Genomic DNA, 144,179 nt, shown 5'->3' with positions numbered 1-144,179 from the left:
TTTATTAGCTGTTGACCTTGTGTTATTAGCTGTTGACCTTGTGTTATTAGCTGTTGACTTCGTGTTATTATCTGTTGACCTCGCGTTATTAGCTGTTGACCGCGCGTTATTTGCTGTTGACCTCGTGTTATTAGCTGTTGACCTCACATTATTAGCTGTTGACCTCGCGTTATTAGCTGTTGACCTCGCGTTATTAGCTGTTGACCTCGCATTGTTAGCTGTTGACCTTGTGTTATTAGCAGTTGAAATCGCGTTTTTAGCTGTTGACCTTGTGTTATTAGCTGTTTGCCTCGCATTATTTGATGTTGTCCTCGTGTTATTAGCTGTTGACCTCACATTATTAGCTGTTGTCCTCGTGTTAATAACTGTTGACCTCGCATTATTAGCTGTTGACCTTTTGTTATTAGCTGTTGACCTTGTGTTATTAGCTGTTGACCTCGCGTTATTAGCTGTTGACCTCGTGTTATTAGCTGTTGACCTCGCGTTATTAGCTGTTGACCTTGCGTTATTAACTGTTGACCTCGCGCTATAAGCTGTTGACCTCGCATTATTAGCTGTTGTCCTCGTGTTATTAGCTGTTTACCTCGTGATATTATCTGTTGACCTCGCGTTATTAGCTGTTGACCTTGTGTTATTATCTGCTGTCCTTGCGTTATTAGCTGTTGACCGTGTGTTATTAGCTGTTGACCTCTCGTTATTAGCTGTTGACCTTGTGTTATTAGCTGTTGACCTCGCATTATTAGCTGTTGTCCTCGTGTTATTAGCTGTTTACCTCGTGATATTATCTGTTGACCTCGCGTTATTAGCTGTTGACCTTGTGTTATTATCTGCTGTCCTTGCGTTATTAGCTGTTGACCTCGCGTTATTAGCTGTTGTCCTTGCGTTATTAGCTGTTGACCTCGCGTTATTAGCTGTTGACCTTGTGTAATTAGCTGTTTACCTCGTGTTATTAGCTGTTGACCTCGCATTATTAGCTGTTGACCTCGTGTTGTTAGCTGTTGACCTCGTATTATTAGCTGTTGACCTCCCGTTATTAGCTGTTGACCTCACATTATTTGCTGTTGACCTCGCTTTGTTAGCTGTTGACCTCCCGTTATTATCTGTTGTTCTCGTGTTATTACCTGTTGACCTTGCGTTATTATCTGTTGACCTCGCGTTATTAGCTGTTGACCTCGCGGTATTAGCTGTTGACCTCGCATTATTGGCTGCTAACCTTGCATTATTAGCTGTTGACCTTGTGTTATTAGCTGTTGACCTCGCGTTATTAGCTGTTAACCTCGCGTTATTAGCTGTTGTTCTCGCGTTATTAGCTGTTAACCTCGCGTTATTAGCTGTTGTTCTCGCGTTATTAGCTGTTGACCTCGCTTTATTAGCTGTTGACATTGCGTTTATAGCTGTTGACCTCGCTTTATTATCTGTTGACCACGTGTTATTTGCTGTTGACTTTGTGTTATTAGCTGTTAACCTCGCATTATTAGCTGTTGACCTTGCGTTATTTGATATTGACCTAGCATTATTAGCTGTTGACCTCGTGTTATTAGCTGTAGACCTCGCATTATTAGCTGTTGACCTCGTGTTATTAGCTGTTGACCTCGTGTTATTAGCTGTTGACCTCGCTTTATTAGCTGTTGACCTCGCTTTATTAGCTGTTAACCTCGCATTATTAGCTGTTGACCTTGCGTTATTAGCTATTGACCTAGCATTATTAGCTGTTGACCTCGAGTTATTAGCTGTTGACCTCGCATTATTAGCTGTTGACCTCGTGTTATTAGCTGTTGACCTCGTGTTATTAGCTGTTGACCTTGCGCTATTAGCTGTTGACCTAGCGTTATTAGCTGGTGACCTTGCGCTATTAGCTGTTGACCTAGCGATATTAGCTGTTGACCTTGTGTTATTAGCTGTTGACCTCGCGTTATTAGCTGTTGACCTCGTGTTATTAGCTGTTGACCACGCGTTATTAGCTGTTGATCTTGTGTTAATAGCTGTTGACCTCGCATTATTAGCTGTTGACCTCGCTTTATTAGCTGTTGACCTCGCGTTAATAGCTGTTGACCTCGCTTTATTAGCTGTTGACCTTGTGTTTTTAGCTGTTGACCTCGCTTTATTAGCTATTGACCTCGTGTTATTATCTGTTGCTTCGCTTTATTAGCTGTTGAGCTTGTGTTATTAGCTGTTGACCATGTGTTATTAGCTGCTGACCTCGTGTTATTATCTGTTGACCTCGCGTTATTAGCTGTTGACCTCGCGTTATTTGCTGTTGACCTAGTGTTATTAGCTGTTGACCTCACATTATTAGCTGTTGACCTCGCGTTATTAGCTGTTGACCTCGCGTTATTAGCTGTTGACCTCGCATTGTTAGCTGTTGACCTTGTGTTATTAGCTGTTGACCTAGCGTTATTAGCTGTTTACCTCGTGTTATTAGCTGTTGACCTCGCGTTATTAGCTGTTGACCTCACATTATTAGCTGTTGACCTCGCTTTATTAGCTGTTGACCTCGCGTTATTAGCTTTTGACCTCGCATTATTAATTGTTGTCCTCGTGTTATTAGCTGTTGACTTTGCGTTATTTGCTGATCACCTCGTGTTATTAGCTGTTGACCTTGTGTTATTAGCTGTTGAAATCGCGTTTTTAGCTGTTGACCTTGTGTTATTAGCTGTTGACCTCGCAATATTTGCTGTTGTTCTCGTGTTATTAGCTGTTAACCTCGCACTATTAGCTGTTGTCCTCGTGTTATTTGCTGTTGCCGTCGCATTATTAGCTGTTGACCTTGTGTTATTAGCTGTTGACCTTGTGTTATTTGCTGTTGACCTCGCGTTATTAGCTGTTGACCTCGTGTTATTAGCTGTTGACCTTGTGTTATTAGCTGTTGACCTCGCGTTATTAGCTGTTGACCTTGCGTTATTAGCTGTTGACCTCGCGTTATTAGCTGTTGACCTCGCATTATTAGCTGTTGACCTCACATTATTTGCTGTTGACCTCGCTTTGTTAGCTGTTGACCTCCTGTTATTAGCTGTGGTTCTCGTGTTATTACCTGTTGACCTTGCGTTATTATCTGTTGACCTCGCGTTATTAGCTGTTGACCTCGCGGTATTAGCTGTTGACCTCGCATTATTGGCTGTTAACCTTGCATTATTAGCTGTTGACCTTGTGTTATTAGCTGTTGACCTCGCGTTATTAGCTGTTAACCTCGCGTTATTAGCTGTTGACCTTGCATTATTAGCTGTTGTTCATGCGTTATTAGCTGTTGTCCTCGCGTTATTAGGTGTTGACGTCGCATTATTAGCTGTTGACCTCGTGTTATTATCTGTTGACCACGTGTTATTAGCTGTTGACTTTGTGTTATTACCTGTTAACCTCGCATTATTAGCTGTTGACCTTGCGTTATTAGCTATTGACTTAGCATTATTAGCTGTTGACCTCGTGTTATTAGCTGTTGACCTCGCATTATTAGCTGTTGACCTCGTGTTATTAGCTGTTGACCTCGTGTTATTAGCTGTTGACCTTGCGCTATTAGCTGGTGACCTAGCGTTATTAGCTGGTGACCTTGCGCTATTAGCTGTTGACCTAGCGATATTAGCTGTTGACCTTGTGTTATTAGCTGTTGACCTCGCGTTATTAGCTGTTGACCTCGTGTTATTAGCTGTTGACCTCTTGTTATTAGCTGTTATCCTCGAGTTATTAGCTGGTGACCTCGTGTTATTAGCTGTTGACCTTGTGTTATTAGCTGTTGACCTCAAGTTATTAACTGTTGACCTAGCGGTATTAGCTGTTGACCTCGCATTATTATCTCATGACTTCGCATTATTAGCTGTTGTCCTCCCGTTATTAGCTGTTGACGTAGCATTATTAGCTGTTGACCTCTTGTTATTAGCTGTTGACCTCGCATTATTAGCTGTTGACCTCGTGTTATTAGCTGTTGACCTCGTGTTATTAGCTGTTGACCTTGCGCTATTAGCTGTTGACCTAGCGTTATTAGCTGGTGACCTTGCGCTATTAGCTGTTGACCTAGCGATATTAGCTGTTGACCTTGTGTTATTAGCTGTTGACCTCGCGTTATTAGCTGTTGACCTCGTGTTATTAGCTGTTGACCTCTTGTTATTAGCTGTTGTCCTCGAGTTATTAGCTGGTGACCTCGTGTTATTAGCTGTTGACCTCGTGTTATTAGCTGATGACCTCAAGTTATTAACTGTTGACCTAGCGGTATTAGCTGTTGACCTCGCATTATTATCTCATGACTTCGCATTATTAGCTGTTGTCCTCCCGTTATTAGCTGTTGACCTCGCGTTATTATTTGTTGACCTCGCATTATTAGCTGTTGACCACGCGTTATTAGCTGTTGATCTTGTGTTATTAGCTGTTGACCTCGCATTATTAGCTGTTGACCTCGCGTTATTAGCTGTTGACCTCGCTTTATTAGCTGTTGACCTTGTGTTTTTAGCTGTTGACCTCGCTTTATTAGCTATTGACCTCGTGTTATTATATGTTGCTTCGCTTTATTAGCTGTTGACTTTGTGTTATTAGCTGTTGACCTTGTGTTATTAGCTGTTGACCTTGTGTTATTATCTGTTGACCTCGCGTTATTAGCTGCTGACCTCGCGTTATTTGCTGTTGACCTAGTGTTATTAGCTGTTGACCTCACATTATTAGCTGTTGACCTCGCATTATAAACTGTTGACCTTGTGTTATTAGCTGTTGAAATCGCGTTTTTAGCTGTTGACCTTGTGTTATTAGCTGTTGAAATCGCGTTTTTAGCTGTTGACCTTGTGTTATTAGCTGTTGACCTCGCATTATTTGCTGTTGTCCTCGTGTTATTAGCTGTTGACCTCGCACTATTAGCTGTTGTCCTCGTGTTATTAGCTGTTGCCTTCGCATTATTAGCTGTTGACCTTATGTTATTAGCTGTTGACCTTGTGTTATTTGCTGTTGACCTCGCGTTATTAGCTGTTGACCTCGTGTTATTAACTGTTGACCTTGTGTTATTAGCTGTTGACCTCGCGTTATTAGCTGTTGACCTTGCGTTATTAGCTGTTGACCTCGCGTTATTAGCTGTTGACCTCGTGTTATTAGCTGTTGACCGTGTGTTATTAGCTGTTGACCTCGCACTATTAGCTGTTGTCCTCGTGTTATTTGCTGTGGCCCTCGCATTATTAGTTGTTGACCTTGTGTTATTAGCTGTTGACCTTGTGTTATTTGCTGTTGACCTCGCGTTATTAGCTGTTGACCTCGTGTTATTAGCTGTTGACCTTGTGTTATTAGCTGTTGACCTCGCGTTATTAGCTGTTGACCTTGCGTTATTAGCTGTTGACCTTGCGTTATTAGCTGTTGACCTCGCGTTATTAGCTGTTGTCCTCGCGTTATTAGCTGTTGACCTCGTGTTATTAGCTGCTGACCGTTTATTATTAGCTGTTGACCTCGCGGTATTAGCTGTTGACCTTGTGTTATTAGCTGTTGACCTCGCATAATTAGCTGTTGTCATCGTGATATTATCTGTTGACCTCGCTTTGTTAGCTGTTGACCTCGTGTTATTATCTGTTGACCTTGTGTTGTTAGCTGCTGACCTCGCGTTATTAGCTGTTGACCTCGCATTATTAGCTGTTGACCTCGCATAATAAACTGTTGACCTTGTGTTATTAGCTGTTGAAATCGCGTTATTATCTGTTGACCTCGCGGTATTAGCTTTTGACCTTGTGTTATTAGCTGTTGACCTCGCGTTATTAGCTTTGACCTTGTGTTATAAGCTGTTGACCTCGCGTTATTAGCTGTTGACCTCGCAATATTAGCTGTTGACCTCGAATTATTAGCTGTTGACTTCGTGTTATTATCGGTTGACCTCGCGTTATTAGCTGTTGACCTTGCGTTATTATCTGTTGTCTTTGGGTTATTAGCTGTTGACCTCGCGTTATTAGCTGTTGTCCTTGCGTTATTTTCTGTTGACCTCGCGTTATTAGTTGTTGACCTTGCGTTATTAGCTGTTGACCTTGTGTTATTATATGTTGTCCTTGCGTTATTAGCTGTTGACCTTGTGTTATTAGCTGTTGTCATTGCGTTATTAGCTGTTGACCTCGTGTTATTAGCTGTTGACCTTGTGTTACTAGCTGTTGACCTTGCATTATTAGCTTTTGACCTCATGTATTATCTGTTAACCTTGCGTTATTAGCAGTTGACCTTGCATTATTATCTGTTGACCTTGTGTTATTAGCTATTGACCTTGTGTTATTAGCTGTTGTCCTTGCATTATTAGCTGTTGACCTCGCGTTATTAGCTGTTGTTCTTGCGTTATTAGCTGTTGATCTTGTGTTTATATCTGTTGTCCTTGCGTTATTAGCTGTTGACCTCGCGTTATTAGCTGTTGTCCTTGCGTTATTAGCTGTTGACCTTGTGTTATTATCTGTTGACCTTGTGTTATTATCTGTTGTCCTTGCGTTATTAGCTGTTGACCTCGCTTTATTAGCTGTTGACCTTGTGTTATTAGCTGTTGACCTCGTGTTATTAGCTGTTGACCTTTCCCTAATAGTTGTTGACCTCGTGTTAAAAGCTGTTGACCTCGTGTTATTAGCTGTTGACCTTGTGTTATTAGCTGTTGACCTCGCTTTATTAGCTATTAACCTCGCGTTATTAGCTGTTGACCTCGCGTTATTAGCTGTTGACCTCGCGTTATTAGCTGTTGACCTCGTGTTATTAGCTGTTGACCTTGTGTTATTATCTGTTGACCTTGTGTTATTAGCTGCTGACCTCGCGTTATTATCTGTTGACCGTGTGTTATTATCTGTTGACTTTGTGTTATTATCTGTTGTCCTTGCGTTATTAGCTGTTGACCTCGCGTTATTAGCTTTTGACCTCGTGTTATTAGCTGTTGACCTCGTGTTATTATCTGTTGACCTTGTGTTATTAGCTGCTGACCTCGCGTTATTAGCTGTTGACCTCGCATTATTAGCTGTTGACCTCGCATTATAAACTGTTGACCTAGTGTTATTAGCTGTTGAAATCGCGTTTTTAGCTGTTGACCTTGCGTTATTAGCTGTTGACCTCGCGTTATTAGCTGTTGACCTCGTGTTATTAGCTGTTGACCGTGTGTTATTAGCTGTTGACCTCGCGGTATTAGCTGTTGACCTTGTGTTATTAGCTGTTGACCTAGCATAATTATCTTTTGTCCTCGTGTTATTACCTGTTGACATCGTGATATTATCTGTTGACCTCGCTTTGTTAGCTGTTGACCTTGCGTTATTAGCTGCTGACCTCGTGTTATTATCTGTTGTCCGTGCGTTATTAGCTGTTGACCTCGCGTTATTAGCTGTTGACCTCGTGTTATTAGCTGTTGACCTCGTGTTATTATCTGTTGAACTTGTGTTATTAGCTGCTGACCTCGCGTTATTAGCTGTTGACCTCGCATTATTAGCTGTTGACGTCGCATTATTAGCTGTTGACCTTGTGTTATTAGCTGTTGACCTCGCATTATTAGCTATTAACCTCGCGTTATTAGCTGTTGACCTCGCGTTATTAGCTGTTGACCTTGTGTTATTAGCTGTTGACCTCGCGTTATTAGCTGTTGACCTTGCGTTAATAACTGTTGACCTCGCGCTATTAGCTGTTGACCTAGTGTTATTAGCTGTTGACCGTGTGTTATTAGCTGTTGACCTTGTGTTATTAGCTGTTGACTTCGCATTATTAGCTGTTTTCCTCGTGTTATTAGCTGTTGACCTCGTGATATTATCTGTTGACCTCGCGTTATTAGCTGTTGACCTTGTGTTATTATCTGTTGTCCCTGCGTTATTAGCTGTTGACCTCGCGTTATTAGCTGTTGTCCTTGCGTTATTAGCTGTTGACCTCGCGTTATTAGCTGTTGACCTTGTGTAATTAGCTGTTGACCTTGTGTTATTAGCTGTTGACTTCGCATTATTAGCTGTTTTCCTCGTGTTATTAGCTGTTGACCTCGTGATATTATCTGTTGACCTCGCGTTATTAGCTGTTGACCTTGTGTTATTATCTGTTGTCCCTGCGTTATTAGCTGTTGACCTCGCGTTATTAGCTGTTGTCCTTGCGTTATTAGCTGTTGACCTCGCATTATTAGCTGTTGACCTCGTGTTATTAGATGTTGACCTCGTATTATTAGCTGTTGACCTCCCATTATTAGCTGTTGACCTCACATTATTTGCTGTTGACCTCGCTTTGTTAGCTGTTGACCTCCCGTTATTAGCTGTTGTTCTCGTGTTATTACCCATTGACCTTGCGTTATTATCTGTTGACCTCGCGTTATTAGCTGTTGACCTCGCGGTATTAGCTGTTGACCTCGCATTATTGGCTGTTAACCTTGCATTATCAGCTGTTGACCTTGTGTTATTAGCTGTTGACCTCGCGTTATTAGCTGTTAACCTCGCGTTATTAGCTGTTGACCTTGCATTATTAGCTGTTGTTCTCGCGATATTAGCTGTTGTCCACGCGTTATTAGCTGTTGATGTCGCATTATTAGCTGTTGACCTCGCTTTATCAGCTGTTGACCTCGCGTTATTAGCTGTTGACCTCGCTTTATTAGCTGTTGACATTGCGTTTTTAGCTGTTGACCTTGCGCTATTAGCTGTTGACCTAGCGTTATTAGCTGGTGACCTCGTGTTATTAGCTGTTGAACTCGTGTTATTAGCTGTTGACCTCGTGTTATTAGCTGTTGTCCTCGCGTTATTAGCTGTTGACCTAGTGTTATTAGCTGTTGACCTTGTGTTATTAGCTGTTGACCTCAAGTTATTAGCTGTTGACCTAGCGGTATTAGCTGTTGACCTCGCATTTTTATCTGTTGACCTCGCATTATTAGATGTTGTCCTCGTGTTATTAGCTGTTGACCTCGCGTTATTAGCTGTTGACCTCGCATTATTAGCTCTTGACCTCGTGTTATTATCTGTTGACAACGTGTTATTAGCTGTTGACTTTGTGTTATTAGCTGTTAACCTCGCATTATTAGCTGTTGACCTTGCGTTATTAGCTAATGACCTTGCATTATTAGCTGTTGACCTCGTGTTTTTAGCTGTTGACCTCGCATAATTAGCTGTTGACCTCGTGTTATTTGCTGTTGACCTCGTGTTATTAGCTGTTGACCTTGCGCTATTAGCTGTTGACCTAGCGTTATTAGCTGTTGACCTTGTGTTATTAGCTGTTGACCTCGCGTTATTAGCTGTTGACCTCGTGTTATTAGCTGTTGACCTCTTGTTATTAGCTGTTGTCCTCGCGTTATTAGCTGTTGACCTCGTGTTATTAGCTGTTGACCTTGTGTTATTAGCTGTTGACCTCAAGTTATTAACTGTTGACCTAGCGGTATTAGCTGTTGACCTCGCATTATTATCTCATGACTTCGCATTATTAGCTGTTGTCCTCCCTTTATTCGCTGTTGACCTCGCGTTATTTGCTGTTGACCTTGCGTTTTTAGCTGTTGACCTCGCTTTATTAGCTATTGACTTCGTGTTATTATCTGTTGCTTCGCTTTATTAGCTGTTGACCTTGTGGTATTAGCTGTTGACCTCGTGTTATTATCTGTTGACCTCGCGTTATTAGCTGTAGACCTCGCGTTATTTGCTGTTGACCTAGTGTTATTAGCTGTTGACCTCACATTATTAGCTGTTGACCTCGCGTTATTAGCTGTTGACCTCGCGTTATTAGCTGTTGACCTCGCATTGTTAGCTGTTGACCTTGTGTTATTAGCTGTTGACCTCGTGTTATTAGCTGTTGACCTCGCGTTATTAGCTGTTGACCTCACATTATTAGCTGTTGACCTCGCTTTATTAGCTGTTGACCTCGCGTTATTAGCTGTTGACCTCGCATTATTAGTTGTTGTCCTCGTGTTATTAGCTCTTGACTTTGCGTTATTAGCTGTTCACCTCGTGTTATTTGCTGTTGACCTTGTGTTATTAGCTGTTTACCTCGCGTTATTAGCTGTTGACCTTGCGTTATTAGCTGTTGTCCTCGTGTTATTATCTGTTGACCTCGCACTATCAGCTGTTGTCCTCGTGTTATTAGCTGTTGCCCTCGCATTATTAGTTGTTGACCTTGTGTTATTAGCTGTTGACCTCGCATTATTCGCTGTTGTCCTCGTGTTATTATCTGTTGACCTCGCACTATCAGCTGTTGTCCTCGTGTTATTAGCTGTTGCCCTCGCATTATTAGTTGTTGACCTTGTGTTATTAGCTGCTGACCTCGCGTTATTATCTGTTGACCGTGTGTTATTATCTGTTGACTTTGTGTTATTATCTGTTGTCCTTGCGTTATTAGCTGTTGACCTCGCGTTATTAGCTTTTGACCTCGTGTTATTAGCTGTTGACCTCGTGTTATTATCTGTTGACCTTGTGTTATTAGCTGCTGACCTCGCGTTATTAGCTGTTGACCTCGCATTATTAGCTGTTGACCTCGCATTATAAACTGTTGACCTTGTGTTATTAGCTGTTGAAATCGCGTTTTTAGCTGTTGACCTTGCGTTATTAGCTGTTGACCTCGCGTTATTAGCTGTTGACCTCGTGTTATTAGCTGTTGACCGTGTGTTATTAGCTGTTGACCTCGCGGTATTAGCTGTTGACCTTGTGTTATTAGCTGTTGACCTAGCATAATTATCTTTTGTCCTCGTGTTATTACCTGTTGACATCGTGATATTATCTGTTGACCTCGCTTTGTTAGCTGTTGACCTTGCGTTATTAGCTGCTGACCTCGTGTTATTATCTGTTGTCCGTGCGTTATTAGCTGTTGACCTCGCGTTATTAGCTGTTGACCTCGTGTTATTAGCTGTTGACCTCGTGTTATTATCTGTTGAACTTGTGTTATTAGCTGCTGACCTCGCGTTATTAGCTGTTGACCTCGCATTATTAGCTGTTGACGTCGCATTATTAGCTGTTGACCTTGTGTTATTAGCTGTTGACCTCGCATTATTAGCTATTAACCTCGCGTTATTAGCTGTTGACCTCGCGTTATTAGCTGTTGACCTTGTGTTATTAGCTGTTGACCTCGCGTTATTAGCTGTTGACCTTGCGTTAATAACTGTTGACCTCGCGCTATTAGCTGTTGACCTAGTGTTATTAGCTGTTGACCGTGTGTTATTAGCTGTTGACCTTGTGTTATTAGCTGTTGACTTCGCATTATTAGCTGTTTTCCTCGTGTTATTAGCTGTTGACCTCGTGATATTATCTGTTGACCTCGCGTTATTAGCTGTTGACCTTGTGTTATTATCTGTTGTCCCTGCGTTATTAGCTGTTGACCTCGCGTTATTAGCTGTTGTCCTTGCGTTATTAGCTGTTGACCTCGCGTTATTAGCTGTTGACCTTGTGTAATTAGCTGTTGACCTTGTGTTATTAGCTGTTGACTTCGCATTATTAGCTGTTTTCCTCGTGTTATTAGCTGTTGACCTCGTGATATTATCTGTTGACCTCGCGTTATTAGCTGTTGACCTTGTGTTATTATCTGTTGTCCCTGCGTTATTAGCTGTTGACCTCGCGTTATTAGCTGTTGTCCTTGCGTTATTAGCTGTTGACCTCGCATTATTAGCTGTTGACCTCGTGTTATTAGATGTTGACCTCGTATTATTAGCTGTTGACCTCCCATTATTAGCTGTTGACCTCACATTATTTGCTGTTGACCTCGCTTTGTTAGCTGTTGACCTCCCGTTATTAGCTGTTGTTCTCGTGTTATTACCCATTGACCTTGCGTTATTATCTGTTGACCTCGCGTTATTAGCTGTTGACCTCGCGGTATTAGCTGTTGACCTCGCATTATTGGCTGTTAACCTTGCATTATTAGCTGTTGACCTTGTGTTATTAGCTGTTGACCTCGCGTTATTAGCTGTTAACCTCGCGTTATTAGCTGTTGACTTTGCATTATTAGCTGTTGTTCTCGCGATATTAGCTGTTGTCCACGCGTTATTAGCTGTTGATGTCGCATTATTAGCTGTTGACCTCGCTTTATCAGCTGTTGACCTCGCGTTATTAGCTGTTGACCTCGCTTTATTAGCTGTTGACATTGCGTTTTTAGCTGTTGACCTTGCGCTATTAGCTGTTGACCTAGCGTTATTAGCTGGTGACCTCGTGTTATTAGCTGTTGAACTCGTGTTATTAGCTGTTGACCTCGTGTTATTAGCTGTTGTCCTCGCGTTATTAGCTGTTGACCTAGTGTTATTAGCTGTTGACCTTGTGTTATTAGCTGTTGACCTCAAGTTATTAGCTGTTGACCTAGCGGTATTAGCTGTTGACCTCGCATTTTTATCTGTTGACCTCGCATTATTAGATGTTGTCCTCGTGTTATTAGCTGTTGACCTCGCGTTATTAGCTGTTGACCTCGCATTATTAGCTCTTGACCTCGTGTTATTATCTGTTGACAACGTGTTATTAGCTGTTGACTTTGTGTTATTAGCTGTTAACCTCGCATTATTAGCTGTTGACCTTGCGTTATTAGCTAATGACCTTGCATTATTAGCTGTTGACCTCGTGTTTTTAGCTGTTGACCTCGCATAATTAGCTGTTGACCTCGTGTTATTTGCTGTTGACCTCGTGTTATTAGCTGTTGACCTTGCGCTATTAGCTGTTGACCTAGCGTTATTAGCTGTTGACCTTGTGTTATTAGCTGTTGACCTCGCGTTATTAGCTGTTGACCTCGTGTTATTAGCTGTTGACCTCTTGTTATTAGCTGTTGTCCTCGCGTTATTAGCTGTTGACCTCGTGTTATTAGCTGTTGACCTTGTGTTATTAGCTGTTGACCTCAAGTTATTAACTGTTGACCTAGCGGTATTAGCTGTTGACCTCGCATTATTATCTCATGACTTCGCATTATTAGCTGTTGTCCTCCTTTTATTCGCTGTTGACCTCGCGTTATTAGCTGTTGACCTTGCGTTTTTAGCTGTTGACCTCGCTTTATTAGCTATTGACTTCGTGTTATTATCTGTTGCTTCGCTTTATTAGCTGTTGACCTTGTGGTATTAGCTGTTGACCTCGTGTTATTATCTGTTGACCTCGCGTTATTAGCTGTAGACCTCGCGTTATTTGCTGTTGACCTAGTGTTATTAGCTGTTGACCTCACATTATTAGCTGTTGACCTCGCGTTATTAGCTGTTGACCTCGCGTTATTAGCTGTTGACCTCGCATTGTTAGCTGTTGACCTTGTGTTATTAGCTGTTGACCTCGTGTTATTAGCTGTTGACCTCGCGTTATTAGCTGTTGACCTCACATTATTAGCTGTTGACCTCGCTTTATTAGCTGTTGACCTCGCGTTATTAGCTGTTGACCTCGCATTATTAGTTGTTGTCCTCGTGTTATTAGCTCTTGACTTTGCGTTATTAGCTGTTCACCTCGTGTTATTTGCTGTTGACCTTGTGTTATTAGCTGTTTACCTCGCGTTATTAGCTGTTGACCTTGCGTTATTAGCTGTTGTCCTCGTGTTATTATCTGTTGACCTCGCACTATCAGCTGTTGTCCTCGTGTTATTAGCTGTTGCCCTCGCATTATTAGTTGTTGACCTTGTGTTATTAGCTGTTGACCTCGCATTATTTGCTGTTGTCCTCGTGTTATTATCTGTTGACCTCGCACTATCAGCTGTTGTCCTCGTGTTATTAGCTGTTGCCCTCGCATTATTAGTTGTTGACCTTGTGTTATTAGCTGCTGACCTCGCGTTATTATCTGTTGACCGTGTGTTATTATCTGTTGACTTTGTGTTATTATCTGTTGTCCTTGCGTTATTAGCTGTTGACCTCGCGTTATTAGCTTTTGACCTCGTGTTATTAGCTGTTGACCTCGTGTTATTATCTGTTGACCTTGTGTTATTAGCTGCTGACCTCGCGTTATTAGCTGTTGACCTCGCATTAGTAGCTGTTGACCTCGCATTATAAACTGTTGACCATGTGTTATTAGCTGTTGAAATCGCGTTTTTAGCTGTTGACCTTGCGTTATTAGCTGTTGACCTCGCGTTATTAGCTGTTGACCTCGTGTTATTAGCTGTTGACCGTGTGTTATTAGCTGTTGACCTCGCGGTATGAGCTGTTGACCTTGTGTTATTAGCTGTTGACCTAGCATAATTATCTTTTGTCCTCGTGTTATTACCTGTTGACATCGTGATATTATCTGTTGACCTCGCTTTGTTAGCTGTTGACCTGGCGTTATTAGCTGCTGACCTCGTGTTATTATCTGTTGTCCGTGCGTTATTAGCTGTTGACCTCGCGTTATTAGCTGTTGACCTCGTGTTATTAGCTGTTGACCTCGTGTTATTATCTGTTGAACTTGTGTTATTAGCTGCTGACCTCGCGTTATTAGCTGTTGACCTCGCATTATTAGCTGTTGACGTCGCATTATTAGCTGTTGACCTTGTGTTATTAGCTGTTGACCTCGCATTATTAGCTATTAACCTCGCGTTATTAGCTGTTGACCTCGCGTTATTAGCTGTTGACCTTGTGTTATTAGCTGTTGACCTCGCGTTATTAGCTGTTGACCTTGCGTTAATAACTGTTGACCTCGCGCTATTAGCTGTTGACCTAGTGTTATTAGCTGTTGACCGTGTGTTATTAGCTGTTGACCTTGTGTTATTAGCTGTTGACTTCGCATTATTAGCTGTTTTCCTCGTGTTATTAGCTGTTGACCTCGTGATATTATCTGTTGACCTCGCGTTATTAGCTGTTGACCTTGTGTTATTATCTGTTGTCCCTGCGTTATTAGCTGTTGACCTCGCGTTATTAGCTGTTGTCCTTGCGTTATTAGCTGTTGACCTCGCGTTATTAGCTGTTGACCTTGTGTAATTAGCTGTTGACCTTGTGTTATTAGCTGTTGACTTCGCATTATTAGCTGTTTTCCTCGTGTTATTAGCTGTTGACCTCGTGATATTATCTGTTGACCTCGCGTTATTAGCTGTTGACCTTGTGTTATTATCTGTTGTCCCTGCGTTATTAGCTGTTGACCTCGCGTTATTAGCTGTTGTCCTTGCGTTATTAGCTGTTGACCTCGCATTATTAGCTGTTGACCTCGTGTTATTAGATGTTGACCTCGTATTATTAGCTGTTGACCTCCCATTATTAGCTGTTGACCTCACATTATTTGCTGTTGACCTCGCTTTGTTAGCTGTTGACCTCCCGTTATTAGCTGTTGTTCTCGTGTTATTACCCATTGACCTTGCGTTATTATCTATTGACCTCGCGTTATTAGCTGTTGACCTCGCGGTATTAGCTGTTGACCTCGCATTATTGGCTGTTAACCTTGCATTATTAGCTGTTGACCTTGTGTTATTAGCTGTTGACCTCGCGTTATTAGCTGTTAACCTCGCGTTATTAGCTGTTGACCTTGCATTATTAGCTGTTGTTCTCGCGATATTAGCTGTTGTCCACGCGTTATTAGCTGTTGATGTCGCATTATTAGCTGTTGACCTCGCTTTATCAGCTGTTGACCTCGCGTTATTAGCTGTTGACCTCGCTTTATTAGCTGTTGACATTGCGTTTTTAGCTGTTGACCTTGCGCTATTAGCTGTTGACCTAGCGTTATTAGCTGGTGACCTCGTGTTATAAGCTGTTGAACTCGTGTTATTAGCTGTTGACCTCGTGTTATTAGCTGTTGTCCTCGCGTTATTAGCTGTTGACCTAGTGTTATTAGCTGTTGACCTTGTGTTATTAGCTGTTGACCTCAAGTTATTAGCTGTTGACCTAGCGGTATTAGCTGTTGACCTCGCATTTTTATCTGTTGACCTCGCATTATTAGATGTTGTCCTCGTGTTATTAGCTGTTGACCTCGCGTTATTAGCTGTTGACCTCGCATTATTAGCTCTTGACCTCGTGTTATTATCTGTTGACAACGTGTTATTAGCTGTTGACTTTGTTATTAGCTGTTAACCTCGCATTATTAGCTGTTGACCTTGCGTTATTAGCTAATGACCTTGCATTATTAGCTGTTGACCTCGTGTTTTTAGCTGTTGACCTCGCATAATTAGCTGTTGACCTCGTGTTATTTGCTGTTGACCTCGTGTTATTAGCTGTTGACCTTGCGCTATTAGCTGTTGACCTAGCGTTATTAGCTGTTGACCTTGTGTTATTAGCTGTTGACCTCGCGTTATTAGCTGTTGACCTCGTGTTATTAGCTGTTGACCTCTTGTTATTAGCTGTTGTCCTCGCGTTATTAGCTGTTGACCTCGTGTTATTAGCTGTTGACCTTGTGTTATTAGCTGTTGACCTCAAGTTATTAACTGTTGACCTAGCGGTATTAGCTGTTGACCTCGCATTATTATCTCATGACTTCGCATTATTAGCTGTTGTCCTCCCTTTATTCGCTGTTGACCTCGCGTTATTAGCTGTTGACCTTGCGTTTTTAGCTGTTGACCTCGCTTTATTAGCTATTGACTTCGTGTTATTATCTGTTGCTTCGCTTTATTAGCTGTTGACCTTGTGGTATTAGCTGTTGACCTCGTGTTATTATCTGTTGACCTCGCGTTATTAGCTGTTGACCTCGCGTTATTTGCTGTTGACCTAGTGTTATTAGCTGTTGACCTCACATTATTAGCTGTTGACCTCGCGTTATTAGCTGTTGACCTCGCGTTATTAGCTGTTGACCTCGCATTGTTAGCTGTTGACCTTGTGTTATTAGCTGTTGACCTCGTGTTATTAGCTGTTGACCTCGCGTTATTAGCTGTTGACCTCACATTATTAGCTGTTGACCTCGCTTTATTAGCTGTTGACCTCGCGTTATTAGCTGTTGACCTCGCATTATTAGTTGTTGTCCTCGTGTTATTAGCTCTTGACTTTGCGTTATTAGCTGTTCACCTCGTGTTATTTGCTGTTGACCTTGTGTTATTAGCTGTTTACCTCGCGTTATTAGCTGTTGACCTTGCGTTATTAGCTGTTGTCCTCGTGTTATTATCTGTTGACCTCGCACTATCAGCTGTTGTCCTCGTGTTATTAGCTGTTGCCCTCGCATTATTAGTTGTTGACCTTGTGTTATTAGCTGTTGACCTCGCATTATTTGCTGTTGTCCTCGTGTTATTATCTGTTGACCTCGCACTATCAGCTGTTGTCCTCGTGTTATTAGCTGTTGCCCTCGCATTATTAGCTGTTGACCTTGTGTTATTAGCTGTTGACCTTGTGTTATTTGCTGTTGACCTCGCGTTATTAGCTGTTGACCTCGTGTTATTAGCTGTTGACCTTGTGTTATTAGCTGTTGACCTCGCGTTATTAGCTGTTGACCTTGCGTTATTAGCTGTTGACCTGGCGTTATTAGCTGTTGACCTCGTGTTATTAGCTGTTGACCGTGTGTTATTAGCTGTTGACCTCGCGGTCTTAGCTGTTGACCTTGTGTTATTAGCTGTTGACCTCGCATTATTAGCTGTTGTCCTCGTGTTATTAGCTGATGACCTCGTGATATTATCTGTTGACCTCGCTTTGTTAGCTGTTGACCTTGTGTTATAATCTGTTGTCCTTGCGTTATTAGCTGTTGACCTCGCGTTATTAGCTGTTGACCTTGCGTTATTAGCTGCTGACCTTGTGTTATTATCTGTTGTCCTTGCGTTATTAGCTGTTGACCTCGCGTTATTAGCTGTTGACCTCGTGTTATTAGCTGTTGACCTCGTGTTATTATCTGTTGACCTTGTGTTATTAGCTGCTGTGTCGTGACGCTGAACCCCGGTTCATTCCGAACACAGCGAATACACAACACATAACACCTTGCCTCAGCAACCGTTACTACCACCGTGTACTCCTACACACACCAGACCCTTGAGGCGTACCACTAGGTTTGTACTGGAACACAATGAGTGAACATATGGAAGGTATTTAAAGGCCGTCGGGTTTTGTCATTTAATTACAAAGAATAGACTCTGACAAATAATAATATATTAACATACTCTATTAGGTCAATACACTTCCAATACCCATAGACCACTTGACCTCCGCGATCACCACACACACTCGTAACTTCCGCCTAAGTCCCTAATACGGAATGATTACTACAACGCTCCACACCCGGTTAGTCTTACATTCAATACTCACATACTGCAGACTTAACTTGGTCACTAAGATCACAACAGGCTCTCGCATAGCTGTCTGCTACACTTCGCTGCTGCCACAAACGAAGACCTCGGAGGACTTGCTAGTTCCACTTCCACAACCAGACTGCCTCCAGTCAGCCATCTACCTCAACCATTTCACCCCACCTCTCAAGGAAGGTATAATCCGATTAACCTTATCCCTAGAGAGGTAATCTTGTTCCTAGAAGCCTGACGAAGAATAATTCCTCTTTCCAGGAATTAATCATTTGGCTAAACAGCTTCGGTCTTAATCCATTGACCTTTCTTAGATATGTGATCCATAGTCTGTCTACTTACATGTACTTCCAATCATCATTCGTTAAGTGTTGTAGTAATGATCCTCTAGCTAATAATTCCTACTAACTTGTGGATTACAACACCACTCCCCTCCTTAAACACGCATATGTCCCCATATGCATCATTGCAATGGTTCCATTAGTGTAAGGACCTGGAGGATGCACCCACCATATGTGTACAACTAAAAAATCATCCAATAAGTTCATCATACACACAATGAAATAAATTAAAAATTTTCCCCGACATAACTCACAACACTTCTCCAACATATACATTATATTCACATCATAGCACAGGTAAAATAGTCTGTAATAATTTTTCCCATCTCCAACAATGCACATATACCTAAACTGCTGACATATAATTACATACAAACATAACCATAAAATTACATGGACCAGAATGCTGGCACTTAAACAGAAATGACACTAGTCATTAATATATATATAACACATATATATCTAAGGTTCTTCATCCTTAGTAATTATAATTTAACATCTTGCCCTGTACTGTTGACATAAGGGCTTACAATGATCACACAATGTTTCACTGGCCTCCTCCACAATTTGCAGCATCACTTCTCTTGTCTTCGTGTCCCATGGTTGCTAGGTCATAGATCCTCCATGACCCAGACAAAACCCAGGCTGTCCAGCCTGGTGAATGTTGTTAATGTCCCATCGTTGCTCTGAGGTAACGTGATCCTGGCCTCCAGAGCAACGGAGATTCCTACCCCAGGGTCATGTCCCCTTGGGTCTGTGCTGACGTCTCGTTCCAGGGCACCAATCCCAGAACGCTGTAGATACCTCACAGCTCTCTGGTCTAGGCCCATCCGCCCAGAGTGTGTCCACCTGTATTCACACCTTCCCGACCGCTGTACCTGCAAAATATTCCCTCGGAGCCCCCTGGCTCAATCCCATTATCACATAACCCCCTCGGCTCCTTACTCTCTCCCCGTATATAGCCTGAGCGCAGCTGCAAAACCATTGCAGCTGGCCCTTATCCCTGCTTTGATGTCAGGGGGCGAATTTCGCCTATAACGTCACGTTGGCTTCACTTCCTCCCCCTTTTTTTTCTCTAGAATTACTGAGTGTAGCCTCATAGCTTCCCTTCTACTCTACCTGAAGCTCTGTGACATGATCCCGGGGGACCTTCTCAAGCCTAACACTCAGTAATGGTGCCGATGAGGTAATATACAGTATATACATACACATACATTATCACAATAAATACCTCATTAAAATAATTTCACACTTATGTCACTAAAACATCATACTGCCACTGGCTCGCCTCTAGCGAGATTCCTGTAACAACTTAATAAGAAATTAGTATATCTACTTCGCTCGTCCACTGCAACCACCAACACCTGAAATTTTGAAATTCTACATTATAATCTTATCCATAAGACTTACCCACTCCGACACACCATCACCTCTGGTGAACCCAACCACTGATGACCTCATTATAACACCACACTCCATACCAGGCGTCCAAACGCCACAACACTACACCACCCACTACACATGCTACTCTACACAACACTCTACACACTACCCCACACTCTACAAAAACTACCATGCCCATGCACCACTACACACCACACTCTACACACTACCCCACACTCTACACACTACCATGCCCATGCACCACTCAACACCACACTCTACACACTACCCCACACTCTACACACTACCCCACACTCTACAAAACTACCATGGCCATGCACTACTCTACAGTACATACTATGCTCCTTCTGTGTTCATGACCCCACGAGAGCGGGTCGGATAGCGATGTGTCACCGTCGCCTGTGGACTTTGTCCTCGGTCCTGCGAAGGCTGCTCTGTGTTATCTACCCTTGATTGCCAACTCCTCGTACCCCTACCTATGTTCTCAGCCGCTGGTGTGCTCTCCCCTGGCACACTCCCCGTAGGGTATGGCTCCTCACTTGCCTGACCGGTCAGTGTATAGACGCGGTCTGGGTGACAGGAGAACACGTGCCCTGTGTTTAGCACCTTAACCTTCACTTCTGCATTCTTTTTGCTAATTACCCGACATGGCCCCACAAACTTGGGTGCCAACTTACCTTCTGCCTGAGCGTGCATCTGCTTCACGAATACCCTATCACCTTCATTGATCACCTTTGCTTGGACCTTGTTCCGCGCATTGTAATATGCCTCTGCTACCTCTGTCGACTTTCTTAAATGTAGTTTCACCAAGTCAAATGCCTTGGTTGCTCGCCTACAGACAACACTTTTGAAGTCTAACGCATAGCATGGCGGTTGCTTGCTTGTGAACGTCGTGAACGGAAGTCGGGGATCGAACCCATGCAACAAAAAATGCGGGGTTTCTCCCACCGACCTATTGAACGCCGTGTTGAGCGCCGACTCCACCATCGACAAACTCTGATCCCATGCAAGCACATCATCAGCAGCCAAATGCCGCAGAATACTGATTACTTCAGCATTGTGTCTTTCAACCAAACCATTCGCCGATGGTCGATATGCCAGCACTGGAGTATGTTTGAATTGATACACACTCGCGATGCTTTGAAATACTTGATTGATAAACTCTGACCCTTGGTCTGACACAACTTGTTGAGGAGCCCCAAACCTGGTTAACACACTTTCCACCATGGCCTGGGTCACATCCTCTGCCGACTTAGAACGGAGTGCACTCACCACAGTGAACCGTGTGAGTGCATCCACTGCTACAAATATGTACCTCGCCCCTGAATGAGCTTGTGGTAGCGGCCCAATGAGATCTATGTGTACTCTCTCGAAGGGAGTACTCACCTCCGGCCACCTACGCAAAGGTTCCGCCCCCAACCTATGTGCCTTGTGCCTCAGACAACTGTCACAAGAGGCTACATAGACCTTGATATCTTTACCCATGGATGGCCAATAGAACCTTTGACGTGCCCTCTGCAACGTCTTGGACTCCCCTCCATGGCCTGCTGCTGGGATGTTATGACACAGATACATTGCAGTCCTCTGGAACTCCGGTGTCAAGACTGCCTGGTATACTGGTTCAGACCGTATACCCGAAACCCTACCAAGATGATACAACACCTCATCTTCAACCACAAACTCATCCACTGGGGCTGGAAGTGACTTCCTCAACTCCGCACGCTGACCCCTCAAAAACTTCCTTACCTCCCCCCACAGGGGGTGACCTTCCTGACTCCGTATCAACTCCCTCACATTCCACGACACATCTTCCTCCCCCCTTTCACTCACCACTGCTACATTGTGACACCTTGACAACGCGTCAGCGACCACATTGCTTTTCCCTGGTACATGTTCAAAGTTTGTAATGTTAAACTCTGAGAGCGAGGTAACCCACCGTGCCAGCCGCTGACAAGGCTCCTTGGACTCGAACACATACTTAAGGGGTTTGTGATCGCTTCTGAGCCAAATTTCATGTCCAAGCAAGATGTACCGGTTTCGTTGTAATATGAATGTGATCGCTAGCGCTTCCCTCTCAATCGTACTATAGTTCCTCTCTGCAGGACATAGTACTCGTGAACAAAATGCAATGGGACGCTCCCGTCCTCGCTCATCCACCTGAGCTACCACACCACCTATCGCTGCGCCAGAAGCATCCGCATACACCAGAAACGGTTTGCTAAAATCTGGGTGCGCCAAGATACTGCGAGAGCTGACAGCAGCCCTCAGTACCTGGAACGCCTGCTGTTGTTCCTTCCCCCACACGAACTCTGCAAGTCCACTGATCTGATGTAATGGTCTCGCAATTTTTGAAAAATCTTTAATAAATCGCCGATAATAGCTAACCAACCCCAGGAAAGATTTGCACTCTTTCTTGTTCTGTGGAACTGGGAACTCTTGAATATCCCTGGTTTTATCTGGCAATGGACTGATACCCATCCGGCCCACTGTATGACCCAGGAATGTTACCGATTCTCCAAAAAAACTGCATTTTTCGAAATTCACTTTGAGGTTGTGTGACCTCAGCCTTAGCAAGAGTTTCCTCAAATTATGCATGTGCTCCTCTAATGACTTTCCCAGCACGATTACGTCATCGAGGTACAGCAACGCTGTGGGACCTATCAACCCCGATAATACACTCATCATTAGCCTACTGAACACAGCAGGTGCTGACTTCAACCCGAAAGGAAGTCGTTTATATTGCCAGAGCTCGTTGCATGCACTAAACGCTGTGATTTCCCTCGACTCTTCCTCCAGCGGTATCTGGTGATACCCACTGAGTAGGTCTAATGTGGTAAAATATTGTGTACCCTTCAAGTGTGTCAATGTGTCCTGTATGTTAGGTAATGGGTATGCTTCGTCCTTCGCCAGCTTGTTTATTCTGCGGAAATCTACGCATAACCTCACTCCCCCATTCTTTTTCCTGACTACTACGAGAGGGCTGTGCCACGGTGAACTGGATGGTTCAATGATATCATGCTCCCTTAGCTGGCTTATCTCCTCTTTCACCTCCCTCTGGTGTGCCACTGGTATGCTATATGCTCTCGTATATACTGGATGTGCACCCTCTACGTCAATTCTATGTGCTCCTTGAGTAATGCACCCTGGGGGTTCCCCTCTCAACGCAAAAACATCCGGGAACTCCCTGACTAAGCCCCTTAAGGCTTCCTTAACCTCCCTTTCCATGGACATCCTATCCACTATTCCCATTAATTTATCCATTCTATCCTCGTCGCCCTCACTCTGACTTACTGACATGGCTGCAATAATCTCCTCCACAGGGTGTCCCCACGCTACCTGTGCATGCTTACTCAAGGTGACTGGCCAGCGAGAGGGATTAAAAACCCTCAACCGAATTACCCCTTCATTTATGTCTTCAATAGTCTCCATTATCACCAACCCTGCTGGATTATCCAATGGCTCAATTTGCACAACGTCTACTCCCTTGGCTTTACATGCCATTTTAATCACTAAGGATGCTTCTCCCGGAATGGTGACATCCTTGGGTACCGTGACTGCCCACTGTATATTCTGGTCCCCAGCCGAGTTACCACAGTTACCCCTCACTACTGCTACTCCTTCTCTACTCCTCACCTTGTTAACGTCTACCGCTTGACCCCCACATACCAATTTATTCCCCATTGCGATGAACGCTATGGTACATGAGTATTTTGCGAGGAAATCAATTCCCAGGATAATGTTGGTATGTTTCAGCCCTATATCCTGTATTACTACAAAACTATCTTTAAACCATCTATCTTCTAGCTGGAAATCCACAGTTGTCTCACCCAACACCCGCAACGCATTATCCCCCACCGCCGTTAATCTCCTGTTGTTCGGTATCAGCCTGACGTCTGATCCTAACACGTTACGACTCATGATGGACACGGAAGCACCGGTGTCCACCAAGGCTGTATAGATAGTGCCCTTTAACCGTAAATGCACCTTTATGGGATGACCCGACCCGACGGTACACAACCACTGTCCGCCACCCCCTACTGTACACACTGGGTAATTAGGCGGAACAAAAAGCTTACACTGCCAGGCCAAGTGACTACCGTCACCACACAGCTTACACACTTTTGTCTGCTTAGGTCGTTCTGGCTCGTGTTTACCTGCAGTGTACCCCGTTCCCCGGGGATACCCTCTATCGGTACCCTGGTTCTGGTGGTACATTCCTGTTGCTCCCTGAGCAGGCGTGTATCGTGGTGGAGCAGGAGTGAACCTGCCTCCACGTGCCCCTTGACTATAGCCTCCTCGCTGCCCACGAGTACCCTGATGGGGTCCCCACGACACCCCACTCGTATTGTGTCCCTGGAACACCCTTGGCTCCCAGCCCTTATTATTGTTACGTCGGGGAGCACCTCGCCCCTTGCCCTTGGAATGTGTGACCCCCGCCGCGGGTCCATCCTCCACTGGCTGAGCTACTGGGGCCCAGAGCTGAGCCTGTCTCTCTTGCGTGTCTGCTAGATTTGCCTGTTCCTTAGGGGACACTTCCTTGAAAATGTCATCCTCTGTCAGTTTATGTGTCGGGCTATTCTCCGCCCAAAACACTGCATGTTTCACCGCTTCCTTAAAAGACTTAGCTTCCCTGCAGTGTAACGCACTTTCCCGCGGTAATGCACCGAAAAAAACACTCCGTTGCATAGAATCTCTTACTATCCCCGTGAACTGCGTTTCCGTCCGCTCAATCACATCACCCAAGAGTCTTATTCTATGGCCAAACGCCCTTAATTGTTCCCCTGGTTCTCGTTTAAGTGCAGCTAACTGAGCCTTTAGTTCTACTGCATCGTGCTGCACATCGTAATGATCTATCAGTTCCTGCTTAAACTCGCTATAACTATTTATTTCTCTAATTTCCGCCGAGTTGAGCAGGGTCTTTGCTTCCCCTTTCACCTTGGAATATGCCAATGCAATCTTTGCCTGATCCGACCATGACCCCACACTAGTCGCCTTCTCTAGAGCAAAGAAAAATGTTCTAATATCCGTCAGTAACTGACCTTTCGAATCCCGTTTGGCGCCCCAAAACGTGGGTATGTCTCCATATACCTTAGGTCCTGCATTAGTCGTCTCATGCGTGCTCAACACATTTTTCAACCACTGTGCAACCTGCCCAATTGTCTCTGACGCTGCCGCCTGCGCCGTAAGCAACGCCGCCGTGTTATCACCACTCTCACCCTGACCGACATTACTCGTGGCCTGGCCACTGGCGCCCCTATTACTACCCCTACCCGTCATGGCTACTCGCCCCTTATGTGCTCGTTTATGAACCAGTTTGACGCTTTGCCGTACAGTAACCTTACTTGGCCTTATTCCCTTAATCTCACTAGAATCACTTATAATTTTAAGCCACCATTAACAACGTCACTTATCAGTTCCCCACACTACTGTTTCCACCCCTTAGGGGACCTTTCCCTGCCGCACAACGTGGCCACTCCACTTGGCCACACACCTTGGCCCTACACCCCACTATGGCCACTCCCTGGCCCACGCACCTTCCCTTCCTCACTCCAATATCCACCGTCCTGAACACAACCCGACGTCTACCAATTCCCGAACATTCCCTCACCAACTAAACCGGTAACACACTTCCTTCATCTCTCAAAGTGTTCCAAACCTGTTTGCGCTGCCACCAAATATGTCGTGACACTGAACCCCGGTTCATTCCGAACACAGCGAATACACAACACATAACACCTTGCCTCAGCAACCGTTACTACCACCGTGTACTCCTACACACACCAGACCCTTGAGGCGTACCACTAGGTTTGTACTGGAACACAATGAGTGAACATATGGAAGGTATTTAAAGGCCGTCGGGTTTTGTCATTTAATTACAAAGAATAGACTCTGACAAATAATAATATATTAACATACTCTATTAGGTCAATACACTTCCAATACCCATAGACCACTTGACCTCCGCGATCACCACACACACTCGTAACTTCCGCCTAAGTCCCTAATACGGAATGATTACTACAACGCTCCACACCCGGTTAGTCTTACATTCAATACTCACATACTGCAGACTTAACTTGGTCACTAAGATCACAACAGGCTCTCGCATAGCTGTCTGCTACACTTCGCTGCTGCCACAAACGAAGACCTCGGAGGACTTGCTAGTTCCACTTCCACAACCAGACTGCCTCCAGTCAGCCATCTACCTCAACCATTTCACCCCACCTCTCAAGGAAGGTATAATCCGATTAACCTTATCCCTAGAGAGGTAATCTTGTTCCTAGAAGCCTGACGAAGAATAATTCCTCTTTCCAGGAATTAATCATTTGGCTAAACAGCTTCGGTCTTAATCCATTGACCTTTCTTAGATATGTGATCCATAGTCTGTCTACTTACATGTACTTCCAATCATCATTCGTTAAGTGTTGTAGTAATGATCCTCTAGCTAATAATTCCTACTAACTTGTGGATTACAACAGCTGACCTCGCGTTATTAGCTGTTGACCGTGTGTTATTATCTTTTGACATTGTGTTATTATCTGTTGTCCTTGCGTTATTAGCTGTTGACCTCGCTTTATTAGCTTTTGACCTCGTGTTATTAGCTGTTGACCTCGTGGTATTATCTGTTGACCTTGTGTTATTAGCTGCTGACCTCTCGTTATTAGCTGTTGACCTCGCATTATTAGCTGATGACCTTGCATTATTAGCTGTTGACCTTGTGTTATTAGCTGTTGTCCTCGCATTATCAGCTATTAACCTCGCGTTATTACCTGTTGACCTCGCGTTATTAGCTGTTGACCTCGCGTTATTAGCTGTTGACCTCGCACTATTACCTGCTGACCTCGCGGTATTAGCTTTTGACCTTGTGTTATTAGCTGTTGACCTCGCGTTATTAGCTTTGACCTTGTGTTATTAGCTGTTGACCTCGCGGTATTAGCTGTTGACCTCGCAACATTAGCTGTTGACCTCGCATTATTAGCTGTTGTCCTCGTGTTATTAGCTATTGACCTCGTGTTATTATCGGTTGACCTCGCGTTATTAGCTTTGACCTTGTGTTATTAGCTGTTGACCTCGCGGTATTAGCTGTTGACCTCGCAATATTAGCTGTTGACCTCGCATTATTAGCTGTTGTCCTCGTGTTATTAGCTATTGACCTCGTGTTATTATCGGTTGACCTTGCGTTATTAGCTGTTGACCTTGTGTTATTATATGTTGTCCTTGCGTTATTAGCTGTTGACCTTGTGTTATTAGCTGTTGTCATTGCGTTATTAGCTGTTGACCTCCTGTTATTAGCTGTTGACCTTGTGTTCCTAGCTGTTGACCTTGCATTAATGGCTTTTGACCTCGTGTATTATCTGTTAACCTTGCGTTATTAGCAGTTGACCTCGCGTTATTAGCTGTTGACCTTGCATTATTATCTGTTGACCTTGTGTTATTAGCTATTGACCTTGTGTTATTAGCTGTTATCCTTGCGTTATTAGCTGTTGACCTCGCGTTATTAGCTGTTGTCCTTGCGTTATTAGCTTTTCACCTTGCGTTATTAGCTGTTGATCTTGTGTCTATATCTGTTGTCCTTGCTTTATTAGCTGTTGACGTCGCGTTATTAGCTGTTGTCCTTGCATTATTAGCTGTTGACCTTGTGTTATTATCTGTTGACCTTGTGTTATTATCTGTTGTCCTTGCGTTATTAGCTGTTGACCTCGCATTATTATCTCATGACTTCGCATTATTAGCTGTTGTCCTCCCTTTATTCACTGTTGACCTCGCGTTATTAGCTGTTGACCTCGCATTATTAGCTGTTGACCACGCGTTACTAGCTGTTGATCATGTGTTATTAGCTGTTGACCTCGCATTATTAGCTGTTGACCTCGCTTCATTAGCTGTTGACCTCGTGTTATTTGCTGTTGACCTCGCTTTATTATCTGTTGACCTTGCGTTTTTAGCTGTTGACCTCGCTTTATTAGCTATTGACTTCGTGTTATTATCTGTTGCTTTGCTTTATTAGCTGTTGACCTTGTGTTACTAGCTGTTGACCTTGTGTTATTAGCTGATGACCTCGTGTTATTATCTGCTGACCTCGCGTTATTAGCTGTTGACCTCGCGTTATTTGCTGTTGACCTAGTGTATTAGCTGTTGACCTCACATTATTGGCTGTTGACCTCGCGTTATTAGCTGTTGACCTCGCGTTATTAGCTGTTGACCTCGCATTGTTAGCTGTTGATCTCGCTTTATTAGCTGTTGACCTCGCATTATTAGTTGTTGTCCTCGTGTTATTAGCTGTTGACTTTGCGTTATTAGCTGTTCACCTCGTGTTATTAGCTGTTGACCTTGTGTTATTAGCTGTTGAAATCGCGTTTTTAGCTGTTGTCCTTGTGTTATTATCTGTTGACCTCGCATTATTTGCTGTTCTCCTCGTGTTATTATCTGTTGACCTCGCACTATCAGATGTTGTCCTCGTGTTATTAGCTGTTGCCCTCGCATTATTAGCTGTTGACCTTGTGTTATTAGCTGTTGACCTTGTGTTATTTGCTGTTGACCTCGCGTTATTAGCTGTTGACCTCGTGTTATTAGCTGTTGACCTTGTGTTATTAGCTGTTGACCTCGCGTTATTAGCTGTTGACCTTGCGTTATTAGCTGTTGACCTGGCGTTATTAGCTGTTGACATCGTGTTATTAGCTGTTGACCGTGTGTTATTAGCTGTTGACCTCGCGCTATTAGCTGTTGACCTTGTGTTATAAGCTGTTGACCTCGCATTATTAGCTGTTGTCCTCGTGTTATTAGCTGTTGACCTCGTGATATTATCTGTTGACCTCGCTTTGTTAGCTGTTGACCTTGTGTTATAATCTGTTGTCCTTGCGTTATTAGCTGATGACCTCGCGTTATTAGCTGTTGACCTTGCGTTATTAGCTGCTGACCTTGTGTTATTATCTGTTGTCCTTGCGTTATTAGCTGTTGACCTCGCGTTATTAGCTGTTGACCTCGTGTTATTAGCTGTTGACCTCGTGTTATTATCTGTTGACCTTGTGTTATTAGCTGCTGACCTCGCGTTATTAGCTGTTGACCGTGTTATTATCTTTTGACCTTGTGTTATTATCTTTTGTCCTTGCGTTATTAGCTGTTGACCGTGTGTTATTATCTGTTGACCTTGTGTTATTAGCTATTGACCTTGTGTTATTAGCTGTTATCCTTGCGTTATTAGCTGTTGACCTCGCGTTATTAGCTGTTGTCCTTGCGTTATTAGCGGTTCACCTTGCGTTATTAGCTGTTGATCTTGTGTTTATATCTGTTGTCCTTGCGTTATTAGCTGTTGACCTCGCTTTATTAGCTGTTGTCCTTGCGTTATTTGCTGGTGACCTCGCTTTATTAGCTGTTGACCTTGTGTTATTAGCTGTTGACCTCGCGTTAATAGCAGGTTACCTCGTGTTATTAGCTGTTGACCTTTCCTTAATAGCTGCTGACCTCGCGTTAAAAGCTGTTGACCTCGTGTTATTAGCTGTTGACCTTGTGTTATTAGCTGTTGACCTCGCTTTATTAGCTATTAACCTCGCGTTATTAGCTGTTGACCTCGCGTTATTAGCTGTTGACCTCGCGTTATTAGCTGTTGACCTCGCGTTATTAGCCTGGTACCTCGCGGTATTAGCTGTTGACCTCGCTTTATTAGCTGTTGACTTTTTGTTAATAGCTGTTGACCTTGTGTTATTAGCTGTTAACCTTGTGTTATTAGCTGTTGACCTCGCGTCATTAGCTGTTGACCTCGCGTTATTAGCTGTTGACCTCGCGTTATTAGCTGTGTACCTCGCGGTATTAGCTGTTGACCTCGTGTTATTAGCTGTTGACCGTGTGTTATTAGCTGTTGTTCTCGCGTTATTACCTGTTGACCTTGCGTTATTATCTGTTGACCTCGCGTTATTAGCTGTTGACCTCGCGGTATTAGCTGTTGACCTCGCATTATTGGCTGTTAACCTTGCATTATTAGCTGTTGACCTTGTATTATTAGCTGTTGACCTCGCGTTATTATCTGTTAACCTCGCGTTATTAGCTGTTGACCTTGCATTATTAGCTGTTGTTCTCGCGTTATTAGCTGTTGTCCTCGCGTTATTAGCTGTTGACGTCGCATTATTAGCTGTTGACCTCGCTTTATTAGCTGTTGACCTCGCGTTATTAGCTGTTGACCTCGCTTTATTAGCTGTTGACATTGCGTTTTTAGCTGTTGACCTTGCGCTATTAGCTGTTGACCTAGCGTTATTAGCTGGTGACCTCGTGTTATTAGCTGTTGACCTCGTGTTATTAGCTGTTGACCTCGTGTTCTTAGCTGTTGTCCTCGCGTTATTAGCTGTTGACCTAGTGTTATTAGCTGTTGACCTTGTGTTATTAGCTGTTGACCTCAAGTTATTAGCTGTTGACCTAGCGGTATTAGCTGCTGACCACGCATTTTTATCTGTTGACCTCGCATTATTAGCTGTTGTTCTCGTGTTATTAGCTGTTGACCTCGCATCATTAGCTGTTGACCTCGTGATATTATCTGTTGACAACGTGTTATTAGCTGTTGACTTTGTGTTATTAGCTGTTAACCTCGCATTATTAGCTGTTGACCTTGCGTTCTTAGCTAATGACCTTGCATTATTAGCTGTTGACCTCGTGTTATTAGCTGTTGACCTCGCATTATTACCTGTTGACCTCGTGTTATTTGCTGTTGACCTCGTGTTATTAGCTGTTGACCTTGCGCTATTAGCTGTTGACCTGGAGTTATTAGCTGTTGACCTCGCGTTATTAGCTGTTGACCTCGCATTGTTAGCTGTTGATCTCGCTTTATTAGCTGTTGACCTCGCATTATTAGTTGTTGTCCTCGTGTTATTAGCTGTTGACTTTGCGTTATTAGCTGTTCACCTCGTGTTATTAGCTGTTGACCTTGTGTTATTAGCTGTTGAAATCGCGTTTTTAGCTGTTGTCCTTGTGTTATTATCTGTTGACCTCGCATTATTTGCTGTTCTCCTCGTGTTATTATCTGTTGACCTCGCACTATCAGATGTTGTCCTCGTGTTATTAGCTGTTGCCCTCGCATTATTAGCTGTTGACCTTGTGTTATTAGCTGTTGACCTTGTGTTATTTGCTGTTGACCTCGCGTTATTAGCTGTTGACCTCGTGTTATTAGCTGTTGACCTTGTGTTATTAGCTGTTGACCTCGCGTTATTAGCTGTTGACCTTGCGTTATTAGCTGTTGACCTGGCGTTATTAGCTGTTGACATCGTGTTATTAGCTGTTGACCGTGTGTTATTAGCTGTTGACCTCGCGCTATTAGCTGTTGACCTGGCGTTATTAGCTGTTGACATCGTGTTATTAGCTGTTGACCGTGTGTTATTAGCTGTTGACCTCGCGCTATTAGCTGTTGACCTTGTGTTATAACCTGTTGACCTCGCATTATTAGCTGTTGTCCTCGTGTTATTAGCTGTTGACCTCGTGATATTATCTGTTGACCTCGCTTTGTTAGCTGTTGACCTTGTGTTATAATCTGTTGTCCTTGCGTTATTAGCTGATGACCTCGCGTTATTAGCTGTTGACCTTGCGTTATTAGCTGCTGACCTTGTGTATTATCTGTTGTCCTTGCGTTATTAGCTGTTGACCTCGCGTTATTAGCTGTTGACCTCGTGTTATTAGCTGTTGACCTCGTGTTATTATCTGTTGACCTTGTGTTATTAGCTGCTGACCTCGCGTTATTAGCTGTTGACCGTGTTATTATCTTTTGACCTTGTGTTATTATCTGTTGTCCTTGCGTTATTAGCTGTTGACCGTGTGTTATTATCTGTTGACCTTGTGTTATTAGCTATTGACCTTGTGTTATTAGCTGTTATCCTTGCGTTATTAGCTGTTGACCTCGCGTTATTAGCTGTTGTCCTTGCGTTATTAGCGGTTCACCTTGCGTTATTAGCTGTTGATCTTGTGTTTATATCTGTTGTCCTTGCGTTATTAGCTGTTGACCTCGCTTTATTAGCTGTTGTCCTTGCGTTATTTGCTGGTGACCTCGCTTTATTAGCTGTTGACCTTGTGTTATTAGCTGTTGACCTCGCGTTAATAGCAGGTTACCTCGTGTTATTAGCTGTTGACCTTTCCTTAATAGCTGCTGACCTCGCGTTAAAAGCTGTTGACCTCGTGTTATTAGCTGTTGACCTTGTGTTATTAGCTGTTGACCTCGCTTTATTAGCTATTAACCTCGCGTTATTAGCTGTTGACCTCGCGTTATTAGCTGTTGACCTCGCGTTATTAGCTGTTGACCTCGCGTTATTAGACTGGTACCTCGCGGTATTAGCTGTTGACCTCGCTTTATTAGCTGTTGACTTTTTGTTAATAGCTGTTGACCTTGTGTTATTAGCTGTTGACCTTGTGTTATTAGCTGTTGACCTCGCGTCATTAGCTGTTGACCTCGCGTTATTAGCTGTTGACCTCGCGTTATTAGCTGTGTACCTCGCGGTATTAGCTGTTGACCTCGTGTTATTAGCTGTTGACCGTGTGTTATTAGCTGTTGTTCTCGCGTTATTACCTGTTGACCTTGCGTTATTATCTGTTGACCTCGCGTTATTAGCTGTTGACCTCGCGGTATTAGCTGTTGACCTCGCATTATTGGCTGTTAACCTTGCATTATTAGCTGTTGACCTTGTATTATTAGCTGTTGACCTCGCGTTATTATCTGTTAACCTCGCGTTATTAGCTGTTGACCTTGCATTATTAGCTGTTGTTCTCGCGTTATTAGCTGTTGTCCTCGCGTTATTAGCTGTTGACGTCGCATTATTAGCTGTTGACCTCGCTTTATTAGCTGTTGACCTCGCGTTATTAGCTGTTGACCTCGCTTTATTAGCTGTTGACATTGCGTTTTTAGCTGTTGACCTTGCGCTATTAGCTGTTGACCTAGCGTTATTAGCTGGTGATCTCGTGTTATTAGCTGTTGACCTCGTGTTATTAGCTGTTGACCTCGTGTTCTTAGCTGTTGTCCTCGCGTTATTAGCTGTTGACCTAGTGTTATTAGCTGTTGACCTTGTGTTATTAGCTGTTGACCTCAAGTTATTAGCTGTTGACCTAGCGGTATTAGCTGCTGACCACGCATTTTTATCTGTTGACCTCGCATTATTAGCTGTTGTTCTCGTGTTATTAGCTGTTGACCTCGCATCATTAGCTGTTGACCTCGTGATATTATCTGTTGACAACGTGTTATTAGCTGTTGACTTTGTGTTATTAGCTGTTAACCTCGCATTATTAGCTGTTGACCTTGCGTTCTTAGCTAATGACCTTGCATTATTAGCTGTTGACCTCGTGTTATTAGCTGTTGACCTCGCATTATTACCTGTTGACCTCGTGTTATTTGCTGTTGACCTCGTGTTATTAGCTGTTGACCTTGCGCTATTAGCTGTTGACCTAGCGTTATTAGCTGTTGACCTTGTGTTATTAGCTGTTGACCTCGCGTTATTAGCTGTTGACCTCGTGTTATTAGCTGTTGACCTTGTTATTAGCTGTTGTCCTCGCGTTATTAGCTGTTGACCTCGTGTTATTAGCTGTTCACCTTGTGTTATTAGCTGTTGACCTCAAGTTATTAACTGTTGACCTAGCGGTATTAGCTGTTGACCTCGCATTATTATCTCATGACTTCGCATTATTAGCTGTTGTCCTCCCTTTATTCGCTGTTGACCTCGCGTTATTAGCTGTTGACCTCGCATTATTAGCAGTTGACCACTCGTTATTAGCTGTTGATCATGTGTTATTAGCTGTTGACCTTGCATTGTTAGCTGTTGACCTCGCTTTATTAGCTGTTGACCTCGCGTTATTTGCTGTTGACCTCGCTTTATTAGCTGTTGACCTTGCGTTTCTAGCTGTTGACCTCGCTTTATTAGCTATTGACTTCGTGTTATTATCTGTTGCTTTGCTTTATTAGCTGTTGACCTTGTGTTATTAGCTGTTGACCTTGTGTTATTAGCTGTTGACCTCGTGTTATTATTTGTTGACCTCGCGTTATTAGCTGTTGACCTCGCGTTATTTGCTGTTGACCTAGTGTTATTAGCTGTTGACCTCACATTATTAGCTGTTGACCTTGCGTTATTAGCTGTTGACCTCGCGTTATTAGCTGTTGACCTCGCATTGTTAGCTGTTGACCTTGTGTTATTAGCTGTTTACCTAGCGTTATTAGCTGTTGACCTCGTTTTATTAGCGGTTGACCTCGCGTTATTAGCTGTTGACCTCACATTATTAGCTGTTGATCTCGTTTTATTAGCTGTTGACCTCGCGTTATTAGCTGTTGACCTCGCATTATTAGTTGTTGTCCTCGTGTTATTAGCTGTTGACTTTGCGTTATTAGCTGTTGACCTCGTGTTATTAGCTGTTGACCTTGTGATATTAGCTCTTGAAATCGCGTTTTTAGCTGTTGTCCTTGTGTTAATAGCTGTTGACCTCGCATTATTTGCTGTTCTCCTCGTGTTATTATCTGTTGACCTCGCACTATCAGATGTTGTCCTCGTGTTATTAGCTGTTGCCCTCGCATTATTAGCTGTTGACCTTGTGTTATTAGCTGTTGACCTTGTGTTATTTGCTGTTGACCTCGCGTTATTAGCTGTTGACCTCGCATTTTTATCTGTTGACCTCGCATTATTAGCTGTTGTTCTCGTGTTATTAGCTGTTGACCTCGCGTTATTAGCTGTTGACCTCGCATTATTAGCTGTTGACCTCGCTTTATTAGCTGTTGACCTCGCGGTATTTGCTGTTGACCTCGCTTTATTAGCTGTTGACCTTGTGTTTCTAGCTGTTGACCTCGCTTTATTAGCTATTGACTTCGTGTTATTATCTGTTGCTTTGCTTTATTAGCTGTTGACCTTGTGTTATTAGCTGTTGACCTTGTGTTATTAGCTGTTGACCTCGTGTTATTATTTGTTGACCTCGCGTTATTAGCTGTTGACCTCGCGTTATTTGCTGTTGACCTAGTGTTATTAGCTGTTGACCTCACATTATTAGCTGTTGACCTCGCGTTATTAGCTGTTGACCTCGCGTTATTAGCTGTTGACCTCGCATTGTTAGCTGTTGACCTTGTGTTATTAGCTGTTTACCTAGCGTTATTAGCTGTTTACCTCGTGTTATTAGCGGTTGACCTCGCGTTATTAGCTGTTGACCTCACATTATTAGCTGTTGATCTCGCTTTATTAGCTGTTGACCTCGCGTTATTAGCTGTTGACCTCGCATTATTAGTTGTTGTCCTCGTGTTATTAGCTGTTGACTTTACGTTATTAGCTGTTGACCTCGTGTTATTAGCTGTTGACTTTGTGTTATTAGCTGTTGAAATCGCGTTTTTAGCTGTTGTCCTTGTGTTATTAGCTGTTGACCTCGCATTATTTGCTGTTCTCCTCGTGTTATTATCTGTTGACCTCGCACTATCAGATGTTGTCCTCGTGTTTTTAGCTGTTGCCCTCGCATTATTAGCTGTTGACCTTGTGTTATTAGCTGTTGACCTTGTGTTATTTGCTGTTGACCTCGCGTTATTAGCTGTTGACCTCGTATTATTAGCTGTTGACCTTGTGTTATTAGCTTTTGACCTCGCGTTATTAGCTGTTGACCTTGCGCTATTAGCTGTTGACCTAGCGTTATTAGCTGTTGACCTTGTGTTATTAGCTGTTGACCTCGTGTTATTAGCTGTTGACCTTGTTATTAGCTGTTGTCCTCGCGTTATTAGCTGTTGACCTCGTGTTATTAGCTGTTGACCTCGTGTTATTAGCTGTTGACCTCAAGTTATTAACTGTTGACCTAGCGGTATTAGCTGTTGACCTCGCATTATTATCTCATGACTTCGCATTATTAGCTGTTGTCCTCCCTTTATTCGCTGTTGACCTCGCGTTATTAGCTGTTGACCTCGCATTATTAGCTGTTGACCACTCGTTATTAGCTGTTGATCATGTGTTATTAGCTGTTGACCTTGCATTGTTAGCTGTTGACCTCGCTTTATTAGCTGTTGACCTCGCGTTATTTGCTGTTGACCTCGCTTTATTAGCTATTGACTTCGTGTTATTATCTGTTGCTTTGCTTTATTAGCTGTTGACCTTGTGTTATTAGCTGTTGACCTTGTGTTATTAGCTGTTGACCTCGTGTTATTATTTGTTGACCTCGCGTTATTAGCTGTTGACCTCGCGTTATTTGCTGTTGACCTAGTGTTATTAGCTGTTGACCTCACATTATTAGCTGTTGACCTCGCGTTATTAGCTGTTGACCTCGCGTTATTAGCTGTTGACCTCGCATTGTTAGCTGTTGACCTTGTGTTATTAGCTGTTTACCTAGCGTTATTTGCTGTTGACCTCGTTTTATTAGCGGTTGACCTCGCGTTATTAGCTGTTGACCTCACATTATTAGCTGTTGATCTCGTTTTATTAGCTGTTGACCTCGCGTTATTAGCTGTTGACCTCGCATTATTAGTTGTTGTCCTTGTGTTATTAGCTGTTGACTTTGCGTTATTAGCTGTTGACCTCGTGTTATTAGCTGTTGACCTTGTGTTATTAGCTGTTGAAATCGCGTTTTTAGCTGTTGTCCTTGTGTTATTAGCTGTTGACCTCGCATTATTTGCTGTTCTCCTCGTGTTATTATCTGTTGACCTCGCACTATCAGATGTTGTCCTGGTGTTATTAGCTGTTGCCCTCGCATTATTAGCTGTTGACCTTGTGTTATTAGCTGTTGACCTTGTGTTATTTGCTGTTGACCTCGCGTTATTAGCTGTTGACCTCGCATTTTTATCTGCTGACCTCGCATTATTAGCTGTTGTTCTCGTGTTATTAGCTGTTGACCTCGCGTTATTAGCTGTTGACCTCGCATTATTAGCTGTTGACCTCGCTTTATTAGCTGTTGACCTCGCGTTATTTGCTGTTGACCTCGCTTTATTAGCTGTTGACCTTGCGTTTCTAGCTGTTGACCTCGCTTTATTAGCTATTGACTTCGTGTTATTATCTGTTGCTTTGCTTTATTAGCTGTTGACCTTGTGTTATTAGCTGTTGACCTTGTGTTATTAGCTGTTGACCTCGTGTTATTATTTGTTGACCTCGCGTTATTAGCTGTTGACCTCGCGTTATTTGCTGTTGACCTAGTGTTATTAGCTGTTGACCTCACATTATTAGCTGTTGACCTCGCGTTATTAGCTGTTGACCTCGCGTTATTAGCTGTTGACCTCGCATTGTTAGCTATTGACCTTGTGTTATTAGCTGTTTACCTAGCGTTATTAGCTGTTTACCTCGTGTTATTAGCGGTTGACCTCGCGTTATTAGCTATTGACCTCACATTATTAGCTGTTGATCTCGCTTTATTAGCTGTTGACCTCGCGTTATTAGCTGTTGACCTCGCATTATTAGTTGTTGTCCTCGTGTTATTAGCTGTTGACTTTACGTTATTAGCTGTTGACCTCGTGTTATTAGCTGTTGACTTTTTGTTATTAGCTGTTGAAATCGCGTTTTTAGCTGTTGTCCTTGTGTTATTAGCTGTTGACCTCGCATTATTTGCTGTTCTCCTCGTGTTATTATCTGTTGACCTCGCACTATCAGATGTTGTCCTGGTGTTATTAGCTGTTGCCCTCGCATTATTAGCTGTTGACCTTGTGTTATTAGCTGTTGACCTTGTGTTATTTGCTGTTGACCTCGCATTATTAGCTGTTGACCTCGTATTATTAGCTGTTGACCTTGTGTTATTAGCTTTTGACCTCGCGTTATTAGCTGTTGACCTTGCGTTATTAGCTGTTGACCTAGCGTTATTAGCTGTTGTCCTCGTGTTATTAGCTGTTGACCGTGTGTTATTAGCTGTTGACCTCGCATTATTAGCTGTTGACCTTGTGTTATTAGCTGTTGACCTCGCATTATTAGCTGTTGTCCTTGTGTTATTAGCTGTTGACCTCGTGATATTATCTGTTGACCTCGCTTTGTTAGCTGTTGACCTTGTGTTATAATCTGTTGTCCTTGCGTTATTAGCTGTTGACCTCGCGTTATTAGCTGTTGACCTTGCGTTATTAGCTGCTGACCTTGTGTTATTGTCTGTTGTCCTTGCGTTATTAGCTGTTGACCTCGCGTTATTAGCTGTTGACCTCGTGTTATTAGCTGTTGACCTCGTGTTATTATCTGTTGACCTTGTGTTATTAGCTGCTGACCTCGCGTTATTAGCTGTTGACCGTGTGTTATTATCTTTTGACCTTGTGTTATTATCTGTTGTCCTTGCGTTATTAGCTGTTGACCTCGCGTTATTAGCTTTTGACCTCGTGTTATTAGCTGTTGACCTCGTGTTATTATCTGTTGACAATGTGTTATTAGCTGCTGACCTCTCGTTATTAGCTGTTGACCTCGCATTATTAGCTGTTGACCACGCATTATTAGCTGTTGACCTTGTGTTATTAGCTGTTGACCTCGCATTATTAGCTATTAACCTCGCGTTATTACCTGTTGACCTCGCGTTATTAGCTGTTGACCTCGCGTTATTAGCTGTTGACCTCGCGTTATTACTTGTTGACCTCGCGGTATTAGCTTTTGACCTTGTGTTATTAGCTGTTGACCTCGCGTTATTAGCTTTGACCTTGTGTTATTAGCTGTTGACCTCGCGTTATTAGCTGTTGACCTCGTAATATTAGCTGTTCACCTCGCATTATTAGCTGTTGTCCTCGTGTTATTAGCTATTGACCTCGTGTTATTATCGGTTGACCTCGCGTTATTAGCTGTTGTCCTTGCGTTATTAGCTGTTGACTTCGCGTTATTAGCTGTTGTCCTTGCGTTATTTTCTGTTGACCTCGCGTTATTAGTTGTTGACCTTGCGTTATTAGCTGTTGACCTTGTGTTATTATATGTTGTCCTTGCGTTATTAGCTCTTGACCTTGTGTTATTAGCTGTTGTCATTGCGTTATTAGCTGTTGACCTCGTGTTATTAGCTGTTGACCTTGTGTTACTAGCTGTTGACCTTGCAATATTGGCTTTTGACCTCGTGTATTATCTGTTAACCTTGCGTTATTAGCAGTTGACCTCGCGTTATTAGCTGTTGACCTTGCATTATTTTCTGTTGACCTTGTGTTATTAGCTATTGACCTTGTGTTATTAGCTGTTATCCTTGCTTTTCTAGCTGTTGACCTCGCTTTATTAGCTATTGACTTCGTGTTATTATTTGTTGCTTTGCTTTATTAGCTGTTGACCTTGTGTTATTAGCTGTTGACCTCGTGTTATTATTTGTTGACCTCGCGTTATTAGCTGTTGACCTTGCATTATTATCTGTTGACCTTGTGTTATTAGCTATTGACCTTCTGTTATTAGCTGTTATCCTTGCGTTTCTAGCTGTTGACCTCGCTTTATTAGCTATTGACTTCGTGTTATTATCTGTTGCTTTGCTTTATTAGCTGTTGACCTTGTGTTATTAGCTGTTGACCTTGTGTTATTAGCTGTTGACCTCGTGTTATTATTTGTTAACCTCGCGTTATTAGCTGTTGACCTCGCGTTATTTGCTGTTGACCTAGTGTTATTAGCTGTTGACCTCACATTATTAGCTGTTGACCTCGCGTTATTAGCTGTTGACCTCGCATTGTTAGCTGTTGACCTTGTGTTATTAGCTGTTTACCTAGCGTTATTAGCTGTTTACCTCGTGTTATTAGCGGTTGACCTCGCGTTATTAGCTGTTGACCTCACATTATTAGCTGTTGATCTCGCTTTATTAGCTGTTGACCTCGCGTTATTAGCTGTTGACCTCGCATTATTAGTTGTTGTCCTCGTGTTATTAGCTGTTGACTTTGCGTTATTAGCTGTTGACCTCGTGTTATTAGCTGTTGACTTTGTGTTATTAGCTGTTGAAATCGCGTTTTTAGCTGTTGTCCTTGTGTTATTAGCTGTTGACCTCGCATTATTTGCTGTTCTCCTCGTGTTATTATCTGTTGACCTCGCACTATCAGATGTTGTCCTCGTGTTATTAGCTGTTGCCCTCGAATTATTAGCTGTTGACCTTGTGTTATTAGCTGTTGACCTTGTGTTATTTGCTGTTGACCTCGCGTTATTAGCTGTTGACCTCGTATTATTAGCTGTTGACCTTGTGTTATTAGCTTTTGACCTCGCTTTATTAGCTGTTGACCTTGCGTTATTAGCTGTTGACCTAGCGTTATTAGCTGTTGACCTCGTGTTATTAGCTGTTGACCGTGTGTTATTAGCTGTTGACCTCGCATTATTAGCTGTTGTCCTTGTGTTATTAGCTGTTGACCTCGTGATATAATCTGTTGACCTCGCTTTGTTAGCAGTTGACCTTGTGTTATAATCTGTTGTCCTTGCGTTATTAGCTGTTGACCTCGCGTTATTAGCTGTTGACCTTGCGTTATTAGCTGCTGACCTTGTGTTATTATCTGTTGTCCTTGCGTTATTAGCTGTTGACCTCGCGTTATTAGCTGTTGACCTCGTGTTATTAGCTGTTGACCTCGTGTTATTATCTGTTGACCTTGTGTTATTAGCTGCTGACCTCGCGTTATTAGCTGTTGACCGTGTGTTATTATCTTTTGACCTTGTGTTATTATCTGTTGTTCTTGCGTTATTAGCTGTTGACCTCGCGTTATTAGCTTTTGACCTCGTGTTATTAGCTGTTGACCTCGTGTTATTATCTGTTGACATTGTGTTATTAGCTGCTGACCTCTCGTTATTAGCTGTTGACCTCGCATTATTAGCTGTTGACCTCGCATTATTAGCTGTTGACCTTGTGTTATTAGCTGTTGACCTCGCATTATTAGCTATTAACCTCGCGTTATTACCTGTTGACCTCGCGTTATTAGCTGTTGACCTCGCGTTATTAGCTGTTGACCTCGCGTTATTACTTGTTGACCTCGCGGTATTAGCTTTTGACCTTGTGTTATTAGCTGTTGACCTCGCGTTATTAGCTTTGACCTTGTGTTATTAGCTGTTGACCTCGCGTTATTAGCTGTTGACCTCGCAATATTAGCTGTTCACCTCGCATTATTAGCTGTTGTCCTCGTGTTATTAGCTATTGACCTCGTGTTATTATCGGTTGACCTCGCGTTATTAGCTGTTGTCCTTGCGTTATTAGCTGTTGACCTCGCGTTATTAGCTGTTGTCCTTGCGTTATTTTCTGTTGACCTCGCGTTATTAGTTGTTGACTTTGCGTTACTAGCTGTTGACCTTGTGTTATTATAAGTTGTCCTTGCGTTATTAGCTCTTGACCTTGTGTTATTAGCTGTTGTCATTGCGTTATTAGCTGTTGACCTCGTGTTATTATCTGTTAACCTTGCGTTATTAGCAGTTGACCTCGCGTTATTAGCTGTTGACCTTGCATTATTATCTGTTGACCTTGTGTTATTAGCTATTGACCTTGTGTTATTAGCTGTTATCCTTGCGTTATTAGCTGTTGACCTCGCGTTATTGGCTGTTGTCCTTGCGTTATTAGCTGTTGACCTTGCGTTATTAGCTGTTGATCTTGTGTTTATATCTGTTGTCCTTGCGTTATTAGCTGTTGACCTCGCGTTATTAGCTGTTGTCCTTGCGTTATTAGCTGTTGACCTTGTGTTATTATCTGTTGACCTTGTGTTATTATCTGTTGTCCTTGCGTTATTAGCTGTTGACCTCGCTTTATTAGCTGTTGTCCTTGTGCTATTAGCTGGTGACCTCGCTTTATTAGCTGTTGACCTTGTGTTATTAGCTGTTGACTTCGCGTTAATAGCAGGTTACCTCGTGTTATTAGCTGTTGACCTTTCCTTAATAGCTGCTGACCTCGCGTTAAAAGCTGTTGACCTCGTGTTGTTAGCTGTTGACCTTGTGTTATTAGCTGTTGACCTCGCTTTATTAGCTATTAACCTCGCGTTATTAGCTGTTGACCTCGCGTTAGTAGCTGTTGACCTCGCGTTATTTGCTGTTGACCTCGCGTTATTAGCTGTTGACCTCGCGGTATTAACTGTTGACCTTGTTTTATTAGCTGTTGACTTTTTGTTATTAGCTGTTGACCTTGTGTTATTAGCTGTTGACCTGGTGTTATTAGCTGTTGACCTCGCGGTTTTAGCTGTTGACCTCGCGTTATTAGCTGTTGACCTCGCGTTATTACCTGTTGACCTCGTAGTATTAGCTGTTGACCTCGCTTTATTTGCTGTTGACTTTTTGTTATTAGCTGTTGACCTTGTGTTATTAGCTGTTGACCTTGCGTTAATAACTGTTGATCTCGCGCTATTAGCTGTTGACCTCGTGTTATTAGCTGTTGACCGTGTGTTATTAGCTGTTGACCTCGCGTTATTAGCTGTTGACCTTGTGTTATTAGCTGTTGACCTCGCATTATTAGCTGTTTTCCTCGTGTTATTAGCTGTTGACCTCACATTATTTGCTGTTGACCTCGCTTTGTTTGCTGTTGACCTCCCGTTATTAGCTGTTGTTCTCGTGTTATTACCTGTTGACCTTGCGTTATTATCTGTTGACCTCGCGTTATTAGCTGTTGACCTCGCGGTATTAGCTGTTGACCTCGCATTATTAGCTGTTGACCTCGCGTTATTATCTGTTAACCTCGCGTTATTAGCTGTTGACCTTGCATTATTAGCTGTTGTTCTCGCGTTATTAGCTGTTGTCCTCGCGTTATTAGCTGTTGACGTCGCATAATTAGCTGTTGACTTCGCTTTATTAGCTGTTGACCTCGCGTTATTAGCTGTTGACCTTGTGTTATTAGCTGTTGACCTCGCTTTATTAGCTATTAACCTCGCGTTATTAGCTGTTGACCTCGCGTTAGTAGCTGTTGACCTCGCGTTATTTGCTGTTGACCTCGCGTTATTAGCTGTTGACCTCGCGGTATTAACTGTTGACCTTGTTTTATTAGCTGTTGACTTTTTGTTATTAGCTGTTGACCTTGTGTTATTAGCTGTTGACCTTGCGTTAATAACTGTTGATCTCGCGCTATTAGCTGTTGACCTTGTGTTATTAGCTGTTGACCTTGCGTTAATAACTGTTGATCTCGCGCTATTAGCTGTTGACCTCGTGTTATTAGCTGTTGACCGTGTGTTATTAGCTGTTGACCTCGCGTTATTAGCTGTTGACCTTGTGTTATTAGCTGTTGACCTCGCATTATTAGCTGTTTTCCTCGTGTTATTAGCTGTTGACCTCACATTATTTGCTGTTGACCTCGCTTTGTTAGCTGTTGACCTCCCGTTATTAGCTGTTGTTGTCGTGTTATTACCTGTTGACCTTGCGTTATTATCTGTTGACCTCGCGTTATTAGCTGTTGACCTCGCGGTATTAGCTGTTGACCTCGCATTATTGGCTGTTGACCTCGCGTTATTATCTGTTAACCTCGCGTTATTAGCTGTTGACCTTGCATTATTAGCTGTTGACGTCGCTTTATTAGCTGTTGACATTTTGTTTTTAGCTGTTGACCTTGCGCTATTAGCTGTTGACCTCGTGTTATTAGCTGTTGACCTCGTGTTATTAGCTGTTGTCCTCGCGTTATTAGCTGTTGGCCTAGTGTTATTAGCTGTTGACCTTGTGTTATTATCTGTTGTCCTTGCGTTATTAGCTGTTGTCCTCGCGTTATTAGCTGTTGACGTCGCATTATTAGCTGTTGACCTCGCTTTATTAGCTGTTGACCTCGCGTTATTAGCTGTTGACGTCGCTTTATTAGCTGTTGACATTTTGTTTTTAGCTGTTGACCTTGCGCTATTAGCTGTTGACCTCGTGTTATTAGCTGTTGACCTCGTGTTATTAGCTGTTGTCCTCGCGTTATTAGCTGTTGGCCTAGTGTTATTAGCTGTTGACCTAGTGTTATTAGCTGTTGACCTCAAGATATTAGCTGTTGACCTAGCGGTATTAGCTGTTGACCTCGCCTTTTTATCTGTTGACCTCGCATTTTTAGCTGTTGTCCTCGTGTTATTAGCTGTTGACCTCGCGTTATTAGCTGTTGACCTCGCATTATTAGCTGTTGACCTCGTGTTATTATCTGTTGACAACGTGTTATTAGCTGTTGACTTTGTGTTATTAGCTGTAAACCTCGCATTATTAGCTGTTGACCTTGCGTTATTAGCTAATGACCTTGCATTATTAGCTGTTGACCTCGTGTTATTAGCTGTTGACCTCGCATTATTAGCTTTTGACCTCGTGTTATTAGCTGTTGACCTCGTGTTATTAGCTGTTGACCTTGCGCTATTAGCTGTTGACCTAGCGTTATTAGCTGTTGACCTTGTGTTATTAGCTGTTGACCTTGCGTTATTAGCAGTTGACCTCGTGTTATTAGCTGTTGACCTCTTGTTATTAGCTGTTGTCCTCGCGTTATTAGCTGTTGACCTCGTGTTATTAGCTGTTGACCTTGCGCTATTAGCAGTGTACCTAGCGTTATTAGCTGTTGACCTTGTGTTATTAGCTGTTGAAATCGCGTTTTTAGCTGTTGTCCTTGTGTTATTAGCTGTTGACCTCGCATTATTTGCTGTTCTCCTCCTGTTATTATCTGTTGACCTCGCACTATCAGATGTTGTCCTCGTGGTATTAGCTGTTGCCCTCGCATTATTAGCTGTTGACCTTGTGTTATTAGCTGTTGACCTTGTGTTATTTACTGTTGACCTCGCGTTATTAGCTGTTGACCTCGTGTTGTTAGCTGTTGACCTTGTGTTATTAGCTGTTGTTCTCGCGTTATTAGCTGTTGACCTTGCGTTATTAGCTGTTGACCTGGCGTTATTAGCTGTTGATCTCGTGTTATTAGCTGTTGACCGTGTGTTATTAGCTGTTGACCTCGCGTTATTAGCTGTTGACCTTGTGTTATTAGCTGTTGACCTCGCATTATTAGCTGTTGTCCTCGTGTTATTAGCTGTTGACCTCGTGATATTATCTGTTGACCTCGCTTTGTTAGCTGTTGACCTTGTGTTATAATCTGTTGTCTTTGCGTTATTAGCTGTTGACCTCGCGTTATTAGCTGTTGACCTTGCGTTATTAGCTGCTGACCTTGTGTTATTATCTGTTGTCCTTGCGTTATTAGCTGTTGACCTCGCGTTATTAGCTGTTGACCTCGTGTTATTAGCTGTTGACCTCGTGTTATTATCTGTTGACCTTGTGTTATTAGCTGCTGACCTCGCGTTATTAGCTGTTGACCGTGTGTTATTATCTTTTGACCTTGTGTTATTATCTGTTGTCCTTGCGTTATTAGCTGTTGACCTCGCGTTATTAGCTTTTGACCTCGTGTTATTAGCTGTTGACCTCGTGTTATTATCTGTTGACATTGTGTTATTAGCTGCTGACCTCTCGTTATTAGCTGTTGACCTCGCATTATTAGCTGTTGACCTCGCATTATTAGCTGTTGACCTTGTGTTATTAGCTGTTGACCTCGCATTATTAGCTATTAACCTCGCGTTATTACCTGTTGACCTCGCGTTATTAGCTGTTGACCTCGCGTTATTAGCTGTTGACCTCGCGTTATTACTTGTTGACCTCGCGGTATTAGCTTTTGACCTTGTGTTATTAGCTGTTGAACTCGCGTTATTAGCTTTGACCTTGTGTTATTAGCTGTTGACCTCGCGTTATTAGCTGTTGACCTCGCAATATTAGCTGTTGACCTCGCATTATTAGCTGTTGTCCTCGTGTTTTTCGCTATTGACCTCGTGTTATTATCGGTTGACCTCGCGTTATTTGCTGTTGACCTTGCGTTATTATCTGTTGTCCTTGCGTTATTAGCTGTTGACCTCGCGTTATTAGCTGTAGTCCTTGCGTTATTTTCTGTTGACCTCGCGTTATTAGTTGTTGACCTTGCGTTATTAGCTGTTGACCTTGTGTTATTATATGTTGTCCTTGCGTTATTAGCTCTTGACCTTGTGTTATTAGCTGTTGTCATTGCGTTATTAGCTGTTGACCTCGTGTTATTAGCTGTTGACCTTGTGTTACTAGCTGTTGACCTTGCAATATTGGCTTTTGACCTCGTGTATTATCTGTTAACCTTGCGTTATTAGCAGTTGACCTCGCGTTATTAGCTGTTGACCTTGCATTATTATCTGTTGACCTTGTGTTATTAGCTATTGACCTTGTGTTATTAGCTGTAATCCTTGCGTTATTAGCTGTTGACCTCGCGTTATTGGCTGTTGTCCCTGCGTTATTAGCTGTTGACCTTGCGTTATTAGCTGTTGATCTTGTGTTTATATATGTTGTCCTTGCGTTATTAGCTGTTGACCTCGCGTTATTAGCTGTTGCCCTTGCGTTATTAGCTGTTGACCTTGTGTTATTATCTGTTGACCTTGTGTTATTATCTGTTGTCCTTGCGTTATTACCTGTTGACCTCGCTTTATTAGCTGTTGTCCTTGCGTTATTAGCTGGTGACCTCGCTTTATTACCTGTTGACCTTGTGTTATTAGCTGTTGACTTCGCGTTAATAGCAGGTTACCTCGTGTTATTAGCTGTTGACCTTTCCTTAATAGCTGCTGACCTCGCTTTAAAAGCTGTTGACCTCATGTTATTAGCTGTTGACCTTGTGTTATTAGCTGTTGACCTCGCTTTATTTGTTATTAACCTCGCGTTATTAGCTGTTGACCTCGCGTTATTAGCTGTTGACCTCGCGTTATTTGCTGTAGACCTCGCGTTATTAGCTGTTGACCTCGCGGTATTAGCTGTTGACCTCGTTTTATTAGCTGTTGACTTTTTGTTATTATCTGTTGACCTTGTGTTATTAGCTGTTGACCTGGTGTTATTAGCTGTTGACCTCGCGTTATTAGCTGTTGACCTCGCGTTATTAGCTGTTGACCTCGCGTTATTAGCTGTTGACCTCGCGTTATTGGCTGTTGTCCTTGCGTTATTAGCTGTTGACCTTGCGTTATTAGCTGTTGATCTTGTGTTTATATCTGTTGTCCTTGCGTTATTAGCTGTTGACCTCGCGTTATTAGCTGTTGTCCTTGCGTTATTAGCTGTTGACCTTGTGTTATTATCTGTTGACCTTGTGTTATTATCTGTTGTCCTTGCGTTATTACCTGTTGACCTCGCTTTATTAGCTGTTGTCCTTGCGTTATTAGCTGGTGACCTCGCTTTATTAGCTGTTGACCTTGTGTTATTAGCTGTTGACTTCGCGTTAATAGCAGGTTACCTCGTGTTATTAGCTGTTGACCTCTTGTTATTAGCTGTTGTCCTCGCGTTATTAGCTGTTGACCTCGTGTTATTAGCTGTTGACCTTGCGCTATTAGCAGTGTACCTAGCGTTATTAGCTGTTGACCTTGTGTTATTAGCTGTTGAAATCGCGTTTTTAGCTGTTGTCCTTGTGTTATTAGCTGTTGACCTCGCATTATTTGCTGTTCTCCTCCTGTTATTATCTGTTGACCTCGCACTATCAGATGTTGTCCTCGTGGTATTAGCTGTTGCCCTCGCATTATTAGCTGTTGACCTTGTGTTATTAGCTGTTGACCTTGTGTTATTTACTGTTGACCTCGCGTTATTAGCTGTTGACCTCGTGTTGTTAGCTGTTGACCTTGTGTTATTAGCTGTTGTTCTCGCGTTATTAGCTGTTGACCTTGCGTTATTAGCTGTTGACCTGGCGTTATTAGCTGTTGATCTCGTGTTATTAGCTGTTGACCGTGTGTTATTAGCTGTTGACCTCGCGTTATTAGCTGTTGACCTTGTGTTATTAGCTGTTGACCTCGCATTATTAGCTGTTGACTTTTTGTTATTATCTGTTGACCTTGTGTTATTAGCTGTTGACCTGGTGTTATTAGCTGTTGACCTCGCGTTATTAGCTGTTGACCTCGCGTTATTAGCTGTTGACCTCGCGTTATTAGCTGTTGACCTCGCGTTATTGGCTGTTGTCCTTGCGTTATTAGCTGTTGACCTTGCGTTATTAGCTGTTGACCTTGTGTTTATATCTGTTGTCCTTGCGTTATTAGCTGTTGACCTCGCGTTATTAGCTGTTGTCCTTGCGTTATTAGCTGTTGACCTTGTGTTATTATCTGTTGACCTTGTGTTATTATCTGTTGTCCTTGCGTTATTACCTGTTGACCTCGCTTTATTAGCTGTTGTCCTTGCGTTATTAGCTGGTGACCTCGCTTTATTAGCTGTTGACCTTGTGTTATTAGCTGTTGACTTCGCGTTAATAGCAGGTTACCTCGTGTTATTAGCTGTTGACCTCTTGTTATTAGCTGTTGTCCTCGCGTTATTAGCTGTTGACCTCGTGTTATTAGCTGTTGACCTTGCGCTATTAGCAGTGTACCTAGCGTTATTAGCTGTTGACCTTGTGTTATTAGCTGTTGAAATCGCGTTTTTAGCTGTTGTCCTTGTGTTATTAGCTGTTGACCTCGCATTATTTGCTGTTCTCCTCCTGTTATTATCTGTTGACCTCGCACTATCAGATGTTGTCCTCGTGGTATTAGCTGTTGCCCTCGCATTATTAGCTGTTGACCTTGTGTTATTAGCTGTTGACCTTGTGTTATTTACTGTTGACCTCGCGTTATTAGCTGTTGACCTCGTGTTGTTAGCTGTTGACCTTGTGTTATTAGCTGTTGTTCTCGCGTTATTAGCTGTTGACCTTGCGTTATTAGCTGTTGACCTGGCGTTATTAGCTGTTGATCTCGTGTTATTAGCTGTTGACCGTGTGTTATTAGCTGTTGACCTCGCGTTATTAGCTGTTGACCTTGTGTTATTAGCTGTTGACCTCGCATTATTAGCTGTTGTCCTCGTGTTATTAGCTGTTGACCTCGTGATATTATCTGTTGACCTCGCTTTGTTAGCTGTTGACCTTGTGTTATAATCTGTTGTCTTTGCGTTATTAGCTGTTGACCTCGCGTTATTAGCTGTTGACCTTGCGTTATTAGCTGCTGACCTTGTGTTATTATCTGTTGTCCTTGCGTTATTAGCTGTTGACCTCGCGTTATTAGCTGTTGACCTCGTGTTATTAGCTGTTGACCTCGTGTTATTATCTGTTGACCTTGTGTTATTAGCTGCTGACCTCGCGTTATTAGCTGTTGACCGTGTGTTATTATCTTTTGACCTTGTGTTATTATCTGTTGTCCTTGCGTTATTAGCTGTTGACCTCGCGTTATTAGCTTTTGACCTCGTGTTATTAGCTGTTGACCTCGTGTTATTATCTGTTGACATTGTGTTATTAGCTGCTGACCTCTCGTTATTAGCTGTTGACCTCGCATTATTAGCTGTTGACCTCGCATTATTAGCTGTTGACCTTGTGTTATTAGCTGTTGACCTCGCATTATTAGCTATTAACCTCGCGTTATTACCTGTTGACCTCGCGTTATTAGCTGTTGACCTCGCGTTATTAGCTGTTGACCTCGCGTTATTACTTGTTGACCTCGCGGTATTAGCTTTTGACCTTGTGTTATTAGCTGTTGACCTCGCGTTATTAGCTGTTGACCTCGCAATATTAGCTGTTCACCTCGCATTATTAGCTGTTGTCCTCGTGTTATTAGCTATTGACCTCGTGTTATTATCGGTTGACCTCGCGTTATTAGCTGTTGTCCTTGCGTTATTAGCTGTTGACCTCGCGTTATTAGCTGTTGTCCTTGCGTTATTTTCTGTTGACCTCGCGTTATTAGTTGTTGACTTTGCGTTACTAGCTGTTGACCTTGTGTTATTATAAGTTGTCCTTGCGTTATTAGCTCTTGACCTTGTGTTATTAGCTGTTGTCATTGCGTTATTAGCTGTTGACCTCGTGTTATTAGCTGTTGACCTTGTGTTACTAGCTGTTGACCTTGCAATATTGGCTTTTGACCCCGTGTATTATCTGTTAACCTTGCGTTATTAGCAGTTGACCTCGCGTTATTAGCTGTTGACCTTGCATTATTATCTGTTGACCTTGTGTTATTAGCTATTGACCTTGTGTTATTAGCTGTTATCCTTGCGTTATTAGCTGTTGACCTCGCGTTATTGGCTGTTGTCCTTGCGTTATTAGCTGTTGACCTTGCGTTATTAGCTGTTGATCTTGTGTTTATATCTGTTGTCCTTGCGTTATTAGCTGTTGACCTCGCGTTATTAGCTGTTGTCCTTGCGTTATTAGCTGTTGACCTAGTGTTATTATCTGTTGACCTTGTGTTATTATCTGTTGTCCTTGCGTTATTAGCTGTTGACCTCGCTTTATTAGCTGTTGTCCTTGTGCTATTAGCTGGTGACCTCGCTTTATTAGCTGTTGACCTTGTGTTATTAGCTGTTGACTTCGCGTTAATAGCAGGTTACCTCGTGTTATTAGCTGTTGACCTTTCCTTAATAGCTGCTGACCTCGCGTTAAAAGCTGTTGACCTCGTGTTGTTAGCTGTTGACCTTGTGTTATTTGCTGTTGACCTCGCTTTATTAGCTATTAACCTCGCGTTATTAGCTGTTGACCTCGCGTTAGTAGCTGTTGACCTCGCGTTATTTGCTGTTGACCTCGCGTTATTAGCTGTTGACCTCGCGGTATTAACTGTTGACCTTGTTTTATTAGCTGTTGACTTTTTGTTATTAGCTGTTGACCTTGTGTTATTAGCTGTTGACCTGGTGTTATTAGCTGTTGACCTCGAGGTTTTAGCTGTTGACCTCGCGTTATTAGCTGTTGACCTCGCGTTATTAGCTGTTGACCTCGTAGTATTAGCTGTTGACCTCGCTTTATTTGCTGTTGACTTTTTGTTATTAGCTGTTGACCTTGTGTTATTAGCTGTTGACCTTGCGTTAATAACTGTTGATCTCGCGCTATTAGCTGTTGACCTCGTGTTATTAGCTGTTGACCGTGTGTTATTAGCTGTTGACCTCGCGTTATTAGCTGTTGACCTTGTGTTATTAGCTGTTGACCTCGCATTATTAGCTGTTTTCCTCGTGTTATTAGCTGTTGACCTCACATTATTTGCTGTTGACCTCGCTTTGTTTGCTGTTGACCTCCCGTTATTAGCTGTTGTTCTCGTGTTATTACCTGTTGACCTTGCGTTATTATCTGTTGACCTCGCGTTATTAGCTGTTGACCTCGCGGTATTAGCTGTTGACCTCGCATTATTAGCTGTTGACCTCGCGTTATTATCTGTTAACCTCGCGTTATTAGCTGTTGACCTTGCATTATTAGCTGTTGTTCTCGCGTTATTAGCTGTTGTCCTCGCGTTATTAGCTGTTTACGTCGCATAATTAGCTGTTGACCTCGCTTTATTAGCTGTTGACCTCGCGTTATTAGCTGTTGACCTTGTGTTATTAGCTGTTGACCTCGCTTTATTAGCTATTAACCTCGCGTTATTAGCTGTTGACCTCGCGTTAGTAGCTGTTGACCTCGCGTTATTTGCTGTTGACCTCGCGTTATTAGCTGTTGACCTCGCGGTATTAACTGTTGACCTTGTTTTATTAGCTGTTGACTTTTTGTTATTAGCTGTTGACCTTGTGTTATTAGCTGTTGACCTTGCGTTAATAACTGTTGATCTCGCGCTATTAGCTGTTGACCTTGTGTTATTAGCTGTTGACCTTGCGTTAATAACTGTTGATCTCGCGCTATTAGCTGTTGACCTCGTGTTATTAGCTGTTGACAGTGTGTTATTAGCTGTTGACCTCGCGTTATTAGCTGTTGACCTTGTGTTATTAGCTGTTGACCTCGCATTATTAGCTGTTTTCCTCGTGTTATTAGCTGTTGACCTCACATTATTTGCTGTTGACCTCGCTTTGTTAGCTGTTGACCTCCCGTTATTAGCTGTTGTTGTCGTGTTATTACCTGTTGACCTTGCGTTATTATCTGTTGACCTCGCGTTATTAGCTGTTGACCTCGCGGTATTAGCAGTTGACCTCGCATTATTGGCTGTTGACCTCGCGTTATTATCTGTTAACCTCGCGTTATTAGCTGTTGACCTTGCATTATTAGCTGTTGTTCTCGCGTTATTAGCTGTTGTCCTCGCGTTATTAGCTGTTGACGTCGCATTATTAGCTGTTGACCTCGCTTTATTAGCTGTTGACCTCGCGTTATTAGCTGTTGACGTCGCTTTATTAGCTGTTGACATTTTGTTTTTAGCTGTTGACCTTGCGCTATTAGCTGTTGACCTCGTGTTATTAGCTGTTGACCTCGTGTTATTAGCTGTTGTCCTCGCGTTATTAGCTGTTGGCCTAGTGTTATTAGCTGTTGACCTTGTGTTATTAGCTGTTGACCTCAAGATATTAGCTGTTGACCTAGCGGTATTAGCTGTTGACCTCGCCTTTTTATCTGTTGACCTCGCATTTTTAGCTGTTGTCCTCGTGTTATTAGCTGTTGACCTCGCGTTATTAGCTGTTGACCTCGCATTATTAGTTGTTGACCTCGTGTTATTATCTGTTGACAACGTGTTATTAGCTGTTGACTTTGTGTTATTAGCTGTAAACCTCGCATTATTAGCTGTTGACCTTGCGTTATTAGCTAATGACCTTGCATTATTAGCTGTTGACCTCGTGTTATTAGCTGTTGACCTCGCATTATTAGCTGTTGACCTCGTGTTATTAGCTGTTGACCTCGTGTTATTAGCTGTTGACCTTGCGCTATTAGCTGTTGACCTAGCATTATTAGCTGTTGACCTTGTGTTATTAGCTGTTGACCTTGCGTTATTAGCAGTTGACCTCGTGTTATTAGCTGTTGACCTCTTGTTATTAGCTGTTGTCCTCGCGTTATTACCTGTTGACCTCGTGTTATTAGCTGTTGACCTTGCGCTATTAGCAGTGTACCTAGCGTTATTAGCTGTTGACCTTGTGTTATTAGCTGTTGAAATCGCGTTTTTAGCTGTTGTCCTTGTGTTATTAGCTGTTGACCTCGCATTATTTGCTGTTCTCCTCCTGTTATTATCTGTTGACCTCGCACTATCAGATGTTGTCCTCGTGGTATTAGCTGTTGCCCTCGCATTATTAGCTGTTGACCTTGTGTTATTAGCTGTTGACCTTGTGTTATTTACTGTTGACCTCGCGTTATTAGCTGTTGACCTCGTGTTGTTAGCTGTTGACCTTGTGTTATTAGCTGTTGTTCTCGCGTTATTAGCTGTTGACCTTGCGTTATTAGCTGTTGACCTGGCGTTATTAGCTGTTGATCTCGTGTTATTAGCTGTTGACCGTGTGTTATTAGCTGTTGACCTCGCGTTATTAGCTGTTGACCTTGTGTTATTAGCTGTTGACCTCGCATTATTAGCTGTTGTCCTCGTGTTATTAGCTGTTGACCTCGTGATATTATCTGTTGACCTCGCTTTGTTAGCTGTTGACCTTGTGTTATAATCTGTTGTCTTTGCGTTATTAGCTGTTGACCTCGCGTTATTAGCTGTTGACCTTGCGTTATTAGCTGCTGACCTTGTGTTATTATCTGTTGCCCTTGCGTTATTAGCTGTTGACCTCGCGTTATTAGCTGTTGACCTCGTGTTATTAGCTGTTGACCTCGTGTTATTATCTGTTGACCTTGTGTTATTAGCTGCTGACCTCGCGTTATTAGCTGTTGACCGTGTGTTATTATCTTTTGACCTTGTGTTATTATCTGTTGTCCTTGCGTTATTAGCTGTTGACCTCGCGTTATTAGCTTTTGACCTCGTGTTATTAGCTGTTGACCTCGTGTTATTATCTGTTGACATTGTGTTATTAGCTGCTGACCTCTCGTTATTAGCTGTTGACCTCGCATTATTAGCTGTTGACCTCGCATTATTAGCTGTTGACCTTGTGTTATTATCTGTTGACCTCGCATTATTAGCTATTAACCTCGCGTTATTACCTGTTGACCTCGCGTTATTAGCTGTTGACCTCGCGTTATTAGCTGTTGACCTCGCGTTATTACTTGTTGACCTCGCGGTATTAGCTTTTGACCTTGTGTTATTAGCTGTTGACCTCGCGTTATTAGCTTTGACCTTGTGTTATTAGCTGTTGACCTCGCGTTATTAGCTGTTGACCTCGCAATATTAGCTGTTGACCTCGCATTATTAGCTGTTGTCCTCGTGTTTTTCGCTATTGACCTCGTGTTATTATCGGTTGACCTCGCGTTATTTGCTGTTGACCTTGCGTTATTATCTGTTGTCCTTGCGTTATTAGCTGTTGACCTCGCGTTATTAGCTGTAGTCCTTGCGTTATTTTCTGTTGACCTCGCGTTATTAGTTGTTGACCTTGCGTTATTAGCTGTTGACCTTGTGTTATTATATGTTGTCCTTGCGTTATTAGCTCTTGACCTTGTGTTATTAGCTGTTGTCATTGCGTTATTAGCTGTTGACCTCGTGTTATTAGCTGTTGACCTTGTGTTACTAGCTGTTGACCTTGCAATATTGGCTTTTGACCTCGTGTATTATCTGTTAACCTTGCGTTATTAGCAGTTGACCTCGCGTTATTAGCTGTTGACCTTGCATTATTATCTGTTGACCTTGTGTTATTAGCTATTGACCTTGTGTTATTAGCTGTTATCCTTGCGTTATTAGCTGTTGACCTCGCGTTATTGGCTGTTGTCCCTGCGTTATTAGCTGTTGACCTTGCGTTATTAGCTGTTGATCTTGTGTTTATATATGTTGTCCTTGCGTTATTAGCTGTTGACCTCGCGTTATTAGCTGTTGTCCTTGCGTTATTAGCTGTTGACCTTGTGTTATTATCTGTTGACCTTGTGTTATTATCTGTTGTCCTTGCGTTATTACCTGTTAACCTCGCTTTATTAGCTGTTGTCCTTGCGTTATTAGCTGGTGACCTCGCTTTATTACCTGTTGACCTTGTGTTATTAGCTGTTGACTTCGCGTTAATAGCAGGTTACCTCGTGTTATTAGCTGTTGACCTTTCCTTAATAGCTGCTGACCTCGCTTTAAAAGCTGTTGACCTCATGTTATTAGCTGTTGACCTTGTGTTATTAGCTGTTGACCTCGCTTTATTAGCTATTAACCTCGCGTTATTAGCTGTTGACCTCGCGTTATTAGCTGTTGACCTCGCGTTATTTGCTGTAGACCTCGCGTTATTAGCTGTTGACCTCGCGGTATTAGCTGTTGACCTCGTTTTATTAGCTGTTGACTTTTTGTTATTATCTGTTGACCTTGTGTTATTAGCTGTTGCCCTGGTGTTATTAGCTGTTGACCTCGCGTTATTAGCTGTTGACCTCGCGTTATTAGCTGTTGACCTCGCGTTATTAGCTGTTGACCTCGCGTTATTGGCTGTTGTCCTTGCGTTATTAGCTGTTGACCTTGCGTTATTAGCTGTTGATCTTGTGTTTATATCTGTTGTCCTTGCGTTATTAGCTGTTGACCTCGCGTTATTAGCTGTTGTCCTTGCGTTATTAGCTGTTGACCTTGTGTTATTATCTGTTGACCTTGTGTTATTATCTGTTGTCCTTGCGTTATTACCTGTTGACCTCGCTTTATTAGCTGTTGTCCTTGCGTTATTAGCTGGTGACCTCGCTTTATTAGCTGTTGACCTTGTGTTATTAGCTGTTGACTTCGCGTTAATAGCAGGTTACCTCGTGTTATTAGCTGTTGACCTCTTGTTATTAGCTGTTGTCCTCGCGTTATTAGCTGTTGACCTCGTGTTATTAGCTGTTGACCTTGCGCTATTAGCAGTGTACCTAGCGTTATTAGCTGTTGACCTTGTGTTATTAGCTGTTGAAATCGCGTTTTTAGCTGTTGTCCTTGTGTTATTAGCTGTTGACCTCGCATTATTTGCTGTTCTCCTCCTGTTATTATCTGTTGACCTCGCACTATCAGATGTTGTCCTCGTGGTATTAGCTGTTGCCCTCGCATTATTAGCTGTTGACCTTGTGTTATTAGCTGTTGACCTTGTGTTATTTACTGTTGACCTCGCGTTATTAGCTGTTGACCTCGTGTTGTTAGCTGTTGACCTTGTGTTATTAGCTGTTGTTCTCGCGTTATTAGCTGTTGACCTTGCGTTATTAGCTGTTGACCTGGCGTTATTAGCTGTTGATCTCGTGTTATTAGCTGTTGACCGTGTGTTATTAGCTGTTGACCTCGCGTTATTAGCTGTTGACCTTGTGTTATTAGCTGTTGACCTCGCATTATTAGCTGTTGTCCTCGTGTTATTAGCTGTTGACCTCGTGATATTATCTGTTGACCTCGCTTTGTTAGCTGTTGACCTTGTGTTATAATCTGTTGTCTTTGCGTTATTAGCTGTTGACCTCGCGTTATTAGCTGTTGACCTTGCGTTATTAGCTGCTGACCTTGTGTTATTATCTGTTGTCCTTGCGTTATTAGCTGTTGACCTCGCGTTATTAGCTGTTGACCTCGTGTTATTAGCTGTTGACCTCGTGTTATTATCTGTTGACCTTGTGTTATTAGCTGCTGACCTCGCGTTATTAGCTGTTGACCGTGTGTTATTATCTTTTGACCTTGTGTTATTATCTGTTGTCCTTGCGTTATTAGCTGTTGACCTCGCGTTATTAGCTTTTGACCTCGTGTTATTAGCTGTTGACCTCGTGTTATTAACTGTTGACATTGTGTTATTAGCTGCTGAACTCTCGTTATTAGCTGTTGACCTCGCATTATTAGCTGTTGACCTCGCATTATTAGCTGTTGACCTTGTGTTATTACCTGTTGACCTCGCATTATTAGCTATTAACCTCGCGTTATTACCTGTTGACCTCGCGTTATTAGCTGTTGACCTCGCGTTATTAGCTGTTGACCTCGCGTTATTACTTGTTGACCTCGCGGTATTAGCTTTTGACCTTGTGTTATTAGCTGTTGACCTCGCGTTATTAGCTTTGACCTTGTGTTATTAGCTGTTGACCTCGCGTTATTAGCTGTTGACCTCGCAATATTAGCTGTTGACCTCGCATTATTAGCTGTTGTCCTCGTGTTTTTCGCTATTGACCTCGTGTTATTATCGGTTGACCTCGCGTTATTTGCTGTTGACCTTGCGTTATTATCTGTTGTCCTTGCGTTATTAGCTGTTGACCTCGCGTTATTAGCTGTAGTCCTTGCGTTATTTTCTGTTGACCTCGCGTTATTAGTTGTTGACCTTGCGTTATTAGCTGTTGACCTTGTGTTATTATATGTTGTCCTTGCGTTATTAGCTCTTGACCTTGTGTTATTAGCTGTTGTCATTGCGTTATTAGCTGTTGACCTCGTGTTATTAGCTGTTGACCTTGTGTTACTAGCTGTTGACCTTGCAATATTGGCTTTTGACCTCGTGTATTATCTGTTAACCTTGCGTTATTAGCAGTTGACCTCGCGTTATTAGCTGTTGACCTTGCATTATTATCTGTTGACCTTGTGTTATTAGCTATTGACCTTGTGTTATTAGCTGTTATCCTTGCGTTATTAGCTGTTGACCTCGCGTTATTGGCTGTTGTCCCTGCGTTATTAGCTGTTGACCTTGCGTTATTAGCTGTTGATCTTGTGTTTATATATGTTGTCCTTGCGTTATTAGCTGTTGACCTCGCGTTATTAGCTGTTGTCCTTGCGTTATTAGCTGTTGACCTTGTGTTATTATCTGTTGACCTTGTGTTATTATCTGTTGTCCTTGCGTTATTACCTGTTGACCTCGCTTTATTAGCTGTTGTCCTTGCGTTATTAGCTGGTGACCTCGCTTTATTTCCTGTTGACCTTGTGTTATTAGCTGTTGACTTCGCGTTAATAGCAGGTTACCTCGTGTTATTAGCTGTTGACCTTTCCTTAATAGCTGCTGACCTCGCTTTAAAAGCTGTTGACCTCATGTTATTAGCTGTTGACCTTGTGTTATTAGCTGTTGACCTCGCTTTATTAGCTATTAACCTCGCGTTATTAGCTGTTGACCTCGCGTTATTAGCTGTTGACCTCGCGTTTTTTGCTGTAGACCTTGCGTTATTAGCTGTTGACCTCGCGGTATTAGCTGTTGACCTCGTTTTATTAGCTGTTGACTTTTTGTTATTATCTGTTGACCTTGTGTTATTAGCTGTTGACCTGGTGTTATTAGCTGTTGACCTCGCGTTATTAGCTGTTGACCTCGCGTTATTAGCTGTTGACCTCGCGTTATTAGCTGTTGACCTCGCGTTATTGGCTGTTGTCCTTGCGTTATTAGCTGTTGACCTTGCGTTATTAGCTGTTGATCTTGTGTTTATATCTGTTGTCCTTGCGTTATTAGCTGTTGACCTCGCGTTATTAGCTGTTGTCCTTGCGTTATTAGCTGTTGACCTTGTGTTATTATCTGTTGACCTTGTGTTATTATCTGTTGTCCTTGCGTTATTACCTGTTGACCTCGCTTTATTAGCTGTTGTCCTTGCGTTATTAGCTGGTGACCTCGCTTAATTAGCTGTTGACCTTGTGTTATTAGCTGTTGACTTCGCGTTAATAGCAGGTTACCTCGTGTTATTAGCTGTTGACCTTTCCTTAATAGCTGCTGACCTCGCTTTGAAAGCTGTTGACCTCATGTTATTAGCTGTTGACCTTGTGTTATTAGCTGTTGACCTCGCTTTATTAGCTATTAACCTCGCGTTATTAGCTGTTGACCTCGCGTTATTAGCTGTTGACCTCGCGTTATTTGCTGTTGACCTCGCGTTATTAGCTGTTGACCTCGCGGTATTAGCTGTTGACCTCGTTTTATTAGCTGTTGACTTTTTGTTATTAGCTGTTGACCTTGTGTTATTAGCTGTTGACCTGGTGTTATTAGCTGTTGACCTCGCGTTATTAGCTGTTGACCTCGCGTTATTAGCTGTTGACCTCGCGTTATTAGCTGTTGACCTCGCGGTATTAGCTGTTGACCTCGCTTTATTTGCTGTTGACTTTTTGTTATTAGCTGTAGACCTTTTGTTATTAGCTGTTGACCTTGCGTTAATAACTGTTGATCTCGCGCTATTAGCTGTTGACCTCGTGTTATTAGCTGTTGACCGTGTGTTATTAGCTGTTGACCTCGCGTTTTTAGCTGTTGACCTTGTGTTATTAGCTGTTGACCTCGCATTATTAGCTGTTTTCCTCGTGTTATTAGCTGTTGACCTCACATTATTTGCTGTTGACCTCGCTTTGTTAGCTGTTGACCTCCCGTTATTAGCTGTTGTTCTCGTGTTATTACCTGTTGACCTTGCGTTATTATCTGTTGACCTCGCGTTATTAGCTGTTGACCTCGAGGTATTAGCTGTTGACCTCGCATTATTGGTTGTTAACCTTGCATTATTAGCTGTTGACCTTGAATTATTAGCTGTTGACCTCGCGTTATTATCTGTTAACCTCGCGTTATTAGCTGTTGACCTTGCATTATTAGCTGTTGTTCTCGCGTTATTAGCTGCTGTCCTCTCGTTATTAGCTGTTGACGTCGCATTATTAGCTGTTGACCTCGCTTTATTAGCTGTTGACCTCGCGTTATTAGCTGTTGACCTCGCTTTATTAGCTGTTGACATTTTGTTTTTAGCTGTTGACCTTGCGCTATTAGCTGTTGACCTAGCGTTATTAGCTGGTGACCTCGTGTTATTAGCTGTTGACCTAGTGTTATTAGCTGTTGACCTCCTGTTATTAGCTGTTGTCCTCGCGTTATTAGCTGTTGACCTAGTGTTATTAGCTGTTGACCTTGTGTTATTAGCTGTTGACCTCAAGATATTAGCTGTTGACCTAGCGGTATTAGCTGTTGACCTCGCATTTTTATCTGTTGACCTCGCATTTTTAGCTGATGTCCTCGTGTTATTAGCTGTTGACATCGCGTTATAAGCTGTTGACCTCGCATTATTAGCTGTTGACCTCGTGTTATTATCTGTTGACAACGTGTTATTAGCTGTTGACTTTGTGTTATTAGCTGTTAACCTCGCATTATTAGCTGTTGACCTTGCGTTATTAGCTAATGACCTTGCATTATTAGCTGTTGACCTCGTGTTATTAGCTGTTGACCTCGCATTATTAGCTGTTGACCTCGTGTTATTAGCTGTTGACCTCGTGTTATTAGCTGTTGACCTTGCGCTATTAGCTGTTGACCTAGCGTTATTAGCTGTTGACCTTGTGTTATTAGCTGTTGACCTTGCGTTATTAGCTGTTGACCTCGTGTTATTAGCTGTTGACCTCTTGTTATTAGCTGTTGTCCTCGCGTTATTAGCTGTTGACCTCGTGTTATTAGCTGTTGACCTTGTGTTATTAGCTGTTGACCTCAAGTTATTAACTGTTGACCTAGCGGTATTAGCTGTTGACCTCGCATTATTATCTCATGACTTCGCATTATTAGCTGTTGTCCTCCCTTTATTAGCTGTTGACCTCGCGTTATTAGCTGTTGACCTCGCATTATTAGCTGTTGATCACACGTTATTAGCTGTTGATCTTGTGTTATTAGCTGTTGACCTCGCATTATTAGCTGTTGACCTCGCTTTATTAGCTGTTGACCTCGCGTTATTAGCTGTTGACCTCGCTTTATTAGCTGCTGACCTTGCGTTTTTAGCTGTTGACCTCGCTTTATTAGCTATTGACATCGTGTTATTATTTGTTGCTTCGCTTTATTAGCTGTTGATCTTGTGTTATTAGCTGATGACCTTGTGTTATTAGCTGTTGACCTCGTGTTATTAGCTGTTGACCTCGTGTTATTAGCTGTTGTCCTCGCGTTATTAGCTGTTGACCTAGTTTTATTAGCTGTTGACCTTGTGTTATTAGCTGTTGACCTCAAGTTATTAGCTGTTGACCTAGCGGTATTAGCTGTTGACCACGCATTTTTATCTGTTGACCTCGCATTATTAGCTGTTGTCCTCGCGTTATTAGCTGTTGACCTCGTGTTATTAGCTGTTGACCTCGCGTTATTAGCTGTTGACCTCGCGGTATTAGCTGTTGACCTCGCATTATTGGCTGTTAACCTTGCATTATTAGCTGTTGACCTTGTATTATTAGCTGTTGACCTCGCGTTATTATCTGTTAACCTCGCGTTATTAGCTGTTGACCTTGCATTATTAGCTGTTGTTCTCGCGTTATTAGCTGTTGTCCTCGCGTTATTAGCTGTTGACGTCGCATTATTAGCTGTTGACCCCGCTTTATTAGCTGTTGACCTCGCGTTATTAGCTGTTGACCTCGCTTTATTAGCTGTTGACATTGCGTTTTTAGCTGTTGATCTTGCGCTATTAGCTGTTGACCTAGCGTTATTAGCTGGTGACCTCGTGTTATTAGCTGTTGACATCGTGTTATTAGCTGTTGACCTCGTGGTATTAGCTGTTGTCCACGCGTTATTAGCTGTTGACCTTGTGTTATTAGCTGTTGACCTCAAGTTATTAGCTGTTGACCTAGCGGTATTAGCTGTTGACCTCGCATTTTTATCTGTTGACCTCGCATTTTTAGCTGTTGTCCTCGTGTTATTAGCTGTTGACCTCGCGTTATTAGCTGTTGACCTCGCATTATTAGCTGTTGACCTCGTGTTATTATCTGTTGACAACGTGTTATTAGCTGTTGAATTTGCGTTATTAGCTAATGACCTTGCATTATTAGCTGTTGACCTCGTGTTATTAGCTGTTGACCTCGCATTATTAGCTGTTGACCTCGTGTTATTAGCTGTTGACCTCGCATTATTAGCTGTTGACCTCGTGTTATTAGCTGTTGACCTCGTGTTATTAGCTGTTGACCTTGCGCTATTAGCTGTTGACCTAGCGTTATTAGGAGTTGTCCTTGCGTTATTAGCTGTTGACCTCTTGTTATTAGCTGTTGTGCTCGCGTTATTAGCTGTTGACCTCGTGTTATTTTCTGTTGACCTTGTGTTATTAGCTGTTGACCTCAAGTTAATAACTGTTGACCTAGCGGTATTAGCTGTTGACCTCGCATTATTATCTCATGACTTCGCATTATTAGCTGTTGTCCTCCCTTTATTAGCTGTTGACCTCGCGTTATTAGCTGTTGACCTCGCAATATTAGCTGTTGACCTCGTGTTATTACCTGTTGACCTTGCGCTATTAGCTGTTGACCTAGCGTTATTAGCTGTTGACCTTGTGTTATTAGCTGTTGACCTCGCGTTATTTGCTGTTGACCTCGTGTTATTAGCTGTTGACCTCTTGTTATTAGCTGTTGTCCTCGCGTTATTAGCTGTTGACCTCGTGTTATTAGCTGTTGACCTTGTGTTATAAGCTGTTGACCTCAAGTTATTAACTGTTGACCTAGCGGTATTAGCTGTCGACCTCGCATTATTATCTCATGACTTCGCATTATTAGCTGTTGTCCTCCCTTTATTAGCTGTTGACCTCGCGTTATTAGCTGTTGACCTCGCAATATTAGCTGTTGACCTCGCTTTATTAGCTGTTGACCTCGCGTTATTAGCTGTTGACCTCGCTTTATTAGCTGCTGACCTTGCGTTTTTAGCTGTTGACCTCGCTTTATTAGCTATTGACTTCGTGTTATTATCTGTTGCTTCGCTTTATTAGCTGTTGACATTGTGTTATTAGCTGATGACCTTGTGTTATTAGCTGTTGACCTCGTGTTATTTGCTGTTGACCTCGTGTTATTAGCTGTTGTCCTCGCGTTATTAGCTGTTGACCTAGTTTTATTAGCTGTTGACCTTGTGTTATTAGCTGTTGACCTCAAGTTATTAGCTGTTGACCTAGCGGTATTAGCTGTTGACCTCGCATTTTTATCTGTTGACCTCGCATTATTACCTGTTGTCCTCGTGTTATTAGCTGTTGACCTCGCGTTATTAGCTGTTGACCTCGCATTATTAGCTGTTGACCTCGTGTTATTATCTGTTGACAACGTGTTATTAGCTGTTGACTTTGTGTTATTAGCGGTTAACCTCGCATTATTAGCTGTTGACCTTGCTTTATTAGCTGTTGACCTCGTGTTATTAGCTGTTGACCTCGCATTATTAGCTGTTGACCTCGTGTTATTAGCTGTTGACCTCGTGTTATTAGCTGTTGACCTTGCGCTATTAGCTGTTGACCTAGCGTTATTAGCTGTTGACCTTGTGTTATTAGCTGTTGACCTCAAGTTATTAACTGTTGACCTAGCGGTATTAGCTGTTGACCTCGCATTATTATCTCATGACTTCGCATTATTAGCTGTTGTCCTGCCTTTATTAGTTGGTGACCTCGCGTTATTAGCTGTTGACCTCGCATTATTAGCTGTTGACCACGCGTTATTAGCTGTTGATCTTGTGTTATTAGCTGTTGACCTCGCATTATTAGCTGTTGACCTCGCTTTATTAGCTGTTGACCTCGCGTTATTAGCTGTTGACCTCGCTTTATTAGCTGCTGACCTTGCGTTTTTAGCAGTTGACTTCGCTTTATTAGCTATTGACTTCGTGTAATTATCTGTTGCTTCGCTTAATTAGCTGTTGACCTTGTGTTATTAGCTGATGACCTTGTGTTATTAGCTGTTGACCTCGTGTTATTATCTGTTGACCTCGCGTTATTAGCTGTTGACCTCGCGTTATTTGCTGTTGACCTAGTGTTATTAGCTGTTGACCTCACATTATTAGCTGTTGACCTGGCTTTATTAGCTGTTGACCTTGCGTTATTAGCTGTTGACCTCGCATTATTAGTTGTTGTCCTCGTGTTATTAGCTGTTGACTTTGCGTTATTAGCTGTTCACCTCGTGTTATTAGCTGTTGACCTTGTGTTATTAGCTGTTGACCTCGCATTATTTGCTGTTGTCCTCGTGTTATTAGCTGTTGACCTCGCCCTATCAGCTGTTGTCCTCGTGTTATTAGCTGTTGCCCTCGCATTATTAGCTGTTGACCTTGTGTTATTAGCTGTTGACCTCGCTTTATTAGCTGTTGTCCTTGCGTTATTAGCTGGTGACCTCGATTTATTAGCTGTTGACCTTGTGTTATTAGCTGTTGACCTCGCGTTAATAGCAGGTTACCTCGTGTTATTAGCTGTTGACCTTTCCTTAATAGCTGCTGACCTCGCGTTAAAAGCTGTTGACCTCGTGTTATTAGCTGTTGACCTTGTGTTATTAGCTGTTGACCTCGCTTTATTAGCTATTAACCTCACGTTATTAGCTGTTGACCTCGCGGTATTAGCTGTTGACCTCGCTTTATTAGCTGTTGACTTTTTGTTATTAGCTGTTGACCTTGTGTTATTAGCTGCTGACCTTGCGTTTTTAGCTGTTGACCTCGCTTTATTAGCTATTGACATCGTGTTATTATTTGTTGCTTCGCTTTATTAGCTGTTGATCTTGTGTTATTAGCTGATGACCTTGTGTTATTAGCTGTTGACCTCGTGTTATTAGCTGTTGACCTCGTGTTATTAGCTGTTGTCCTCGCGTTATTAGCTGTTGACCTAGTTTTATTAGCTGTTGACCTTGTGTTATTAGCTGTTGACCTCAAGTTATTAGCTGTTGACCTAGCGGTATTAGCTGTTGACCACGCATTTTTATCTGTTGACCTCGCATTATTAGCTGTTGTCCTCGCGTTATTAGCTGTTGACCTCGTGTTATTAGCTGTTGACCTCGCGTTATTAGCTGTTGACCTCGCGGTATTAGCTGTTGACCTCGCATTATTGGCTGTTAACCTTGCATTATTAGCTGTTGACCTTGTATTATTAGCTGTTGACCTCGCGTTATTATCTGTTAACCTCGCGTTATTAGCTGTTGACCTTGCATTATTAGCTGTTGTTCTCGCGTTATTAGCTGTTGTCCTCGCGTTATTAGCTGTTGACGTCGCATTATTAGCTGTTGACCCCGCTTTATTAGCTGTTGACCTCGCGTTATTAGCTGTTGACCTCGCTTTATTAGCTGTTGACATTGCGTTTTTAGCTGTTGATCTTGCGCTATTAGCTGTTGACCTAGCGTTATTAGCTGGTGACCTCGTGTTATTAGCTGTTGACATCGTGTTATTAGCTGTTGACCTCGTGGTATTAGCTGTTGTCCACGCGTTATTAGCTGTTGACCTTGTGTTATTAGCTGTTGACCTCAAGTTATTAGCTGTTGACCTAGCGGTATTAGCTGTTGACCTCGCATTTTTATCTGTTGACCTCGCATTTTTAGCTGTTGTCCTCGTGTTATTAGCTGTTGACCTCGCGTTATTAGCTGTTGACCTCGCATTATTAGCTGTTGACCTCGTGTAATTATCTGTTGACAACGTGTTATTAGCTGTTGAATTTGCGTTATTAGCTAATGACCTTGCATTATTAGCTGTTGACCTCGTGTTATTAGCTGTTGACCTCGCATTATTAGCTGTTGACCTCGTTTTATTAGCTGTTGACCTCGCATTATTAGCTGTTGACCTCGTGTTATTAGCTGTTGACCTCGTGTTATTAGCTGTTGACCTTGCGCTATTAGCTGTTGACCTAGCGTTATTAGGAGTTGTCCTTGCGTTATTAGCTGTTGACCTCTTGTTATTAGCTGTTGTGCTCGCGTTATTAGCTGTTGACCTCGTGTTATTTTCTGTTGACCTTGTGTTATTAGCTGTTGACCTCAAGTTAATAACTGTTGACCTAGCGGTATTAGCTGTTGACCTCGCATTATTATCTCATGACTTCGCATTATTAGCTGTTGTCCTCCCTTTATTAGCTGTTGACCTCGCGTTATTAGCTGTTGACCTCGCAATATTAGCTGTTGACCTCGTGTTATTACCTGTTGACCTTGCGCTATTAGCTGTTGACCTAGCGTTATTAGCTGTTGACCTTGTGTTATTAGCTGTTGACCTCGCGTTATTAGCTGTTGACCTCGTGGTATTAGCTGTTGACCTCTTGTTATTAGCTGTTGTCCTCGCGTTATTAGCTGTTGACCTCGTGTTATTAGCTGTTGACCTTGTGTTATAAGCTGTTGACCTCAAGTTATTAACTGTTGACCTAGCGGTATTAGCTGTCGACCTCGCATTATTATCTCATGACTTCGCATTATTAGCTGTTGTCCTCCCTTTATTAGCTGTTGACCTCGCGTTATTAGCTGTTGACCTCGCAATATTAGCTGTTGACCTCGCTTTATTAGCTGTTGACCTCGCGTTATTAGCTGTTGACCTCGCTTTATTAGCTGCTGACCTTGCGTTTTTAGCTGTTGACCTCGCTTTATTAGCTATTGACTTCGTGTTATTATCTGTTGCTTCGCTTTATTAGCTGTTGACATTGTGTTATTAGCTGATGACCTTGTGTTATTAGCTGTTGACCTCGTGTTATTTGCTGTTGACCTCGTGTTATTAGCTGTTGTCCTCGCGTTATTAGCTGTTGACCTAGTTTTATTAGCTGTTGACCTTGTGTTATTAGCTGTTGACCTCAAGTTATTAGCTGTTGACCTAGCGGTATTAGCTGTTGACCTCGCATTTTTATCTGTTGACCTCGCATTATTACCTGTTGTCCTCGTGTTATTAGCTGTTGACCTCGCGTTATTAGCTGTTGACCTCGCATTATTAGCTGTTGACCTCGTGTTATTATCTGTTGACAACGTGTTATTAGCTGTTGACTTTGTGTTATTAGCGGTTAACCTCGCATTATTAGCTGTTGACCTTGCTTTATTAGCTGTTGACCTCGTGTTATTAGCTGTTGACCTCGCATTATTAGCTGTTGACCTCGTGTTATTAGCTGTTGACCTCGTGTTATTAGCTGTTGACCTTGCGCTATTAGCTGTTGACCTAGCGTTATTAGCTGTTGACCTTGTGTTATTAGCTGTTGACCTCAAGTTATTAACTGTTGACCTAGCGGTATTAGCTGTTGACCTCGCATTATTATCTCATGACTTCGCATTATTAGCTGTTGTCCTGCCTTTATTAGTTGGTGACCTCGCGTTATTAGCTGTTGACCTCGCATTATTAGCTGTTGACCACGCGTTATTAGCTGTTGATCTTGTGTTATTAGCTGTTGACCTCGCATTATTAGCTGTTGACCTCGCTTTATTAGCTGTTGACCTCGCGTTATTAGCTGTTGACCTCGCTTTATTAGCTGCTGACCTTGCGTTTTTAGCAGTTGACTTCGCTTTATTAGCTATTGACTTCGTGTAATTATCTGTTGCTTCGCTTTATTAGCTGTTGACCTTGTGTTATTAGCTGATGACCTTGTGTTATTAGCTGTTGACCTCGTGTTATTATCTGTTGACCTCGCGTTATTAGCTGTTGACCTCGCGTTATTTGCTGTTGACCTAGTGTTATTAGCTGTTGACCTCACATTATTAGCTGTTGACCTGGCTTTATTAGCTGTTGACCTTGCGTTATTAGCTGTTGACCTCGCATTATTAGTTGTTGTCCTCGTGTTATTAGCTGTTGACTTTGCGTTATTAGCTGTTCACCTCGTGTTATTAGCTGTTGACCTTGTGTTATTAGCTGTTGACCTCGCATTATTTGCTGTTGTCCTCGTGTTATTAGCTGTTGACCTCGCCCTATCAGCTGTTGTCCTCGTGTTATTAGCTGTTGCCCTCGCATTATTAGCTGTTGACCTTGTGTTATTAGCTGTTGACCTCGCTTTATTAGCTGTTGTCCTTGCGTTATTAGCTGGTGACCTCGATTTATTAGCTGTTGACCTTGTGTTATTAGCTGTTGACCTCGCGTTAATAGCAGGTTACCTCGTGTTATTAGCTGTTGACCTTTCCTTAATAGCTGCTGACCTCGCGTTAAAAGCTGTTGACCTCGTGTTATTAGCTGTTGACCTTGTGTTATTAGCTGTTGACCTCGCTTTATTAGCTATTAACCTCACGTTATTAGCTGTTGACCTCGCGGTATTAGCTGTTGACCTCGCTTTATTAGCTGTTGACTTTTTGTTATTAGCTGTTGACCTTGTGTTATTAGCTGTTGACCTTGTGTTATTAGCTGTTGACCTCGCGTTATTAGCTGTTGACCTCGCGTTATTAGCTGTTGACCTCGCGTTATTAGCTGTTGACCTCGCGGTATTAGCTGTTGACCTCTCTTTATTAGGTGTTGACTTTTTGTTGTTAGCTGTTGACCTTGTGTTATTAGCTGTTGACCGTGTGTTATTAGCTGTTGACCTCGCGTTATTAGCTGTTGACCTCGCATTATTAGCTGTTTTCCTCGTGTTATTAGCTGTTGACCTCGTGATATTATCTGTTGACCTCGCGTTATTAGCTGTTGACCTCGTGTTATTAGCTGTTGACCGTGTGTTATTAGCTGTTGACCTCGCGTTATTAGCTGTTGACCTTGTGTTATTAGCTGTTGACCTCGTGTTATTAGCTGTTGACCTCGTATTATTAGTTGTTGACCTCCCGTTGTTTGCTGTTGACCTCACATTATTTGCTGTTGACCTCGCTTTGTTAGCTGTTGACCTCCCGTTATTAGCTGTTGTTCTCGTGTTATTACCTGTTGAACTTGCGTTATTATCTGTTGACCTCGCGTTATTAGCTGTTGACCTCGCGGTATTAGCTGTTGACCTCGCATTATTGGCTGTTAACCTTGCATTATTAGCTGTTGACCTTGTGTTATTAGGTGTTGACCTCGCGTTATTAGCTGTTAACCTCGCGTTATTAGCTGTTGACCTTGCATTATTAGCTGTTGTTCTCGCGTTATTAGCTGTTGTCCTCGCGTTATTAGCTGTTGACGTCGCATTATTAGCTGTTGACCTCGCTTTATTAGCTGTTGACCTCGCGTTATTAGCTGTTGACCTCGCTTTATTAGCTGTTGACATTGCGTTTTTAGCTGTTGACCTTGCGCTATTAGCTGTTGGTCTAGCGTTATTAGTTGGTGACCTCGTGTTATTAGCTGTTGACCTCGTGTTATTAGCTGTTGACCTCGTGTTATTAGCTGTTGTCCTCGTGTCATTAGCTGTTGACCTAGTGTTATTAGCTGTTGACCTCGGTTTATTAGCTGTTGACCTCTCGTTACTAGGTGTTGACCACGCGTTATAAGCTGTTGACCTCGTGTTATTAGCTATCAATCTCGCGTCATTAGCTGTTGACCTCGGTTTATTAGCTGTTGACCTCGCGTTATTAGCTGGTGACCTCGCATTATTAGATGTTGACCTCCCGTTATTAGCTGTTGAACTCGCATTATTAGCTGTTGACCTCCCGTTATTAGCTGTTGACCTCAAGTTATTAGCTGTTGACCTCGCATTATTAAGTGTTGACCTCGTGTTATTAGCTGTTGACCTAGTGGCATTAGCTGTTGACCTCGCATTATTAGCTGTTGAACTCACATTATTAGTTGTTGACCTCCCGTTATTATCTGTTGACCTTGTGTTATTAGCTGTTGACCTTGTGTTATTAGCTGTTGACATTGCGTTATTAGCTGTTGACCTCGTGTTATTAGCTGTTGACCTTGTGTTATTAGCTGTTGACCTCGTGTTATTAGCTGTTGTCCTCGCGTTATTAGCTGTTGACCTAGTGTTATTAGCTGTTGACCTCAAGTTATTAGCTGTTGACCTCAAGTTATTAGCTGTTGACCTAGCGGTATTAGCTGTTGACCTCGCATTTTTATCTGTTGACCTCGCATTATTAGCTGTTGTCCTCGTGTTATTAGCTGTTGACCTCGCGTTATTAGCTGTTGACCTCGCATTATTAGCTGTTGACCTCGTGTTATTTTCTGTTGACAACGTGTTATTAGCTGTTGACTTTGTGTTATTAGCTGTTAACCTCGCATTATTAGCTGTTGACCTTGCGTTATTAGCTAATGACCTTGCATTATTAGCTGTTGACCTCGTGTTATTAGCTGTTGACCTCGCATTATTACCTGTTGACCTCGTGTTATTAGCTGTTGACCTCGTGTTATTAGCTGTTGACCTTGCGCTATTAGCTGTTGACCTAGCGTTATTAGCTGTTGACCTTGTGTTATTAGCTGTTGACCTCGCGTTATTAGCTGTTGACCTCGTGTTATTAGCTGTTGACCTCTTGTTATTAGCTGTTGTCCTCGCGTTATTAGCTGTTGACCTCGTGTTATTAGCTGTTGACCTTGTCTTATTAGCTGTTGACCTCAAGTTATTAACTATTGACCTGGCGGTAGTAGCTGTTGATCTCGCATTATTATCTCATGACTTCGCATTATTAGCTGTTGACCTCGGTTTATTAGCTGTTGACCTCGTGTTATTAGCTGTTGACCTTGCGTTATTAGCTGTGGACCTCGCATTATTAGCTGTTGACCTCGTGTTATTAGCTATTAACCTCGCGTTATTAGCGGTTGACCTTGCATTATTAGCTGTTGACCTCGGTTTATTAGCTGTTGACCTCTCGTTACTAGGTGTTGACCACGCGTTATTAGCTGTTGACCTCGTGTTATTAGCTATTAATCTCGCGTCATTAGCTGTTGACCTCACGTATTAGCTGTTGACCTCGCAATATTAGCTGTTGACCTCGGTTTATTAGCTGTTGACCTCCCGTTATTAGCTGTTGAACTCGCATTATTAGCTGTTGACCTCCCGTTATTAGCTGTTGACCTCATGTTATTCCCTGTTGACCTCGCATTATTAACTGTTGACCTCGTGTTATTATCTGTTGACCTTGCGTTATTAGCTGTTGACCGCGTTATTAGCTGTTGACCTTGCGTTATTATCTGTTGACCTTGTGTTATTAGCAGTTGACTTCGCTTTATTAGCTATTGACTTCGTGTAATTATCTGTTGCTTCGCTTTATTAGCTGTTGACCTTGTGTTATTAGCTGATGACCTTGTGTTATTAGCTGTTGACCTCGTGTTATTATCTGTTGACCTCGCGTTATTAGCTGTTGACCTCGCGTTATTTGCTGTTGACCTAGTGTTATTAGCTGTTGACCTCACATTATTAGCTGTTGACCTGGCTTTATTAGCTGTTGACCTTGCGTTATTAGCTGTTGACCTCGCATTATTAGTTGTTGTCCTCGTGTTATTAGCTGTTGACTTTGCGTTATTAGCTGTTCACCTCGTGTTATTAGCTGTTGACCTTGTGTTATTAGCTGTTGACCTCGCATTATTTGCTGTTGTCCTCGTGTTATTAGCTGTTGACCTCGCCCTATCAGCTGTTGTCCTCGTGTTATTAGCTGTTGCCCTCGCATTATTAGCTGTTGACCTTGTGTTATTAGCTGTTGACCTCGCTTTATTAGCTGTTGTCCTTGCGTTATTAGCTGGTGACCTCGATTTATTAGCTGTTGACCTTGTGTTATTAGCTGTTGACCTCGCGTTAATAGCAGGTTACCTCGTGTTATTAGCTGTTGACCTTTCCTTAATAGCTGCTGACCTCGCGTTAAAAGCTGTTGACCTCGTGTTATTAGCTGTTGACCTTGTGTTATTAGCTGTTGACCTCGCTTTATTAGCTATTAACCTCACGTTATTAGCTGTTGACCTCGCGGTATTAGCTGTTGACCTCGCTTTATTAGCTGTTGACTTTTTGTTATTAGCTGTTGACCTTGTGTTATTAGCTGTTGACCTTGTGTTATTAGCTGTTGACCTCGCGTTATTAGCTGTTGACCTCGCGTTATTAGCTGTTGACCTCGCGTTATTAGCTGTTGACCTCGCGGTATTAGCTGTTGACCTCTCTTTATTAGGTGTTGACTTTTTGTTGTTAGCTGTTGACCTTGTGTTATTAGCTGTTGACCGTGTGTTATTAGCTGTTGACCTCGCGTTATTAGCTGTTGACCTCGCATTATTAGCTGTTTTCCTCGTGTTATTAGCTGTTGACCTCGTGATATTATCTGTTGACCTCGCGTTATTAGCTGTTGACCTCGTGTTATTAGCTGTTGACCGTGTGTTATTAGCTGTTGACCTCGCGTTATTAGCTGTTGACCTTGTGTTATTAGCTGTTGACCTCGTGTTATTAGCTGTTGACCTCGTATTATTAGTTGTTGACCTCCCGTTGTTTGCTGTTGACCTCACATTATTTGCTGTTGACCTCGCTTTGTTAGCTGTTGACCTCCCGTTATTAGCTGTTGTTCTCGTGTTATTACCTGTTGAACTTGCGTTATTATCTGTTGACCTCGCGTTATTAGCTGTTGACCTCGCGGTATTAGCTGTTGACCTCGCATTATTGGCTGTTAACCTTGCATTATTAGCTGTTGACCTTGTGTTATTAGGTGTTGACCTCGCGTTATTAGCTGTTAACCTCGCGTTATTAGCTGTTGACCTTGCATTATTAGCTGTTGTTCTCGCGTTATTAGCTGTTGTCCTCGCGTTATTAGCTGTTGACGTCGCATTATTAGCTGTTGACCTCGCTTTATTAGCTGTTGACCTCGCGTTATTAGCTGTTGACCTCGCTTTATTAGCTGTTGACATTGCGTTTTTAGCTGTTGACCTTGCGCTATTAGCTGTTGGTCTAGCGTTATTAGCTGGTGACCTCGTGTTATTAGCTGTTGACCTCGTGTTATTAGCTGTTGACCTCGTGTTATTAGCTGTTGTCCTCGTGTCATTAGCTGTTGACCTAGTGTTATTAGCTGTTGACCTCGGTTTATTAGCTGTTGACCTCTCGTTACTAGGTGTTGACCACGCGTTATAAGCTGTTGACCTCGTGTTATCAGCTATCAATCTCGCGTCATTAGCTGTTGACCTCGGTTTATTAGCTGTTGACCTCGCGTTATTAGCTGGTGACCTCGCATTATTAGATGTTGACCTCCCGTTATTAGCTGTTGAACTCGCATTATTAGCTGTTGACCTCCCGTTATTAGCTGTTGACCTCAAGTTATTAGCTGTTGACCTCGCATTATTAAGTGTTGACCTCGTGTTATTAGCTGTTGACCTAGTGGTATTAGCTGTTGACCTCGCATTATTAGCTGTTGAACTCACATTATTAGTTGTTGACCTCCCGTTATTATCTGTTGACCTTGTGTTATTAGCTGTTGACCTTGTGTTATTAGCTGTTGACATTGCGTTATTAGCTGTTGACCTCGTGTTATTAGCTGTTGACCTTGTGTTATTAGCTGTTGACCTCGTGTTATTAGCTGTTGTCCTCGCGTTATTAGCTGTTGACCTAGTGTTATTAGCTGTTGACCTCAAGTTATTAGCTGTTGACCTCAAGTTATTAGCTGTTGACCTAGCGGTATTAGCTGTTGACCTCGCATTTTTATCTGTTGACCTCGCATTATTAGCTGTTGTCCTCGTGTTATTAGCTGTTGACCTCGCGTTATTAGCTGTTGACCTCGCATTATTAGCTGTTGACCTCGTGTTATTTTCTGTTGACAACGTGTTATTAGCTGTTGACTTTGTGTTATTAGCTGTTAACCTCGCATTATTAGCTGTTGACCTTGCGTTATTAGCTAATGACCTTGCATTATTAGCTGTTGACCTCGTGTTATTAGCTGTTGACCTCGCATTATTACCTGTTGACCTCGTGTTATTAGCTGTTGACCTCGTGTTATTAGCTGTTGACCTTGCGCTATTAGCTGTTGACCTAGCGTTATTAGCTGTTGACCTTGTGTTATTAGCTGTTGACCTCGCGTTATTAGCTGTTGACCTCGTGTTATTAGCTGTTGACCTCTTGTTATTAGCTGTTGTCCTCGCGTTATTAGCTGTTGACCTCGTGTTATTAGCTGTTGACCTTGTCTTATTAGCTGTTGACCTCAAGTTATTAACTATTGACCTGGCGGTAGTAGCTGTTGATCTCGCATTATTATCTCATGACTTCGCATTATTAGCTGTTGACCTCGGTTTATTAGCTGTTGACCTCGTGTTATTAGCTGTTGACCCTGCGTTATTAGCTGTGGACCTCGCATTATTAGCTGTTGACCTCGTGTTATTAGCTATTAACCTCGCGTTATTAGCGGTTGACCTTGCATTATTAGCTGTTGACCTCGGTTTATTAGCTGTTGACCTCTCGTTACTAGGTGTTGACCACGCGTTATTAGCTGTTGACCTCGTGTTATTAGCTATTAATCTCGCGTCATTAGCTGTTGACCTCACGTATTAGCTGTTGACCTCGCAATATTAGCTGTTGACCTCGGTTTATTAGCTGTTGACCTCCCGTTATTAGCTGTTGAACTCGCATTATTAGCTGTTGACCTCCCGTTATTAGCTGTTGATCTTGTGTTATTAGCTGTTGACCTCGCATTATTAGCTGTTGACCTCGCTTTATTAGCTGTTGACCTCGCGTTATTAGCTGTTGACCTCGCTTTATTAGCTGCTGACCTTGCGTTTTTAGCAGTTGACTTCGCTTTATTAGCTATTGACTTCGTGTAATTATCTGTTGCTTCGCTTTATTAGCTGTTGACCTTGTGTTATTAGCTGATGACCTTGTGTTATTAGCTGTTGACCTCGTGTTATTATCTGTTGACCTCGCGTTATTAGCTGTTGACCTCGCGTTATTTGCTGTTGACCTAGTGTTATTAGCTGTTGACCTCACATTATTAGCTGTTGACCTGGCTTTATTAGCTGTTGACCTTGCGTTATTAGCTGTTGACCTCGCATTATTAGTTGTTGTCCTCGTGTTATTAGCTGTTGACTTTGCGTTATTAGCTGTTCACCTCGTGTTATTAGCTGTTGACCTTGTGTTATTAGCTGTTGACCTCGCATTATTTGCTGTTGTCCTCGTGTTATTAGCTGTTGACTTCGCCCTATCAGCTGTTGTCCTCGTGTTATTAGCTGTTGCCCTCGCATTATTAGCTGTTGACCTTGTGTTATTAGCTGTTGACCTCGCTTTATTAGCTGTTGTCCTTGCGTTATTAGCTGGTGACCTCGATTTATTAGCTGTTGACCTTGTGTTATTAGCTGTTGACCTCGCGTTAATAGCAGGTTACCTCGTGTTATTAGCTGTTGACCTTTCCTTAATAGCTGCTGACCTCGCGTTAAAAGCTGTTGACCTCGTGTTATTAGCTGTTGACCTTGTGTTATTAGCTGTTGACCTCGCTTTATTAGCTATTAACCTCACGTTATTAGCTGTTGACCTCGCGGTATTAGCTGTTGACCTCGCTTTATTAGCTGTTGACTTTTTGTTATTAGCTGTTGACCTTGTGTTATTAGCTGTTGACCTTGTGTTATTAGCTGTTGACCTCGCGTTATTAGCTGTTGACCTCGCGTTATTAGCTGTTGACCTCGCGTTATTAGCTGTTGACCTCGCGGTATTAGCTGTTGACCTCTCTTTATTAGGTGTTGACTTTTTGTTGTTAGCTGTTGACCTTGTGTTATTAGCTGTTGACCGTGTGTTATTAGCTGTTGACCTCGCGTTATTAGCTGTTGACCTCGCATTATTAGCTGTTTTCCTCGTGTTATTAGCTGTTGACCTCGTGATATTATCTGTTGACCTCGCGTTATTAGCTGTTGACCTCGTGTTATTAGCTGTTGACCGTGTGTTATTAGCTGTTGACCTCGCGTTATTAGCTGTTGACCTTGTGTTATTAGCTGTTGACCTCGTGTTATTAGCTGTTGACCTCGTATTATTAGTTGTTGACCTCCCGTTGTTTGCTGTTGACCTCACATTATTTGCTGTTGACCTCGCTTTGTTAGCTGTTGACCTCCCGTTATTAGCTGTTGTTCTCGTGTTATTACCTGTTGAACTTGCGTTATTATCTGTTGACCTCGCGTTATTAGCTGTTGACCTCGCGGTATTAGCTGTTGACCTCGCATTATTGGCTGTTAACCTTGCATTATTAGCTGTTGACCTTGTGTTATTAGGTGTTGACCTCGCGTTATTAGCTGTTAACCTCGCGTTATTAGCTGTTGACCTTGCATTATTAGCTGTTGTTCTCGCGTTATTAGCTGTTGTCCTCGCGTTATTAGCTGTTGACGTCGCATTATTAGCTGTTGACCTCGCTTTATTAGCTGTTGACCTCGCGTTATTAGCTGTTGACCTCGCTTTATTAGCTGTTGACATTGCGTTTTTAGCTGTTGACCTTGCGCTATTAGCTGTTGGTCTAGCGTTATTAGCTGGTGACCTCGTGTTATTAGCTGTTGACCTCGTGTTATTAGCTGTTGACCTCGTGTTATTAGCTGTTGTCCTCGTGTCATTAGCTGTTGACCTAGTGTTATTAGCTGTTGACCTCGGTTTATTAGCTGTTGACCTCTCGTTACTAGGTGTTGACCACGCGTTATAAGCTGTTGACCTCGTGTTATTAGCTATCAATCTCGCGTCATTAGCTGTTGACCTCGGTTTATTAGCTGTTGACCTCGCGTTATTAGCTGGTGACCTCGCATTATTAGATGTTGACCTCCCGTTATTAGCTGTTGAACTCGCATTATTAGCTGTTGACCTCCCGTTATTAGCTGTTGACCTCAAGTTATTAGCTGTTGACCTCGCATTATTAAGTGTTGACCTCGTGTTATTAGCTGTTGACCTAGTGGTATTAGCTGTTGACCTCGCATTATTAGCTGTTGAACTCACATTATTAGTTGTTGACCTCCCGTTATTATCTGTTGACCTTGTGTTATTAGCTGTTGACCTTGTGTTATTAGCTGTTGACATTGCGTTATTAGCTGTTGACCTCGTGTTATTAGCTGTTGACCTTGTGTTATTAGCTGTTGACCTCGTGTTATTAGCTGTTGTCCTCGCGTTATTAGCTGTTGACCTAGTGTTATTAGCTGTTGACCTCAAGTTATTAGCTGTTGACCTCAAGTTATTAGCTGTTGACCTAGCGGTATTAGCTGTTGACCTCGCATTTTTATCTGTTGACCTCGCATTATTAGCTGTTGTCCTCGTGTTATTAGCTGTTGACCTCGCGTTATTAGCTGTTGACCTCGCATTATTAGCTGTTGACCTCGTGTTATTTTCTGTTGACAACGTGTTATTAGCTGTTGACTTTGTGTTATTAGCTGTTAACCTCGCATTATTAGCTGTTGACCTTGCGTTATTAGCTAATGACCTTGCATTATTAGCTGTTGACCTCGTGTTATTAGCTGTTGACCTCGCATTATTACCTGTTGACCTCGTGTTATTAGCTGTTGACCTCGTGTTATTAGCTGTTGACCTTGCGCTATTAGCTGTTGACCTAGCGTTATTAGCTGTTGACCTTGTGTTATTAGCTGTTGACCTCGCGTTATTAGCTGTTGACCTCGTGTTATTAGCTGTTGACCTCTTGTTATTAGCTGTTGTCCTCGCGTTATTAGCTGTTGACCTCGTGTTATTAGCTGTTGACCTTGTCTTATTAGCTGTTGACCTCAAGTTATTAACTATTGACCTGGCGGTAGTAGCTGTTGATCTCGCATTATTATCTCATGACTTCGCATTATTAGCTGTTGACCTCGGTTTATTAGCTGTTGACCTCGTGTTATTAGCTGTTGACCTTGCGTTATTAGCTGTGGACCTCGCATTATTAGCTGTTGACCTCGTGTTATTAGCTATTAACCTCGCGTTATTAGCGGTTGACCTTGCATTATTAGCTGTTGACCTCGGTTTATTAGCTGTTGACCTCTCGTTACTAGGTGTTGACCACGCGTTATTAGCTGTTGACCTCGTGTTATTAGCTATTAATCTCGCGTCATTAGCTGTTGACCTCACGTATTAGCTGTTGACCTCGCAATATTAGCTGTTGACCTCGGTTTATTAGCTGTTGACCTCCCGTTATTAGCTGTTGAACTCGCATTATTAGCTGTTGACCTCCCGTTATTAGCTGTTGACCTCATGTTATTCCCTGTTGACCTCGCATTATTAACTGTTGACCTCGTGTTATTATCTGTTGACCTTGCGTTATTAGCTGTTGACCGCGTTATTAGCTGTTGACCTTGCGTTATTATCTGTTGACCTTGTGTTATTAGCAGTTGTCCTTGCGTTATTAGCTGTTGACTTTGTGTTATTAGCAGTTGTCCTTGCGCTATTAGATGTTGACCGCACATTATTAATTGTTGTCCTTGCGTTATTAGCTGTTGACCTTGTGTTAATATCTGTTGTCCTTGCGTTATTAGCTGTTGATCTCGCGTTATTAGCTGTTGTCCTTGCGTTATTAGCTTTGACCTTTTGTTAATATCTGTTGACTTTGTGTTATTATCTGTTGTCCTTGCGTTATTAGCTGTTGACCTTGTGTTATTAGCTGTTGACCTAGCATTATTAGCTATTAACCTCGCGTTATTACCTGTTGACCTCGCGTTATTAGCTGTTGACCTTGCGTTATTAGCTGTTGACCTCGCGGTGTTAGCTGTCGACCTTGTGTTATTAGCTGTTGACCTCGCATTATTAGCTTTGACCTTGTGTTATTAGCTGTTGACCGCGCGTTATTAGCTGTTGACCTCGCATTATTAGCTGTTAACCTCGCATTATTAGCTGTTGACCTTGGGTTATTAGCTAATGACCTTGCATTATTTGCTGTTGACCTCGTGTTATTAGCTGTTGACCTCGCCTTATTAGCTGTTGACCTCGTGTTATTAGCTGTTGACCTCGTGTTATTAGCTGTTGACCTTGCGCTATTAGCTGTTGACCTAGCGTTATTAGCTGTTGACCTTGTGTTATTAGCTGTTGACCTCGCGTTATTAGCTGTTGACCTCGTGTTATTAGCTGTTGACCTCTTGTTATTAGCTGTTGTCCTCGCGTTATTAGCTGTTGACCTCGTGTTATTAGCTGTTGACCTTGTGTTATTAGCTGTTGACCTCAAGTTATTAACCATTGACCTAGCGGTATTAGCTGTTGATCTCGCATTATTATGTCATGACTTCGCATTATTAGCTGTTGACCTCTCGTTACTAGGTGTTGACCACGCGTTATTAGCTGTTGACCTCGTGATATTAGCTATTAATCTCGCGTCATTAGCTGTTGACCTCACGTATTAGCTGTTGACCTCGCAATATTAGCTGTTGACCTCGGTTTATTAGCTGTTGACCTCGCGTTATTAGCTGTTGACCGCGTTATTAGCTGTTGACCTTGCGTTATTATCTGTTGACCTTGTGTTATTAGCAGTTGTCCTTGCGTTATTAGCTGTTGACTTTGTGTTATTAGCAGTTGTCCTTGCGCTATTAGATGTTGACCGCACATTATTAATTGTTGTCCTTGCGTTATTAGCTGTTGACCTTGTGTTAATATCTGTTGTCCTTGCGTTATTAGCTGTTGATCTCGCGTTATTAGCTGTTGTCCTTGCGTTATTAGCTTTGACCTTTTGTTAATATCTGTTGACTTTGTGTTATTATCTGTTGTCCTTGCGTTATTAGCTGTTGACCTTGTGTTATTAGCTGTTGACCTAGCATTATTAGCTATTAACCTCGCGTTATTACCTGTTGACCTCGCGTTATTAGCTGTTGACCTTGCGTTATTAGCTGTTGACCTCGCGGTGTTAGCTGTCGACCTTGTGTTATTAGCTGTTGACCTCGCATTATTAGCTTTGACCTTGTGTTATTAGCTGTTGACCGCGCGTTATTAGCTGTTGACCTCGCATTATTAGCTGTTAACCTCGCATTATTAGCTGTTGACCTTGGGTTATTAGCTAATGACCTTGCATTATTTGCTGTTGACCTCGTGTTATTAGCTGTTGACCTCGCCTTATTAGCTGTTGACCTCGTGTTATTAGCTGTTGACCTCGTGTTATTAGCTGTTGACCTTGCGCTATTAGCTGTTGACCTAGCGTTATTAGCTGTTGACCTTGTGTTATTAGCTGTTGACCTCGCGTTATTAGCTGTTGACCTCGTGTTATTAGCTGTTGACCTCTTGTTATTAGCTGTTGTCCTCGCGTTATTAGCTGTTGACCTCGTGTTATTAGCTGTTGACCTTGTGTTATTAGCTGTTGACCTCAAGTTATTAACCATTGACCTAGCGGTATTAGCTGTTGATCTCGCATTATTATGTCATGACTTCGCATTATTAGCTGTTGACCTCTCGTTACTAGGTGTTGACCACGCGTTATTAGCTGTTGACCTCGTGATATTAGCTATTAATCTCGCGTCATTAGCTGTTGACCTCACGTATTAGCTGTTGACCTCGCAATATTAGCTGTTGACCTCGGTTTATTAGCTGTTGACCTCGCGTTATTAGCTGGTGACCTCGCATTATTAGCTGTTGACCTCCCGTTATTAGCTGTTGAACTCGCATTATTAGCTGTTGACCTCCCGTTATTAGCTGTTGACCTCATGTTATTCCCTGTTGACCTCACATTATTAACTGTTGACCTCGTGTTATTAGCAGTTGACCTTGCGTTATTAGCTGTTGACCTCGTGTTATTAGCTGTTGACCTTGTGTTACTAGCTGTTGACCTTGCGGTTTTAGCTGTTGACCTCGTGTTATTATCTGTTGACCTTGCGTTATTAGCTGTTGACCGCGTTATTAGATGTTGACCTTGCGTTATTATCTGTTGACCTTGTGTTATTAACTGTTGACTTTGTGTTATTAGCAGTTGTCCTTGCGTTATTAGCTGTTGACTTTGTGTTATTAGCAGTTGTCCTTGCGTTATTAGCTGTTGACCGCACATTATTAGCTGTTGTCCTTGCGTTATTAGCTGTTGACCTTGTGTTAATATATGTTGTCCTTGCGTTATTAGCTGTTGACCTCGCGTTATTAGCTGTTGTTCTTGCGTTATTAGCTTTGACCTTGTGTTAATATCTGTTGACCTTGTGTTATTATCTGTTGTCCTTGCGTTATTAGCTGTTGACCTTGTGTTATTAGCTGTTGACCTCGCATTATTAGCTATTAACCTCGCGTTATTACCTGTTGACCTCGCGTTATTAGCTGTTGACCTTGCGTTATTAGCTGTTGACCTCGCGGTGTTAGCTGTTGACCTTGTGTTATTAGCTGTTGACCTCGCATTATTAGCTTTGACCTTGTGTTATTAGCTGTTGACCTCGCGTTATTAGCTGTTGACCTCGCATTATTAGCTGTTGACCTCGCATTATTAGCTGCTGTCCTCGTGTTATTAGCTATTGACCTGTTGTTATTATCTGTTGACCTCGCGTTATTAGCTGTTGACCTTGCGTTATTATCTTTTGTCCTTGCGTTATTATCTGTTGACCTCGCGTTATTAGCTGTTGTCATTGCGTTATTATCTGTTGACCTCGCATTATTAGTTGTTGACCTTGCGTTATAAGCTGTTGACCTTGTGTTATTATCTGTTGTCCTTGCGTTATTAGCTGTTGACTTTGTGTTATTAGCTGTTGTCGTTGCGTTATTACTCACCTAGTTGTGCTTGCGGGGGTAGAGCTCTGGCTCTTTGGTCCCGCCTCTAAACCGTCAATAAACAGGTGTACAGGTTCCTGAGCCTATTGGGCTTTATCATATCTACTCTTGAAACTGTGTATGGAGTCAGCCTCAACCACATTGCTTCCTAATGCATTCCATTTGTCAACCACTCTGACACTAAAAAAGTTCTTTCTAATATCTCAGTGGCTCATTTGGGCACTCAGTTTCCACCTGTGTCCCCCAGTGCGTGTGCCCCTTGTGTTAAATAGCCTATCTTTATCAACCCTGTCGATTACCTTGAGAATCTTGAATGTGGTGATCATGTCCCCTCTAAATCTTCTGTCTTCCAACGAAGTGAGGTTCAATTCCCGTAGTCTCTCCTCGTAGCTTATACCTCTCAGCTCGGGTACTAGTCTGGTGGCAAACCTTTAAACCTTTTCCAGTTTAGTCTTATGCTTGACTAGATATGGACTCCATGCTGGAGCCACATACTCCAGGATTGGTCTGATATATGTGGTATATAATGTTCTGAAAGATTTCTTACACAAGTTTCTAAAGGCCGTTCTTATATTAGCCAGCCTGGCATATGCTGCTGATGTTATCCTCTTGATATGAGCTTCCGGGGACAGGTCTGGCGTGATATCAACCCCCAGGTCTTTCTCTCTCTCTCTGACTCTTGAAGTATTTCATCTCCCAAGTGATACCTTGTATCTGGTCTCCTGCTTCCTACTCCTATCTTCATTACATTACATTTGCTTGGGTTAAACTCTAACATCCATTTGTTCGACCATTCCTGCAGCTTGTCCAGGTCTTCTTGAAACCTCAAGCTGTCCTCCTCTGTCTTAATCCTTCTCATAATTTTGGCGTCGTCAGCAAACATTGAGAGGAATGAGTCTATTCCCTCTGGGAGATCATTTACGTATATCAGAAACAGGATAGGTCCAAGCACAGAGCCCTGTGGGACTCCACTGGTGACTTCCCGCCATTCTTAGGTCTCACCCCTCAATATAACTCTCTGCTTCCTATTGCTTAGGTACTCCCTTATCCACTGGAGCGCCCTACCAGTTACTCCTGCCTGTTTCTCCAGCTTATGCATCAACCTTTTATGGGGTACTGTGTCAAAGGCTTTCCGACAGTCCAAAAAAATGCAGTCATCCCATCCTTCTCTTTCTTGCTTAATCTTTGTCACCTGATCATAGAATTCTATCAAGCCTGTAAGGCAAGATTTACGCTCCCTGAACCCATGTTGATGGGTTGTCACGAAGTCTCTTCTCTCCAGATGTGTTACTAGGTTTTTTCACAATCTTCTCCATCACCTTGCATGGTATACAAGTTAAGGACACTGGCCTGTAGTTCAGTGCCTCTTGTCTGTCACCCTTTTTAAATATTGGTACTACATTAGCAGTTTTCCATACTTCTGGTAGGTCTCCCGTTTCCAGTGACCTACTATACACTATGGAGAGTGGCAAGCTAAGTGCTCCTGCACACTCTTTCAATACCCATGGTGAGATTCCATCCGGCCCAACAGCTTTTCTTACATCGAGCTCCAATAGGTGCTTCTTGACCTCATCTCTTGTAATTTCGAACCTTTCCAAGTTCACCTGGTTTGCTGCCACCTCTCCTAGCACCGTGACTTCTCCCTGTTCTATTGAAAAGACCTCCTGGAACCTTTTGTTGAGTTCTTCACACACCTCTTTGTCATTCTCTGTGTACCTGTCCTCGCCCACCCTAAGTTTCATTAGCTGTTGACCTCGTGTTATTAGCTGTTGACCTTGTGTTACTAGCTCTTGACCTTGCGTTATTAGCTTTTGACCTCGTGTATTATCTGTTGACCTTGCGTTATTATCTGTTGACCTCGCGTTATTAGCTGTTGACCTCGCGTTATTAGCTGTTGACCTTGCATTATTATCTGTTGACCTTGTATTATTAGCTGTTGACCTCGTGTTATTATCTGTTGACCTTGCGTTATTAGCTGTTGACCTCGTGTTATTTGCTGTTGACCTTGTGTTATTAGCTGTTGACCTCGCATTATTAGCTGTTGACCTCAAGTTAATAGCTGTTGACCTCGCATTATTTTCTGTTGACCTCGCATTATTTTCTGTTGACCTCGCATTATTAGCTGTTGACCTCGTGTTATTAGCTGTTGACCTAGTGTTATTAGCTGTTGACCTCGCGTTATTAGCTGTTGACCTTGCGTTATTAGCGGTTGACGTCGTGTTATTAGCTATTGATCTCCCGTTATTAGCTGTTGACCTTGTGTTATTAGCTGTTGACCTCGCATTATTAGCTGTTGACCTCGTGTTGTTACCTGTTGACCTCGTGTTATTAGCTGTTGACCTCGCGTTATTAGCTGTTGTCCTCGTGTTATTTGCTGTTGACCTTGCGTTATTAGCTGTTGACCTTGTGTTATTATCTGTTGTTCTTGCGTTATTAGCTGTTGACCTCGCGTTATTACCTGTTGACCTCACGTTATTAGCTGTTGACCTCGCATTTTTATCTGTTGACCTCGCTTTATTAGTTGTTGACCTCGTGGTATTAGCTGTTGACCTCGTGTTATTAGCTGTTGACCTCGCGTTATTAGCTGTTGACATCGTGTTATTAGCTGTTGACCTCGCGTTATACGCTGTTGACCTCGTGTTATTAGCTGTTGACCTCGCGTTATTTGCTGTTGACCTTGTGTTATTAGCTGTTGATCTCGCATTATTAGATGTTGACCTCGCGTTATTACCTGTTGACCTCGTGTTATTAGCTGTTGACTTTGCGTTATTAGCTGTTGACCTCATGTTATTAGCTGTTGACCTCGTATTATTAGTTGTTGACCTCGTGTTATTAGCTGTTGACCTAGTGTTATTAGCTGTTGACCTCGCATTATTAGCTGTTGAACTTGTGTTATTAGCTGTTGACCTCCCGTTATTATCTGTTGAACTTGTGTTATTAGCTGTTGACCTTGTGTTATTAGCTGTTGTCATTGTGTTATTAGCTGTTGACCTCGTATTATTAGCTGTTGTCCTTGCGTTATTAGCTGTTGACCTCGTGTTACTAGCTGTTGACCTTGCGTTATTAGCTATTGACCTCGTGTTATTAGCTGTTGACCTCGCGTTATTAGCTGTTGACCTCGTGTTATTAGCTGTTGACCTCGCATTATTATCTGTTGACCTCGCATTATTAGCTGTTGACCTTGTGTTTTTATCTGTTGACTTTGTGTTATTATCTGTTGACCTTGCGTTAATAGCTGATGACCTCGCAATATTAGCTGTTGACCTTGTGTTATTAGCTGTTGACCTCGCATTATTAGCTATTAACCTCGCGTTATTAGCTGTTGAATTTGTGTTATTATCCTTTGACCTCGCATTATTAGCTGGTGACCTCGCGTTATTAGCTGTTGACCTCACATTATTAGCTGCGGACTTTACTCTATTAGCTGTTGACCTCCCGTTATTAGCTGTTGAACTCGCATTATTAGCTGTTGACCTTGTGTTATTAGCTGTTGACCTCATGTTATTAGCTGTTGAACTCGCATTATTAGCTGTTGACCTCGTGTTATTAGCCGTTGACCTCGCATTATTAGCTGTTGAACTCACATTATTAGCTGTTGACCTCCCGTTATTATCTGTTAACATTGTGTTATTAGCTGTTGACCTTGTGTTATTAGCTGTTGTCATTGCGTTATTAGCTGTTGACCTCGTGTTATTAGCTGTTGACCTTGAGTTACTAGCTGTTGACCTTGTGTTACTAGCTGTTGACCTTGCGTTATTAGCTGTTGACCTCGTGTTATTAGCTGTTGACCTTGTGTTATTAGCTGTTGACCTTGTGTTACTAGCTGTTGACCTTGCGTTATTAGCTGTTGACCTCGTGTTATTATCTGTTGACCTTGCGTTATTAGCTGTTGACCTCGTGTTATTAGCTGTTGACCTCGCGTTATTAGCTGTTGACCTCACGTTAATAGCTGTTGACCTCGTGTTATTAGCTATTGACCTCGCGTTATTAGCTGTTGACCTTGTGTTATTTGCTGTTGACCTCGCATTATTAGCTGTTGACCTCGTGTTATTAGCTGTTGACCTCGTGTTATTAGCTGTTGACCTCGCGTTATTAGCTGTTGTCCTCGTGTTATTTGCTGTTGACCTTGCGTTATTAGCTGTTGACCTTGTGTTATTATCTGTTGTCCTTGCGTTATTAGCTGTTGACCTCGCGTTATTAGCAGTTGACCTTGCGTTATTAACTGTTGACCTCGTGTTATTAGCTGTTGACCTCGTGTTATTAGCTGTTGACCTCTCCTTATTAGCTGTTGACCTCGTGTTATTAGCTGTTGACCGCACGTTATTAGCTGTTGACCTCGCTTTATTAGCTGTTGACCTCGTGTTATTAGCTGTTGACCTCGTGTTATTTGCAGTTGACCTCGCGTTATTAGCTGTTGACATCGTGTTATTAGCTGTTGACCTCGCGTTATACGCTGTTGACCTCGTGTTATTAGCTGTTGACCTCGCGTTATTTGCTGTTGACCTTGTGTTATTAGCTGTTGATCTCGCACTATTAGATGTTGACCTCGCGTTATTACCTGTTGACCTCGTGTTATTAGCTGTGTATTTTGCGTTACTAGCTGTTGACCTCATGTTATTAGCTGTTGACCTCGCATTATTAGCTGTTGACCTCGTGTTATTAGCTGTTGACCTAGTGTTATTAGCTGTTGACCTCGCATTATTAGCTGTTGACCTCCCGTTATTATCTGTTGAACTTGTGTTATTAGCTGTTGACCTTGTGTTATTAGCTGTTGTCATTGCGTTATTAGCTGTTGACCTCGTGTTATTAGCTGTTGTCCTTGCGTTATTAGCTGTTGACCTCGTGTTACTAGCTGTTGACCTTGCGTTATTAGCTGTTGACCTCGTGGTATTATCTGTTGACCTTGCGTTATTAGCTGTTGACCTCGTGTTATTAGCTGTTGACCTCGTGTTATTAGCTGTTGACCTCGCGTTATTAGCTGGTGACCTCGTGTTATTAGCTGTTGACCTCGCATTATTATCTGTTGACCTCGCATTATTAGCTGTTGACATTGTGTTATTATCTGTTGACCTTGTGTTATTATCTGTTGACCTTGCGTTAATAGCTGATGACCTCGCAATATTAGCTGTTGACCTTGTGTTATTAGCTGTTGACCTCGCATTATTAGCTATTAACCTCGCGTTATTAGCTGTTGACTTTGTGTTATTAGCCTTTGACCTCGCATTATTAGCTGGTGACCTTGCGTTATTAGCTGTTGACCTCACATTATTAGCTGTTGACTTTACTTTATTAGCTGTTGACCTCCCGTTATTAGGAGTTGAACTCGCATTATTAGCTGTTGACCTTGTGTTATTACCTGTTGACCTCATGTTATTAGCTGTTGATCTCGCATTATTAGCTGTTGACCTCGTGTTATTAGCTGTTTACCTCGCATTATTAGCTTTTGAACTCACATTATTAGCTGTTGTCCTCCCGTTATTATCTGTTGACCTTGTGTTATTAGCTGTTGACCTTGTGTTATTAGCTGTTGTCATTGCGTTATTAGCTGTTGACCTCGTGTTATTAGCTGTTGACCTTGTGTTATTATCTGTTGACCTTGTGTTATTATCTGTTGACCTTGCGTTAATAGCTGATGACCTCGCATTATTAGCTGTTGACCTTGTGTTATTAGCTGTTGACCTCGCATTATTAGCTATTAACCTCGCGGTATTAGCTGTTGACCTCGCGTTATTAGCTGGTGACCTCGCGTTATCAGCTGTTGACCTCGCCTTATTAGCTGTTGACCTCGCGGTATTAGCTGTTGACCTCGCGTTATTAGCTGTTGACCTCGTGTTACTAGCTGTTGACCTTGCGTTATTAGCTGTTGACCTCGTGGTATTATCTGTTGACCTTGCGTTATTAGCTGTTGACCTCGTGTTATTAGCTGTTGACCTCGTGTTATTAGCTGTTGACCTCGCGTTATTAGCTGCTGACCTCGCGTTATTTGCTGTTGACCTTGTGTTATTAGCTGTTGATCTCGCACTATTAGATGTTGACCTCGCGTTATTACCTGTTGACCTCGTGTTATTAGCTGTTGACTTTGCGTTATTAGCTGTTGACCTCATGTTATTAGCTGTTGACCTCACATTATTAGCTGTTGACTTTACTTTATTAGCTGTTGACCTCCCGTTATTAGCTGTTGAACTCGCATTATTAGCTGTTGACCTCGTGTTATTAGCTGTTGACCTCGTGTTATTAGCTGTTGACCTCGCGTTATTAGCTGTTGTCCTCGTGTTATTTGCTGTTGACCTTGCGTTATTAGCTGTTGACCTTGTGTTATTATCTGTTGTCCTTGCGTTATTAGTTGTTGACCTCGCGTTATTAGCTGTTGACCTCGCGTTATTAACTGTTGACCTCGTGTTATTAGCTGTTGACCTCGTGTTATTAGCTGTTGACCTCTCCGTATTAGCTGTTGACCTCGTGTTATTAGCTGTTGACCTCGCGTTATTAGCTGTTGACCGCACGTTATTAGCTGTTGACCTCGCTTTATTAGCTGTTGACCTCGTGTTATTAGCTGTTGACCTCGTGTTATTAGCTGTTGACCTTGCGTTATTAGCTGTTGACATCGTGTTATTAGCTGTTGACCTCGCGTTATACGCTGTTGACCTCGTGTTATTAGCTGTTGACCTCGCGTTATTTGCTGTTGACCTTGTGTTATTAGCTGTTGATCTCGCACTATTAGATGTTGACCTCGCGTTATTACCTGTTGACCTCGTGTTATTAGCTTTTGACTTTGCGTTATTAGCTGTTGACCTCGCATTATTAGCTGTTGACCTCGTGTTATTAGCTGTTGACCTAGTGTTATTAGCTGTTGACCTCGCATTATTAGCTGTTGAACTCACATTATTAGCTGTTGACCTGTTATTATCTGTTGAACTTGTGTTATTAGCTGTTGACCTTGTGTTATTAGCTGTTGTCATTGCGTTATTAGCTGTTGACCTCGTGTTATTAGCTGTTGTCCTTGCGTTATTAGCTGTTGACCTCGTGTTACTAGCTGTTGACCTTGCGTTATTAGCTGTTGACCTCGTAGTATTATCTGTTGACCTTGCGTTATTAGCTGTTGACCTCGTGTTATTAGCTGTTGACCTCGTGTTATTAGCTGTTGACCTCGCGTTATTAGCTATTGACCTCGTGTTATTAGCTTTTGACCTCGCATTATTATCTGTTGACCTCGCATTATTAGCTGTTGACCTTGTGTTATTATCTGTTGACCTTGTGTTATTATCTGTTGACCTTGCGTTAATAGCTGATGACCTCGCAATATTAGCTGTTGACCTTGTGTTATTAGCTGTTGACCTCGTATTATTAGCTATTAACCTCGCGTTATTAGCTGTTGACTTTGTGTTATTTGCCTTTGACCTCGCATTATTGGCTGGTGACCTTGCGTTATTAGCTGTTGACCTCACATTATTAGCTGTTGAACCTACATTATTAGCTGTTGACCTTGTGTTATTAGCTGTTGACCTCATGTTATTAGCTGTTGATCTCGCATTATTAGCTGTTGACCTCGTGTTATTAGCTGTTTACCTCGCATTATTAGCTGTTGAACTCACATTATTAGCTGTTGACCTCCCGTTGTTATCTGTTGACCTTGTGTTATTAGCTGTTGACCTTGTGTTATTAGCTGTTGTCATTGCGTTATTAGCTGTTGACCTCGTGTTATTAGCTGTTGACCTTGTGTTATTATCTGTTGACCTTGTGTTATTATCTGTTGATCTTGCGTTAATAGCTGATGACCTCGCATTATTAGCTGTTGACCTTGTGTTATTAGCTGTTGACCTCGCATTATTAGCTATTAACCTCGCGGTATTAGCTGCTGACCTCGCGTTATTAGCTGGTGACCTCGCGTTATCAGCTGTTGACCTCGCCTTATTAGCTGTTGACCTCGCGGTATTAGCTGTTGACCTCGCGTTAATAGCTGTTGACTTTTTGTTATTAGCCTTTGACCTCGCATTATTAGCTGGTGACCTCGTGTTATTAGCTGTTGACCTCACATTATTAGCTGTTGACTTTACTTTATTAGCTGTTGACCTCCCGTTATTAGCTGTTGAACTCGCATTATTAGCTGTTGACCTTGTGTTATTAGCTGTTGACCTCATGTTATTAGCTGTTGACACCGCATTATTAGATGTTCACCTCCTGTTATTAGCTGTTGACCTCGCATTATTAGCTGTTGAACTCACATTATTAGCTGTTGACCTCCCGTTATTATCTGTTGACCTTGTGTTATTAGCTGTTGACCTTGTGTTATTAGCTGTTGTCATTGCGTTATTAGCTGTTGACCTCGTTTTATTAGCTGTTGACCTTGAGTTACTAGCTGTTGACCTTGTGTTACTAGCTGTTGACCTTGCGTTATTAGCTGTTGACCTCGTGTTATTAGCTGTTGACCTTGTGTTATTAGCTGTTGACCTTGTGTTACTAGCTGTTGACCTTGCGTTATTAGCTGTTGACCTCGTGTTATTATCTGTTGACCTTGCGTTATTAGCTGTTGACCTCGTGTTATTAGCTGTTGACCTCGTGTTATTAGCTGTTGACCTCGCGTTATTAGCTGTTGACCTCACGTTAATAGCTGTTGACCTCGCATTATTATCTGTTGACCCCGCATTATTAGCTGTTGACCTCGATTTATTAGCTGTTGACCTAGTGTTATTAGCTGTTGACCTCGTGTTATTAGCTATTGATCTCGCGTTATTAGCTGTTGACCTTGTGTTATTAGCTGTTGACCTCGCGTTATTAGCTGTTGACCCCGTGTCATTAGCTGCTGACCTCGTGTTATTAGCTATTGATCCCGCGTTATTAGCTGTTGACCTTGTGTTATTAGCTGTTGATCTCGCATTATTAGCTGTTGACCTCGTGTTATTAGCTGTTGACCTCGTGTTATTAGCTGTTGACCTCACGTTATTAGCTGTTGACCTCGTGTTATTTGCTGTTGACCTTGCGTTATTAGCTGTTGACCTTGTGTTATTATCTGTTGTCCTTGCGTTATTAGCTGTTGACCTCGCGTTATTAGCTGTTGACCTCGCGTTATTAGCTGTTGACCTCGTGTTATTAGCTGATGACCTCGTGTTATTAGCTGTTGACCTCGTGTTATTAGCTATTGACCTCGCGTTATTAGCTGTTGACCTCACGTTATTAGCTGTTGACCTCGCATTATTATCTGTTGATCTTGCATTATTAGCTGTTGACCTCGTGTTATTAGCTGTTGACCTCGTGTTATTAGCTGTTGACCTTGTGTTATTATCTGTTGACCTTGCGTTAATAGCTGATGACCTCGCATTATTAGCTGTTGACCTTGTGTTATTAGCTGTTGACCTCGCATTATTAGCTATTAACCTCGCGGTATTAGCTGTTGACCTCGCCTTATTAGCTGGTGACCTCGCGTTATTAGCTGTTGACCTCGCGTTATTAGCTGTTGACCTCGTGTTACTAGCTGTTGACCTTGCGTTATTAGCTGTTGACCTCGTGGTATTATCTGTTGACCTTGCGTTATTAGCTGTTGACCTCGTGTTATTAGCTGTTGACCTCGTGTTATTAGCTGTTGACCTCGCGTTATTAGCTGCTGACCTCGCGTTATTTGCTGTTGACCTTGTGTTATTAGCTGTTGATCTCGCACTATTAGATGTTGACCTCGCGTTATTACCTGTTGACCTCGTGTTATTAGCTGTTGACTTTGCGTTATTAGCTGTTGACCTCATGTTATTAGCTGTTGACCTCACATTATTAGCTGTTGACTTTACTTTATTAGCTGTTGACCTCCCGTTATTAGCTGTTGAACTCGCATTATTAGCTGTTGACCTCGTGTTATTAGCTGTTGACCTCGTGTTATTAGCTGTTGACCTCGCGTTATTAGCTGTTGTCCTCGTGTTATTTGCTGTTGACCTTGCGTTATTAGCTGTTGACCTTGTGTTATTATCTGTTGTCCTTGCGTTATTAGTTGTTGACCTCGCGTTATTAGCTGTTGACCTCGCGTTATTAACTGTTGACCTCGTGTTATTAGCTGTTGACCTCGTGTTATTAGCTGTTGACCTCTCCGTATTAGCTGTTGACCTCGTGTTATTAGCTGTTGACCTCGCGTTATTAGCTGTTGACCGCACGTTATTAGCTGTTGACCTCGCTTTATTAGCTGTTGACCTCGTGTTATTAGCTGTTGACCTCGTGTTATTAGCTGTTGACCTTGCGTTATTAGCTGTTGACATCGTGTTATTAGCTGTTGACCTCGTGTTATTAGCTTTTGACTTTGCGTTATTAGCTGTTGACCTCGCATTATTAGCTGTTGACCTCGTGTTATTAGCTGTTGACCTAGTGTTATTAGCTGTTGACCTCGCATTATTAGCTGTTGAACTCACATTATTAGCTGTTGACCTGTTATTATATGTTGAACTTGTGTTATTAGCTGTTGACCTTGTGTTATTAGCTGTTGTCATTGCGTTATTAGCTGTTGACCTCGTGTTATTAGCTGTTGTCCTTGCGTTATTAGCTGTTGACCTCGTGTTACTAGCTGTTGACCTTGCGTTATTAGCTGTTGACCTCGTAGTATTATCTGTTGACCTTGCGTTATTAGCTGTTGACCTCGTGTTATTAGCTGTTGACCTCGTGTTATTAGCTGTTGACCTCGCGTTATTAGCTATTGACCTCGTGTTATTAGCTTTTGACCTCGCATTATTATCTGTTGACCTCGCATTATTAGCTGTTGACCTTGTGTTATTATCTGTTGACCTTGTGTTATTATCTGTTGACCTTGCGTTAATAGCTGATGACCTCGCAATATTAGCTGTTGACCTTGTGTTATTAGCTGTTGACCTCGTATTATTAGCTATTAACCTCGCGTTATTAGCTGTTGACTTTGTGTTATTTGCCTTTGACCTCGCATTATTGGCTGGTGACCTTGCGTTATTAGCTGTTGACCTCACATTATTAGCTGTTGAACCTACATTATTAGCTGTTGACCTTGTGTTATTAGCTGTTGACCTCATGTTATTAGCTGTTGATCTCGCATTATTAGCTGTTGACCTCGTGTTATTAGCTGTTTACCTCGCATTATTAGCTGTTGAACTCACATTATTAGCTGTTGACCTCCCGTTGTTATCTGTTGACCTTGTGTTATTAGCTGTTGACCTTGTGTTATTAGCTGTTGTCATTGCGTTATTAGCTGTTGACCTCGTGTTATTAGCTGTTGACCTTGTGTTATTATCTGTTGACCTTGTGTTATTATCTGTTGATCTTGCGTTAATAGCTGATGACCTCGCATTATTAGCTGTTGACCTTGTGTTATTAGCTGTTGACCTCGCATTATTAGCTATTAACCTCGCGGTATTAGCTGCTGACCTCGCGTTATTAGCTGGTGACCTCGCGTTATCAGCTGTTGACCTCGCCTTATTAGCTGTTGACCTCGCGGTATTAGCTGTTGACCTCGCGTTAATAGCTGTTGACTTTTTGTTATTAGCCTTTGACCTCGCATTATTAGCTGGTGACCTCGTGTTATTAGCTGTTGACCTCACATTATTAGCTGTTGACTTTACTTTATTAGCTGTTGACCTCCCGTTATTAGCTGTTGAACTCGCATTATTAGCTGTTGACCTTGTGTTATTAGCTGTTGACCTCATGTTATTAGCTGTTGACACCGCATTATTAGATGTTCACCTCCTGTTATTAGCTGTTGACCTCGCATTATTAGCTGTTGAACTCACATTATTAGCTGTTGACCTCCCGTTATTATCTGTTGACCTTGTGTTATTAGCTGTTGACCTTGTGTTATTAGTTGTTGTCATTGTGTTATTAGCTGTTGACCTCGTTTTATTAGCTGTTGACTTTGAGTTACTAGCTGTTGACCTTGTGTTACTAGTTGTTGACCTTGCGTTATTAGCTGTTGACCTCGTGTTATTAGCTGTTGACCTTGTGTTATTAGCTGTTGACCTTGTGTTACTAGCTGTTGACCTTGCGTTATTAGCTGTTGACCTCGTGTTATTATCTGTTGACCTTGCGTTATTAGCTGTTGACCTCGTGTTATTAGCTGTTGACCTCGTGTTATTAGCTGTTGACCTCGCGTTATTAGCTGTTGACCTCACGTTAATAGCTGTTGACCTCGCATTATTATCTGTTGACCCCGCATTATTAGCTGTTGACCTCGATTTATTAGCTGTTGACCTAGTGTTATTAGCTGTTGACCTCGTGTTATTAGCTATTGATCTCGCGTTATTAGCTGTTGACCTTGTGTTATTAGCTGTTGACCTCGCGTTATTAGCTGTTGACCCCGTGTCATTAGCTGCTGACCTCGTGTTATTAGCTATTGATCCCGCGTTATTAGCTGTTGACCTTGTGTTATTAGCTGTTGATCTCGCATTATTAGCTGTTGACCTCGTGTTATTAGCTGTTGACCTCGTGTTATTAGCTGTTGACCTCACGTTATTAGCTGTTGACCTCGTGTTATTTGCTGTTGACCTTGCGTTATTAGCTGTTGACCTTGTGTTATTATCTGTTGTCCTTGCGTTATTAGCTGTTGACCTCGCGTTATTAGCTGTTGACCTCGCGTTATTAGCTGTTGACCTCGTGTTATTAGCTGATGACCTCGTGTTATTAGCTGTTGACCTCGTGTTATTAGCTATTGACCTCGCGTTATTAGCTGTTGACCTCACGTTATTAGCTGTTGACCTCGCATTATTATCTGTTGATCTTGCATTATTAGCTGTTGACCTCGTGTTATTAGCTGTTGACCTCGTGTTATTAGCTGTTGACCTCGCGTTATTAGCTGTTGACAGTGTTATTAGCTGTTGACCTCGCGTTATACGCTGTTGACCTCGTGTTATTAGCTGTTGACCTCGTGTTATTAGCTGTTGACCTCGCGTTATTAGCGGTTGACCTCGCGTTATTAGCTGTTGACCTCACGTTAATAGCTGTCGACCTCGCATTATTATTTGTTGACCTCGCATTATTAGCTGTTGACCTCGTGTTATTAGCTGTTGACCTCGCGTTATTAGCTGTTGACCTCACGTTAATAGCTGTTGACCTCGCATTATTATCTGTTGACCTCGCATTATTAGCTGTTGACTTCGTGTTATTAGCTGTTGACCTAGTGTTATTAGCTGTTGACCTCGCGTTATTAGCTGTTGACCCCGTGTTATTAGCTGTTGACCTCGTGTTATTAGCTATTGACCTCGCGTTATTAGCTGTTGACCTTGTGTTATTAGCTGTTGATCTCGCATTATTAGCTGTTGACCTCGTGTTATTAGCTGTTGACCTCGTGTTATTAGCTGTTGACCTCGCGTTATTAGCTGTTGACCTCATGTTATTTGCTGTTGACCTTGCGTTATTAGCTGTTGTCCTTGTATTATTATCTGTTGTCCTTGCGTTATTAGCTGTTGACCTCGCGTTATTAGCTGTTGACCTCGCGTTATTAGCTGTTGACCTCGTGTTATTAGCTGTTGACCTCGTGTTATTAGCTATTGACCTGCGTTATTAGCTGTTTACCTCACGTTATTAGCTGTTGACCTCGCATTATTATCTGTTGACCTCGCATTATTAGCTGTTGACCTCGTGTTATTAGCTGTTGACCTCGTGTTATTAGCTGTTGACATCGTGTTATTAGCTGTTGACCTCGCATTATTAGCTGTTGACCTCGTGTTATTAGCTGTTGTCCTCGTGTTATTAGCTGTTGACCTCGCGTTATTAGCTGTTGACCTTGTGTTATTAGCTGTTGATCTCGCATTATTAGATGTTGACCTCGCGTTATTACCTGTTGACCTCCTGTTATTAGCTGATGACCTTGCGTTATTAGCTGTTGACCTTGTGTTATTATCTGTTGTCCTTGCGTTATTATCTGTGACCTTGTGTTATTAGCTGTTGACCTTGTGTTATTAGCTGTTATCATTGCGTTATTAGCTGTTGACCTCGTGTTATTAGCTGTTGACCTTGTGTTACTAGCTGTGGACTTTGCGTTATTAGCTTTTGACCTTGTGTATTATCTGTTGACCTTTCGTTATTAGCTGTTGACCTCGCGTTGACCTTGTGTTATTAGCGGTTGACCTCGCGTTATTTGCTGTTGTCCTTGCGTTCTTAGCTGTTGACCTCGCGTTATTACCTGTTGACCTTGTGTTATATCTGTTTATCTTGTGTTATTAGCTGTTGTCCTTGTGTTATTAGCTGTTGACCTCGCGTTATTATCTGTTGACCTTGTGTTATTACCTGTTGACCTCGTGTAATTATCTGTTGACCGTGCGTTATTAGCAGTTGACCTCGCGTGATTAGCTGTTGACCTTGCATTATTATCTGTTGACCTTGTGTTATTATCTGTTGACCTTGTGTTATTATCTGTTGTCCTTCCTTTATTAGCTGTTGACCTTGTGTTATTAGCTGTTGACCTCGCATTATTAGCTATTAACCTCGCGTTCTTTGATGTTGACCTCGCGTTATTAGCTGGTGGCCTCGCGTTATCAGCTGTTGACCACGCGTTATTAGCTGTTGACCTCGCGGTATTAGCTGTTGACCTCGCGTTATTAGCTGTTGACTTTGTGTTATTAGCCTTTGACCTCCCATTATTAGCGGGTGACCTCGCGTTATTAGCTGTGTATCTCACATTATTAGCTGTTGACCTTACTTTATTAGCTGTTGACCTCCCGTTATTAGCTGTTGAACTCGCATTATTAGCTGTTGACCTCGTGTTATTAGCTGTTAACCTCGCATTATTAGCTGTTGAACGCACATTATTAGCTGTTGACCTCCCGTTATTATCTGTTGACCTTGTGTTATTAGCTGTTGACCTTGTGTTATTAGCTGTTGTCATTGCGTTATTAGCTGTTGACCTCGTGTTATTAGCTGTTGACCTTGAGTTACTAGCTGTTGACCTTGTGTTACTAGCTGTTGATCTTGCGTTATTAGCTGTTGAACTCGTGTTATTAGCTGTTGACCTTGTGTTATTAGCTGTTGATCTTGTGTTACTAGCTGTTGACCTTGCGTTATTAGCTGTTGACCTCGTGTTATTATCTGTTGACCTTGCGTTATTAGCTGTTGACCTCGTGTTATTAGCTGTTGACCTCGTGTTATTACCTGTTGACCTCGCGTTATTATCTGTTGACCTCGCGTTATTAGCTGTTGACCTCGTGTTATTAGCTGTTGACCTAGTGTTATTAGCTGTTGACCTCGCGCTATTAGCTGTTGACCTCGCGTTATTAGCTGTTGACCTCGTGTTATTAGCTATTAACCTCGCGTTATTAGCTGTTTCCTTGTGTTATTAGCTGTTGACCTCGCATTATTAGCTGTTGACCTCGTGTTATTAGCTGTTGACCTAGTGTTATTAGCTGTTGACCTCGCGTTATTAGCTGTTGACCTCGTGTTATTTGCTGTTGACCTTGAGTTATTAGCTGTTGACCTTGTGTTATTATCTGTTGTCCTTGCGTTATTAGCTGTTGACCTCGCGTTATTAGCTGTTGACCTCGTGTTATTAGCTGTTGACCTCGTGTTATTAGCTGTTGACCTCGTGTTATTAGCTTTGACCTCTCCTTATCAGCTGTTGACCTCGTGTTATTAGCTGTTGACCTCACGTTATTAGCTGTTGACCTCACGTTATTAGCTGTTGACCTCGCATTATTATCTGTTGACCTCGCTTTATTAGCTGTTGACCTCGTGTTATTAGCTGTTGACCTCGCATTAATAGCTGTTGACATCGTGTTATTAGCTGTTGACCTCGCGTTATACGCTGTTGACCTCGTGTTATTAGCTGTTGACCTCGCGTTATTTGCTGTTGACCTTGTGTTATTAGCTGTTGATCTCGCATTATTAGATGTTGACCTCGCCTTATTACCTGTTGACCTCGTGTTATTAGCTGTTGACTTTGCGTTATTAGCTGTTGACCTCGTGTTATTAGCTGTTGACCTAGTGTTATTAGCTTTTGACCTCACATTATTAGCTGTTGAACTCACATTATTAGCTGTTGACCTCCCGTTATTATCTGTTGAACTTGTGTTATTAGCTGTTGACCTTGTGTTATTAGCTGTTGTCATTGCGTTATTAACTGTTGACCTCGTGTTATTAGCTGTTGTCCTTGCGTTATTAGCTGTTGACCTCGCATTATTAGCTGCTGACCTCGCATTATTAGCTGTTGACCTCGCATTATTAGCTGTTGACTTCGCATTATTAGCTGTTGACCTCGCATTATTAGCTGTTGACCTCGCATTATTAGCTGTTGACCTCGCATTATTAGCTGTTGACCTCGTGTTTTTAGCTGTTGACCTCATGTTATTAGCTGTTGACCTCGCGTTATTAGCTGTTGACCTCGTGTTATTAGGTGTTGACCTCGTGTTATTAGCTGTTGACCACGCGTTATTAGCTGTCGACCTTGTGTTATTAGCTGTTGACCTCGTGTAATTAGCTGTTGACCTCGCATTATTAGCTGTTGACTTCGCATTATTAGCTGTTGACCTCGCATTATTAGCTGTTGACCTCGTGTTATTAGCTGTTGACCTCATGTTATTAGCTGTTGACCTTGCATTATTAGCTGTTGACGTCGGTTTATTAGCTATTGACCTCGTGTTATTAGCTGTTGACCTCGCGTTATTAGCTGTTGACCTCGCGTTATTAGCTGTTGAACTCGTGTTATTAGCTATTAATCTCGCGTTATTAGATGTTCACCTCGCGGTTTTAGCTGTTGACCTCGCGTTATTAGCTGCTAACTTTGTGTTGTTAGCCTTTGACCTCGCATTATTAGCTGGTGACCTCGCTTTATTAGCTGTTAACCTCCCGTTATTAGCTGTTGAACTCGCATTATTAGCTGTTGACCTTGTGTTATTAGCTGTTGACCTCATGTTATTAGCTATTGACCTCGCATTATTAGCTGTTGAACTCGTGTTATTAGCTGTTGACCCAGTGTTATTAGCTGTTGACCTTGTGTTATTAGCTGTTGTCATTGCGTTATTAGCTGTTGACCTCGTGTTATTACCTGTTGACCTTGTGTTACTAGCTGTTGACTTTGCGTTATTAGCTGTTGACCTCGCGTTATTAGCTGTTGACCTTGCGTTATTAGCTGTTGACTTTGCGTTATTATCTGTTGACCTTGTGTTATTAGCTGTTGACTTTGTGTTATTAGCTGTTGTCCTTGCGTTATTATCTGTTGACCTCACGTTATTAGCTGTTGTCCTTGCGTTATTAGCTGTTGACCTCTCGTTATTAGCTGTTGACCTTGCGTTATTAGCTGTTGACCTTGTGTTAATATCTGTTGTCTTTGCGTTATTAGCTGTTGACCTCGCGTTATTAGCTGTTGTCCTTGCGTTATTAGCGTTTGACCTTGTGTTATTAGCTGTTTACCTCGGTTTATTAGTTGTTGACCTCTCATTATAAGCTGTTGACCTCGCATTATTAGCTATTAACCTCGCGTTATTAGCTGTTGACCTCGCGTTATTAGCTGTTGACTTTGTGTTATTAGCTGTTGACCTTGTGTTATTAGCTTTTTACCTCGGTTTATTAGCTGTTGACCTCGCGTTATTAGCTGGTGACCTCGCGTTATTAGCTGTTGACCTTGTGTTAATATCTGTTGTCTTTGCGTTATTAGCTGTTGACCTCGCGTTATTAGCTGTTGTACTTGCGTTATTAGCATATGACCTTGTGTTATTAGCTGTTTACCTTGTGTTATTAGCTGTTTACCTCGGTTTATTAGTTGTTGACCTCTCATTATAAGCTGTTGACCTCGCATTATTAGCTATTAACCTCGCGTTATTAGCTGTTGTCCTTACGTTATTAGCGTTTGACCTTGTGTTATTAGCTGTTGACCTTGTGTTATTAGCTTTTTACCTCGGTTTATTAGCTGTTGACCTCGCGTTATTAGCTGGTGACCTCGCGTTATTAGCTGTTGACCTCACATTATTAGCTGTTGACCTCGCGTTATTAGCTGTTGACCTCGTGTTATTTGCTATTAACCTCGCGTTATTAGCTGTTGACCTTGCATTATTAGCTGTTGACCTCGGTTTATTAGCTGTTGACCTCGAGTTATTAGCTGTTGACCTCGCGTTATTAGCTGTTGACCTCGCATTATTAACTGTTGACCTCGTGTTATTAGCTATTAATCTCGTGTTATTAGCTGTTGTCCTCGCGTTATTAACTGTTGTCCTCGTGTTATTAACCGACCTAACCTCTCATAATGTTCAAAAGAGAACTTCATAAAATACCTCCACAAGGATGTCTGATTGATCAGTCCGTGACTCGTACTTCACACTGCGGCGTCCAACAGCCTATATGATCAGATCACCAAGCAGGAAGCCTGGCTAAAGACAGAAGGTTGACATAAGGTAGACATAAGGTAGGTAGACCTTCTAAAGAAAAAAATTATCTCCCTCTCTTTTCCGTGAACGTCCCTCTCACAAATTACTGACATTTCATGAAAAAACAACCCTCAAAATCTGAATTTCGCGTGAGCAGAGAACATTTCGCGATCTCTGTTAACCCCTTCACCTTGTGACCCCTCTCGTGGGAGTAGTTTCGCGCTAATTACTAATTCAGTGCAAGGGGTGGTGGGAAGAGAGGTGGGAGAGAGGAGAGGAGAGGAAGGAAGGGGGTTGAGACGGAGGGAAAGGAGAGAGAGGAGGGGAGGGAATGATAGGACTGGGGGAGGGGTAACAATTGTGGCATCTTGTTCTGTCACAACACAGTCTATGTTGTTATATTCCTCTTCAAAATATCTTCCTCCCTCCCCCACACAAAATACCATGCTCCCCCCCCCTCTTCCCCACCCCACAACAAAATAATAATTATATTACCACTGGAGTGAGAAAATCGAACCCCCTCACAAAAAAAAAAAAATTAACCCCTTTCTTTTTTCCTGACATATTCCACATTTTATGAAGGATATCAACAGTTTATCTTAACGCACACAAAACGTTACCGTTGTTTACAATCAGAACAAACGAGATAACCAATTATAAATAGATTAATTAGGGGCCGGCAGCGTCCGGGGCACTCACTACGAGGCTAATTAGCATAATGAAAGGAAAGATATAATGAGCACGCTCGATAAATAGTGCTATCTAAGCCCGCCTCCCATCCCCCTCTTGTTAGCGGGCCACTAGAACAGGTGGCCCTAACCATCATCTCTCACAAGGTTGAGAGTGGGAAAATCGTCCACCTTTATCCGGGCGTGAGTGTGAAATAAGCCGGCCTGAAATAGGTTTATAAATAACACTTATAGTGTACAGATCAGCAGCAAACGTCCAATTAGGAATATTAAATTAAAAATAGTATGCGTGTATAAACGAGGTGGGTGTCAAGCGTTCAGTTATATAGCAAATAATTAGAGTCTCGCAATACTATACGCGTAATAGGCAATTAAGCCTAAAATCCCCCAAGTGCCTCGTGGAAAGAGTTCAGGGTTATCTTGAGATGATTTCGGGTCTTTTTAGTGTCCCCGCGGCCCGGTCCTCGACCAGGCCTCCACCCCCAGGAAGCAGCCCGTGACAGCTGACCAACACCCAGGTACCTATTTTACTGCTAGGTAACAGGGGCATAGGGTGAAAGAAACTCTGCCCATTGTTTCTCGCCGGCGCCTGGGATCGAACCCAGGACCACAAGATCACAAGTCCAGTGTGCTGTCCGCTCGGCCGACCGGCTCCCCCCGGTCGGCCGGTAATTAAATTTTGAACGACCAGCTCCCCCGGTAATTAAATTTTGAACACCGCTAGCATATAAGTATGACGCTGTTGGTGACAAGTTTGTGTGCGTGTGTACTCACCTAATTGTGCTTGCAGGGGTTGAGCTTCGGCTCTTTGGTCCCGCCTCTCAACCGTTAATCAACTGGTGTACAGGTTCCTAAGCCTACTGCGCTCTATCATATCTACATTTGAAACTGTGTATGGAGTCAGCCTCCACCACATCGCTGCCTAATGCATTCTATTTACTAACTACTCTGACACTGAAAAAGTTCTTTCTAATGTCTCTGGGCGTGTTTCTGTGTTTGTTGCTTGCGCGCTCATCTATTAATACTCATTCATTTGTACTGAACAATCTGTGCCTGGATGACAGGCGTTAGCTCTTGGACCCGGCTTTTCGAACCACCTGTTGTCCAATGCAATAATTTCCGACCTATTTTCGTATCATATCTACTTTTAAAATTATTAATGAAGTTTGCAACCACATCCTACTCCTTTCGTTCATTCCACTTTCTCACTACTCTTATGTTACAAGAAACTTTCTAACATCTCCATGACTCCATCCATATCCTCTTGTACTATTGGTGTTCATTGTGAGCATTTCCCCCTTTTGCACTCAATTAATCCCCCTTAAGTATTTTGTCCCCCCCCCCCCTCTTCTTTTCTAGCGTCGTCAGGTTTAGTTCCTTCGGTTTCTCATCATACCCAATCCCTCGCAATTATGGCACGAATCCATAATTGCGAGGGATTGTATTACATTTGTCTTCTTCCAGCAGCATGGTAATTCTTAGAAAACTAAAATAGTTCTCCCTTTATAAGCGACTTATTAAAGATGATCGCGAGAGATTCGATAATTGGCCTTTACTCCTTCTTTTAACATACATAGTGATATGTTGTCTGATCCAATAGCTTCAGTTTCTTCTAGTGACGCTAGTTGTATCCTTTCTGTTGTCTCAATATATGATAAATATCTCATCTTGGGTAACCTCCGCTTCTGGCAATGGAAAGGAAACTATCAGGAGAAAGCCCCAAGCCATTACGATTATATTATAGCCATTACATTACGTGGTGTAGTGGTAAGACACTCGCCTGGCGTTCCGCGAGCGCTTTGTCATGGGTTCGTATCCTGGCCGGGGAGGATTTACTGGGCGCAAATCCTTAACTGTAGCATCTGTTTAACTCAACAGTAAAATGGATACTTGGTTGTAACAAGGATTCTTCGCGACGGGGATCGTATTCCAGGGACCTGCCCGAAACGCTACGCGTACTAGTGGCTGTACAAGAATGTAACAACTCTTGTATATATCTCAAAAAAAAAAAAAAAATATATATATATATATATACATATATATATATATATATATATATATATATATATATATATATATATATATACATACATATATATATATATATATATATATATATATATATATATATATATATATATATATATATATATATATATATATATATATATATATATATATATATATATATATATATATATATATATATAGAACACTGGGAAGGGGTCAGGATAAAGACTTGGGTTGGGGTAGGTAGGGAAGGAATGGTGCAAAATTGTTTGGACGGTCGAGGGGATTTAACGCTGACCTGCATGAAGTCATACTGTCGCTCTACCGTCCAGTCCAAGTGGTTGGCAGCTATTTATGTTCAGCAGTGAGCACTTCAAGGAAGCTGGCGTTACACGACTTGATAATGGTCCACGACTGACCGAAACGTCGTCGTCTCTGTATTTTCTGACGTGTGATTTGGTCATCATATCTTCAGTCACGTTATTGTGACTCATCGTCTGCAAGCTGGCATTGAGTTCCTCGTAAATTCTTTTATTGTTTCTTGAATATTCACCTCCTCCTTTTTCGTAACCTGGTCGTTCACTGTCAATTTCCTTCTTATGTGGTTGTGTAGGAGTTCTGGTTGTGTCTTATCTTTAGAGGCAATAGCATTTTAATTTTGTTATTAATGTATACAAAAGTTCTTACATTCTTGTACAGCCAATAGCACGCAAAACGTTTCGGGTAGGTCCTTAATCCAAATTTTTCCGCCAAATCGTTTAACAACCAGGTACCCATTTTCTGCTGGGTGAACAGAGGCTACAGTTAAGGATTGGCGCCGAGTAAATCCTTCCCGGCCAGGATACGAATCCAGGCCACAGCGCTTGCGAAACGCCAGGCGAATATGTTACCACCACACCACGTAGACTGTGGCGATGTTTCATAGTTTTTTCGACTTTAGACTGTGTTCATAGTTTCATTCCAGCCATATTTGTGTATTTTTGTATTCATTCCTATCCCGGTTTCATTTATCCCGATTTTTCACTATTCTCTGACCTCTGTATTTCTTCCACTCATTCCTACTTTTCGATTTTGCTTTTATGACAGTCTTTTTAAACCATTTGTTGCTATATTCCCTGTGCTTCTTCTCTTCTTGCTGGCATGCCTACTTGAAACCTGCTTCATGGGGCTCTTGGAGTTCTTCTACTCCCCTTGCCCGGCCTAAGGCCAGGCTTGAGCTTAGATGATTGGGGTGAAAGAAAATGCTTTCCACAACTTCCACTAATTTAGCTACCTACGGGTCAACAAATCCACAGGGGCCGTGACGAGGATTCGAACCTGCGTCCCGGACGCAGGTTCGAATCCTCATCACGGCCCTTGTGGATTTGTTCATTTGATGCATCACGTTGGTGTGATCTCTGTGTGTAACGATGTAAGGGCTAAGACGGAGATCGGCCTATTGACATAGCTCGGGTGCAGAGGGGAGTTGTGTAAAATCCTTGTTTGTGCCTAGGAAAGGCTACGGGATCCAGTAAGTTCAGTAGAACTTTGGTTTCAACTCTTTTAACCCTGTCGTAGCTCAGTCGATTAAGGCAGTGTTTGGGATGCTCCCAGATGCAGGTTCAAATCCTCGTCACAGCCCTTGTGGATTTCTTCATTTGATGTATCACTTTAGTGTGATTTCTGTGTGTACCTACGGGTCTTTTCCACTCAGGGGGTGGGGGTGGGGGGGGGGGGGGGTTGTGGGAGTATTTCTTGGTTCCCAACAGATCACCCCATCAGACTCGTCATTTGTTGATGTCGCCAGCATGATAGGGGGGCCTCTCCTTCCCCGTTTTGCGGGCTCGTTCAGTTTGAATTTACTGGACGGGCCGATTATCCTGCTGCGGAATTAGTTATGTGTGATCTGCTGCGTGTCTTTGTGGCTGCGATCTATAGTGTGGTATTGGTATCTTTGCATCAGGCTATTGTGAAGTTTGCAGAGGTGGAAGATTACAGAATGTTTTGCGACGTTACATGGGGCGGTCCTTGCCCCTGCCAGACGCTGCTGGTACTGTGGTTGTCTAGGACCGAAGTTGCGCCCTCACTTTTGTCAGCGTGCAAGGTACGCCCCTTGAATTCCCGGAGGAGCTGCTCGAGCGATATTTTGGGAAGTTTGATGCTATTTTAAGTGTGAGGCTCAATGTGCTTTCCTCCGGGAAGCTGAAGGGTGTCCAGACTAGTATCCACACTCGGGGAAGCGGCTGCGGGATGATATCCCGTCCTCGGTGCAGCTCATGGGGTATTATATCCAGGTCTACTATAACCGTCAGCCTGGCACGTGTTTTCTCTGTGGGTTGGCGGGCCACCTCACTGCTGCCTGCTCGGCGGCCGTCGTCCCCTAAGTGAATCTCTTTCATGAGGAAGATTTCCCGCCGTTGGCTGTGGAGGAGGACCCAGTGGATGCATTTGTGGACGTGCCCTTAGCTGATGTGACACGCCCTGTGTCTGATGGTGCGACTGCTGCTGGTGGAGCTTGTGCTCCGTTGGCTGTGTCATCCTCAGTTGGATGTACTGCTGCTGGTGGCGTTCCTGGTGGCTGTTGTTCTCCCGGAGGCTCCCCCTCCGTCTTCAGCTTCTCCATCTGCTGTGCCTGCCTCTCCGTCTTCTGTGCCTGACCCTTCGTCTTCTGAGCCTGACCCTCTGCCTTGTCCTGCGGCTCATGTCTCTCCGTCCCCGCTGTGCTGGGAGGTGATATGGAGGCGGGGGTCTCCTGCTTTAGTAGGACCGGTTCCCCCTGTCGTTGAGGCTGCTGACGTCTTGCGCCGTGCAAAAGTGCACACCCCCTGCGCTTCCCGTGTTTCTGGCGCCACCTCCGGCTCAGAAGATATGTGGCCGGTTCCCAAGCGTTTGTGGCTCTTCTCTCCTACCTGGGCCGAAGAAGGTGAATTTGACGGTTACGAGTCTGCGAGTGTTGGTGAGGTGGTACCTGGGGCGGCGGTGTCGACTACAATGGTGGTGGCGAAGGTTCACGTGCCTGCTGCTTCTGCTGATGAAAGTGTCTCTATGTTTCCCACTGTTTCTTCTCCAGCCGGGGGTTCCCCGCATTGGGGGGAGGTCCATCCTCCTGTTGTGGCTGGTGCAGATGATGATGTAGGCCAGGGCCTTGTGGTGGTCCTGCAGAAGGATGTCCGTAGTGGGGATTATGTGCCAGTGCCCGACCCTGTGGATGCTGTTCCGGATGTGGCCTCTGTCGGTTTGTCCCCTGTGGAGCCTCCTTCCTTGGTGTCGCGGGCGGAGTCTATGCCCTCGGCTCTTGTTCCATCAGCGGCGGAGTTGCTGCCTCTCCAGCAACTCTGGGGTATTCGATGTCCTCTGCTTTGGTGCGGTCGCCGCCGGCCGAGCCGCCGCCTGGTGACGTGGTTTTGGAGTTTATGGAGCGCCCGCGTCGCCGTTGGAATGTACGCCCTTCCGATGAGGAGTGGCTGCTTTGGAATAAGTATGTTCTTCGGTATCCACGGAGTGAGTTTCCAAAGAAAAATAGGCGTCATTATCGGTGTCTTTGTTCCTGTTCTTCCCGGTTCATGCATGTTCCGTTGTTTTTGTTTATGGGTGTGTGATTGTGGTTTCTGTTTTCTGGTTCCTGTGTGTGTTCCGGTGTATGTCCGCGTGTGCGGTTCCTGCGTGTTTCGGTGTTTTTTCATGTGTGCGTTGGGTGTGGTTCTGTGCTTGTTCCCGGTTTCTGTGCGTCCTGTGTATGTGTTGGTTTCTTATTCTTTCTTCTCTTCCTTTGTCACTGGCTTATTCTGTGTATGTTTTTCTGTGTGTACCCTTTGTGCTCCCTGTGTGTACCTTTGTGTTTCCTGTGTACATGCCATGTTTTATGTATTATGCTTGTTTTGTAGTTCCTTTTGTGTTGCTCTTTATGTGATATTCCTGTTATTGACTTTATGATTTTGGGCCAAGCTTGTTGTCCGTGTGGATTCATTTCTGTTCATTTGTACTGTTCTAAGTCATGGTTTTTGTTCGATCATTTTTATTGTATCTATTGTGTTCATTTTTATAAATAAAAAAAAAACACTGTCCAGTCTATCCACACACGCATATGGATAGTGACATGGATAGTGACACCTGAGGGGACGGCCACAGCTACACATCAAGATCTTGCCTCTCCTTCCACCCCACACATCTCAGAGGACGACCATAGGTGCACGTCTCCACCCTGCCCCCACTGCACACATCTCCGAGGACGATCACAGGTGGACGTCTCCAGTCTGCCCCCCCCTCCCCCACCATACACCCCTTAAGAGGACAACCACCCAGTTACTCATTCCCCTCCCCCACCCTCTCCTCCCACAGATACACCTCAGAGGACGACCACAACTGCACGACTCGGGCCTGCCCGCTCAGACTAACTCACGTAAACACGGTGTGAGTGAAGGCTCCAAACTGGCGAGCAAAATAGGAGGAAAATTACGTATTAATAGATTATATGACCTCCGGGAGGAGCCGGCACTGGGAGCTGGACAAGTGGTAAATACTGGCTAGGGGACCAGCCTCCTGGATCACCACCACCTCTACCAGCAGCAGAAACAGCAGTAGCAGTTGCTCTATCGACAGTAGCAGCAACAGTAGTAGCAGTAGTAATAGCAGCAGCAACAATAGTACCAGCAGCTGCAACAGGAGTAGCAGTAACATATTTAAATGCAGCACTATGACAGCAGCAAGACAAACAACAACATTAACAACATCAACAACAACCACAGCAACACAGGTAACAACAACGTCAACAGCAGCAACAGCAGCAACAGAAGCGGAGGGCAGATGGTAAAGTGAGGAATGCGCGCGCCCGTCGAGTTATGGGCGTGCTAAATAATATTGCTAACAGAATGGCTGTCTGTGGTGACCGCCGGTACCGTGGGGGGGGGGGTGCGCTCTAACCTGTGTACAGTGATCCATAAATGTGCTCAATCATCGCATCTTGTACAGGATCAATTAGAGATGAACACATTGATCATGGCAAGTACATGTCATTGATATAGAGATGTGTAAATTAATCCTGGTGTGTACATGTTAATACAAAGATGTGTACATTGATCCTGGTGTGTACATGTTGATACAGAAATGTGTACATTTATCCTGGTGTGTACATGTTGATACAAAGATGTGTACATTGATCCTAGTGTGTACATGTTGATACAGAGATGTGTACATTGATCCTGGTGTGTACATGTTGATACAGAGATGTGTACATTGATCCTAGTGTGTACATGTTGATACAGAGATGTGTACATTGATCCTAGTGTGTACATGTTGATACAGAGATGTGTACATTGGTCCCCGGTGTGTACATGTTGATACAGAGATGTGTACATTGATCCTTGTGTGTACATGTTGATACAGAGATGTGTACATTGATCCTAGTGTGTATATGATGATACAGAGATGTGTACATTGATCCTGGTGTGTACATGTTGATACAGAGATGTGCATTTTGATTTGGGCGTTTTCACAGCGGTCAAGAGGTGTACACATCAACCTGCCATGTGTACGTTCAGAGTTGTGTATATTAGCAAATGTACACAAAGTTGTGTACAGGTGTGTGTACAAACATTCATGTGAGTGTACTCTATTACCTGCTTGATGGGGTTCTGTGAGTTCTTCTACTCCCCAAGCCCGGCCTGTGGCCTGGCTTGACTTGTGAGCGCTTGGTCCAGGAGGCTGTTGCTTGGAGCGGCCCGCAGACCCACATACCCACCAAAGCCCGGTTGGTCCGGTACTCCTTGAAGAAAACTGTCTAGTTTGCTGTTGAAGATGTCAACGGTCGTTGCCACAATATTTCTTATACTCGCTGGGAGGATGTTGAATAACTATGGACCTCTGATATTTATATAGTGTTCTCTGACTGTGCCTATGGCACCTGCTCTTCATTGGTTCAATTTTTCCATATCATTCACTCCAGTACGTTGGTATTTTACTGTGTTGATTTCGTACTTGACCCTCCAGCACTTTCCACTTGTAACTTATTTGATATCTCTCTCTCTCTTCTCCTTTATAGTGAGTACATTTGGAGAGCTTTGAAAAGATCCCGATAATGTAGGTGCTTTATCGCGCCTATGCGTGCCGTATATGTTCTCTGTATTCCCGTCATTTCAACAATCTCTCCTGCTCTGAAGGGGGAAGTGAGTACTGAGCAGGACTCAAGACAGGACAACACAAGTGATTTGAATAGTACAACTATTGTGATGGGATCCCTGGATTTGAAAGTTCTTGTAATCCATTCTATAATTTATCTGGCTGATGCAATATTTGCTTGGTTATACTCCATAAACGTTAGGTCGTCGGACATCATTATTTTCAAATCGTTAACATACTGTTTTCTTACTATGGGCAGATTTGATTGTGTTTTGTTCCCTGTATTATGTTTAAGGTCCACATTTTTACTGTACCTGAGTACCGGAAATTTATCACTGTTAAACATAATTGTATTTTCTATGTCCAATCGTAAACTTTATTAAAATCTGCTTGTAGTTTTTCAATGTCTTCAGCAGAGGTAATTTTCATGCTGATTTTTGTGTCATCTGCAAAGGATGACAGGAAGCTGTGACTTGTATTTTTATCTATATCTGATATGAGAATAAGGAAAAGCAGTGGTGCAAGGACTGTACCTTGAGGTACAGAACTTTTAACTGCCGTTGGACTCGATTTTATTTGATTGACTGTTACTCTTTGTTTTCTGTCTGACATTCTAAAAAGCCAGACCAAAGAGCCAGACCCCCGTAAGCCCAACTAGGCGAGAGCAAATAGGTGAGTACTCCCATTCAAAAGTGTGCACAAATTCATGACCAGAATACAAACACACACACACACACACACACACACACACACACACACACACACACACACACACACACACACACACACACACACACACACACACACACACACACACACACAATGGTCCAACAAATGGTCCAACAAATGGCTGTTGAAGTTCAACCCGAGTAAATGCAAAGTAATGAAACAAGGCAGTGGAAATAGGAGGCCCGACACAGGATACAGAATAGGAGGTGAAGTACTTAATGAAACGAACAGAGAGAAAGATCTAGGAGTTGATATCACACCAAACCTGTCTCCTGAAGCCCACATATAAAGAATAACGTCTGCGGCATATGCGAGGCTGGCTAACATCAGAACAGCGTTCAGGAACCTGTGTAAGGAATTATTCAGAATCTTGTACACCACATATGTAAGACCAATCCTGGAGTATGCGGCCCCAGCATGGAGCCCAAACCTTGTCAAGCACAAGACGAAGCTGGAAAAAGTCCAAAGGTATGCCACTAGACTAGTCCCAGAACTAAGAGGCATGAGTCACGAGGAAAGGCTGCGGGAAATGCACCTTACGACACTGGAAGACAGAAGAGTAAGGGGGGACATGATCACAACCTACAAAATCCTCAGAGGAATCGACCGGGTAAACAAGGATGAACTATTCAACACTGGTGGGACGCGAACAAGGGGACACAGGTGGAAACTGAGTACCCATATGAGCCACAGAGATGTTAAAAGTAACTTTTTCAGTGTTAGAGTAGTTAACGGATGGAATGCATTAGGCAGTGATAAGGTGGAGGCTGACTCCATACACAGTTTCAAATGTAGATATGATAGAGCCCAGTAGGCTCAGGAATCTGTACACCAAAGCAAAAGAGGCGGGACCAAAGAGTAGAGCTCAACCCCCGAAAACACAACTATGTGAGTACCAGTTGATTGACAGTTGAGAGGCGGGACCAAAGAGCCAGAGCTCAACCCACGCAAGCACAAATAGGTGAGTAAAAATAGGTGAGTACACACACACACACACACACACACACGCACACACACACACACCATATAATATATATATATGAGTGGGATATAAGGGAAGTTAAGATGGAAGCGCCCTTGGGAATGAGTGACCACAGTGTATTGAACTTTGAGTACCTGGTAGAGCTAGGACTTATCTCCCCCCAAAAAGAACTAGGAATCAAAAGGCTGGCATACCGAAAGGGGAATTATAAACAGATGAGAAGTTTCCTAAGTGAAATACCTTGGGACACAGACCTCAGAGATAAGTCTGTACAGGGTATGATAGACAATGTTACCCAAAAGTGTCAGGAGGCAGTAAACAGGTTCATCCCGGCCCAAAGGGAAAAATCCGAAAAGCAACAGAAGAATCCATGGTATAATAGGGCATGTATGGAAGCGAAGAAACTGAACAAAAGGGCGTGGAGGAACTTCCGGAATAACAGAACACCAGAAAGCAGAGAGAGATACCAGAGAACCAGGAATGAGTACGTCAGGGTGAGAAGAGAAGCAGAGAAAAGTTTTGAGAATGATATAGCAAACAAAGCCAAGACCGAACTAAGCTACTCGACAGTCACATCAGAAGGAAAACAACAGTGAAAGAACAGGTATTGAAACTTCGAACAGGCGAGGACAGGTATACAGAAAATGACAGAGAGGTGTGTGAAGAACTCAACAAGAGGTTCCAAGAGGTCTTCACAATAGAACAAGGTGAGGTCACTGTGCTAGGAGAAAGGGAGGTAAACCAGGCAGCCTTGGAAGAGTTCGAAATTTTGAGAGAGGAGGTCAAGAGACACCTGCTGGATCTGGATGTTAGAAAGGCTGTTGGTCGAGACGGGATCTCACCATGGATACTGAAAGAGTGTGCAGAGGCACTATGCTTGCCACTCTCCATAGTGTATAGTAAGTCACTGGAGACGGGAGACCTACCAGAAATATGGAAGACGGCGAATGTGGTCCCAATATACAAAAAGGGCGACAGGCAAGAGGCACTGAACTACAGGCCAGTGTCCTTGACTTGTATAAAATGCAAGGTGATGGAGAAGATCGTGAGAAAAAACCTGGTAGCACATCTGGAGAGGAGGGACTTCGTGACAAATCGCCAACATGGGTTCAGGGAGGGTAAATCTTGCCTTACAGGCTTGATAGAATTCTACGATCAGGTGACAAAGATTAAGCAAGAAAGAGAAGGCTGGGTGGACTGCATTTTCTTGGATTGTCGGAAAGCCTTTGACACAGTACCGCATAAGAGGCTGGTACATAAGCTGGAGAGACAGGCAGGTGTAGCTGGTAAGGTGCTCCAGTGGATAAGGGAGTATCTAAGCAATAGGAAGCAGAGAGTTACGGTGAGGGGTGAGACCTCCGATTGGCGTCACAAGTGGAGTCCCACAGGGCTCTGTACTCAGTCCTATCTTGTTTCTGATATATGTAAATGATCTCCCGGAGGGTACCGATTCATTTCTCTCAATGTTTGCGGACGATGCTAAAATTATGAGAAGGATTAAAACAGAAGAGGACTGTTTGAGGCTTCAAGAAGACCTAGACAAGCTGAAGGTATGGTCGAACAAATGGTTGTTGGAGCTTAACCCAACCAAATGTAATGTAATGAAGATAGGTGTAGGGAACAGGAGGCCAGATAAAAGGTATCATCTGGGAGAGGAAATTCTTCTGGAGTCAGAGAAGGAAAAAGACTTGGGGGTTGATATCACGCCAGACCTGTCTCCTGTAGCACATATCAAGCGGATAACATCAGCGGCATATGCCAGGCTGGCCAACATACGAACGGCACTCTGAAACTTGTGTAAAGAATCATTCAGAACTTTGTATACCACATATGTCTGGCCAATCCTGGAGTATGCAGCCCCAGCATGGAGTCCATATCTAGTCAAGGATAAGACTAAACTGGAAAAGGTTCAAAGGTTTGCCACCAGACTAGTACCCGAGCTGAGAGGTATGAGCTACGAGGAGAGACTACGGGAATTAAACCTCACTTCGCTCGATGACAGAAGAGTTAGGGGGGACATGATCACCACATTCAAGATTCTGAAAGGAATTGATAGGGTAGATAAAGACAGTCTATTTAACACAAGGGGAACACGCACAAGGGGGACACAGGTGGAAACTGAGTGCCCAAATGAGCCACAGAGATATTAGAAAGAAGTTTTTTAGAGTCAGAGTGGTTGACAAATGGAATGCATTAGGAAGTGATGTGGTGGAGGCTGACTCCATACACAGTTTCAAGTGTAGATATTATAGAGCCCAATAGGCTCAGGAATCTGTACACCTGTTGATTGACGGTTGAGAGGCGGGACCAAAGAGCCAGAGTTCAACCCCTGCAAATGCAACTAGGTGAGTTCAACTAGGTGAGTACCAGGTGGCAGCAAACCAGGAGACCTTAGAAAGGTTCGAAATTACAAGAGATGAGGTCAAGAAGCACCTATTGGAGCTGGATGTGAGAAAAGCTGTTGGGCCGGATGGAATCTTCCCATGGGTATTGAAAGAGTGTGCAGGAGCACTTTGCTTGCCACTCTCCATAGTGTATAGTAGGTCACTGGAAACGGGAGACCTACCAGAAATATGGAAGACTGCTAATGTAGTACCAATATACAAAAAGGGTGACAGACAAGAGGCACTGAACTACAGGCCAGTGTCCTTAACTTGTATACCATGCAAGGTGATGGAGAAGATTGTGAGAAAAAACCTAGTAACACATCTGGAGAGAAGAGACTTCGTGACATCCCATCAACATGGGTTCAGGGAGGGTAAATCTTGCCTTACAGGCTTGATAGAATTCTACAATCAGGTGACGAAGATTAAGCAAGAAAGAGAAGGATGGGTGGACTGCATTTTTTTTGGACTGTCAGAAAGCCTTTGACCCAGTAACCCATAAAAGGTTGATGCATAAGCTGGAGAAACAGGCAAGAGTAACTGGTAGGGCGCTCCGGTGGATAAGGGAGTACCTAAGCAATAGGAAGCAGAAAGTTACAGTGAGGGGAGAGACCTCAGAATGGCGTGAAGTCACCAGTGGAGTCCCACAGGGCTCTGTGCTTGGACCTATCCTGTTTCTGATATACGTAAATGATCTCCCAGAAGTTACAGTGAGGGGAGAGACCTCAGAATGGCGTGAAGTCACCAGTGGAGTCCCACAGGGCTCTGTGCTTGGACCTATCCTGTTTCTGATAAACGTAAATGATCTCCCAGAGGGTATAGACTCATTACTCTCAATGTTTGCTGACGACGCCAAAATTATGAAAAGGATTAAGACAGAGGAGGACAGCTTGAGGCTTCAAGAAGACCTGGACAAGCTGCAGGAACGGTCGAACAAATGACTGTTAGAGTTTAAACCAAGCAAATGTAATGTAATGAAGATAGGGGTAGGAAGCAGGAGACCAGATACAAGGTATCATTTGGGAGATGAGATACTTCAAGAGTCAGAGAGAGAGAAAGACCTGGGGGTTGATATCATGCCAGACCTGTCCCCTGAAGCTCATATCAAGAGGATAACATCAGCAGCATATGCCAGGTTGGCTAACATATGAACGGCCTTTAGAAACTTGTGTAAGGAATCTTTCAGAACATTATATACCACATATGTCAGACCATTCCTGGAGTATGCGGCTCCAGCATGGAGTCCATATCAAGTCAAGCATAAGACTTAACTGGAAAAGGTTCAAAGGTTTGCCACCAGACTAGTAACCGAGCTGAGAGGTATGAGCTACGAAGAGAGACTACAGGAATTAAACCTCACTTCGTTAGAAGACAGAAGAGTTAGGGGGGACATGATCACCACATTCAAGATTCTCAAGGGAATCGACAGGGTTGATAAAGACAGGCTATTTAACACAAGGGGCACACACACTAGGGGACACAGGTGGAAACTGAGTGCCCAAATGAGCCACAGAGATATTAGAAAGAAATTTTTAGTGTGTGACGATAATCTCTTTCAAGAGAGATTGAGCCTGCTCTTCCCTTCAAAGTACGTAACAACAACAGATAATACAGAAGATACGGGCAGCAAGTATCTCCAAAACGTTTTGCCCAGAGAGCAAAACGTCTCCAACACACCGGCACACCTGCTCGCCACCGCCACCGTAAACCGGCAAACTGCTTGTCCATTGCCTGCCTGTCGCTGATTGGCTGGTGTCCCGTCGCACCTGCCCTCGCCCTCCGCCACAAGTTGATGTCTGGGCTGCAGTGGCCCAGAATAGTCAGAATATCCCAGGGCTCCTTGCAGTTGACATCTCTCGTTGGTAGACTAAGCCTTGGCTTTCGTGTACTAAGGGAAGTGGCAGCTCGAAGCCAATATTCCAGCTCCATTATTATTTATTTTGCTATAACTCACTTGTCTTAACGTAACTTTTCATTTGCCAGTGATTATTCCAATTATTTTGTTTGTTGACTTGTCCTGTATATTTTATGCTTAATTTTATTCATGTCTTGTTTTTCTAACGTAATTAAAATTTCATTGTTAAATTTACTTGTGTTTTGTGTGTCTTCCCATTACCTTACCACAGACGAAAGTTCCAGCTTTTTCTCTTTTTTTTTCTTTATTAATGTGACGAGGCCCTGCCCCTAGCTTTTGAAACAGCCGAACACCAACGCTTTACCGTCACATTAAGTGGGGGCCTGCCCTAGGAGATTCACTCAGGTACTGGTGCCAAGTAGTAATTTATGGTAAGCGTATTTGTCTTTTGTAACGTAGCTTTTTACTATTTTTCATATTCAATTTTATTTTTATATGGTGCTGTGTGTATTGTGCATTCCGAGAGTAGCATATGGTTAAGGTGAGACAACTTTGGATTACGTGGTGACTGTTGGCCTCAGTCATACTCTTAATTGGTCATCTCTCCCTCCGTGTTATTACTCGTGTTTACCATCTTTTGTCCCTAGGATATTTCTCATATTTTCCACAGATCATCATATTGGTACCCTGGTACTGTGGTCTGCCCCCGGGTCAAGTGCACCTAATCTTCTGCAATCTGACAGTAAGAGGATGAAGAGGGCCATAGTTCCTCTAGCACGAACTTTAGTTGCTGAATTGGGACCTCAGCAGCAGTTCTCGTCACCAGTTGACACCTCGCACCCCTACACGTCGGTCAGAGATGATGATACATACATTGGTAGGGAATTAGCTTTCTTTTTCAGAGCACAAAAGTTTGCTAATTCTGTATCATATTAATTTCAGTGGGAAAAACTTGCTTATGTCCTATAGAGACTCGGCAAGGTATGCCTACATTCTTGGACTACCAATTTTACTTTTGAGGCAATTAACTGTTTCATTTGTTTTAGAAACTCAGTTTCGCTTGTTTAGTAGGATTTTCTTGCCCTTATCCTCTTACATGAGTACCGGGTACAAGATTTACTGCGACCTTGATTTAATTAATCATTTAACATCTTGTAATTAACTTTAATTGTTAAAGATTCCACAGGATAGGTACCAGTTGCCACGTTGTCCTGATTCTGACATTTACTATATCACAACGGTATATTCGTTGTGCATTTATTTGCTAATTTCACCATGTTTCGTCTCCAAGCTTTTCGTGCAGATCCAGCAGGTGAGATAGAGACTTTAAGTCGTGTTAAGAGGACTGAATTACAAACTCTTGCACATGAGTATCAACTAGAAGTTCCTACCAAGCCAACAAAAATGAGATACACAACCTGTTACTGGATCATTTCTTAGCGCAAGGTAAGATAGACTCTGAAACTCACGAAACTTACTTTATTGCAGATATAACTGATTTGGCAACGATGAAACTCAAAATAGAGCTGGCCAAGATTGAACGCGAGCAGCAAAGGGAAGCAGCTGCCATGCAAAGAGAAGCCCTCGAGCGACAAGAACGAGCAGCTGCCATACGAAGGGAAGAACAAGAACGTGAGGCTGCCTTGAGGAAGGAAGAGCAAGAACGTGAGATTGCAATACTCCGTGAACGTGAACGAATACAGCTTGAAACAAAACGACGCCAGTTGGAGATGCAACACGAACATGACAAGCAACAAGCATCCCTGACTATGGAATGTCGTAAACAAGAATTCGCGTTGGAAACTTCACACCTCGCTCAACGCCAGCAAGCTACCGCCAATCTTCCCATCAGTTTTAATATATCACATGCAAGTAAGTTAATGCCATCATTTGTAGAAGCAGAAGTTGACGTGTTTTTCACCACCTTTGAAACCCTTGCTAATCAACTTAGTTGGTGTCGGAAAATCCGACACCATTTAATATATCATACAGACAGATAATAATTGCTGCTGTATTACCAACAAGTTACCCATAGAAAATGTAACTTGTAGTGGAATTACCGTTTAAAGAAAATGGGATATCATCACCACATACCATTATAAATTCACCAGCTATTCTGCTGGGAATTATTCTTAAATACATTAGTCTTTGGACTTTACCATCATAAAAACATCTTATATAAATTAACTTAATTATCAAGATTAAAGTAGAGTAAATGTGACCCTTCTATCACTTATTGTCATGTGGACAATGTAAGCGAGGCAGGAGTGGGGAAGGAGGGCATCCATTGTTGTTGTCACCTCCGAGACGTGTGGAGCAAATTTGGCTCCTATCATATCTGGACAATGTCGGCCAGTAGCGTCAATAGTATGGAGTGTTAGACATAGCCATTGTTTATACTGAGACCAGAGGCACGGGAGCAAATTCGGCTCCTGTTAATTTTACTTGGACGTAGTGTTATGGAAACCAAAGGTGTACCATTGTCAACACGCTGTCATCAAATCAAGTTAAGTGTTCTTTCCGAAACCCATTAACTATCATTAGTGGCCATTAATGTCATTGGGTAGGGTTTGCCGGTTAGAGCACGAGATAGCCTCAAACTAAAGGTAATTAAGCCAGGTCTTCATTGTTCCATGTACAGTATTTTCTCTGATATACCTGTCATATACAGGAATCTGGCTTTATAGCTAGCGCCCTTTTGACAGGTCAAGACGAGGAAGCAAGGCTTTGTGCATCAGTTACTGGGTGATGGAAGCTACCTCAAAGAGGATAATTTGGTGTCTACACCCTAGTTATACCTGGTGGACTAACCTGCTGTACTATAAGATAAGGAACCTCTTCAATGTATGTAGTCTATTACTGTAGTTTGATTGGCTGCATATATATTCAATAAATATAAACCCCCCCTAATGTGTAGAGGATCGATTTGTGAAATTATGAGATTATTGCAGAAATACAGTCCACTTATCATTATACAAATTGCTATCGAAGTATATAAATTAACGTAAATATATATTCATATAAATTAAATAAATATAAATCTCACAGGTCAGTTCCCACATTATTTGGACCTTCAGAACCGGAATATTTGGTCCTATGAACCCACATTTGGTCATCTTAGTACCGGATGAACCAGTTAACCAGTGGATTCATTAAATAAACTAGTGCAGTGTTATTTAAACAAAGCCAGCAGTCAATGACGGCGGCGTTGACTCGTGCGAGTTCACGAGCCCCGCTCAGTTCAGATCAGCTTCGTCAGCGGTTTCATGCACACTCACAGATTTGGTGGAGTGTTATTCTGTGAAATGACAGCGCTAATATTGAAGCCAGCCAAAGTAGTGGCTGTGGTGTCGCGAAATTGTTCACGGATTTCGTGGTGTTAAATTTCGCGAGAGATTATCCACGAATTTTGTGGAGTTTATTTCGCGAGGTCACTAATAATATTTAATACTTCTTGATAATATTAGAAGTTTTATAGAGGCTAATTAAGAGGCTATTAGCAATAATTGTGTATATTATTTCTCCAAAATAGAGAATTATTTAATATATATTGCACTAGTGTTCACAATATAATATTTACTAATTGCCAACCCACAACAGGGTAGGATATTAACATTGACTAGTTGAACTATTATCGTTCATCCTAGTCCTATTATTACCATAGTCAGTTGTACTATATTCAACAACCTAACACCATTAATGAATGGTCCAGACCCTATTTTGGGTGTAATTTTTATCAACTCGAGTTGAGTTGTATATATAATAATTTACTTATGATCATTACACCTTTGAGTGATTAATTAGTGTCTCTACCATCCAAGGGTGATATAGAAGAGCTAACCTAAAGGTACTTCCAGTGACACTGGTTTATCACTCAAATCATTAGTGTGTATGATTGTATATATATAATGTGTATTAATTTTAAGTGATAACCTCTAGTAGAGGTAGGATTATTGCCTAGTGAGTGCATTTTACCCTAGGCTACCGTTTGAGCTTGTTCAGTATTATGAGCAGCCCAAGTACAAGTCCCACAAGGCTTCTCCAACTAGCCAGTATGGATAATGCAGGGAGAATGAAAAGAACCCTTGCAGGTCTTAAAGGCCACTTAACAAGACAGATCAAGAAATGTGAAGATTTGACACAACAATCTCAAGTTGATTATGCTGACCTGGAAAGCTATTATCAAGCAGCTGCAGGTAAATTTAAGCAAATCAAATGCCAAATAGCTGTCCTTGTGGGGACAGAATACTACCATCAATTCATTGGTAGCCCTACTAAATATCAGGGCATAACCATGTTAAACTCTGCAGGAGGTAAATTACTCTCAGGCCCAGTATCAAGCCTGAGGAGACCTATGCCTGCAGATAAACAATACCAATAGAAATCTAAATTTGTCAGCTGATTATATTTCTCCAGTAGCATTATACTAAGGAGATTACAGCTGACTATACCAACAGAGGTTGATGTTAATATCATCATTTAAAGCTGAAGATGAGTTCATGAGGCCTCAGTGGCAAATCAGTGAACAGTAGCCTAAAACAGCTACAAGTCACTGCGACCAATGTCACTGAACCCACTGCAGTCTCAGAACCATACTTTACTTTAATGATGAGCTATTCAATCTTCTGTATCAATTAACTAAATTAAACCCCAATAAATCTTATGACTGATTTGATACATTTATTATTTAATCAAGATGTATTCCATGGGCCTCAGTGTTTATATATCAGTGACTAGTTACCTGAACAAACTTCAAGTTATATCTAATGTCACTGATCTCACTGCAGTCCCTGAATCATACTTGACTGTAGTACTTGATCACATCCAGTCTTCTGGGTTAAATAATATGTAATAAGGCTTGAATATTAGCCTTTCAAGAGTTGACAGGGAAATGAAATCGCAATAGACTTCTAACCCCTGCAACTCTAGTACGGGACATCCGTCCTGTACGAACAGACGCACAAATGTGTGATTACTAACTACTAACATCAAATTAATGTAATAATTCGAAGGAGGAGTATCGGTGTTCGTCTGTTCTAAAGAGGACTTCGACCCGTGAGCAGCCCCTGGGGAATTATGTCGGAAAATCCGACACCATTTAATATATCATACAGACAGATAATAATTGCTGCTGTATTACCAACAAGTTACCCATAGAAAATGTAACTTGTAGTGGAATTACAGTTTAAAGAAAACGGGATATCATCACCACATACCATTATAAATTCACCAGCTATTCTGCTGGGAAATATTCTTAAATACATTAGTCTTTGGACTTTACCATCATAAAAACATCTTATATAAATTAACTTAATTATCAATATTAAAGTAGAGTAAATGTGACCCTTCTATCACTTTCTGTCATGTGGACAATGTAAGCGAGGCAGGAGTGGGGAAGGAGGGCAGCCATTGTTGTTGTCACCTCCGAGACGTGTGGAGCAAATATGGCTCCTATCATATCTGGACAATGTCGGCCAGTAGCGTCAATAGTATGGAGTGTTAGACATAGCCATTGTTTATACTGAGACCAGAGGCACGGGAGCAAATTCGGCTCCTGTTAATTTTACTTGGACGTAGTGTTATGGAAACCAAAGGTGTACCATTGTCAACACGCTGTCATCAAATCAAGTTAAGTGTTCTTTCCAAAACCCATTATCTATCATTAGTGTCCATTAATGTCATTGCGTAGGGTTTGCCGGTTAGAGCACGAGATAGCCTCAAACTAAAGGTAATTAAGCCAGTTCTTCATTGTTCCATGTACAGTATTTTCTCTGATATACCTGTCATATACAGGAATCTGGCTTTATAGCTAGCGCCCTTTTGGCAGGTCAAGACGAGGAAGCAAGGCTTTGTGCATCAGTTACTGGGTGATGGAAGCTACCTCAAAGAGGATAAGTTGGTGTCTACACCCTAGTTATACCTGGTGGACTAACCTGCTGTACTATAAGATAAGGAACCTCTTCAATGTATGTAGTCTATTACTGGAGTTTGATTGGCTGCATATATATTCAATTAATATAAACCCCCCCTAATGTGTAGAGGATCGATTTGTGAGATTATGAGATTATTGCAGAAATACAGTCCACTTATCATTATACAAATTGCTATCGAAGTATATAAATTAACGAAAATATATATTCATATAAATTAAATAAATATAAATCTCACAGGTCGGTTCCCACAGTTGGCCTGCCGACCAATGGGCCACCCTTCTCAGAGTACATCTTACAGGTAGAGCTGCAGTCACACTCAGTACTTTGGCGTCTGAGAATGACTACCAGACTCTGAAACAAGCAGTGTTGGACGCCTACCTTCTCTCCACCGAAAGTTATCGAAGGAAATTCCGTGACCACCTGAGGGCAAGTACCACTACCTTTCTCGAGTTTGCTAACACCAAAAGGAGATATTTTATGAAATGGCTGGAAGCAGCACATGTCTCTACCTTTGCAGAACTCGTCAACCTGATGCTAGTTGAAGAATTCTTGAGGCGTGTGCCGCCTCCTGTCCGTCTATATTTAGCAGATAAAGAAGAAACCGACTACCTAAAGTGTGCTAAGTCGGCTGACACTTACAGCCTCATCCACCGGCTGACACCAGAACCATCCTCCAGTAAGAAGTCGTGGTAGAGTTACGAGAAAGTGAGTACCGATCAAGCTGGCTCGCAATTGTACTGTAAGTATTGTAGACTCTATGGACATACCATAGATAAATGTGGTAAGTCTCAATACAAAGGAACCACCGAATCACAAAAACCCAAACCAACTCCTCCTAAGTCCGGTAAGCCTGTGATGAATGTTGGTGTTCATGTTAATGATCTTTCTCTTTTCAGTAACCACCTGTATACTGGAACTGTCTCTGCCAACGGTTCAAATCCGGAGGGACGTTTCAAATTGAAGATCTTGAGGGACACAGCGGCTCTTCAATCGATTATTTTGAAGTCGGCTGTGCCCAACATCGCCTACACCGGAGAAACTGTCTTCATCACTGACCTCTCTGCTACCACTCCTTATCCTCTCGCCAGAGTCCACCTGGATTGTCCCTTCGTGAACGGAGAAGTCCAAGTCGCCGTCAGGGAAAAGCATTTTCCCATGCCTGGAGTGCAACTTCTCCTGGACAACGACTTGGCAGAAGACCTGCAACCGACCAACCTGATCGTCATGGACAAACCCCAGGTGTGTACCTCTGTGACGGATAATCCTATATTTGAGTATGTTCCAGCAAAGGTTCAAGAGAGTGATGAAGTTTCTCCTCCGGTTCTAGTGACCACCCGTGCACAAGCCGCACGACCACAGCCAGCTGACTCTACTGCTACCGCTGTCCCTCAAGACCCTCAGAAACTACCCCCGAATCTGGCCAAGTTGGAGTTCCATAAGTTGCAGAGGGAAGATCTTACTTTAACACCATTATTTTTCCAGGCTGAGACTCAACCCGACAGTATTTCTGGATTCTTCCTAGAGAACGAATTGCTCTACCGCAGATATAGACCCAGTAAACTGAAGGAGGAGGACGATTGGGCCAACGTCGAACAACTTGTGATTCCTGCCAGCCTGCGGCCCACTATTCTACACCTGGCCCACGGAGCACTCTCCCACTACGGATTCAACAAGACCTACCATGGAATCCGTCAAGACTACTACTTGCCAGGTATGGTAAATAGCGTCAAACAGTACGTCAAACAGTGTCATACATGTCAGATGGCAGGTAAACCGAACATCTCTATTCCCAGAGCGCCACTGATTCCCATACAGGTGACTGCGGAACCTTTCCACAGACTTATTATAGACTGTGTTGGTCCTTTACCTCGGACCAGTTCAGGTAACGCCTATATCTTAACCATCCTGTGTCCTACCACCAGATTCCCCATAGCAGTTCCAGTAAAGAACATTACGGCTGCTACGGTTGTGAAGCACTTATTGAAGATCTTCACCCAGTATGGATTTCCAAGGGAGGTTCAGAGCGACCGTGGCACCAACTTCACCAGTGATCACTTCAAAGGACACTGGAGGAGTTCAACATCAAACAGGTATTGTCCAGCCCCTATCATCCTGCTTCACAGGGTTCTCTTGAGCGTAGTCATCAGACTATTAAAGCACTCCTGAAGAAGATTTGTAATGAAACCTCTAAGGATTGGGATAAGCAAATTGATTTGATAACGTGCATATAAAGAAGTCTTCCCAATGAGTCCCTAGGAGTATCTCCTTATGAGATGCTCTACGGACGTAAGTGCCGTACTCCCCTCAAGGCTTTCAAAGACTCTCTACGTGATGCCACCTTCAGTGAGCATCAGAATGTGCCCCAGTTTCTTCAAAACCTCCAACACATTCTAGAGAGAGTCCACAGTTTTGCCCAAGATAATCTATTGAAAGCACAGGAGAGGATGAAGACTCATTACGACCAGACCAGCAAAGTAAGAAAATTTAAGCCGGGAGACTTCGTACTTGCTTACTTCCCTATCCCAGGTTCTCCTTCACAAAACAGGTTTTCAGGACCCTACCGCATCAAGGAGTGCAGAAACAACCATAACTACGTTCTAGAGACTCCAGATAGGCGGCAGAAGACCCAGCTGTGCCACGTCAACCTCCTGAAGCTATATAACGGTACTCCTCCCACTGTCATGCTTAAGTACTCTGCCTTTACAGAACCATACATGCACAGTGAGACCTTCCCTGCTTCTCTTCCCGAAAGCACTGACACTGACTCAGCACTTTCAAATTCAGAAATCCTTACTGATCTTCCCAACCATTTTCAGGACCATAGTGCTCCTTTGCCATATTCTAATTCCACTCTCACCTCGTCAGATATCACCAAGCCCTTCATAATCCATGTCGCCGCCAGTGGTACCGGCATCGGGGGTGACCTAGTACAGCAACGATGCGAGGAGAATGCACCTGTCAGCGACCACCGCTACACGGAACTACGGAACAATTGGCAAGGAGCTACTCTTCATCATCCTGAATCTCCAGCACTTTACTCCATACCTGAAAAGTGCTCGGTCTACCATCAACATGGACCACAACACCCTACACTTCCTGCAGCAAAGCCCACTTCTACACTCAACGTCTTCTACGATGGGCTTGATAACTGCAGAAATTCAACCTGGAGATCCGCTATACCAGGGGTCTGACAACATCAGAGCCGACTCCCTCTCCAGAGTTTATGAAGTAGAAGCAACTCCACCTATTACTCCACCACATGACAACGTACTTCTTTCAGAACCGCAGGCTTCGGGGAAGAGTTGTGACGATAATCTCTTTCAAGAGAGATTGAGCCTGCTCTTCCCTTCAAAGTACGTAACAACAACAAATAATATAGAAGATACGGCCAGCAAGTATCTCCAAAACGTTTTGCCCAGAGAGTAAAACGTATCCAGTACACCGGCACACCTGCTCGCCACCGCCACCGTAAACCGGCAAACTGCTTGTCCATTGCCTGCCTGTCGCTGATTGGCTGGTGCCCCGTCGCACTTGCCCTCCGCCCTCCGCCACAAGTTGATGTCTGGGCTGCAGTGGCCCAGAATAGTCATAATATCCCAGTGCTCCTTGCAGTTGACATCTCTCGTTGGTAGACTAAGCCTTGGCTTTCGTGTACTAAGGGAGGTGGCAGCTCGAAGCCAATATTCAAGCTCCATTATTATTTATTTTGCTATAACTCACTTGTCTTAATGTAACTTTTCATTTGCCAGTGATTATTCCTATTATTTTGTTTGTTGACTTGTCTTGTATATTTTATGCTTAATTTTATTCATGTCTTGTTTTTCTAACGTAATTAAAATTTCATTGTTAAATTTACTTGTGTTTTGTGTGTCTTCCCATTACCTTACCACAGACGAAAGTTCCAGCTTTTTTTCTTTTTTTTTCTTTAATGTGACGAGGCCCTGCCCCTAGCTTTTGAAACAGCCGAACACCAACGCTTTACCGTCACAAGTGTCAGAGTGGTTGACAAATGGAATGCATTAGGAGTGATGTGGTGGAGGCTGACTCCATACACAATTTCAAGTGTAGATATGATAGAGCCCAATAGGCTCAGGAACCTGTACACCTGTTGATTGACGGTAGAGAGGTGGGACCAAAGAGCCAGAGCTCAACCCCCGCAAGCACAACTAGGTAAGTACAACTAGGTGAGTACACACACACACACTCTCTCTCTCTCTCTCTCTCTCTCTCTCTCTCTCTCTCTCTCTCTCTCTCTCTCTCTCTCTCTCCCTCTCTCTCTCTCTCTCTCTCTCTGTTTATCTCTCTCTCTTTATCTCTCTCTCTGTCTCTCTCTCTCTGTCTCTCTCTCTCTCTCTCTCTCTCTCTCTCTCTCTCTCTCTCTCTCTCTCTCTCTCTCTCTCTCTCTCTCTCTCTCTCTCTCTCTCTCTCTCTCTCTCTCTCTCTCTCTCTCTCTCTCTCTCTCTCTCTCTCCCTCTCTCTCTCCCCCACCCCGCTCTGCCCTTCTGACAAATCCTATCAGCACAACTAGGAACAGGGTCAAGCATGACAGCCAGAGGCAGCAGGGGAACAGGGAAAAGTCAAGGTGACGAAATGAAGGAAATGTTCGCCCAGTTTTTGGAGGACAAGAGTGAAATGCAGGAAATGATGCAGGAAATGAAGAATGAAATAAGCAACCTAAAAACGGAGCTGACAGCAGCAAAGGAGGGGATTAGAGTACTCAAAGAGAACAGTATTGATACTGAGACTCAGAAAACCACCCAGGGAGAAGGTGGTAATTGTATTTTGGAAGAGAATGCCACAATAAAAGCAACATTTGCAGAAATGCTAAAAAACAAAACAAACAAACTCTAAAGTAATGTCTGCAGTGATGGAGGTAGCCATGAAAGCAGCCACCTCACAGAAAGTAGCATGCTCCACTAGCCAGCTGCTGGAAAGGAAAATATCAGTGGTAGCTGTGGGTATTAAAGAGCAGGAAGGCTCTAATAGGAAAGAGTGGAATGATAAGGACAAAGCGGCAGTGAATGAAATACTGAAGGCACTAGACAAGGAAGGGGCTGAGCATAGCATTGAGAAGGTTTTCAGGTTAGGCTGGTACAAAAAAGACCGAGACCGTGTGATAAAGATCGTGTTTGCAAACATAAACACGAAGGAGACGATTCTAACAAAGAAAAGCCACCTGCAACATGTGGGAGAATTCAAAAAAGTATTCCTCCAGAGGGACATGACGAGGGAGGAGAAGGCCATGGCGGCAGAAGCAAGGAAGAAGCGCAGGGCGAGAGGGGAAACCAGGATGTCACAGCTCCCAACACAACACCCCCAGAGGCGAGGGGGGAACCCACAACCAGCTACCCAGTAACACCAGCAGGGAGGGCAACCCCACCACCCTCCTCTGCATAGAAATCCCCCCCTTTCCTTCCTGTCCTCCCTCCCCTTTCACCCCATACCCTCCCTGTCCTTCCCCCTTCACTTGGCCCCCCATCCCTCATCCCAGTATCCTCTGCATCCCTGGTATCCACCTCACAAATCCTCACACCCATGGCACAGCTTCCTCCACCATCAGAACACTCGCCAAGGAGGAGATTTGAGAAGGGACAGAAGAAAGTGAGCCTCAAGGCAATGTACACTAACATAGATGGAATTACAAATAAAGCAAATGAACTTGGAGAATGGGTACTAGAGGAAAACCCAGTCATAATAGCTCTCACAGAAACAAAGCTAACGAAAACGATAACAAACGCAGTGTTCCCACAGGACTATTATGTTATGAGGAAAGAGAGAGAAGGAAGAGGTGGTGGTGGTGTAGCTCTGCTGGTAAGAAAAGGCTGGGATTTTGAGGAGTTTGTTATTCAGGGATGAGAAGGATTCAGTGACTACATAATAGGTACAATAACAACTGGAGGGCAAAAAAATATAGTCGTAGTCATATATAATCCACCACCAAATGACAGAAGACCCAGACAGGAATATGATAGAAGTAACATGGCCACCATTAACATAATAGAAAGAGCAGCTTCTGTTGCTAGAAGGAATGGATCTGGACTACTAATTATGGGAGACTTCAACCATGGGGAAGATAGATTGGGAGAACAGAGACCCGCATGGAGGACCAGAAACATGGAGAGCTAAGCTGCTGGACGTGGCAACAAGAAACTTTCTAAGCCAGCACATCAAGGAACCAACAAGAATGAGAGGAGAAGATGAACCAGTAATGCTTGATCTGATATTTACCCTAAATGAGTCAGATATAAGGGAAGTCAAGATGGAAGCACCCTTGGGAATAAGGGATCACAGTGTACTGAACTTTGAGTACCTGGTAGAGCTAGGAATTATCTTCCCCCCTCCCCCCCAACAAAAAACAAGAACTAGGAAACAAAAGGCTGGCATACCGAAAGGGAAATTATGAGGGGATGAGAAGCTTCCTAAGGGAAATACCTTGGGACACAGACCTCAGAGCTAAGTCTGTACAAGATATGATGGACTGTCACCCAAAAGTGTCAGGAGGCATTAAGCAGATACATCCCGGCCCAAAATGAAAAATCAGAGAAGCAAAAGAAGAATCCATGGTATAATAGGGCATGTATGGAAGCAAAGAAACTGAACAAAAGGGCGTGGAGGAACTTCCGGAATAACAGAACACCAGAAAGCAGAGAGAGATACCAGAGAACCAGGAATGAGTATGTCAGGGTGAGAAGAGAAGCAGAGAAAAGTTATGAAAATGATATAGCAAACAAAGCCAAGATCGAACCAAAGCTATTCCACAATCACATCAGAAGGACAGAAGGACAGTGAAAAACAGGTAGTGAATCTTAGAACAGGCGAGGAGAGGTATACAGAGAACGACAAAGAGGTGTGTGAAGAACTCAACAGGAGGTTCCAGGAGGTCTTCACAACAGAACAAGGTGAGGTCACTGTGCTAGGAGAAAGGGAAGTAAACAAAGCAGCCTTGTAAGGGTTCGAAATTACGAGAAGGGAAGTCAAGAGACACCTGCTAGATCTCGATGTTAGATAGGCTGTTGGTCCAGACGGGATCTCGCAATGGTTACTGAAAGAGTGTGCAGAGGCACTTTGCTTGCCACTCTCCATGGTGTATAATAGGTCACTGGAGACGGGAGACCTACCAGAAATATATATGAAAGCGAATGTGGTCCAAATATACAAAAAGGGCGACAGGCAAGAGGCACTGAACTACAGGCCAGTGTCCTTGACTTGTATACCATGCAAGGTGATGGAGAAGATCGTGAGAAAAAACTGGTATCACACCTGGAGAGAAGGGACTTTGTGACAAATCGCCAACATGGGTTCAGGGAGGGTAAATCTTGCCAGACTGCCTTAAAAGAATTCTACGACCAGGTGACAAAAATTAAGCAAGAAGGAAAGGGCTGGGTGTACTCCATTTTCTTGGATTACCGGAAAGCCTTTGACACAGTACCGCATAAGAGGCTGGTACATAAGCTAGAGAGACAGGCAGGTGTAGCTGGTAAAGTGCTCAAGTGGAATGAGTGACCACAGTGTATTGAACTTTGAGTACCTGGTAGAGCTAGGACTTATCTCCCCCAAAAAAGAACTAGGATTCAAACGGCTGGCATACCGAAAGGGAAATTATGAACAGATGAGAAGTTTCCTAAGTGAAATACCTTGGGACACAGACCTCAGAGATAAGTCTGTACAGGGTATGATGGACTATGTTACCCAAAAAGTGTCAGGAGGCAGTAAACAGGTTCATCCCCGCCCAAAGGGAAAAATCCGAGAAGCAACAGAAGAATCCATGGTATAATAGGGCATGTATGGAAGCAAAGAAACTGAACAAAAGGGCATGGAGGAACTTCCGGAATAACAGAACACCAGAAAGCAGAGAGAGATACCAGAGAACCAGGAATGAGTACGTCAGGGTGAGAAGAGAAGCAAAGAAAAGTTTTGAAAATGATATAGCAAACAAAGCCAAGACCAAACCAAAGCTACTCCACAGTCACATCAGAAGGAAAACAACAGTGAAAGAACAGGTATTGAAACTTCGAACAGGCGAGGACAGGTATACAGAGAATGACAGAGAGGTGTGTGAAGAACTCAACAAAACGTTCCAGGAGGTCTTCACAATAGAACAAGGTGAGGTCACTGTGCTAGGAGAAAGGGAGGTAAACCAGGCGGCCTTGGAAGAGTTCGAAATTACGAGAGAGGAGGTCAAGAGACACCTGCTGGATCTGGATGTTAGAAAGGCTGTGGGTCCAGATGGGATCTCACCATGGATACTGAAAGAGTGTGCAGAGGCACTTTGCTTGCCACTCTCCATAGTGGATAGTAAGTCACTGGAGACGGGAGACCTACCAGAAATATGGAAGACGGCGAATGTGGTCCCAATATACAAAAAAGGGCGACAGGCAAGAGGCACTGAACTACAGGCCAGTGTCCTTGACTTGTATACCATGCAAGGTGATGGAGAAGATCGTGAGAAAAAACCTGGTAACACATCTGGAGAGAAGGGACTTCGTGACAAATCGCCAACATGGGTTCAGGGAGGGTAAATCTTGCCTTACAGGCTACGATCAGGCGACAAAGATTAAGTAAGAAAGAGAGGGCTGGGCGGACTGCATTTTCTTGGATTGCCGGAAAGCCTTTGACACAGTACCGCATAAGAGGCTGGTACATAAGCTGGAGAGACAGGCAGGTGTAGCTGGTAAGGTGCTCCAGTGAATAAGGGAGTATCTAAGCAATAGGAAGCAGAGAGTTACAATGAGGGGTGAGACCTTCGATTGGCGTGAAGTCACCAGTGGAGTCCCACAGGGCTCTGTACTCGGTCCTATCTTGTTTCTGATATATGTAAATGATCTCCCGGAGGGTATCGATTCATTTCTCTCAATGTTTGCAGACGATGTAAAAATTATGAGAAGTATTAAAACAGAAGAGGACTGTTTGAGGCTTCAAGAAGACCTAGACAAGCTGAAGAAATGGTCGAACAAATGGTTGTTAGATTTTAACCCAACCAAATGTAATGTAATGAAGATAGGTGTAGGGAGCAGGAGGCCAGATACAAGGTATCATATGGGAGAGGAAATTCTTCAGGAGTCAGAGAAGGAAAAAGACTTGGGGTTGATATCACGCCAGACCAGTCTCCTGCAGCACATATCAAGCGGATAACATCAGTGGCATATGCCAGGCTGGCCAACATACGAACGGCATTCAGAAACTTGTGTAAAGAATCATTCAGAACATTGTATACCACATTTATCAGGCCAATCCTGGAGTATGCAGCCCCAGCAAGGAGTCCATATCTAGTCAAGGATAAGACTAAACTGGAAAAGGTTCAAAGGTTTGCCACCAGACTAGTACCCGAGCTGAGAAGTATGAGCTACGAGAAAAAACTACGGGAAGTAAACCTCACTTCGCTGGAAGACAGAAGAGTTAGGGGGACATGATCACCACATTCAAGATTCTGAAGGGAATTGATAGGGTAGATAAAGACAGTCTATTTAACACAAGGGAAACACGTACAAGGGGACACAGGTGGAAACTGAGTGCCCAAATGAGCCACAGAGATATTAGAAAGAACTTTTTTAGTGTCAGAGTGGTTGACAAATGGAATGCATTAGGAAGTGATGTGGTGGAGGCTGACTCCATACACAGTTTCAAGTGTAGATATGATAGAGCCCAATAGGTTCAGGAATCTGTACACCTGTTGATTGACAGTTGAGAGGCGGGACCAAAGAGCCAGAGCTCAACCCCCGCAAACACAACTAGGTGAGTCCAACTAGGTGAGTACACACACACACACACACACACACACACCTTGTGTGTGTGTGAAGTTCCACTTCAACTGATTTTTCAGGCATTCCTGTTTACGGGAGTTGTAGCTGATGTGTGGAAAAAGGCTAACATAGTTTCAATCTACAAAAGTGGAAGCAGAGAAGACCCCCTTAATTATAGACCTGTATCATTGACACGTGTAATAGTCAAAATAATGAAAAAAAATAAATTAAAACTAAATAGGTAGAACACCTGGAGGAAAACGATATACTATCAGACAAACAGTATGGTTTTTGATCTGGAAGATCCTGTGTAACGAACTTACTCAGTTTTTATGATCGAGCCACAGAGATTTTACAGGAAAGAGATGGTTGGGTTGACTGCATCTGTCTGGACCTAAAAATGGTTTTCGACAGAGTTCCACATAAGAGGTTGTTCTGGAAACTGGAACATATTGGAGGGGTGACAGGTAACCTACTAACATGGATGAAAAATTTCCTGACAGAAAAATGTGGGCCGTAATCAGAGGCAAGATATCGGATTGGAGAAATGTCATGAGTGGAGTACCACAGGGTTCAGTTCTTGCACCAGTGATGTTTATTGTCTACATAAACGATCTACCAGTGGGAATACAGAATTACATGAACATGTTTGCTAATGATGCTAAGATAATAGGGAAGATAAGAAACCTAGATGATTGTCGTGCCCTTCAAGAAGACCTGGACAAAATATGTATATGGAGCAACACCTGGCAAATGGAATTTAATGTGAATAAATGCCATGTTATGGAATGAAGAATTGGAGAACATAAACCCCACACAACCTATAAATTATGGGAGAAACCTTTAAAGAATTCTGACAGAGAAAGGGATCTAGGGGTGGTTCTAGATAGAAAACTGTCACCTGAGGACTACATTAAGAACATTGTGCGAGAAGCCTATGCTACACTTTCTAACCTCAGAACTTCTTTTAAATACATGGATGGAGAAATACTAAAGAAATTGTTCACGACTTTTGTTAGACCAGGGAGGGAGCCGGTCGGCCGAGCGGACAGCACGCTGGACTTGTGATCCTGTCGTCCTGGGTTTGATCCCAGGCGCCGGCGAGAAACAATGGGCAGAGTTTCTTTCACCCTATGCCCCTGTTACCTAGCAGTAAAATAGGTACCTGGGTGTTAGTCAGCTGTCACGGGCTGCTTCCTGGGGGTGGAGGCCTGGTCGAGGACCGGGCCGCGGGGACACTTAAAAAAAACCTAAAATCATTTTAAGATAAGGAGACCAAAGCTGGAATATGGAGCGGTTGTGTGGTGCCCATATCTTAAGAAGCACATCAACAAACTGGAAAAGGTGCAACGACATGCCACTAAGTGGCTCCCAGAACTGAAGGACAAGAGCTACGAGGAGACGTTAGAGGCATTAAATAAGCAAAAACTAGAAGATAAAAGAAAAAGAGGCGATATGATCACTACGTTCAAAATAGTAACAGGAATTGATAAAATTGATAGGGAAGAATTCCTGAGACCCGGAACTTCAAGAACAAGAGGTAATAGATTTAAACTAACGAAACAAAGCTGCCGGAGAAATATAAGAAAATTCACTTTTGTGAACAGAGTGGTAGACGGTTGGAACAAATTAGGTAAGAAGGTGGTGGAGGCCAAGACCGTCAGTAATTTCAAAGCATATTACAAAGAGTGCTGGGAAGACGGGACACCACAAGCGTAGCTCTCATCCTGTAACTTCACTTAGGTAATTACACACACAAACACACACACACACACACACACACACACACGCTAGGGGGCCTCGTAGCCTGGTGGATAGCGTGCAGGACTCGTAATTCTGTGGTGCGGGTTCGATTCCCGCACGAGGCAGAAACAAATGGGCAAAGTTTCTTTCACCCTAAGTGCCCCTGTTACCTAGCAATAAATAGGTACCTGGGAGTTAGTCAGCTGTCACGGGCTGCTTTCTGGGGTGTGTGTGTGTGGTGTGGAAAAAAAAGAAAAAAAAAAAAAAAAAAAAGAAGTAGTTAGTAAACAGCTGATTGACAGTTGAGAGGCGGGCCGAAAGAGCAAAGCTCAACCCTCGCAAAAACACAACTAGTAAACACAACTAGTAAACACACACACACTCACAGACACACCATGCTGGAGCCAGTGGCCAAGCGGACAGCACGCCATACACGTGATCCTGTGGTCTCGGGTTCGATCCCGGGCGCCGCCGAGAAACGATGGGCAGAGTTTCTTTCACCCTATGCGCCTAATACCTAGCAGTAAATAGGTACCTGTGATAGGTAAATAGGTAAATAGGCACATGAGACTACAGTTCAAACTCGAGAGGCAGGCGTAGGCGGGGTGAAAGGCCCCAGCATGGATAAGGAACTACCTAATAGGAAGGAGCCAAAGAGATACGCTAAGGGGCGAGAAGTCGGACTGGCGAACAGTAACAAGTGGAGTAACTCAAGGATCGGTGCTGGGACAAATTCTATTTCTAATATTTGTTAACGACATGTTTACAGGAGTAGAGTCCTACATGTCGATGTTCGCGGATGACACAAAGTTGATGAGAAGAGTTGTGACAGCTGAGGATTGCTGGATCCTCCAAAAGGACCTGAACAGGTTGCAGAGAAATGGCTACTGGAGTTCAACACGAGCAAATGTAAAGTTATGAAAATGGGACTAGGTGATAGGAGACCAAAGGGACAGTACACAATGAAGGGGAACTGCCTACTTGTGTCGACATGAGAAAGAGACCTGGGCGTAGACGTAACACCTAATCTATCTCTTGAAGCACATATTAATAGGATAACGATAGCAGTGTACTCTACACTGGCAAAAGTTAGAACATCATTCTGAAACCTAAGTAGGAGGCATTTAGGGTGCTTTACACTGCCTACGTGAGGCCAGTTTTAGAGTATGCTGCCTCATCATGGAGTCCCCATCTGAAGAAGCATATAAGGAAACTGGAGAAGGTTCAGAGGTTTGCAACGGGACTAGTCCCAAAGTTACGAGGGATGGACTATGAGGAGCGCCTGTCGGAACTGTGCCTTACGACACTAGAAAGAAGAAGGGAGAGGGGGGACATTATAGGAACGTATAAAATACTCAAGGGGATTGACAGAGTGGACATAGATGAAATATTCACACAGAATAGCAACAGAACGAGGGGACATGGATGAAGCTGGAAACTCAGATGAATCACAGAGATGTTAGAAAGTTTTTTTTAGTGTGAGAGTAGTGGAAAAATGAAATGCACTTAAGGAACAGGTTGTGGAAGCAAATACTTTACATAATTTTAAAACTAGGTATGATAGGGAAATAGAACCGTAGTCATTACTGTAAACAACCGATGCTCGAAAGGCAGGAGCCTAGAGACAATGCTTGATCCTGCAGACACAAATAGGTGAGCACACACACACACTCGGTACACGGTAGAGTCACGTTTTTGACACACTCCTCGAAAAAGTATTTATAACTCGTGACATCAGAATGATACCGAGCAAAACCATTGTGGAACTGTATTATGAAGTGTAACACTCCGGATAGAAAATAGTTGATTCAGTGACTGTGTCTGATAGTGCAAAGTAGCAAGTATCCAAGGAGTATGACATCAGTGTCATGGAGGAAACCTGGCGCCTGGCAGCGGTGCGAGCGCAAACACGGTCTACAGAACGCGGATTGCTCCATAAACACTCACCTATTGTGCACTTGGGGGTTGAAGTGGCCGGTAAGTGTAAGTCTCTTGTGTCAATCTAACGGTGTACAGTGTTCATTTAGTATAAAACTTAGGCTTGGATATAAGTTAAATTAACTCAAACGAATCTCGAGAAATATACAGCTCTTCTGGCACTAGTTTTTCACACATAGGTGAGAAAGTAGTCGCCACCAGAACCCCCCCACACATCTTCCCATACCCCTCACCCTTATCCCTCCGCCACACACACACGCACCATACCCCCCCCCCATAGTCCCAGCCACCAGCTACCCCAAGTCCCTTCCCCTCACCCTCCAGCACTGTCCATCCCCACCTCCCCTCCCTCTCCTCCTCTTTCCCTCCACATAACCCCTCCAAAACAAACACACATACACATAAACACACAGGCTACCTCCAACTCCTCACCTCAAGACATTGAGTCACCACCCCTTCTCAAACTGTCCACACACACACACGTGTATCAAAAAGAGGATTTGGCACCATGGTATTTGACCATACTACTCTCAGCCACCCTCCTCCTCTCCCTCTCCCACTCACACTGTATCTCTCTCTCTCTCTCTCTCTCTCTCTCTCTCTCTCTCTCTCTCTCTCTCTCTCTCTCTCTCTCTCTCTCTCTCTCTCTCTCTCTCTCTCTCTCTCTCTCTCTCTCTCTCTCTCTCTCTCTCTCTCTCTCTCTCTCTCTCTCTCTCTCTCTCTCTCTCTCTCTCTCTTGCTCTCCCACCTCCCTCCCTCCCTCTCCTCTCCTTTTCACTCTATCTCAACCCTCTCCCTCTTGCTCCATCTCTCACTTTGGCCCCCACGATCTCTCTCCCCTCCCGCACCTCTCTTGCTTCTTTGGATCCCACCCTATTTTTCATCCCCTTCTTTCTCAACCCCCCTTCTCTCATCCTCTCTATCATCCCCGTCCTCTCTCTCTCTCTTTCTCTGCCCCCCTCCAGGCAAACCCTATCAATACATATTAGGAACAGGGACAAACATGGCAGCAAGGACTTCCACGGGAACAGGGAAAAGTCAATGTAACAAAATGAAGGAAGTGTTTGCCCAGGTTTTGGAGGATATCAGAAGGGAGATGCAGGAAATGAATAATACAATAAGCAACCTGCAAAGCGAGCTGACAGTAGCAAAAGAGGAGATTAAAACCCTTAAAAAGAACAATAATAAGACGGAGGCTCAGATAATTATTCAAAGAGAAGATGAAAGTGGTACATTGGAAGGGACTGCCAAAGTACAAGCAACATTTGCAGAAATGCTAAAAAAGAACAAGGAAGTAATGTCCACAGTGAAGGAGGTAGCCATGAAAGCAGCCACCTAACAGGAAGCAGCAAAGGCAACTAGTCAACTGCTGGAAAGAAAAAGATCAATGGTAGCTGTGGGTAATAAAGAGCAGGAAGGTTCCAATAGGACAGAATGGAACGATAAGGACAGAGCAGCCGCAAATGAAATACTAAGGAGGTTAGAGATGGAAGGAACTGAGCATAGAATTGAGAAGGTTTTCAGGATGGGCTGGTACAACAAGAACAGAGACCATGTGTTAAAGACAGTGTTTGCAAACGAGGCCACAAAGGAGAAGATTCTAACAAGGAAGAGCCACCTGCAGTATGTGGAAGAATTCAAAAAAGGATTCCTCCAGGAGGACATGACGAGGGAGGAGAGAGCCATGACTGCAGAAGCAAGGAAGAAGCGCAGGGCGAGAGAAGAAAACCAGGAAAACACAGCTCCCAACACAACATCCCCAGAGGTGAGGGGCGATCCCACAACCAGCAACCCAGTAACACCAGAGGGAAGGACAACTCCACCATCCTCCTCTGCATAGAAACCTCCCCTACCCCGAACCCTCCCTGCCCCCACTCAAATGTTCAGTCAACTCTCCCTACCCCCCCCTCACCCCACTCCTACCCTGCTACCCCTCCCCTACTCCCACCATGTCCCCCCTTCCCCCCCTTTCCCCCCACTGGCCTCCCTCCCACTTCATCCCATACCCTCTCTGTCCCCCCTTCCCTTGACCCCCCCCACCCCCCGCCCCTAACTCCAGTATCCTCTAAGACCCCCGTTACCCACACCACAAATCCTCATGTCCATGGAGCAGCTTGACCCATCAGCAGAACGCTCACCAAGAAGGGAACATGAGAAAGGACAGAAGAAAGTCAATCTCAAGGCTATGTACAGTAACACAGATGGGATTACAAATAAAACAAATGAACTTGGAGAATGGGTACTTAAAGAAAACCCAGACATAATTGCACTCACAGACACAAAGCAAACAAAAACCATAACAAATGCAGTGTTTCCACAGGACTACTGTGATGTGAGGAAAGAGAGAGAAGGAAGAGGAGGTGGTGGTGTAGCTCTGCTGGTAAGAAAAGGCTGGGATTTTGAGGAAATGGTTATTCAGGGCTGTAAAGGTTTCAGTGACTACTTGACAAGTACAATAGCAACTGGAGGACAAAAAATTATAGTCACAGTCATATATAACCCGCCACCAAATGACAGAAGACCCAGACAGGAATATGATAGAAACAACATGGCCACCATTAACATAATAGAGAGAACAGCGTCTCTCGCTAGTAGGAATGAAACTGGACTACTAATCATGGGGGACTTCAACCACGGGAAAATAGACTGGGAGAACAGAGACCCACATGGAGGACCAGTTACATGGAGAGCTAAGCTGCTGGACGTGGCAACAAGAAACTTTCTAAGCCAGCACATCAAGGGACCGACAAGAATGAGAGGGAAGGATGAACCGGCCATGCTTGATCTGATATTTACCCTCAATGAGTGGGATATAAGGGAAGTTAAGATGGAAGAGCCCTTGGGAATGAGTGATCACAGTGTATTGATCATTGAGTACTTGGTAGAGCTAGGACTTATCTGCCCCAAAAAAGAACTAGAAAACAAAAGGCTGGCATACTGAAAATGGAATTATGAGGAGATGAGAAGTTTCCTAAGGGATATACCATGGGACAAAGACCTCAGAGCTAAGTCGGTACAAGACATGATGGACTATGTCACCCAAAAGTGTCAGGAGGCAGTAAACAGGTTTATCCCGGTCCAAAGGGAAAACTCCGAGAATCAAAAGAAAAATCCATGGTTTAACAGGGCATATATGGAAGCAAAGGAACTGAACAAAAGGGCGTGAAATAGCCCTTAAATCCGAAATAACAGAACACTAGAATGCAGAGAGAGATATACCAGAGAACCAGGAATGAGTATGTCAGGGTGAGAAGAGAAGCAGAGAAAAATTATGAAAATGATATAGCAAACAAAGCCAAGACCGATCCAAAGCTACTCCACAGACAAATCAGAAGGAAAACAACAGCGAAAGAACAGGTAATGAAACTTAGAATAGGCGAGGACAGGTATACAGAGAACGACATAGAGGTGAGTGAAGAACTCAATAAGATGTTCCAGAAGGTCGTCACAATAGAACATGGTGAGGTTACTGTGCTAGGAAAGGGGGCAGTAAACCAGGTGGCCTTGGAAGGGATTCAAAATTACGAGAGATGAGATCAAGAGACACCTGTTGGATCTGGATGTGAGAAAGGCTGTTGGTCCAGACGGGATCTCACCATGGGTATTTGAAAGAGTGTGCAGAGGCACTCTGCTTGCCACTCTCCATAGTGTATAGTAGGTCACTAGAGACGGGAGACCTACCAGAAATATGGAAGGAAGCTAATGTGGTCCCAATGCACAAAAAGGGTGTCAGACAAGAGGCACTGAACAACAGGTCAGTGTCCATAACTTGTATACCATGCAAAGTGCTGGAGAAGGTCGTGAGAAAAAATCTAGTAACTCATCTGGAAGAAGGGACTTCGTGACAAATCGCCAAAATAGGTTCAGGGAGGGTAAATCTTGCTTTACTGGCTTAATAGAATTCTACGATCGGGTGACAAAGATTAATAAAGAACGAGAAGGCTTTGCGGACTTCATTTTTTTTGGGCTGTCGGAAAGCCTTTGACACAGTCCCCCATAAGAGGCTGGTACATAAGCTAGAGAGACAGGCAGGTGTAGCTGGTAATGTGCTCAAGTGGATAAGCGAGTACCTGAGCAATAGGAAGCAGAGAGTTACGGTGAGGGGTGAGACCTCCGATTGGCGTGAAGTCACCAGTGGAGTCCTACGGGGCTCTGTACTCGGTTCTATCCTGTTGCTGATATATGTAAATGATCTCCCAGAGGATATAAACTCGTTCCTCTTAATGTTTACTGACGATGCCAAAATTATGAGAAGAATTAAGACAGAGGAGGACTGCTTGAGGCTTCAAGAAGACCTAGACAAACTAAAGGAATGGTCGAACAAATGGTTGTTAGAGTTTAACCCAAGCAAATGTAATGTAATGAAGATAGGTGTAGGGGACGGGAGACCAGTCAGGAGGTATCATTTGGGAGATGAAATTCTTCAAGAGTCAGAGAGAGAGAAAGACCTGGGGGTTGATATCACGCCAGACCTGTCCCATGAAGCCCATATCAAGAAGATAACATCAGCAGCAGCATATACAAGGTTGGCTAACATAAGAACAGCGTTTAGGCACTTGTGCAAAGAATCATTCAGAAATTTATTATAGACTGTGGGTTGGTTGGTGTTGTCGTCGTTGATCCTTCTCTACGGACAACCCAACCCACAGCTCGGCAGAGTGCTTATACTAGGAGATCACCCTTGGCGCTTCTGGCTCTTGGAGAGGGGCTCAACGTCACACGTTCAGGGGATGCGGCTCCAACACTTAGCCTCGTTGTCACGTGCACACACCCACTCGAGCCGCTGTGACTCCCCACTCTCTCCTTATGAGATATGATCTCCTCAATCCCCCTATGACTTACTAGTATTACCTCCTACCCTGTCCACAGCAGTGGTTCTTGGTTCTTTCTCTCTCCTTCTTTACTACCTCCTGGGAAGCCTCACTAGGACAAGGGCAAACACCAGCAAATTGTGACACATTTACTTGACAAAGCACATACACGATACATACACACATATAATAATAATGAATCCTATACTCTGTAATATCACAATCAGGTTGCACTCCAACACCATCAGAACTCTATTATCAGCTTATCAAAGGGGTATCCTATCTCCTGGTTCGCCACCTGATACCATTAACCTCCTCAAGTTGGTCAAGCCTGCATACACTGTTGCACTATCAGCAAGATAATGTATATATAGAAAATCAGCATTTGAATGCAATAACATATACCAGTATAAATGTTCATTGATACTTCAGTATAAAAAACTCCTTGACATAAGGATGCCAACAGTCACTCACCTCTCACTGCGTCTTGCACGCTACTGACAACCAAACACTATCAACTCCCTATAAGTAATCCACCAGAACTTCCCCCTTCCACCTCTGGAAGTTCACAACCCTAATATCCTTAGGTTCTTCCAGGCTTCACTACCAGGATCCTCTGCAGCTCCTCCAGGCTGCTATCATGAAGTTTCCTTGTGCAACTACGGTGCTTCACCCTTCTGTTAGGTTCTTCCACAGCTCTCTTGGCTGCTACACCACCTCTACAGAAGCGCGTGACACTCCTCTTCACTGCTGCTTCTCCTCACAGCTCGAGGTCCTCTGCTCCACTACCTTGGAGTCTCATCAGCTACTTCATCTGCTGGCTTCGAAGTTCTCAGCAACTTCTTCCCCAAAAGACAAACCACAGAACGTCTGGTCGAGGGCGCTTCTTCCTCTGACGAGGCTTGGTCAGGGCGCTCCCACGGCCCACAATAATGCTTCTGGGCGATTTAATATCTGCTCGTCGACCAGGACTTGAGACCACAACGTTCCCAGCTCGATTCCACAGCTGGTACGTCTGCACACTTCTCTTCTCTTAGAGATATATCACTAGGGGTTCCCTTCTGACGGGAGCTCAAACGGAGCGCGGCTTCCCCCTGCGATGTCTGGCACTCAAGTGAGGTCAAGGTCCTCCGGAAGCGAGCCTCACGCCTCCAGCAAAATGTCCACATCTCCTAGCCCGTCATTTATCTATTTTCTTCTGCATTGCCCTTAATCTCAAACTGTTACACATATCCAAGCAACTTTTTTATAGACTGTGGGTTGGTTGGTGTTGTCGTCGTTGATCCTTCTCTATGGACAACCCAACCCACAACTCGGCAGAGTGCTTATACTAGGAGATCACCCTTGGCGCTTCTGGCTCTTGGAGAGGGGCTCAACGTCACACGTTTAGGGGATGCGGCTCCAACACTTAGCCTCGTTGTCACGTGCACACACCCACTCGAGCCGCTGTGACTCCCCACTCTCTCCTTATGAGATATGATCTCCTCAATCCCCTATGACTTACTAGTATTACCTCCTACCCTGTCCACAGCAGTGGTTCTTGGTTCTTTCTCTCTCTCTCTCCTTCTTTACTACCTCCTGGGAAGCCTCACTAGGACAAGGGCAAAACACCAGCAAATTGTGACACATTTACTGAACAAAGCACATACACGATACATACACACATATAATAATAATGAATCCTATACTCTATAATATCACAATCAGGTTGCACTCCAACACCATCAGAACTCTATTATCAGCTTATCAAGTGGTATCCTACCTCCTGGTTCACCACCTGATACTATTAACCTCCTCAAGTTGATGAAGCCTACATGCACTGTTGCACTATCAGCAAGATAATGTATATATAGAAAACCGGCATTTGAATGCAATAACATATATCAGTATAAATGTTCATTGATACACAACAATGATTAATCGATCACTGTCAGTCCTCGAGCACATACATCTGTAGGTAATCAAGCCTACGACTGCAACTCTAAGCTTCAGAATAAATCACTCCTTGACATAAGAATGCAAACAGTCACTCACCTCTCACTGCGTCTTGCACGCTAATGACAACCAAACACTATCAACTCCCTACTAGTAATCCACCAGAACTTCCCCTTCCACCTCTGGGAGTTCACAACCCTAATATCCTTAGGTTCTTCCGGGCTTCACTACCAGGATCCTCTGCAGCTCCTCCAGGCTGCTATCATGAAGTTTCCTTGAGTAACTACGGTGCTTCACCCTTCTGTTAGGTTCTTCCACAGCTCTCTTGGCTGCTACACCACCTCTACAGAAGCACGTGACACTCCTCTTCACTGCTGCTTCTCCTCACAGCTCGAGGTCCTCTGCTCCACTACCTCGGAGTCTCATTAGCTACATCATCTGCTGGCTTCGAAGTTCTCAGCAACTTCTTCCCCAAAGACAAACCTGCAACCCATCGACGTTCCAATAAAATGTTCCCCTTTAACACATAAACAAAAATAACCACACAATATGCTTGCCTCAAACCTCTATCTGTCCTCTACATACAGTGAGAGTGGACTCCCCCGTTTTGGGCGGGTCCATACTCCACCTCGCCTGGCGGCGGCGTCCTCACTCGCTGGGAGGGTCTTCCTCCATCCGGAGCCGGCTCCCTCAGTCGTCCGCCAGCGCTCAGAGGGGGCGGACGTCGCTCCGTGTTCCTCCCTCTCCACTCTCTTATTTCAGGCTTTCTGCCTTATTAAAACATGTCTAACTTATAAATAAACATTGTTACTGTCGCTGGGCACACGACCAACTACAAACAATCACTATGAACTGGCGTTTATCGTGCTTACCACAGATTAATTGGTCGAGGGCGCTTTCCCTCTGACGGCGTCTGGTCAGGGCGCTCCACACAGCCCACAATAATGCTTCTGGGCGATTTAATATCTGCTCGTCGACCAGGACTTGAGACCACAACGTTCCCAGCTCGATTCCACAGCTGGTACGTCCGCACACTTCTCTTCTCTTCGAGATATATCACTAGGGGTTCCCTTCTGGCGGGAGCTCAAACGGAGCGCGGCTTCCCCCTGCGATGTCTGGCACTCAAGTGAGGTCAAGGTCCTCCGGAAGCGAGCCTCATGCCTCCAGCGAAATGTCCACATCTCCTAGCCAGTCATTTATCTATTTCCTTACTTACTGCCCATAATCTTAAATTGTTTTACATATCCAACCAGCCATTTTTCATATGGGTTATCACCTCAATATTTGCTAGACCTTCCAGTTAGGTCAGGCTTGCTGAATAACTCTCAAGAAGGGAGACTCGTTTCTCCTGCAGGCTGAGATCATAACACTCCCCTCCCCTTATTTTTGAGAGTTATTCCAGCGGCAAAGCTCGGGATAATACATCCGCCACCACACTGTCTCGTTCTTCAACCAATATACTCTCTTAGGAGTCTACAACTAATTCGTTGCACCCTGCAACATCTGGCTCACAACTCTCCAGAAACACGGTCCTCTCATAAACGATTTGACTTCTCTGGCACCTCTTGGCTAGGCTGTCCTCCTTGGACGCCTGCAATCCATTGGTCCACTCTACTTATTGTTTCCACCCTCCATTTCCTCGTCTTCTTCTCTTCACGTCCAGAGTCAGACATCTACTGTCTGTACCTCCTCTGTTGTCTTCACACTTCCATCTACTGCCATTATACTTTCGTCTCCTGCCATCATACTTCACTCCCTCGTCTTCACCAACTATCCTCCCTTTCGTCTCCTCATTTGTCCAAGACATCGTCTTGTTTGACCTCCATCGAGTCCTCGGCTTTCTTCTATTCCTCCATGCTTGTATCATCTTCCTCTCCCCACACTTTTTACCTCTATGCAACTCCATTTCTTCTCCTTCAACTCTTCTTCGTTCCCTAAAAGTTTCTTCGAGCACTGCACTACATCCAACAGCATTCGACCGTACGCGTCGTCTTGCCTCTCCCAGAGTGCTCGTAAGCATCTCTCCACACATACTGTCTCTTCTCCTTTCATTTTCTCGGCTATTACTCTTCTTCATTATCTCTACTCTACGTTTTCTGTGAAACATGTCAACTCCTGACATCTCAAACAACTTAACTCTACTACCCAAATGCCTCTGTGCTCGTGGACAACTTGACGCTCTACTCTCGTCCTCTGTATGTCCACATCCTTCCTCATTCCTACTCAGCACAGTTGCATTCACCTTCCGACTCTTAATTTCAGCAGTCTGGGCTCTACTCAGGTCCGCTCTCTTCACATGAGTCTTCCTCGGCTGGGCCATCTTCACTTTTGACCTCACCGAGACTTCATTCTCCTGGGCTGGACCTTCATCAAACAGCCACGCTATGTCTACATCAATATCTTCCACTGGCTGAATCGACACTGTCTCACCTTCTCCAGTGTCTTCCTCGTCGGCCACCTCTGCCTTCGTCACTACCGAGACAGGGTTTTCAATGGCTTGGCGGTCTCCTGACTCATCTCCTCGGATGTCAGTCAGGTTCACACTCTCAGGTGTCCCACCCGTGCCATGGCCTTCTGGGCACTCCTCTGGCACAGTCTCCGCTATGACTCTTGTCAACACCTTTGTCCCGCACAAGTCATTCCCCAGGATCACTTGGACTCCTGGAACAGGTATGTCGGGGCACACTCCCAACATCACCTCCGCCGACACATATTCCGACCTTAGCTGGACAGTACATACGGGCATGTCACTCTCAGACAATAACCCATATACTTTCATCTTCCCACTGCCAGCTAACCGTCGATCATTCCCAATCAGGCTTCTCGCAATCAAGCTCTGATTAGCTCCGGTATCTCTTAAGATACCAACTTCTACCTCAGGTTGGCCTCCTACACTGATCCAACCTTTACTCATGAACGGTCTATACCTCTCGTTCACTAAGTTCATCTTCTGTGGTTTGTCTCGGAACACATTAGTATATTTACTTCGGGGGTCACACATGGCCAGGGTCACAACTCTCTTGCCCTGCCGACAATCTCGCATCACGTGACCCAATCCGTTACATTGGTAACATCTCATCTGTGAAAAATCTCTCCTATATGTACCAGAGTAGCTCTGACTCTGCCCACTCGTATTGGAGTTCCTCGGGCCAGACGTACTACTCGTACTCTGTGGAGCTTTACTGGACTCTTGATTTCCAGGATAACGATTAGTTTCTCGTTTAGCTCCTCCATCCTCACTTTCAGATGAAGTGCGCGACCTACTCTTCTGAGTTTTAGGGTACTTACTTTTATCTGCCCATTTATCAAAATTTTTCTCACACCAGACTCCTCTGGGTCTTTCAGAATTTCTTCCTCCCCAGACTCCATTGGATCTGCCATTGCTGCGTCTCACCTCGCTTCTCACTCTGTTCTCCCTCAAGCTATTGTATGCTTCAGTAATCATATCCGCCCTATCTGCGGCATCTTTCACCTCCTTTATCCCTGCTTCTTGGATCTTGAACTTTGTTTCGGGATGCATCATCTCCAAGAACTTCTCCATGACCATCAGTTGCTTCAGGTCAGCATAAGATCCAACTCCAGCAGCCTCAATCCACTTCTGGAATCGTCTTTCCAGATCTCTTGCTGTCTCAGCAAACGTACACGCTCCAACTTTGATCATCTCTCTGAAGCGCTTTCTATAAGCTTCTGGGGTTAACTGAAACGAGCGCAATATGCTGCTCTTTACTGTGGCGTAATCCTGGCACTCTTCCAGTGACAATTGGGTGTATGCCTCCCTGGCTGCACCGGTCAATCTTAACTGGACCAGCTGGGCCCATTCCTCCTGTGGCCACTCCTTGATGCTGGCTACTTTTTCAAAATGCTCGAAAAAGCTTTCTGCCTCTTCGGGAACAAACAAGGGAATGTCCTTCTCCCTAACCCTAACATCTGGTGGGTGTGATACCTGGGTGGTGCTCTCTGGCAACCCATGTTCAATCCTTTGCTCAGCCAAGGTTCTATTCGCTTCTATCTGCATTTGTTTTGTTCTCTCTTTTTCTTTTTCGACCTGGGCTTTTTCTTTTTCGACCTGGGCTTTTTCTTTTTCGACCTGGGCTTTTTCTTTTTCTTTCTCTTGTTCCAACTCCAGTTCTCTTATTCTGGTTTTCTCTTTTTCTTTCTCCACCTCTAGTCTCGCTCTCTCTACTTCCAGCCTGGTTTTCTCTTTTTCCTTCTCGGCTTCATTTTTCATCTGGAGTTCTAATTTCATCTTTTCCAGCTGGAACTGTCTCTCCTTGTCCTCACGCTGCATCTGGAGCTCTAACTGGAATCTCTCCAAGCTCCTATTCCGGCTACTCCTGCTACTGCGGCTACTCTTGCTGCTCCTACTCGATCCCTGGGATCTCACGTCATCCTGCCCATCATCCTCCTTTCTACTTTCAGCTCCTTCCTGGGCTCCTTGTTCTGCCGCTTCACTTCTGGCTCTCAACTGCCTCAGGATCTCATCCTTCATCCCAGCTACTTTAGATGCTTTCAACCTGATGCCACATTTTTCTGCTATTTGTTTCAATTGATCCCTCGTGCAACCTTCGAAATCCTCAGGCTTGCCTGACTCCACAAACGCTTGCACCTTATCCATCTTTGTCCTGTGAGTCTTCCCAAGAGAGAATATACACCTGCGTTCACACAGTTTATCTATTTCAGCAAGGGTGTACAAATCCACTCTTGGACAGGGTGTGGGTGTGTCAGTTCACTCTCCCGGACACAGGCCCCCAATTTTTTATAGACTGTGGGTTGGTTGGTGTTGTCGTCGTTG

The 144,179-nt window shown here is 43.2% G+C and overlaps 1 protein-coding gene across 1 annotated transcript; it reads right to left on the bottom strand.

The window, feature by feature from the left end:
* Nucleotides 1-139,748: 139,748 nt before the first annotated feature.
* On the bottom strand, nucleotides 139,749-142,442 carry LOC138358484 (uncharacterized). The gene is made up of 2 exons (XM_069316477.1): nucleotides 140,260-142,442; nucleotides 139,749-139,870 (listed from the first exon to the last, which is right to left on the bottom strand). Exon 1 carries the CDS (start codon nucleotides 142,428-142,430, stop codon nucleotides 141,003-141,005), a length of 1,428 nt encoding a protein of 475 aa, XP_069172578.1. The 5' UTR covers nucleotides 142,431-142,442; the 3' UTR covers nucleotides 139,749-139,870; nucleotides 140,260-141,002.
* Nucleotides 142,443-144,179: the final 1,737 nt, after the last annotated feature.

This window comes from Procambarus clarkii, chromosome 83, assembly GCF_040958095.1.
Source record: "Procambarus clarkii isolate CNS0578487 chromosome 83, FALCON_Pclarkii_2.0, whole genome shotgun sequence".
Lineage (NCBI taxonomy): Eukaryota > Metazoa > Arthropoda > Malacostraca > Decapoda > Cambaridae > Procambarus > Procambarus clarkii.
This window is presented reverse-complemented; position numbering and strand designations above follow the sequence as displayed.

Bases quoted from the DNA above. Each gene is read 5' to 3' on its own strand.
- LOC138358484 (XM_069316477.1), bottom strand. From the start codon at position 142,430: ATGCGAGATTGTCGGCAGGGCAAGAGAGTTGTGACCCTGGCCATGTGT.